The sequence below is a fragment of the Macrosteles quadrilineatus genome, unplaced genomic scaffold (assembly GCF_028750875.1).
Source record: "Macrosteles quadrilineatus isolate MER2022 unplaced genomic scaffold, UCM_ALF_1.0 Scaffold_4__1_contigs__length_99947679, whole genome shotgun sequence".
Taxonomy (NCBI): Eukaryota; Metazoa; Arthropoda; class Insecta; order Hemiptera; family Cicadellidae; genus Macrosteles; species Macrosteles quadrilineatus.
The window spans coordinates 35,197,351-35,321,618 of record NW_026542597.1 but is presented as its reverse complement, the minus strand read 5'-3'; the positions used below and the strand labels follow the sequence as shown (position 1 = coordinate 35,321,618).

The 124,268-nt window shown below is 35.2% G+C and overlaps 4 protein-coding genes across 9 annotated transcripts; 2 read left to right on the top strand and 2 right to left on the bottom strand.

Annotated features, from left to right (window-relative positions):
• The first annotated feature begins 11,824 nt into the window (after positions 1 to 11,824).
• LOC128993494 (period circadian protein) lies at positions 11,825 to 71,499 on the top strand. Of its 5 annotated transcripts, none has more exons than XM_054417440.1 (28): positions 11,825 to 11,981; positions 32,856 to 32,945; positions 33,792 to 33,860; positions 35,751 to 35,907; positions 40,432 to 40,555; positions 42,060 to 42,157; positions 42,862 to 43,063; positions 43,837 to 43,938; positions 45,688 to 45,894; positions 46,609 to 46,797; positions 47,455 to 47,609; positions 47,990 to 48,109; positions 48,571 to 48,699; positions 48,892 to 49,001; positions 49,828 to 49,962; positions 51,290 to 51,586; positions 51,976 to 52,093; positions 54,619 to 54,821; positions 56,870 to 57,075; positions 57,573 to 57,709; positions 59,154 to 59,228; positions 63,941 to 64,056; positions 65,555 to 65,669; positions 66,426 to 66,482; positions 67,099 to 67,221; positions 69,293 to 69,454; positions 70,192 to 70,283; positions 70,612 to 71,499. In XM_054417440.1, the coding sequence occupies exons 1-28, from the start codon at positions 11,968 to 11,970 to the stop codon at positions 70,634 to 70,636; spliced, it is 3,627 nt and encodes a 1,208-aa protein (XP_054273415.1). In that variant the 5' UTR covers positions 11,825 to 11,967; the 3' UTR covers positions 70,637 to 71,499. The 5 variants fall into 5 exon arrangements, with proteins under 5 accessions (XP_054273415.1, XP_054273413.1, XP_054273414.1 ...); XM_054417438.1 differs by having other exon boundaries at positions 48,571 to 48,711; XM_054417439.1 differs by having other exon boundaries at positions 40,432 to 40,549; positions 48,571 to 48,711; positions 70,612 to 71,498.
• Positions 71,500 to 72,853: 1,354 nt separating this feature from the next.
• Positions 72,854 to 97,567, bottom strand: LOC128993497 (transient receptor potential cation channel subfamily V member 6). The gene is made up of 17 exons (XM_054417445.1): positions 97,301 to 97,567; positions 95,502 to 95,724; positions 95,084 to 95,179; positions 94,257 to 94,474; positions 93,540 to 93,765; positions 92,790 to 92,905; positions 91,548 to 91,781; positions 90,921 to 91,072; positions 88,446 to 88,662; positions 84,057 to 84,218; positions 83,153 to 83,341; positions 82,245 to 82,381; positions 81,417 to 81,586; positions 77,867 to 77,985; positions 77,386 to 77,503; positions 76,390 to 76,666; positions 72,854 to 73,422 (listed from the first exon to the last, which is right to left on the bottom strand). Exons 1-17 carry the CDS (start codon positions 97,565 to 97,567, stop codon positions 73,248 to 73,250), a joined length of 3,096 nt encoding a protein of 1,031 aa, XP_054273420.1. The 3' UTR covers positions 72,854 to 73,247.
• Positions 97,568 to 101,270: 3,703 nt separating this feature from the next.
• LOC128992843 (protein broad-minded-like) lies at positions 101,271 to 103,228 on the bottom strand. The gene has a single exon (XM_054416587.1). It carries the CDS (start codon positions 103,226 to 103,228, stop codon positions 101,285 to 101,287), a length of 1,944 nt encoding a protein of 647 aa, XP_054272562.1. The 3' UTR covers positions 101,271 to 101,284.
• Positions 103,229 to 105,837: 2,609 nt separating this feature from the next.
• On the top strand, positions 105,838 to 122,013 carry LOC128993499 (exonuclease 3'-5' domain-containing protein 2-like). 2 transcript variants are annotated; one of them, XM_054417451.1, is made up of 10 exons: positions 105,838 to 105,877; positions 106,108 to 106,291; positions 107,105 to 107,267; positions 108,327 to 108,452; positions 109,246 to 109,431; positions 110,142 to 110,437; positions 115,703 to 115,896; positions 116,572 to 116,714; positions 117,408 to 117,589; positions 121,348 to 122,013. In XM_054417451.1, the coding sequence occupies exons 2-10, from the start codon at positions 106,170 to 106,172 to the stop codon at positions 121,514 to 121,516; spliced, it is 1,581 nt and encodes a 526-aa protein (XP_054273426.1). In that variant the 5' UTR covers positions 105,838 to 105,877; positions 106,108 to 106,169; the 3' UTR covers positions 121,517 to 122,013. The 2 variants fall into 2 exon arrangements, with proteins under 2 accessions (XP_054273426.1, XP_054273425.1); XM_054417450.1 differs by having other exon boundaries at positions 105,846 to 106,291; positions 121,348 to 122,012.
• Positions 122,014 to 124,268: the final 2,255 nt, after the last annotated feature.

Here is a 124,268-nt window from a genome sequence, read left to right as displayed (position 1 = left end):
TTATGTATCAATCTCTTGAGCAAGCATTCCTTACACTCATGGATTGTATTCCGGGCTGTAAGACGTCACGTCTCACACCCCCTGGGTGGTTGTGGGTGGGGGTGTGTCACGGCTTGTGTAACATTCAACAAAATAACTCTGCAGATCAAAGGTGGGTTGAGCTTGAAATATCAAAAATTGTCCCAGAATGTATTGTTACGTGCATCATCGTTGGGCTTATTGGCCCTTTTTTGTTATTTGTTGGTATTTGTAATTTTATGATTGATACTAGCTGTTGCCCGTTGGCTTCGCCCGACATAATTTTGAGTTTTATTATGAACTGGCTGAATTTGTGACTTCAATAAGGGCTAACATGACCTTTTACATTATTTTTCTGTATAGTAACAGAACAGTTATTAAGGATTAAATCAAAATGTGATAATTTATTTTACAAAAGTTTTCCAAGCGAAGAATGGGCCAAACAACTATCGATTATATTAATAAAGTAATACAGTCAAAGTTTATGTAAACGTTTAACCATTTATCAAATAAAAATACAGGGTTAGTAAAAAGTGTGGAGACCCCCAGTTATTTTTTTAACGGCCCATACTAGAAAAACTTAACTCAGCACACCATTATGGCATGTTATGAAGTACTTTTTGGGCATAACTGCCACTTGGTGTACATCCCCAAAACGGGGGGCTTTGGGGAAAACTCAAAAATTTTGAATGGAAAGACCCCTCGAGTGACACCTCATTTTGAAGGTCATGGTAAAAGAAAACCAACAATGCAAATTAGAGGTCTCTATCTCAATCCAGTAAAAAAAGGCAGCCAATTGAAATTCTCAGAAGTTAAATTTAACTTACAGCTTTCCAAGTCTGGAGACCCCCTGTAAATTTTTAACGGCTTTTTTCGTAAGATTTTTTGCAGTAAGAGAAAAGCGACTGTACAGTCTTTATTAAAAGCAGAGTACCGCTTTCATCTGTTCGCTGCTCTGCTCACAAGAGCTCGGGCTTTTGTCTCCCGTTGTCATCACAAATAATTTTGTGATCGCAAATAATATTGTCGTCACGTGTTGTCATTTCATTTTAATGTTGCCATCACATAATGTTAGGTGAACATTGTTGTTACATCAATGTTGTCTTTACAAACAATGTTGTCATCAAATATAATAGTGGCATCACAAATAATGCCAACACTAATCATATTGTCATCGCACAAATAATGTTGTCATCACAAAAAATTATGTACATTAACATAGCAGGCAGGGGTTGTCCAACAATCAAGACTTGATCCTCTGCTGGAAAGTTTTTTTGGAATCGTTTTCAGACTTGCTGGAAGGCAATATTTAAACCATACTGGGTCTGGGAAGCAGTTTAGGCCAGGCGCACACAGGCGATTTTGAGTCGCGCAACAGTTGCCCGACTAATCGGGGGACTGTTGTGCAACCTACTCAGAAACTCTGAAGTCTAGCAACAGTTGAGCTGGAGTGCGCACACAGGCAACTTTTTAGTCATGAATCTAAAGTCTTTAAGACGTAAGTTGGACATTACATTCGTTAACAGTACCGAATGGTTTTCAATGATACAGCCGTAGTATGTGCTTTGTTGTTGAAGTTGTGATTTTGTATTTTATCCTCTTGTGTTAGGTTGTTCCAATCTTTAGTAACTGCCAAGGACACTTCATCACACAACTTCTTCTTCAAATTAATATCCGAACAGTCTTTCAATGACTTTAAATATAAAGGCGGCCTCTTGTCAACTTAAACAATTAATTGTTTGACATCCTCATCCATAGAATTTGTATTTAAGTAATTTTCTAAAAACTTCACACATCAAAAAGAGAGCAAACACTAGTGACAGATCTGGCCACGAGTAGTTGAATTCCTCGGGTGAGACTAAGCGACACAGCGACATGTGTGCGCATCTACACTTGGTTCAATGGATACCAAACCTGGAGCGACAGTCCCGCAACAATTGAGTCGCAGAGCAGTCACTGGTAAATTGGGTCCGGGAACATCGGTTGCAACAGTTGCGCGACTGTCCCTAGACTGTTTCCTTGGTGTGCGCACTCCAATTTAAAACAATGTTGAACATTTTAGTCGGGCAACTGTTGCGCGACTCAAAATCGCCTGTGTGCGCCTGGCCTCAGTCACCGCATAGGAATTGGACATTTATAAAGAAAGTTTGTCAGCAACACTGGATCTTTAAAGTGAACTCTAGAAACGCAACGAAGGTCTTTAAAGGAAATTGCCTTTTTCGTTACCATTCGCAGTTGCGTTTATAGGTTCTAAAATGACCCCTAATCGTAAAAATCGAAGCAGAACAACTGAAAAGGGGGATGTTACAGAAACACCCTCTGAAGATACTTTAGATGAATAATATTGCAGATTGTAGGACAAACACTACTATCGTGGATAAACATCGATACCTCACAAACGTCGACTATCGATTCCCACCCACCGTGATGTAAGGCGTCTGCTGTCCATAACCCTACGCAATCTGGACTCCAGTTATTACTTTACTGACAGTGACGGAGCCAAAATATGCGGCGAGTCTCAAACGAATTTGTTCCATGACGGTAGCAGAGTTTATATAAGCATGTAAAAATAACACAACGTGTCCCACGACAAGGAATCACGTGTTTGTGTATTGTAACTATAGTAAAGCTAATATGATGAGTATTGATTGCATTGATTAAACATAGGTACTTTAGATTAATCATTCTTATGGATCTAAAAAGTTTAACAATAATTTTAATTTAGCGTTTTTTTTTTCATCTTGGTAATAATAATGAAATAGGCCTAATGCAGTTAAATCATTACGTTCTTGTTCTATTCCTTTAAATTGTACCAAATTTAAAACTTCTAAAATGAAATGGTACGATTTTGTAATATATGCCTACTTAGGACTTTCTCGTCTTCAGTTTGGTCAAATTTCGTTATTTCGAATTCTACTCAATGATACAAATAAGTTTTTAGATCGTTCGATACTGTGAAAGAAGTAAATTTACTGTACTTATAAAACCTTTTGGTGTACTAAATAAATCATAATTGATAACATACGCAGAAGCTATTGTTATAAAGGCATCGTTGACGACCAATTCTCATCTAAATGATGGACTAACCACTGAGACGATGATTACATGTTATATGGGTGGCAAACGTAATATTATAGATTTTTGATCCCCTAAAGTAACATATATAATATGTAGTAGGCCTATATGGAGAAAATATTTTTTTATACCGTTTTGGGTCTCCCTGAATCCAAAAATTGGTTTCGCTGGGATGTCTGAGCGTGCGGATGTGTACCTGTGTTCGCTGATGTGTACAGACGACGTGGTCAAATTTTGACGAAATTTGTTAATTGGTTAGGCCTACTAATCCATGGTATCTTCAGTCGTTTTAATTTCTTTGAAACTTCGATTCTTGATTTATTTATTTACTCTACGGCAATGCCATTTACAATAAGAACATGCAGTTAAAATCAACAATAATTGTATAATTATGAGATAAGTGCTAGACAATACAAGATAACTTGATTGAATAACAATACAATATGACTTGAGTAACTATGTTAATACACAATATTATCTTGCAGGATGCGTAATAATGCATAGAACATAAATATAGGCTATTCAGACATAACAAGAGATAACAAATTAATAAGTAAAATATTACAAATTAATTAACATAATAAATTATTTAAATAACATTTTTAATTAACCAGTCTTGACACCTTTAATCTATCTCTCGTCTTCTATCTATATAAATAAAATTAGAGTTTTGTCTGTACATTGCTCAGAATTATATATTTTTAGGATATTTTTACGTCTTATACAATAAATAAGCAGAAACGAGTCTTATCTCAATTTCTGTCTGTCTGTCTGTCTGTCTGTCTGTCTGTCTTTCCCTCTGTCTGTTAACACTCAAGATGGCATTTTACGCTATCTTCTCCTGGAAAACGAGAGTACCTATCAAGATCCAAGTCATTTTAATGTATTCACTGGATTGGCGAGATGGTCTTAAGCCATTAAAATATGGCCTCACTACTTTGTAAATAATATTACGAACGTTCAAAAATGTAGTTTTGTGTGATTTATGTTAAGTTTTCGTCAAATTTTTATTGCATAATCTATGAAATAACGGACAGCTGTTTGGATCAAGAATATTTTTTCTAGCTGTCACTGATATGTTTACAAATGTTGTTTACAAATACCGCAACCTTTTTCAATCACGTTTTCAATGCAAATCCCAACCAAGTGAGATTAAAAACGTTTTTCTTATATAACGGATTTAATTAAACGAAAGTGCAATAATATAGTGCAATAGTGTAACCGTGTAAATGAAATTAAATAACTAGGCATCATCCAGTTCAGGAACCAGAGATTCTTTGTGTATAAATTGTTCTTGAGTTTTGATAACCAGAAAGAAGACCTTCTAATGTTAATAGATAGCCTTTACCAATCATTGTTTAGAGAATAGGTACGTAATCTATTAAATAACAAAAATTTGTTTGTATGAGGTGGTTTTTTTTTTAACTGACACCGATAAGTTTACATTAAAAGTTGTTTACAAATAAAGCAATTAATGGGAAATAACTTTGATTGCCGTTTTAAAACGTTTTACGAGAAAATCCAAAACCAAGAGATCAATAACCTCGGGACTTGATTAACTCATATAATTGGTCGGCTGTACTATAGTTCTCAACTATGAACGTTGGTTTTTGGTACCGGTTCTATTCCTTAAAACCGTTGGTACTGTTGGTAGCAGCAAGAATCATTTTTAAGTACCAACACATCACTGTACTTTACAAATTAGTTATCGTTGGTGTTGCACCTTATTTATTATTACAGGCTATTCAATTTAATTGATGTCTTAACTGTGCAATTTTTGCTTTTTCTTTCTTGATTCCAAAATGTTAGTTTATGCTAAGAAAACGATAACGAATTTTAGTAGAACATTTATTCAGCAAACCATCATGAATTGTTTAAACGTTTTACGTTGTTTATGTATCAATAGTTCGTGGCCTATTTTGGTAATATTTACTATAAATTAACAATCGTCTATAGTAGGCCTACTTCATTTCATAGGCTATAGTAAGCCGTAATTTCGGGTCATCATCGGTCCAAGCAAATATACATTGTTATGATGAAATTTGATGACATTAACAAATATTTCAGATACTAATTTTACAAGTAATTTGTTATGCTTAAACTAAAGCGTAGCAAATTCCCTAATTAAGTTCTGTATTTTTGTGTGTATCAAAACGTTTTATGTCTGTTAGTAACGCATTAATGTCCTTATTTCTCAGTGTTTCACGGAAAGGACAAAAGTACCTTCACAATGAAAATGTCAACACGAATAAAGTGTTAAATTGGGAGTTTGAGATAGTACCTTAAATACTTTGTGGAAGGTAACTTTCAATTATAGGCCTACATTAGGGCTATGCCTCATAGATCTATAAAGCATTTTTTAGTTTAATCATTGGATTTAACATATGAACCAACACGACCCAGGTTACATTTAATTTCGAAGCATTTGTTTTGGCTTGAAACTGTCAGATATTGTATTTGCGAAGTTTTATATAGGCCTAGGTATAGTAGTTTTGCCAGCATATCTGAAAATATGCAAACCAAATTCTGTTCTTAATAAAAAGGTTTCAATAACTGACTACAATAACATCCCCGTGCGTAGAACGGGCACACAGCTAGTATGTTTACTATAAGTAAGATGTTTTCCCCCTGAATGTGTCAAATGTAGTTCATGCTGTAGGAATATATGTTTCGAGCTACTTATATCTTCAGCAGTATTCTTGTATTTAAATATCACTCGCATGATGTTTGTCGACTGTTTACAGATTATATACATAAACAGAAATAAGCGTTTTTGCAATTGCAAGTATTTACACGTTATTTGCGTGTGCACGCTTAGATTACTCGACCGGACATCAGTATGCCTGCAAACACATTTTTCCCACAGTCACCCGACCGACAAAGTGAGCTTCCTTGCACAGATTATAGTACAGTAAGCCTTACTTTGGCCTTTGGCACACAGTTTTTACTTTGGCGCACACTAGTATTCCAACCAAACAACACAAAACAGTGTGTTTTGTTATGCACGTAATCCGTGTACGCTTGAAAAAAAGTTGACAAAGATATTACGACTACGATCAGCTGGTGCAGCGTTTCCCATTTCGTTAAATGATTGGATTTAACCTAACCTAAAACCGTGTTGTACAGTGTTTGAAAGACTATTTGTTTATATTATTATTTATAGTAACTGTAGGAAAAATATAATGTGTAACACGAGTGCAAACTGCCTTTGCTGACTTCGCCTATTAGTTACGCAAATAACTATTGAGAAGTCTTCTCTCAATATTCGGAGTCAGTGTTTACATTCTACACAGCTGATATTCCAATGCACTATGAATCATACATTGTTGACGAACAACGGCCAATGAAACTAACAGTGTCTTGACGCCACTGCCAAGGTTATGTTTACGTCATTTGTTGCTATTCCAGGTGGCAGTGGATCGTGGCAGTGTTGTTGTTTGTTAACTTTTAATGTGATCGAGATCGGTATTATTTTGTAATATTTTGCATTTAATCTAGATTTATAATGAACTTATTGTTGACCGTGCTTCTCAGTTATACACCACAAAAACAATAATCCAATATTCTCTTTGGTTTATTTCAGCCAAAGTGTATGGAAGGGTAAAATTGAACTTTATTAAAACGAAAACAATGTATTACTCTACATATCTGATTTCATTTTATTGAAACCAATGAAACCAACTGGTACACTATCACTCAAGTTTGGTATCTATTATCAATATAACTCTTGTTACTGTATTTATATAAAAAAAAACCTGATTCTTTTTGCTAGATGCGAATCTAGCAGTATGATAACAAGTTTTACATTTAATAGAAAATGTAAAATTACATCAATTCGCAATACCAAGTAAGTGTAAAATAATGGTGGAACATGTGACCTGCTAGTGTTATCTGGAGTGAGCTATCAGGTATGTGGGGGCTGTATATGCATTTGATTTCTTCTGTCGTCATATATATATCTACTCTCTTTGGCCGTCAATTCAGTTTTCCAGTTCGCAAACTAATTAAAATGAAAATTGAACTATGATAAAAGCAATACTATGAATTCGAGCTATTTATCCCCCGCACAGCAAACCTGCAGACTAAAATAATTTCCAATAACTGATTGGATTTTCACTGAAACGAAATATTTCCTTAAAGATGTTAGATCTATTCCCAATTACAACGACATTGGATTAGTGAGTTTTTATTAAAATATTAATTGTTTGGTATAAAATAAATAAATTAATTTTGATCAAAATTGGATGATTTTTACTCGAGTTATCGTGCTAACGGATATATATTATATGAATTTTAATAGACTGTGTTTTGCCCTTTAGGGACATCAACACGAAAATATTAAGTGGCCCCGGGTCTAGTTCTTATCATGAGACCTACGGTAAGAGCGTGTTCCCTGGGACCTTCAATAAAATGGCTTAGGTGTATTTTCCATAAAATGTAATGTCAGAAAAGGTTTTTGGTGTACGTAGTTGGTGTTTATGGAACTTATCGTCCGGGTTTTGGTCAAAGCGTTTCTCAATAAAAAGAAAAGTCTCCGTTTAAGAAAAAAAAGTATAGTTACTATACAATTCATATTTGCTAAATCAATCTTAGAGTACTTTAAAGTGTATTTATTTGAAAAATTTACCTATATGTAAAATCAGTAGGTAAAATATATTCTCGCAGCATAGGGCACTGTTACTGTTGTGAAGCTAAACTCAATCAGGATATATTGATCTGACATTGACTCAAACTTAAAATGTTTTATGAACACAATATTTTTCTGGATAGGGGAGAAAGTAAAAAGCCTAATTGGAAACAATGTTTCCATGTAGCGTATTAAATATTTACTAGAGTACATGTTGCTCGAATTCGAGCAATTAGGATTTGCAAACCAATAACAATCATACTAAGCTGTCCACATTTCAACAAAAACACACCTACCTTCCCTGTAGCAGCAAACCTAGGTACTCATATTAAAATTAACTTATTGTTATTTATGTAGGAAACAATGACCATTTTCAGGGAATATGTTTGTAGAAATTAAGCCAGGTAAATGGAAATATTGGTTTGCTGCGGATGCACAGTTTTAATAACAACAGCAATGATTGTAGAATCTGAATTATTACTTATATCCATGAGTTTATCTAGCAATTATTTCCTGTAAAATATTGTTGTAAATGTAAAATAGCAGCTAAAAAATATTGGACAGACTCGGTCAACAAATGACGTAACTGAAAGAATCCCATACTAATGACATTAACATATAGTTTGACAGTAGTTCCATTTAATCAATGTTAAATGTTTACATTCGGGCGAGTGGCATATTTTATTTATGTTTATGATCCATACAGTTCCTGTTCTAATAATCATGCAGTATTTAATATATTTGGACCAGCTGTGTGGAATTTTGAAATCAAAATTAATTTGACAGTTAGTTCTGATTGTTTACATTTTTAAATTTTGTGGGTTTGTTCTTTGTTACCATGGATACCATAAATAAATATTTCACTTTTAATTTCTGACAACAGCTGGAGTTTCATAACAAATTTTGTTTCTCATGTTAATCTTGTGGATAAATACGAAACTTTAAAGGGCCCCAGGGCCTCACTCTCTAATTATTTACCTAAAAAGAAAGTTTCCTGCACAACTTCACGTTACGCTCTTTACAATGACACCAAAAACATGTCAATCGGTTCAGTAGTTTCGGAGGAGTAATTGTCACAAAAATCCTGCTTGCGTATTAAATAAGTAATAGATATTTCACTAAGCATTAGCTAAAAGACTGATTTTCTCTCTTAAATTTGGAACTCCAAAACTACCACAAGCTATTATGTTATATCTTACACAATTCTCTTCTATGGTAACTATTTGATATTTTTACAAAAGACTTATTTCATGTCAGATTTTCATCATTAACGAAGTTACTACGTAACAATCTTGGGAATCGTGTTTGAGACATTTTCACTTACACAACCATTCAAGAATCACGGGACAAGTCAAAGTAATTTAGCATCAAACTGTGAAGAGCCAAGCAGGAATAAAGACTCGGTTATGCAAGTGCCGAAGTAGTAATAGGCGCACACGTGTTGAGGTTGAGGAGGGCACGTTGCGGCCACCTCCCCCTTCCCATTGACGTACATAAAAACGTGTTTGAAATCCAAAATATTTGTATGCACTAAATATTTTTCCTGCCACTGCACGGAAATGATCACATTGCCATACCTGTAAACAGCACACAAAATAGCTCATTGTCCCTCTAGAGCGGGAATGGATCATTATCGCTCGCTATAAATCAGCTGATTTCACAGTTGTCGTTTCTACACTAATCACAGCCGCGGATCCGGTACGTTAGTTAACCCGTAAACAAATTACATAACCTTAAAAAAGTAAACGTAAACTATATTAAATTTTATATACATTTAAAACGTTATCTAAGTTTTGTTGTTAGTTGATAATGGTGGTAGGAAAAATCTTGGGTGTAGGCCTATTACCAGCACAAACAGTCATTGCACTCTTAATACACAAATAGCTATTATAGATTGAGTATACACAGAATATACTTCCCATGTGATATAAAAGTTTGAAGTAAAAAAATAGATGAAGTTCAGGCCCATCTCACCAGGGTTTACTAGTGTATTTCCAAAGGGCTACGCCTGCCATGCTTCCTAAGTTTATATGATTTAATTTAATTTATTTAATAAAACAGCTGGTCAGTACAATGAATGGTGTTTGTTTATTTACTCGAAAAAGATGTTTGTGAAGCTTTATGTAGATTTAGGAGGGTTATGTTTGGTTTTAAAGAAAGTTTGTATACGTTTTGTATAGAATTGCGCAAAGTTTCATTTTGTAATTTATATAGTAAGCTAAATGTAAAGAGGCTTGACTAAAGTTGAAGAATTATGGTAAAACATGTCATTCGTGAAGCATCAATATGAAGCAATTTATGTTATTGCTACACTAAGGTATGTTGTCATATTCTTTTGGATCTATTAACATAAAAAGTAGGGGTTTGAAAGTAAGCAGGTTAACACTTTTAAATCAGTTTATATTTTCAAACTAAATCATAAAGTTGCCGTATTTTAAAACACACATCAGGATTACTTTAATAGCTCTCTAGGTCACATTTTCTTCCCGTTGCAAAGCAGGTATAGCAGCTTGTATGAATTAAAACCAATTCAGTATCATAGCAAACAGCTGATTGATTAATCACTTAACACAGAATATTTTCATTACTTGGTAGACCATCTCAACAGATTGCACCACGTTTTTTTCCTTCAAATTTTTACATTACATGGAACTCTATTCTGTGTATAGGCAATGGTATTAGTTACTACAATAGTGTAGTATCCTATATCCCGTAATGAATTGTATACGCTGAACATTTTTAACTTTCTTAGATTATTTTAGAAATATGCAGAATTTAAGAAGACATTTTTGTTAACACAGGTTTCAGGTCGTGTAATAATAATCTGTATATTGACAAATTAGGAAACTACTTTTGTTTTACAGAGAAAATTCGTAAAACACAAACTAACTACATACATACCGTAGTCCAAGTTTACTGTTTGTAAATAATTCGGACACCATCGCACGCGGGGAATTTATCTGTTTCCCAGCATTTCTGTAGTTGGCAGCACTGCCATTGTTACTGAACATTGATGGTTCGACATATCGATTGAATCATTCGAGACTCGAGTGCGATACGGACGGAATCCTTTAAAGTGTGTATGGCATGCAAACGATACAGAAACGTTTGTCTAAATTATAAAGATACAGACACGTTCCATGTTAAAACTTAACTAGTAAAATGAATCTGATATATATGTATATTTCGATTTCTTCAACACATCGACCTAATAGTTTGCGAAAAACGTGTTTTTCTGCTTAATTAAATTCAGGCGGGGTATTGTGTAGGCCTATCTACTGAATTAGCCTTTGTAACGGCAAACAGTAATAAATTATTCATGCAAATGAATACATTATGGAATCATCGATGAACATTTTCAAGACCAAAACATTCGGTTTATTTTTATCTTTTTCTATACTCAATACCTTTAGCATTCTACACTACAGAATTGACCATAGAATAAGATACTGTATTCTACTATTACCAGTATACAAAGTCAATGAGCTTGCTAACGAATTTGACACGTCAAGAATCCAGTAAGTTGTACAATATCGTCTTTAGTTTTCCTTCATCCTTTGGCCCGCGGATTTTGAAAAGGGAATGATAAAAGAGAATGTTGCCAGGATGTCCTAAAGATAGTTTTATAAACTTTAACAATGTTCAGGCTAATGAATTATGCATTCAAACAAATACATAAACATTCGTAGTCGGCTTAGTTTTTAATTTGTGCTTGCTTCGTATTACAATAGAAATAGATCATAATTTTTCTATCATACTACATTTCAACAAAATCCTTAACACGTGACCTGCCACAAGTTGATTTTTGTTCTGTAACACCGACGCCAAAAGATGTCAAAAGTACATACGCAACTACAATACAAATATAGAATTTTATTTCGGTACTGAAATACCAATGCTCTCCGTGCGTCACAATGCAAATTAACTCTTAACGCATTCACATACGCTCCTCCTCAGAAGATGCAAGGAAAAGAAAATCGGAAGAATCACCATGGAAACAAAGGAAACGGACAGATAAGTGAAAGGGAGAAAAGGGAAAAGTAGGGAAAGATGACACGTGAGCTGCTAAGGTTGGCAGTCCTGCGCACTCACGTGTAGCTATAATGTGACCAGCTTGCCGTGGTTATGTACAGTCAGATGTTGAAGTGACTTCGAGTCGACTTGTCGTGAACATTGTGATCTTGCAGTGTTTTACGTGAATGTTGCTGTTTACTAGTGACTTGTGTTAGAAGACTCCGTGGTACAACATGGCAGCGAATATGTGAGTTTCAAGTTTAAATTATATATTTTTTCCACTATATCCCCCAATGTGTCGCAAGTTTAGCAGTCGCCTGGCGAGCAACGTGACTGAGGACTTCTGGCGGATTTGTGGTGAGAAAAATCGTTATTGACGGTTGGTAAGTGTGTTGTTAACAATTGGTATAGGAAATTGAATTATAAGTAACTTACCCAGTCGCCAGGCCAGAACTTAAAATTTAGGCCTAAAAAAATCTGTTTAGGAAAAATTGTTAAAATTATTTTTTTACCTTACATCTTTGTTTCCGAGGTTCTAATCCAAGATATTCTGCATGGACTTTTGTAAAAAGGCTGAATAAAGTTACACATACTTCCTTTAAAACATAATAACTTGTATCGAAAACGTTACCCCTGTTTTAGTTAAAAGTAATATAGTTTTGGTTAATCATAACTAACTTTTAATTACCGGTATAGTAAAAAATTGCAAGACAATGTTTTGCATGACATAGTTTGTATTTCAATACTTGAATTAATAAAGGGGAAACAATGCTTCTCTCAAACCAAGAAGGAAGAAAATTGAGTTATTTCAATCATATTCAAACAATACAATAGTAAACTCACAGTGATATGATACCCAAAATCAGCGAGAGGGTTCACCGTTAATGAACAGATTTTTAAAGCTAACGGTAGAGTATGGAAATAAAGACAAACCAAGTAAGTTACAAACGCATTGTTGAGCCATAAACAGCGCGTCTTTACCGCGAGCGTGGGTGTAGTGGAACCTTTTGAAACGTCGAGGAAAGTTTCAGCTCGGTACATTAGTCTTCAGCGGGATATTTCGTTAAAAGACTTGACAAACCATCTACCTAAATAATACAAAAATTCACCATTATTTTAAACAGATCGACTGAAACTAATTTTAATTTATTTCACCGTCGTTGTGTTTAAATCATTGACTACTAGTAGAGCCCCGTCGAAATCGACGGTTAATCTTGAGGTTTTATGTAAATTCAGCTAACTGCGATGGATAGAGTGAAGTCATTAAAATCTTAGTTAAATGAAGGGAGGATAAACATAATTGTGTTCCCTAAAAAACGTGATTGATGAATTCGTTTAACACAATATTTCCTACCTTTTTATCGGCTTTAGGTTGCCCAAAAGGTTTTTTAGGAGTCTTATAATTGTTTGTTCATGAGTTTGTTTCATACCAAAGCCACTTTCACTATATGGGAGAATGAGTTCATATAATTAATCTATCATGTTACGGAAAGAGTCAATATTTATTACTAACAACTAATTCAATCTGCTTTAGGAAAATCATTCAGATTGTATCCGGATTTATAAGTAAATCTTCATCTTTGGTCATAAAAAATACAGAATTTTATCAGCATATTAAATCAGTTTTTTTTGTATTTGATAAAAATATCTGATTCTCTAGAAAGCAGTAAGATTCTTACTTCGATCTAAGCAATTTTAATTCCTTCTCTTGCCACATCGACCCATGTATTTAATCATCCTGTTCTTACTTGATAATTCATTAACTTATGGGATAGTTTCGCCTTGGCCAGATCTATAACATAAAGCTGTGCACGTATTTCGTGGATGGAATGAACCATAATTGTAGGAAATTTGATCACAAATCTTGAACATTTGCGGAACCAAATCCATAACCTAGTCCAGCCTTGGTAACAAATTATGCAAATGCGATTAGATGTGATGACACTGTTGTGTTTCCGAATGTTTTGTATGTAGTGAGGTTTAGATGCGTTGTTACATGTGTACAGCAAAGTAAAAACCCTGTACACATTCTTTTAAATACCTGAATTGACATTAGTTCACATACTTTACAAAAACCATAGATGAAACATACTCCGTAGTTAGTCTATTCCAAAACTTGAACACAGCTCTCATCCTCAACGTACTCATCTATGACACAATTTTTTACCCGATTGTCGAAAACTTTTATACCAATAAATGAATTTCTAGTGTTCTTTCTTGAATTCAAAAATGAATGGTAATTGAAAGTAGGCAGAAAAAGGCACGTGCCAACCTTACAATATATATTAGCTAACCCGATAAGGAATAATTATGTTCCTTTAAAATTGATATGTCACACTTATTTCATAATTTAAAATTTTCTAAGAGCAATAAAGCATATATCTTTGATAACAACATTTAAAACGTATCATAAATTCATCATTTTGTTGAAACTATAAAAAACTTGCCATGCAGTGGAGAATCAATTTAAAATCATAACTAATAATGTAAACATTTAATTTGACAGTTTCAGTAGACCTTTGAATACAAGTTTAATATTAACAGCTGGTTCATTTAAAGTAGTGTACATAGCATTATCCATATGGTCGTAATGTAAACAAAATTGCTGAGTGAACTTTAAAGGCCTCTGGGGCAGAGTCCCAAGGAAATTTATCTCGTTTCTCTTTTGAGGGCTCACCTACAGACCAATACCATTCTTTAGACACCCCTACCAAGTTTCTACACCCAGCCGTTCTCTCAAATTAGCTGTGACAAAACCCCGTTTTTCTCCATAAGAATAACATGGGATGGAACTTTAAAGGCCACTGGGGCAGAGCCCATAGGGAATTTACCACGTTTCTCTTTTGATGGCTCATCTACAGACCAAGACCTTTCTTTAGACACCCCTACCGAGTTTCTACCCCCAGCCGTTCTCTCAAAATAGCTATGACAAAGAAAAACAGTTTCAAATTAATATATAGATTGGATTCATGTATACAGAAGTAGACGTCCCATCCCAGCTGTAAATTGTACCAGCTGTAGCAATTTGTCTGTAAAAAAATAACGTAGTTGTGTGTGCCAGTCACAGAATGCGCTAGTAGCTAAAACTGTATTTTGTACCTTAATGTTTGTTACTGGCCAAGTTGACGGGTCTTGTCAGTTTCTATAGCTCACAATAAGTAATTCCATTAGTTTAAATTGGTAAAAAAGATAGGTAGTGTATTGAACAGAGATCAGTAATTTAGATCAGCACAATCCGTCGGTGGCTCACATCAACTACGACAATTTTGGTAAAATTGGATACATATTAAATGTTTCTAGTGATTAGAGACCTCACCTAGCTTCAGGGTGTGGTGTAAGGAATATACCCCAGCCGCAGCAAAAGCAAACCTGCAGACTAAGCAACGACGGACTATTTCCATTTGCCTGATTGGATTTTACCATATTTTACTAACATATCTGAATCGCCTTAAAAATGTATAATTTGCAGCTGCATGGAAGGTACTAGGGTGCTTTTTACTAGTATAGTATGAAATAAATACATTTTCCAAATTTTATCAAAATAAACAAGTAAACTATAACAGTTTGCTCTTTCTCCGTAATAATAACATTGTCATTTTAAATGTACAGTTTTTGGAATTTTTTTACCATCAAGCGAATGACAACACTTCAATAAACTAAATTATTTGTATATAACATATACATTATTTACTATAATTATTTGTATATAACATAAGTTCTGCAAAGTGGTTTAGAAAAAAATTGCAAAGTTTTATGTTTTTAGGGTCAGAAATGGGAATAACCCATTTTCACCCCCCATAAACTCCCGTTCCCATCGTCCGATCACGCTGGTTCGCGAATTCATTCGAATAAAAGTAGGTTTACACGTTTACACCTAATTTCATCAAAATCGGATCATTTTCCTCGAGTTATCGTGCTAACAGACACTATAAATAAATTTATGAATTGGAACATGTTTTGGCTACTTGGGACCTCAAAACTAAAAAGTAAATCCGTCCCGGGCCCAGGTACTGTATTACCATGAGACCTACGGTAGGCCCACGAATACTAGGAAAATACCTTTCTATTATTCGTGGGTATGCCTAATAGATTTTCCCTCTATGAGAAATTAACCAAAATGAAGAGGGATTTTCGAATATTCGTTAGGTCTACTCTTATTCTCGTGGCATTTATTATTAGTATCATTACTAAATGAAGTAGGGTTGGAATTAACTGGTAATAATGTAATGTAAAGCCGACAATCCCCATTCCATTAGTTTCGGTCAACACTACAAATTATTCTGATATTGATTTTTGATATGGACCTAAGACTCTGTATGTAAATATTTTCCACTGATGGAAGTGATTCATTCTCTTGATAGCAGAGCAATTGGTTATTTTAGCCAATATTTGGACCAGTATATTCGGTAGATTCGTGGATTCGAGCCCCCTATTGACAACGAAGAGCCCTATTGAAACGCCAAAAAGGAGGAGGCCGGTTTAGTTAGAGCGAGCGCATGGCGCAGGGCTTCTTTTCTGTAGGCCCAGATTCAAATTCCGCCAATGCCCTATAGCTTTTAGCAGCTATGTAATAATTCAAACCCCCGTTGTTTTAGACCCCATCTGAAGTTGTATAAAACAAAAAGTACATGTCTGTGAAAACTTTCTGTAAAGACTTCTTCTACTAAAGATCCTACGGACCTAGCTACGTTATATGGCTTATTTTCTATAGACGCCAACTACACGTTAACTAAGTATTCTGCTTTTTCTTTAATCTGAATCCACATATTTTCAACTTTATTATGGCCCGCACCAAATGTATGTAATTTATTAACAAATTGGGAAAATACAATATCGGAATAGAAGGCCTAACGATAACCGATAGAAATGTTGGTACTGTGCCGTTTGAGACATTTTGAGATTTTTCCTGCTTAGAAAAAAAGTAATAGTAGGCTAATTACCAATTATTAATGATCGAAACCTATTGATAGTGATGGTTATTAATTTTTAGTTGCGCGAATGTTTTTAAAAACTACATCACTAGTTGTATTTCAATTTTTTACTTACATAATAGATCAAACATATCAATTTAGGCCTACACTATGTATACTTGAGTTCTTCATCTTTGACAGATCTAGTCAATAGATTGCGTTAGCCTATATAAAAGCGTTATGCGTTATGTAAAGTCAATGCTTCTATCAAACTCAATATGTATCGATATTGGTTCCACATCACAACACTGAATTCTTACAAGTCCCTTATTTTGAGTTAGTTCTGCGAAGTTAATGCCAGATCAAACCTTATAGGTTTCATTACCAGGCGTTTCAGTTTGTTATAGGTTGTTTAAAAAATAAATCTCCACCATGACGAAATTTCTTTTCATATTCGACACTGCCCTTATTTCTTCTTATCCCAAAATAATTGTCGTGTTTTTTTTATAATTTAATTATCTGTTTCATTGTCATGGATCCAAATTTATGTTTAAAACTTTAACGTAAGTAAACCTTTATACAGTTAGGTAGTGAACGAACTAAAAAATTACATTTATATTTTCATCTTGTACATTAGATGCGGGGCTCATCTAAAAACACCGTGGCGTTTCCTAAATCGTAGTGTATTTTCATTTTGTAAGGCACCGGCCCAAACACTGGTCTTGTTACTAAACTCAGGCTTTTGCTTCGATAGCATCAAAACACCCTATATCGTACAGTACATGTGAGTCTTTCTACGAATCGACAAGATAAATATAGCAACTTTAAATTAACTTCTTTTTAAGCTTTGATGAAACTGCCACACATCTCATCCGAAAATACGAGTTTAATTTGATGCAAAAATAAGTAGGCTTTGAAACCTTTTATATAAACTTAATTTATCTGGTATTGTATTTTTTTACTAGAGCTGGTTAAAGACTTGATTTTCATCAGATAAAAAACTTATGATTGGCACAATAATCAATTAAACAAGCTGACAGTGACGTGAACACGCTCTGGGAGTTAAAGGCGGCCGTGGCTCTGAGCTCAGTTCAGACATTGAGTATATAACACCCAGCATCACAGTATATTACTAAGCGGAGCGAAGCGAGAAAAGCTCTTATACTACAACCATGCTGTTGTTTTACAAATACTCCTTCTGAAAATTCCAAATCTTTCAGCCTCCGGACCCCCCTACTTTATTGCCCCCGGTAGCCCTAGCCCCCTTCTTTACAAGTTCTTGATAAACCGCCACTGCGTACATTATGCAGACTTTGGATAAGTACTGCAAATAGGAATTCCATTAATGTGAACCAAAGATACCATTGAGTTTGGATACTGCAAGTATACATTCCATTGACGTGAACCAGACGTACCTTTGACTTTGGATACTACAAATAGGCACTCCATTTATGTAAATCAAATCAACTATTGACTTAGGATACTGCAAGTAGATAATTCATTTACGTGAACCAACTGTACCATTGAGCTTGGATACTGCAAGTAGACATTCCATTTGTGAACCTACCAAGAAGTAAGCCTACCATTGACTTTGGATTGACCTACTGCAAATACAGTAGACATCTCATTTATGTGAACCAAATGGACCATTGACTTTGGATACTGCAAGTAGAATTTACATTTATGTGAACTAGACGTACCATTAATGCAGACTTTGAATAGATAGGCCTACTACAAATAGGAATTCCATTAATGTGAACCAAAGATACCATTGACGTTGGATACTGCAAGTATCTCATTTATGAGAAATTGGATTAATATGCTAGCTCCGCTCAATATTGCAAGCAGACAACTGTATTGTACACGTAGCTGAGCGAAGCTCTTACTGCTTTTGGTTTACAAATACTCCTCCTGAACGGGGGAGATCTGCATGAAATTTAGCACAGTCATAGTAACCAAATATGGGAAGGTATACATCTGAAATGTTACGAATCAGACTAAAGTTTTTTTTTTCTCTATATGAGTTTAAAATGTTTAGAAATTTAACATGGACCTCAAACTAGCACCTAGCACATCTATATAAATAAAATTACAGTTTTGTCTGTACATTGCTTAGAATCATGCAGTTTTTGGTTATTTTTACGTTTCATAGCCTAAGAAAGCCGAAACGAGTCTTATTTCAATTTCTGTCTGTTTGTCCATTCTGTGGTTCCGTATGTAACGCCAAAATGTCATTTTACGCGGCCTACTCCTAGAAAATTAGAGTACCGATCAAGGTTCTAATCATTTTTCTGTATTTACTGGAATGGTGAGAGTGTCTTTGGCTATAAAAACATGGCCTCGCTTCTTTGAAAACTAAATAACAAACTATCAAAAACCCAATTTTGTTAGATTTTTGTCAAATTTTATCCCAATGTTTACTATTACTCTTATGAAATAACGATCAGCTGTTAGGATTAGTTCTCACTTCTAGCTGTCACTGATATGTTTACATTAAAAGTTGTTTACAAATACCGCAACCATTTCCGATCAAGCTTTGTTAGCACATCCAAACCAAGTGAGATTAAAAACGTTTTGTGCCTTACTTAACCGGTTTAATTAATCACAAGTGCAACGATTGTTCTTAAGTTTTGATAACCGGGGAAAATACTGCGAATCAGTGTTGTATTAGTGCTGGGAAACTTACATTTTTTTAATCATCGTCACCAATAGCTTACAAAAAAGGTTTACACTCATTGACGGCGCTTCAAGGAAAGTTGTGTAAAGTGCAAAGTAAAAAATCACAACTGCAGTGGGTGATCGTGGATGTTGCTGCGATCTTGGAAGATCTTTCTGATTTCGCTGTGATCGTAACAGAGGTTTAACTTACAGATGTAGCTAAACTCGCTTTTCCAATGTGTCACTTTGGTTTCTACTTACCGTACAGTAGACCTACTTACATTTCGACAACGATATCGGCACTTTTCCTACTTAAGAAGTAAAACTTCAATCGTCCAAAACCCGAGATTTGTGCGTTTTTTGTCACATTTCCTCCGAATATTTGCTAGATATATGTACCGATTATCGTTTAGAGATCTTTTGAATAAGAAACCTTTTGTTTGGATAAAGGTGGTTTCTTCAAACTGTCATTAATATGTTAACATTAAAAGTTGCTTACAAATAATGCTATTAATGGGAAATAACTTTGATTTTCGAAAACTGAAAAAGAAAATTAAAACCAAGGGAGATTAATAACTTCGGTACTGCACCCCATCAAGTGAAAGTTTTTTTTTTAGCAAACCATAGTGAGTTTTTAAAGCTTTACATTGTTAACGTTACATGTTACATGTTTTGTGGCCTGTGTATTTATTTATTTACCAACGGATTAACACCTATAACAGCTATATACAGTTTGATTAGAAGGACAGTTTGAATTGGTTGTAAGTAGCCTACTACAGTTCTTTTCTTAAATGTAAACGTTGGTTTTTGGTACTGCTACTTTTCCTTAGAACCGGTGGTACAATAGCATTAAGAATCATTCTTACGTACAAACACATCACTATTTACAACTATAGATAGTTATCGTTAGTGCTGCACCTTATTTCTCCTTATTTCCTGTCTGGACTCCAAAATATTAGTTTATGCTATGAAAATGATAAAACATTAGTGACTGATTTTTTTCAGCAAACCATCATAATTTTTTAAAGCTTGGCGTTGATATCGTATCAATGTTTTGTGGACTGTGTATTTCCTTACTTATTTATATATTTGCCAACGGATTTACACACCAATTTTACAGTTTGTTTAGGCCTGAAGACGATTATAATAATATTTGATGACACTATCAAAACTTTCAAATAATTATTTTGTTTGTAATTTGCTTTGGTTAAAAGCGTAGCAAATCCCCTAATTCAATTTTGTATTTGTGTGTGTATGTCTGTTGGTAACGCATTAATGTCCTTATTTCTCAGTGTTTCGTGAATCCTGTTAATGACCTTTGTTAATGAAAATTTCAACCCGAATAAAGTGAATTAGTGAGTCGGTGGCTCAGTCGGTAGCGTCGCGGACTTCGGGCCCGTGGACGGGCAAATGCAAGGTTAAAAGAGGCCGCCAACCTCTTTTTTAAAAGTAAAGTAGTAAAGTAAAGTGTGCAGTAGTCAGGTTGAGGTAGTATGTTAACTACTTTTAACCAGTGTCAAAAGTAACTTTCAATTACATGCCTACCTTAGGGCTATGACTCATAGATCTATACAGCAATTCCTATTACAAATGCAAGGTTAAAAGAGGCCGCCAACCTCTTTTTCAAAAGCAAAGTAGTATATTAAGTGTGCAGTAGTGAGGTTGAGGTGGGTATTTTAACTACTTTTAACCAGGACTAACACGATCGGGTGACATTTAATTGCGAAGCATTCGTTTTGGCTTCGAAACTGTCAGATATTGTATTTGCGAAGGTTTATATGTATTCCTATACAGTAATAGTTTTGCCAGCATATCTGGAAAAATGCACACTAAATATGCAAACTAACTCCTGTTCTGAATATAAGGTTTCAATTTACTACAAGATTCCCGTACGTAGAACGGGCAAACAGCTAGTTACAAATACAGAAAAAAGGAAGAACAATCAAATTTTGATTAATATAGTTGATTTAATTTAAATGACATACGGTAAGACATAAGACATTTATTGATCTTTAGGCAAAATTACATGCAATCGATCTTGTCATGGACGCTTGAAATGCACAAGACAGTCATAAGTACAATAGTAAAACATGCTACACTAAAGCAAACATAAAAAATAAGTGTTCATTCTACAAAATTAAATAAGAGTGGCTATTTAAAAAAAAAAAAAAACTAAAAACATCATGCAAAATTGATGAAGCTAAAGTCTGCTTCCAAGTATTCTTTAAGGCTGTAGAAGGGCCTTACTATCAAACATGCATAGATCACATTCACTACCTAAACTAACATGCTGAGCTGAAAAAGGCAAGCATCAATTGAAAAGGTACCTGTAGCTTCGAAGGACGTGAGAACCTTGGTCAGTCTTGTGTAGGGTCTGCAGATTTTGTTTTGACCTCGTGTACCATGGTTGTGTACGTGCCTGTGGAGAATGAGAGTGTTTAGGTGCTTTTTGGTATGTAAGAGACATGCAAAAATGTACAAGTTGATTACAGTTTGAATTTTGTCCTGTGAAAAGTAGGTTTGCAGTGTGTATTTGTGTCGGAGTTAGTGATGATTCTCAACATCTTCTTCTGGGCTACTAACACACTACTTATGGAGCTAGAATTTCCCCAAAACATCAACCCATAGGCAATTCTACTTTGAAAAAGAGAGAAATAAACCATTCTTAAGCAATCAGGGGATATACAGACTTTTAACTTTCTAACTAAACATATTATTCGGTGTAACGATTTACATAGGTGTTTGACATGCTCATGCCATGTAAGTTTCGAATCTATGTGCATACCCAGGAGCTTAACACACTGAGAGAATTCATTTTCTAAATTACCAGTACTTGTCAAAGTATAACAGCAGTTTGAGTTTTTCCCTATTCATTAGCAAAATATTGGCTTTGTACCACTCATTTGCCTGATTAAGAATATTATTAGCAGCCACTGGGATTTCAGTAAGTAGTACTACATTTTTTGTGAGAAAGGTTACATCATCAGCAAATAAGATGGATTTACATTCAACATTTGAGGAAAGATCGTTTATGGCTATTAGGAACAGTAAAGGGCCCAGTACCGATCCCTGTGGTACCCCGTACTTAACCTCAGTTACGTTAGAAAATGAGTTGTTTGACGAAACTTTTTGGAGCCGATCACTGAGGTATGATTTCAACAAAGAATTTTGATTGCCAATGATTCCCTAAATATCCAATTTGTGCAAAAGAATATTACGATCGACACAGTCAAAGGCTTTTGACAAATCACAGAGGACTGCGCCTGTGGGATTTCCGCTTTCAAAGCCAGCAAGTACGTGACTTATGAACACTTCGACTGCATCGATCGTAGATCTACCAGGCCTGAAACCATACTGACAGTCAGTAAAAAGGTTATGTTGTTCAAAAAAATTACTTATTTGATTTTTTATTACAGTTTCAAAGACTTTTGAAATAACAGGGACCAGAGAAATCGGCCGGTACGCTCCTGGATCACTCCTGTTACCTTTTTTGTAAACAGGCACAACTTTAGATATTTTGAGTTTGGATGGGAAAATCCCCTCATTTAGACTGGTATTAATACATAAAGCTAAAGGTACAGCTACAGATTCAATTAAGGCTTTTAAAAGGAAAGATGATATGTCATATACATCACAGCTTCTTAGCTCAGAATAATCAGCTAGAATAATCTAGCTTAGAATAATCAATTAGGGTTGCCGGAATTAGGCTAATGCAACATTGACTTTAGATACTGCAAATAGCCATTCCATTTATGTGAACAAAATATACCGTTGGCTTTGGATACTGCAAATAGGCATTCCATTTATGTGAACCAAAGATACCAACCGTAGGTCTCATTTATTGCCTACCGTAGACAATGGATTGCCAACATTGCCTACCAACCGTAGACAATTCATTTACGTGAACCAGACTTATTGACTTTGGATACTTCAAATAGACATTCCATTTATGTGAAAAATATATCATTGACATTTGATACTGCAAGTATGTCATTTACGAGAAACAGATGTAGCATTGACTTGAGAAAAGTATTGGATTAATATGCTAGTTCCACTCAGTATTGCAAGCAGACAACTGGTACACCTAGTTTTATACAGGGTGAGGCATTGAAAACGCTCCAATTTATAAATAGTAAAAGTTCAATACTATTCACCCTATACATATAAATAGCACATCAAAACACAGCTTATCTTTTGCCATTTTAACTTAACAAAGTAATTTTTCCATTTCTTGAGAACAAAATCCTTCAAGTGACGTCCTTGTCCCACTTGACATTCCTTGACAGTCACTTGAAAATGCCATTGAATACCCCTTCCAACATTTCTTCGGGAATCACTTTAGTTTCTTGGACAATTCAAGAAAATCTCTAGGGCAATTTTGAAAAACCTTAAATTTCAAGTAGCTTACAGGGAGAATTCACAATGAAAGCAAATAGCCAATGTAAAGCTTCCAATAACGAAAGCTTCCCGGCAAACCTCTTTGGACTTTGAGTTACTGCGACTCACACTCTTTCAACATTTGCTGGTGTACAAAGAGTTTTGTGGCACCCACCGATTATTTTTTATGGTTTAAACTCTTATCCTAAATAATTTTACCCAGTTCCCTATTGTTTTCCAATCTGGAACAGCGCCATATTGACCAAGTATGGAATGTGGTCCGATCAATCTCTGCGTTTTTGCACAAGAATCACTATTTAAAAAATAGGTTCCTACATCAAAATCTCAGTGTAAACACAATGTTTACTGAATGGCATAGTTTGAATGATGTTATAAGCACAGCTGTTCATTCATTGTTGCTTTACTTATAATGTGACAACGAAAGAAAATCGGGGTGCTCTCACTGCCTGACCCTGTATATTCAAAAGTACAGGGTATCGGGCATCAACTGCGGTATAGCTGAGTGGTTATAATTAATGCTCGCCTAACAATGAAAAGGTTGCCGGATCGATACTGAACAAGTCAGTAGCTTTTAATGGTTCGGAACTGGACCCAGCTATCCGTGATCATTAAATAACTGATCCTGTCTAACGAAACAGCTGATCTTAGTCAGTAACAAAGTTGAGGTATCTCTGTCAAAACTCCATTCGACCATCTATTAAAATTAAACATGACCCATTATTTGATTAGTTATCCTTATGATCATCTGAAGACATTATCAGTGTTAGTTCTGTCCGGTGCAGCTAGAATCGTGTTTTTGTTTATTGTTTATTCCAGTTGTTTAAAACCTCGCTTAACCAATTAAAACTATCTAATCATAAAAAATGGCTCGTTCCCTTGTCATATACTTAACATAAAAGTTAAGCACAAATCATAAAATCAACCCCTAAATTATAAAAACAAAATTTGGTTGACGCTAGCGCTTAGTGTCACCAACATGTACTACATGAAAAACGAGCTTCAGATTGTATAATGAGATGAGGATGAGAAGTCAACTCGGTCTGGTTAGTCTATGATTCACTCGTCCTTATTCACTCGTATTTGGTTCGAATACACGTCCAGTTGTACCCTCATCTCAACTGGGAATTAATAATGCTTCGGATTTTAAAGCAAGGACCACTTGGGTTACCAAACATCATTCAAAAGAATATATACTGTATTATAATACTTCATTTGGCTTAGTTCCAGAGATTACAGGGAGGACAAGAATACGCATATTATCTTATCTTATCTAACAGGGACAGGCCGAGACCATAAAGCACTTCATCCGAAAAGTTGAACTATTGCACACCCCAGACAGTTGTTTTATTGATAGACCCTACAAGTTCAGGAATCCGATGAAAGCCTGTCAATGATGATGATGCTTCAAATTATTTCCTCCTCGGGAAGGCATCTACCTCTTACCACATTGCCAAGAGTTATCTTTGTAGCATCGGAGACCTTTTCACAATCAAAGAGCAGAGAGTAGGTGATCGGCTGTCTCGTCTGACCTACCGCAGTGCTCTGATCGGTTCACCATCAAACAAGTCCATCCGTTGTAAATGTTTCCTGAATCGCCCATGGCCAGTTATCAGTTACACTCTTAATTCTTCGCCTGTCTAGTCTTAAAAAGTAAGAGGCAACCCTTTTAGAAGGTCTAAACAGAGTAAGCTTGCTAACCCTAAGAAGGGGAGTATCAACCAAACATTTAAAGTGATTAAAAAGATCCTACACACTTACAGTAATGTCATACACCATACACGCCCCCCTCCCGTGTTACAGTTAGGACCGCTCAGTGGACATCAGCTGATTATGGTAATATATTATCTTTCATTGTTTATGTACACAATCTCGTATTACTATCATTTTGAGACTAGAGATGTAGAATGAATATTGAAGGCTTAGTAGCTGAGTGGCTAAAGTGATCGCCTAACAATCAAAAGATCGCTGGGTCGATCCTGAAAATGTCAGTAGCTTTTTGATGGTTCGGAACTGGACCCAGCTGTTCCTGATCATTGGGCTTCAATCCTTCAAAGCTTCATCTTGACTGACGAAACAGCTGATCTTAGACAGAAACAAAGATACACAGATGATCTCAAACCATTCTACACTCATCCTTCACTTATGTTTGTGTTAAAATACGCACCTAGGTTGCGTCCCCATCTCGAATGATAATAATGAAGTTAAATTAAACCGCTGTCTGCATTCAGACACTTCCTGAACCTTGTATATGGAAGATCAGTGGTGAACGCGTAAAATAACAAGAGGAAAGAACAGATCCCTTTAAGAACTATTATATGAAACCATCTTTGAAAGGGCTTTCATTGCGTTCAGGACTGTACAAATTCTTCCACCTGACATAGAATTAAATAGTTGGTTGAATTGAGTTTCAGATTAATTTATAAAATATGTTTCTTATGGCAGCGGTCTTCAGTCAGTGCCATGCGTAATACCAATGACCACAGACTCATTCATGAAACGAAGCCACGCTCATACTATGACTCACTATAATCAAGCTATATTTTGACAGGCCCTAATAGAGTAATCTATTTTTGTTTGTAAATCGTCATAGTCCCATTCAACAACATCGGATTATAAGATAAAACTCTAGTTTCTTTGGTGCAACATAATCAACAAAAACAATGACACTGTTGACACAACAAAACCGCAGTTCTGTAATTTGCAAACTGATGGAATACTGAATTATTTATTTACTTCAAATATCGTACGAGTAGATTGTGAAAAAATTATAATGTGTCTGCCATAGATTCTGAGATTGTGTTGCATTGTTTTGGATTGTTCTATCTTCTACGAGTTGTCCGGCGCAGGTGAGTCCGGCGGCAATTCAGGTGCCGCCGCGCGTCGTGTGAAAAGACTCATTTGTGAAATATTATTTCAGGTGAAAGTAACTTATTGCTGTAGCACTGTCACTGCCACTGTCTGTTCTCTAGCAGAGAACGTAAAGCAAACAATAGTTTTGTATGGTATCTATCTAGGCCTACTATCATGATGTTCATGTTGTGACCTCAAGTAAAATTACCTTGACCTAGTGAGAGTGATAAAGAAGGGGGTAACTTGCCAGTACTGACACACTCCACTCAGGTGATAATAGGGGGAGGAGGCGCTATCCGGTAGAGTGGGGATGCATTGTTGGAAGTGGAGGGGAATGCATTGTTGGTAGTGAATCCCAGCCTTGATCTTTGTCCCCTTTCGTTCCACTGAATATCCTCATCACCTACCAAGGTTAACCGGAAACAGCGTTTCCTCAAAAGGACTTCTGCAGGCTCTTGCAGAATTATCAACTTTCTCCTCAAGAAGGCTTCTCCGGTTCTCGTCTCCTAACTCACAGCCTCCGTCCTCCTCAGCTTTTATTTCCCCAAAGCGTGGAAGCACGCCAACATAGTCTGTTCCCCGAACCTCTCGAGGACCACCACAAACAATCTAACGACCTAGATAGTTCTCTCCACCAGAATCCACATACACTTGAATTATGTCCCAGAGTTAACTTAAATTATCAGCTTCTGGGGATCGTTTCATACCTCGAAACCAACCCCTCAACAATCAGACCAACCTCATCCTCAGTCCCTCCATCGCCAACTCGAACGTAACGATGAGAATTATCTATCCCTGCAGTTTCTAAATACTACAACATTCAGTCGTAGTCTAATAAATTTTGAATAATCCAAAGGTTACCATTCAACCACTTGTCATTATTGGGCTATAAAAGTGTTTAACCAAATCCAGTTTTGAATATTCAAACCATTGTCACAGACGTAACCAACACGAAACATCAAAATGTTGTACATCAAAACCAGATTCCACAATATTATAAAAATCTACTTGCGCTTTCCATGGTCAATTAAAACATTTAATCGATGCCCCTGAGAAACTTTGCTGAGCAGAGGAACCACTTTAAGTAAGTAGGCTAACCTGTTGTTTGGCCTATTAAGCGCAGTGTCGTGTATCGCCTGTTGTGAGCTTCGCAAAACTTTCTCTATGGGACTTTGAAGTGTACATTGAACAAGTAATTCGATCAAGTTGGAATTGATAAATAAATATTGTTTAGGTAATTTTTAATAAAATTACTTTTACCACTTAACTTGTTGAACAAGGTATAAGTTAGGAATTGAAATTAGTTATAAATTTGAGTAAAATAATTTTAATGTTTTTATGTTCTAATATACAAGTTAATTTATTATTTGCTCCAACATCCTCTTCATTCTCAGCCAGCACCGACCTCCTGTTCCTGGAAGCTAAATAATATGTGTTGTTAAGTAAGGTCAATCAATAAAATATAGAGTTCCTAATATGTAATCAACATTCGCAACGAAGGCTACTGTGTACAGTAGACTCCCCTTTCACAGACATCTTTTAGACCAAACGTCAGTTCAATCGGAAGTATTTTAAAGTTAGGTTATATATTTATTATATTTTTTAGTCTCAAATATTTCAATATTATTCAGTGTTATTATCAAGCATTAAGTTGCATTTGTCTTTTGAATCGGGCTTGTAGGCCTAAGTTATTTAATTGACATGAGACTGAATGATAAGTTTTTCCTTGTACCGGTAACATTGTAAGAATAAGTAGGTAATAATTTTAGAAAACTATAGGGTTTACGCAATATTATGAATTAATTATGACTTTGTCAGATCTTGCAATTTTATTGTAAAACTCATAAAAGGCAATTAAATTAATCAACATTTATCATTGTGAAGTTGTTTTTCCTTCCTAAAAGTAAGCAAGGAGGGCCTGGAGGCTTGCTTAGATTATTGAATATTTGTTTTGAATATCTTTGCCATTTGAACATTAATTGGCCTAACATCTAAGTTGTTAGTGTATTTAGGAACGGTACTGTATTATAATTGTTTACCCAAAAATAGTACTATATAAACTCACCTAAAACGCACTTCCTGAAGTGTGAAATTGTGTAAAAAGTGTATTTAATGAAGTTTTGGACTTTACTGATGGGCGGAAAAGTCATTATATGACCGAAAATATTAATTTCCTAAGTATGTCCAAAAAATCATAAGTACACCAATTTACACAATTCCACACTTCAGGAAGTGAATTAAGAACCTAACGGACAATAAACAACTCATACAAACACTTACGCAATCAATGCCTTCTAACAGTCGATGACGTCATCAGCACTGTGGAGGGTAAAGCTGGCCAGCAGCTTTGAAAAAATGGTGGATACGTTCAAGCGGCGAATAACGTTGCTTAAATTGGAATTCGGCCAAATATCCCACGAAGTGTTTTTTCCGAATCCCATACCGGAGGATGGTTGCCCGCACCTCCCTCCAAACACGCTCAATATTGTTCGTGTGAGCACCAGCCTCGGGATCAACGAAGTTCACAGAGTGGTTGACTTGAAGATGCCTGAACCCCTCCTGGCCTAGACAGTCGTACGCCCGCCAGCAGTCGCTGATGATTGTTGTGCCAGGAAGGATCCACTCGCGAATCAATGCCAGCAACGTCGCAGAGTCCCTCGATTCCACAGGAACAAGGAAGGTCTTCTTCATGTTCACGTCAATACCACCGAACCTCACCTGTCCTTCTATAACTCGCCCACGATTATATTTCCGCCGTCCGAACTTCGCCTCGTCAATTTGCACAACCACCTACGGTCCACCAATCCTCTCCGAACGGTCCACCATGTGATTGACGTACACCTCCCGGGTGAACGAGTACCAATCAACAATGGTCGTGCTGGCAATCCCCAACTCCCGACGAATGAAGGCCTGACGAGGTGGTTTCAGGTGTAGAAAAATAGATACGAAGACAAATATCTGCTCAACAGATAAATGAGAGTTCTCTAGGAAGGTACCAGCCCGCGCGGAGACGTTGAATGAGCACTGCCGCTTCCTCTTCTTGTTTATCGACAACTGGCGCCGACAACGAAAAGTAAGATCGTCCACGACCAGCGGGCACAAATTACGGTAGTCGTCCTAACACCAAATAACTAAACAATAAAACTAATAACTCAAACACGTACTTAACAAGGAATAAGTAACGAAAGAGCAAGATAATTACAGAGCAGAGCGGTGTAAAGTAGCTGTAACCGTGTAACCTTTCACAAAATGGCGATTGGCGCTTCGCTTCCTTTCCCTTGGCATCCTGACCCGAACGGCGATTTACGCTACTAGCGCTGCAGGGGAGAACCGAACCGAAGAATTACGAATTACCTAGTTTTTCTTGGCAAGCTTGTACACAACCACAAGCTTTCGACGGGTTTCCCAACGCAGGTTTTCTGAGGAGAGCTTAGTTTAGGTGTGTGGCAAGTTTTGGCGGATACGTTTTTCGTAGCAAACAATAGTTAAAACTAAATAATAGTTAAAAAAAACTATTATTTAGTAAAAATAAATAATTTTATAGGATCAAATGCAAAAACAAATGTGTTCAATTAGTTTTAAAAAGTTATTTTTGCCTTTTTATACATTGACCAACAAACAAGACATATGGTCACGTGACACATAGCATTACATATTCATTATAGGCCAATTTACATTCATATTACAATAACCATTATATTTGCTGGTCTTCACACCATTACATTATTTAATGGATGTGTAAATAAAGATTTTGTTAATTGATTAAGACAATAATTGTGAGTAAAATTAAAGTTTAATCAAAAACACATTGTGACCACTAAAAGGTAGCCTGCGCAACATCCAACTGTAAGTACCTATAAGCCTATAACAGTGCAATTACTGTAATACTGTTCCTTCAATGAGAAGTTTCCGACTGTGTTCAGCTGTGGTTGCTGTAGGAACCCGTCCTTCCAATAGCACGGCTGCAGGAAGGGAGTGATTAAAGGTTGACACAATTGAGGAGGTGAAGCGAGCATTGATGAGAGCTGAAGATTTCTACCACCACTATTGTAAGGTTGAGTTGCTCGTTAGATGCAATGTACAAAACACATTAAATTCAACAAGGTGGTGAGATATACTGGACGATCTAGAGAACACTTTCAATGTCCGGAAATACCTCATGCACATCATAGGAGATTACCTCTGGTTATGCCACCTCAATCATGACACTACAGATGGCCCATGGACGACGAGAGTCAACTCTGGTGCCGCTCGAAGTTCCCCTACTTGGCCTGGATCTCTGGAAAGTTGCCGATGACAGCCTCGTTGGGGTCTGAAATGCTCGAGGAAACCATTTTAGTTGGGTACCCCAATGACATTTTGGCTGTGATAGCTGCACGTAACGTTGAGCTGACCAAGTTGAAACTGAAGTTGAAACCGTCATGCGCACCATCAATCACACGAATGGATAGCAGCCCATACGGTCTCTTGCTCACTTTGAGAGAAAACAAGATCGTGTTTCTGACCAAGAAATGGACTGACACCATAGTGTTGTTGTGGGTCAGGGAATAGGAAATCAGAAACATTTGTGCCGCCAAGTAATGGGATCATTGTGAACAGTAAGCTTAGCTGGAGGGACAAGATCATCGGTGTGGTGAACAAGGCCACTAAGGTGGTTTCTTTCTTTAGGCGGCTGGTGGTTAATGTCGAAGGTCCTCAATCTGGTCATAGAATGCTGTTTATATCTGCAGTCCAATCTATACTCTTGTATGGTGTGGAATTGTGGGCTCAACAAGAAGATGGACAGGATGCGGCTCGCTAGTGTGCAGCATCAGGCAGCACATTTAGGGTAGCGTCTGCCTACCCCGTTGTCCTGGTGGTCACTGGAGCCAAAATTGTGGATATTGGAAGAGGAAGGCAAATTATCAGTGGCATGGGAGAACAAGGCAAGAACAGAGGAGCGCACTTGCATCTACCAGCTCTGACAGGAGAGCTGGGGATGCTAGACCTGGCAACTTATGTAGTAAGTTCAACCTTAGGTTAACTGACAGTACAGGAAGGTGGATTAATACATCACCCAGTTTTGACAGGTCACAGCAATTTACAGTCAGACCTGTTCAGGATGAGGAAGGACATGTCAACTGAATGCACTGACCGGGCTGGGCATTCCTGACAACACGGAACACACTTCCTTCCATCGCCAGTGTTGGGAAATGCCCGACCTAGAAGCTCAACACCATGTAGGACTGCTGTTGGTAGACAGATGACAGAGGGTGTACACAATTGGACCTGTTAGTCACAGTTTGTCTAGGGTATTCTCCACACAAAGTAGCTCAACCTTGACCGGGATGCGGTCCATGTCCTATAACAACTGAAAGCCAGAAATGGCGTGAGCCCTGAGGGCTTGGCTTAGGTCACATGTTGACCAAACCTGAAAAAAATGTGAAACTATCCCAGAGTAGAGGGGGTGTCAAACCGAGGGGGTTTTAAAGTGAGTATTTTTGGCTGGCCACCTGTGTGTAACAGTAGTTCACACAACGATCGATCGCATAAAGGTAGTCTTCACGACACAAATAGAAGTTTGATAAAGGGTGTCATAAAGCTCAACATAAGTCGCTTACACTTTGTTACCTACGACTGTTTTATAATTATGTTTGCAAGATCTTCTAAATCTGTCAACAAACATTCCTACAACCGTTGGTTAGCAAGCCGTTTAGTTTTACTTAGGTTAAGGAAAGAATGCGTGAGTTTCCATTTTGAAGTCGGCAGATGAACTATTCAATTGGTTGTTACCAGCTGATAAGTTGGTGAAGCATAACAATTTTACCTCTTTTCTCTCAATCCTTGAACCATACCTTTACTGATCAGTTACTTTACCACACTGGTGATGTATAAGTAAACAATGCAGTAAAGTGAATCTTTTCAATTCTATAAATTGAATTGAAAAAGTTAGTTTAAAAAAATTGTTGTAAGCATTTTCTCTCCTCTCCCTCAAATAAAAAAAAACATAAGATGTAATCGGACACTAGATGTTACTGGTGCTGACTTCATAAAGGGCTTTAATAATGTATATTGGTTTTTACATATATTAATAGTTCTGGTTTGCTTAATGTATTATCAGTTCTCTTTTACTTATTTTTAATTAAAAAACCCCCTGTGGTCCTAGTTAAAATTGTGATGTTTTGAAATTTTTAGGCTTGTTACTTGGAAAAATCTGCAGTTGCTGGTAAAGACCTTATAGCTGTTGTTTTATTGATTTTTGGATTTTTGCCTCTTTGTACGGAATTGGTTGCTGAGTAAAACTAATCAATATCTTTCTATTACAGATCAGAGAATGAAGAAACGGAAACGAATAAAACAAAGGTGTCGGACTCGGGCTATTCCAACAGCTGCAGCAACAGCCAGTCCCAGCGCAGGTCAGTGCTAAAGATACTCTACGTGTATAATGAAAATAACATTAGTGCAGCATTAACATTAAGGTAACAACGAGGTATTTTTTCTAAAGCATTACGGTACTTTAATTCATCTCCACACTTTTTTACAATTTTTCTATTAACTCCAAGCACCTCCTTAATCTGATCAAAAATTACCTTAAACAGTCCGAGCATTTATTTACCAGACTTTCCCTTAACTTTTCTTATGTAAGCCCCATGAATTTGCCCATTAGTTCCAGTTGTCTCAGCCAGTTTAAAAAATTCTCTTCGCACCTTTGATGTTCTCAGACAAAAAATCTCTTCTATCAGTCCCAAAACTTTTCCTGCCGCACTCAAGCTTCTTAGCCTGTGCTTAATGCCCTCAATTTGTTCCAATTCCAAGAATTTCCTCAGAATTTTCCAGGTATTTCTTCAGTTTGTTCCAAGTGTCTCTTCAGCAAATCCCAGATATTCATATCTGTTCAACTTTTCTCAGACATTCTCAAACATTCTAATATCTGCTCTGATTCTGTCAGCAGTTCTCATAATTGTCCCAGACCCTCCAAAAGAGTTCTCTTGCCTTTCTCCAGTACTTTCTTAGTCACAATTTATAATATTGCATACTATTTCGCAATATTGGCGAAATTCAACAATAACATTTCACATATTCTTGCAATATTCAAACGTGAAAATAGAAAAAAACAAGTGGTCATCAAAAAAGTTGAAAAAATAAACATTATAATTTTAATATTAATTTTCATCACTGGCTCTTGGTGCTTCATTTAGCTTGAGTAGAATAACTGCATTACTTTTTTATTTCTGTCACTCACTGTATCCCTCATGTTTCAGTAACAGTTCCAAGTCTCGCCACAGCACCTCCAGTGGCAGCAGCGGCTACTGTGGTCATCCGTCCTCCAGGTATGTTATCTGAATACAACTTTTGTAGCACAGAGAGGTAACATTCAATGGTGAACTCAAGTGGTGTCTAGAGCAAAGTCCAACACTGTCCCTTCGCCCACATGTACTACAAGCTCACGTTGGAGGAAGACCCTGTGCCCTGTGCAATAGGAATATCCACTCAGAGCTCGGCGCTCTCCTCTTCCTTGCTCGTTACAAGTATATATTACCCGCACAACATAACAGAACTGAAAGCACATGTTTGGCCCATAAGCCAGTTTCCTTTGTACCTTACTTCTCTGTGATTGTAGCGTAGAACCATGGATTAATCTTAAACGTTCACATGCAATCCAAAGTGGACAGAAATCCTACAAGAACTATTTCATGGACAATCATCCGTTGATCGTCATGACATCACAGCAAGGGTTTTCAAACAAAACTAAAATCACTCATGCATTGTTAAGCATTGTGTTTTTGGTGAGATTTATTCAATAGAGTGGCTAAAACGTGGATTACCTCATGCACACATCCTTATTTGGTTGGTTGAGAGAATAAGACCAAATGAAATTTCATATTGATGTTATTTGGCCCAGGATCACTTCTTGAATAAGCATTTTTGATATTTTTATTTCATTGTGTTTCACAATATTACCTGTTTCCGTATGTGATCCTATATTTGTTGTATAGAGCAACCGGTTTCAAGGTTATAACCTCATCTTCAGGCTCTTGTTGTCACTCTTGCGAGATCGTCGAGTTTTATAAACACACAAAAACACTAACATTGAAATAAATAAACACGAGACATTGACAGACGAAGACAATTAACATAAATTCGGGAACTAGTTCCACACACGACGCGGCATGGGCAAACGTTCAGCCAGTCATGACAAAACGTTTGCCCATGCCACGTCGTGTGTGGAACTAGTTCCCACAACAAATATAGGATCACAGACGGAAACAGGTAATATTATACCATTTTAATACAAATGAAATTGATGACGTGATATCAGCAGCAACTCCTGATAACGAAGAAGACCCACTCTTACATGAGGTTGTTATCAGATATATCATTCTTGATCCCTGTGGAATATTAAATCCCAATTCTCTGTGTATGGTTGACAACAAATGTTCAAAGCTATATCTAAGACTATTAATACCGGAAACTATTACTGGGAATTATTATGTTTATCCACGTTATCGCTGCCGATCCACTAATGACACATAAATGTAGAATTTTGCAAATCCATAAAATCTATCAAATATATTTGCAGGTATGTGAATAAAGGAAGTGACATGGCTGTGTTTGGAGTTGCTCCTGAAAATTCCAACGATGAAATCATTCAATTCAAAATAAGCCGCAATGTTAGCAGTAACGAAGCGATGTGTTTTTTCTATTGATCTTTATTCCAGATTGTATTTAATCCATATAAATTAAAATTAACATATATTGATACAAAAGACAGGACAAAAACTGTCGGTTTTCTAGTTTTTAATGAAACAGCTCAAACTATTTCATTGCACATTTTAAAAGTCTGTTACCATACACGGTAAGTAGTTAAAGTTACATAACTTTAAAACATACCTTAATAAACTAATAACATCACCCACATCACTCTAAAAATTATAGTTGTAAAGAATAACACTTTCAATTGTCAAAAATATTGATAGATAATAGCAACTAATTAATTTATTTGACAATTGTTTCATACTCTTATTGTTTTATCGACAAGTCAATTTCCCTTCTTTATATTTAGAAAATATAATTGCAAATGTATTGTCTAAATGAATTCATGACTTTCTCAAAGGGATAGAAAAAGAGATTGCAACAGCAGGTACTAATCATTTTTGCTAGTAGTTTAGATAACTCAATTGGCACAAAATTGTTAATTGATTTTGTATTACCTCTTTCAGTGGAGATGAGAGCCTTAAAAATAAGAAATCAAAGGTCAACACGATCGCAGACATGGCTGAGCATGATGAGGAGACGGCAACAACAGAAACGGCTTTCACCCCTCCACATCCTGCGGACGCCGAGAAACCTGAGACTAAGAAAATTGCACCTTGTGTGGTGAGTGTTGAACTTAGTGTCTCTGTGGATACTCTTTGGTATTATACCGACCATCACCATACCTAATAATTATAACCTAACCTAACCTTACCTAACCTAACCTAAGGGTTATTAGGTTAGGTTAGGGAAATTCGGGTCTGACTTAGGGGAGGTACGAATGAGGCATTTAGTTCAAAATTCCTCCGCGAACAGCGCTGTAGTAGAGAGCACTTTGTCAATGAAGGTTTACTATTCGCAAAAATAGTTCTGTTCATAAAATAAAATTATAAATGCCTCAAATTCAATTTTATAATTTTTTAATTATAAAATTAAACTATCATAACCTAACCGAACTAATCAAACTTGCTGATAATTAAATAATATAAAAAAGATTAGTAATAGAAAAAATAATTATGTTTATTAAATAAAACTAGAAATTGCTCAATTAAAATTTTATAATGACTTAATAATAAAATTAAACTGTCATAACCGAACCAAACCAACCAAACTTGCTGATAATGAAAAAATCTGAGACAAAAAGTTAATGCAACCAGCGAGATTCGAACCCGGGACCTCTTGCACGCCAGCCCGGCACGCTAACCACTAGACCACCGTAGCCGTTGTCCACAAACCGTATTGTTACGGTAATAGCGTTCCCTCAGCTAATAAGAAGCCCACAGCTATCATCGTAGCCTCTTCCGTACCTCCCCTGAGTAAATACCGGGAAATTCCGTTATTTAAAATAATTAAAATCTTATTTGGAAGTTGTTTTATTGGTGTGGTCTGTATGATACCAAAGTACCTCTTTGTGTATAGTAGAATATGAATTATATATCAAATTCTACTACCTGCACACCTCCCATGTCTTAGAGCAGTGCAAAAACAGTCCTGTGGCTGAGCTAGTATGTATCTTTATCTAATACTTCACAGTTACAGTAGTTTTTATTTTGTCTGTTATTATGCATGTTTTTTCCGGATGATGGATTCAAAACAAGAAAACGTTCATGGCTCTGATATAAAGCAATCTTACAGTCTTGAATTGTTTAATGGAGAAACTGTAATACTATAATTTAATACTATAAATTAGTGTAAATAACTGCATTTATCTGATCTTTTATGTTGCGTTGTGGCAACCAGCTTAGACTCAACACTGGAGTCATCTTCGGGCTAGTACAGATGTTATTTTGTCACTTTGAAAGTTGTCAACATTAGTAATAAATATAACACACATCGCATACGCACACGGACATAAAAAACACAAACATTTAATGACAAATACAAGAAGATAATACTGTAGGTAAGCAGGACACGACATGATTGAACAGAAGTTGTGTCTTGACTATTTGCCATAACACAACATCAAAGATCACATAAATGTAGGTATTTACATTAATTTATTGTGTTTAAATGTGATCAGGAGGCTAAAACTCAATAGAATTTAATTTTTTAACCTGTTTAGGGGTGTTATCCAATCTATTATTATACTTTTGTCAAACCTTTCTACTTGTCCCACCTTGCTGATGCCAGGTTATTTCAGTTAAGAGTCTTCATCACCCTCGGTGTAGTTGCGTTTTGGGGATATGGCCTTGGGGGAAAGGTGTTGTGGACGGGCGGGTAGCGCGGGGTCATTATGCATGCCATTCTGAAAACATCGTAAACAAACGACTACTAAATCGACACATCGGTGATCCATCAAGTTTCATCAAGTCACTGGGCCTGAGTCAAGTTTTTTAAAAGGCTAGTAGCGCAGTAGCCTCCGACAAAACATCTTAATTTCGTCCCCTGTTTCAGACGCCGTTTTTCAACAGATTTTATTGAAATTTGGTATCAATGTCAAATCAAATCAAATCAAATAATTTATTGTCCATAAACATAAATACAATGCATAGAAAAAAAGTCATAAGTGTCAAAATAAAAGTCATCAAACATCAGTTTCAAATGGCCTAAAATAAAAAAGAATACAATTTCAATGTACATAAAAAAACAATAAGAGCTACCTCTTAGTGCACATACCTGGGATCAAATTAGATCACTAAAAACTGTAGTTTTCCAAATTTGTATGCCGAATCGGGATTTAAATCTGAAATTTTTTATGAATACAGTCTTTATAAAATTAGCCAATTCTTCAAAGCAATTTTAAATTTAGTGCCTTCTAATTCCTTTATATTGTTTGGCAGGTGAATGAAATAAATTGACCCCATCACATAAGGACTTCGACCAGTTCTATTGTAGTTCCTCCTCACACGGTGAAAATCATCCTTACGTCTCATGTCGTACCTGCGGAGTTGACAATTTTTACTAGTGTGCTTTACATAATTTTTCACAAGCATAATTAATTGATAAATGTATAGTCCATACAAAGTGAGGAGATTTAAGTTAACAAAAATATCTTTACAAGACCTTTTATACCATACTTTGGCTATCAGTCTGATTGCTCTTTTCTGGAGAACAACAATTTTATGCAAATTACAGTCGGGAGAACTTCCCCAGAAAATAAGGCCATAAGACAAGAAAGGAAATATAACACCAAAATAAATTCTTTTTAACGTATCTGTATCTAAATAAAAAGATATTCTTCTGAGGAGGCTGATTCCACTTAAAAGTCTTGACCTTACATGTGATATATGATTCTTAAAAGTTAAGGTCTGTTCTATATATAGTCCTAAAAACTTACAGCACTCTTTACTTTCAAAGATCACATCATCCTTAGCTAAAATCTATCAGAGGAATGCCTGTACTACTCAATCCGAAAACTACAATTTCCGTCTTATCAAGATTGACTTTGAAATTAATATTTTCAAAATATGAGCTAGCTTTATGTACAAAATCGGCCATGCCCTGCTTGAGTTCATCAAAAGACTGAGCCCAGCATATACCTGATGTGTCGTCAGCATACATACTAATTTCAACGTTATTGATAGCAACTGTAGTTGAACAGTTATATATTAGAGCTCTAATACCTAAAAAAAAATTGAAAATTAAAAAAATTATTAGTTATATCAGTGTTTAAAATTCACTCAATTTACGTTACTTTACGATTTTATTATCCCTATACTATTGATTTTCTTGGATATATCATGTAAGAGGGGTCTCTAGAACCAACATTAATCTGTAAGGAAAAAAGTTTTAACATTATATCTTTACACATTCCATCCGGAGCGAGGGGCGTCCAAGGCATGTTTTTATTGTTTTTGCAGGGACAAAGAAGACTCTAAACTTAAAGACTCTACTATTAAAGGAATTTTTATGATTTTGCAATTACAAAATAAATATAAAAAAACATGTAAAAGCTGAGTTTAAAACACAACGTTATAGATTTAGAATGCAGATTTTATGCCACTTAAGAATGTTTTGGTCATACAGCTGCTATGCGTGGCTTGAATGAAGAGCATTATGGAAGTCCTATAGTTTGCCTTTATACATCACGAAGGGCTGCACGCTGCACAGCTGTACAGATAGTGAAGTGTATGGAATCAGCAATACACCTATGGCACGCCGGTCTTGTGCAAGAGCACATCAGAGCTTTAGTCCTCAAGGTTCTGGGTTAAAATGCCTCCAATCAATAATGTATTTAAGCTCTACGGAAAGTTAGAGCTCTGTTTAAGGCTGCACAGCTGTACAGATAGTGAAGTGTACAGAATCAGCAATACACCTATGGCACGCCGGTCTTGTGCAAGAGCACGGGACTTTAGTCCCCAAAGTTCCGGGTTAATATGCCTCCAATCAGTAATGTATTTAAGCTCTACGGAAAGTTAGAGCTCTGTTTAAGGCTGCACAGCTGTACAGATAGTGAAGTGTACAGAATCAGCAATACACACCTATAGCACGTCGGTCTTGTTCAAGAGCACGGGGCTTTACAGTAGTCGCCAAGGTTCCGGGTTAAAATGCCTCCAATCAATAATGTATTTAAGCTCTACGGAAAGTTAGAGCTCTGTTTAAGAGTCGGCAGGACCGCCGGCCATCTTCGATTTTCTGCCCATAACGGCAATGTTAATGGTTGAAGCATATTACAGCATAGTTTATTGAGATAAAAAGTTGCAAAATATCTCATTTGAAAGCTATTGAAACTGCGGATGTGATTTGCTATCTACTTTTTAATTTTAATTGTTATTATTTTGTCTAACGACAAAAATATATTTACTTAAACTGTGATATTTTTCAACCTCTAAAACAAAAGTTTAAAAAGTCCAAAAATCAATTCACACGGAAAATATATTCTAGAATCGCATACAATTTTCTGCTCGGTAATCAAGCTTACGGTCATGATTAATATGATTCAACGTGAACGCATGGTTTTGCTGATCGGCGCTAGGACAACCACTGTTTAGATAGGCATTTGACGGTCAACAACAATGCAAAATTATTGACTCTGTCCGACACTTAAGCCTAAAGTGACATGTATTGTTGGAAACGGGATGGAGCCAAGCTCCTAGTTGCAAATGGAGAAGATAATCAAATTGCACTCATCGATACAATAGGTATCTCTAAATGAAATATGGACCGAATTGGTCCTAATGTAACACTATAGATGTAATTGTTTTGTAGGACCCTGCAGTGTTGGACAACATGTCCAGCCCCACTATTGAGAGTGAAGCTCTTCAAGTTGCGGTCGTGGCGCAGACATTGTGCTGCATCAAGACCAAGACCACCGAACAACCCCTTGGTAACGGTACTTTGATACAATCGTAACGCTGTAATGTGTAGTGTAATCACTAGTGCATGTGTTGAAATAAAAGTAACCAACCACACACAATTCAAGTATGCGCTACAATAAATATAGGATCAGCTGATTTTGCCAATTTTTAATTACTGCTCCAATTGGTCACAATACTTGAAGGTAGCACGAGTTTTGACTCCTTTAATCAAGCCATTGGTTTGTAAAGTAGGTTGTTAGTGTCATAGTCCACACATTGTTGTACCTTATACAGTTTTCCCAACAGCTACTAATGAATTCAGTTGAATTCCATGCATGATTGGATATGAATTAACAAATGTTTATATGCGTGATTTAACTTTTCCCACATCCAGCGTTTTTCTAAATTGAAGTATTCCGTCTCAAGATTGCCAAATTGGCTGCTACCGGCAACAAAATCCCTTTGAGAAGTGCTACCTCCAGATATTTGTTAAGGTCGCAGTGGTTGCCACATCTTTAGGTTGATTATATTTTTCTTGTTTGAGGTTAGTTTTTACTGGTAGTGGTAGTGCTAATTACTGCAGAAAGGCTTTTATGATATGAAATTAATTTTGTTCATAATGAATATAGGTTATATATGCAAGCGAAAAATCTGTGATCGACCAAGAAAAATATTTCATTAAAAGGTTGAATTTGTCTTATCTCTTGAAAAAAAAAAAGAAAACCGTCTACTATACTGTCTTCTAGATAAAATATTAGTATTTATGTTATTCATATTGTCTCACTTATTCTTTGGTTCTGATACCTGAATATCTTCTTAAGTAATTGAAAATTGATTCCTTCATAAACATAATCACATTTAGAATTAATTAGCGGAAGAGTATTAGAAAAACTAGTGTGAAAGCCACCACTTACTTAATCATGAACCAGAGAGTATGATTTATTTTTCAGGTCTCAGTGTTGGTATGCCTTCACGCAACTGATTTCATCCATCATGTTATCATCCTTTTTTGAGGTTTTGTACTTCCATGTTTGTTTGGTGTTTAAGTGATTAATAAAGCAAACGTATCCTATATAAAATTTGTTGTTTAGCCAATGTACACTTTTGTAACCATCTTATAATATCTTTTAACCACCAGTTTATTACAAGTTTTACTAATTTTTTTTCAATGGTGGAATCTTAGATCATTGCCTTTAAGTAGACTTCCCATTCTTATGTCAAAGCTGTAGCCAGATTTTTGCTAAAAATTAACAAAGTGATTTGTAATAAATTCCAAACTGAAAGTTGCTGTAAATTATAGCAATTTTTGACGCCTATCAATTTTCAATTATCAAGTATTTTTATGAAGCTTTTCAACCATACTTGAATTTAAAAATCTGCTACATCTGGTCCATACGTGGTATGTCTACTTTAGTTCTATCTAAATGTCAATTATTATAGTGGGAATAATAGTTGATGTTGTGTTTTGCTGTTGGTATCACAGATGACCATTGTAGTTGCCAGTGTTATTAATTTCATGTTTCGCTGTTGGTACTATAGATGACCAGGAGATGGCAACTCCGCAGCCTGTTCCACTTAAAGAGCTACAGAGTTCCGAGCTTATCATCAGTGCACTGAAGGAAGACATCAAACATGAGGTTTGTAACATCTAAAAATAAGTTTAAATTATATATAAAGTAAACTTGCAACAGTCTGTACTAATTTGGGGACCGAGTTGTCTTGGTTATTGAAAGTTATTAAAATAAACTATATTAAAGAGATCCAGCGATACTCCAGAAACGCTGGAGAATTTTCACAAAATGGTATTTTGATATTTATTTACATTTGTGACATGAGAAAACCCATAGTGAGAAAATTGCGTTTGATATCTGGTACAGAATGTTAAATATCTGTCCTACTAATAAAATGGATTCCTGACCATAAGCTACTAAATATATAATCTTTTTTATTTAAGTCCATGAAGCACCTTAGTGAAGAGTATCTGATTTAAAATCACAATACTATAGTGTCTAGTCTAGGTACCTGACTAAAGCCTTCACTCGTATGAAATATCACGCATGATTATTTTGTATAAAACTTATAACTGCTTCGCCGTATTGTATGTTTACAAAATTTAATTTCTAATCCTTTTTATCAAACCTTTTAAAAATTAAACTCTATTTATCATCTATTGAAGATGCCCTATTAATCTTGAGATCAAGTAGTGTGGAAGGAATAATATTGTATGGTTCTACAAAGTCTACCAGCTAAACTTTTAGCGGTCTAAAATGAGACTGCATGTATTCTTATGTTAAACTTGTATTCTTACTTCACAAGAGAACAAATCTCTGGTTGTTTGCAGAAAGAGTTCTGCGTTGTGGTGTCACTGTCCGATGGAACTGTCGTCTGTACCTCACCGAACCTAACAAACGTCCTCGGCTTTCCCAAAGACATGTGGGTCGGAAGATCCCTCATCAACTTTCTTCATCCGAAGGACAGAATCCCGTTTGCCAGCCACATCACTTCGGCAATGGCTCATTCCCATTTCAAGCAGAACAATTCGAGTGAGTTATATTTTTTAGAAATGTGTGGTATTTATTTGAAATGTTGAGTAGCTTACACGGTTTTAGAGTAAATGATATAAGCTTCACTTACAAGTAGTAGATGTGCAAAACATAACTGCTCTCAAGTGGCACAAAAATATGGAGTGAGTAAACCTCAAATAGCATATCACTTTTAGTGCAAATTTAAATTGATGAATCATTCAAGCTAGATGCACTAATATATCTTCCGATATTTACTTGCCTCATTATCACCTGCTAGCAGTGGTCTGTATAAACACCAGTCACACTGGAGTCCAAGCCACTTTATTTGCTGAGCTCAAGTTTTATCTGGTGCAGCGTTTCACAGCCTTTGAGAATTTATACTACATCTTAACCTGTTGTTTCGTGTTAACATTCTATTTTTGTTCAAGGTTTGGATTTAACCTAACCTTAAACGTTTTGTTTAGTGTTTGACAGACTAATTATTTATTTTCTTTATAGTAACTGTAGGAAAAATAGAATGTGTAACGCGAGCACAAAGTGCCTTTGCTGCACTTGAGAAACTTTCCACACTCTCCTGCGGCTCATTCGTAAAGATATCTCTCATGTAAAGGAAAGTGCCACTTCGCGCCCTATTTGCACAAAACCATTTCACTGAGTAAGAAACATTTTATTACTTCCTCTGTATGCTGCAGTTATATCAAATCAATGATGCTCTTGTAGCTTCTACTCACCACTAAATAAACCCCTTACTGTGTAGTAGTTTCTGTCAATGACGTTGCCTTTTTTTCTAGGAACTCCATACACCCCCCAGGGCCTTAATATCAGCCAGCAAATGTCACCTTCTAAGATCTCACAACAAATCAAAGACTCAGAACTAGAACTACAAAACCTTGGTATGATTTCCAAGGGAATTGTGTTTAAACCTGTGCCCAATAGTGGTTGCTTTGGTGACAAGTATTTATAAGTTGTTTATTTTATCCATTTGCTAAAAATAATTACACACCTTTTTGTAACTCACTTGAAACGAACAAACAACTCACTAACTGCACAAATTCCATTCATAAAAATTATAAATATTCATTCCTGTTGGTTTTATTTGGAGTATGATCATGTTCCTGCAATTGGGGGTGATAATAACCATAGTGCCCCGATCCTGGAGAGATGACATAGAAAAGTGAAGTAAAGACTGAAAATTTATTGTTTGCCCGAATAACAATCATATCAACTTAAGATTTTTTTAACAAACTAAAGCTTCCCTTGCTGCACAGAAGGAAAAATCCCGTCTCAAACTGAATTAAAAAAAGTATTACAATCCTGTCCATACCTACTGAAAAAAACCAAGTAAAATCAAGAACCCACTGTATGATCTCCATTTCCTTAAGAGATACAATGAAGTTGCTAAAACTAGCTGAACTGACCAGTAAACTTATTAGTATTATTAGTACTTATGATATATGATGATACTAGCAGAGTACCCGTCCTTCGTACGGGGTTGGCATAAGTTTAAATTGCTTATTGCAGTTATACTCAAGCTTTGCGTTTGCAATGGGGGAGGACAAAGTTTGATAAAATTTGCTTCTTTAAATTGACGGTATACTATGGTATTACACATCTACCATAGCCATAATGTTCTACCTCTTCACCTAAACAATAATGAAAAATAAAGTATTACAAATTTAAAAAATCACAAATTATTCATGACATTAAAAACATAAACATAACTGTAAACAATCCTACTTTGACAGTTCTCATTGCGTATCACAGTTGTTTGTTGCTGCTTAGTTCAAATAAGCTGTTTATATAAATGGAAAAAAATATAGTGCTGCACCCTGTTGGTAAATCTTATAACTTTTTAATGCTTTTGTATATCATAGAACCAACTTTTTTAGTTGAAACAGTTGACTAAATTCTTTAATTCCCTTTAAATATGAATACTCATAAGGTTAACATGGGGAACTACAGAGCCACTGGGGCGGAGCCCGAAGGGATTTTTGAGATAAGAATATGCCTATATGTTAATGAATGTGTTAAGGAATGTGAGCTATCATCATGCCAATTTTCAGCCCAATCCATCCAGTGGTTTATGCGTGATTGACCTTCAAACACACAAACAAACACACAAACTTTCACATTTATAATATTAGTAAGAAGTAAGATAAGATAAGATTTTTCAATTAATTGTATTTTTGTAGTATCAATTTAATTTACAACAAATTAATTTGTTGGAACTAAATTTTGTTTTATTAAACTATTTTAGACTAAAAATAATTTTATCAATTACCTAGCCACGTTGATTAGTAGGTACATTATTTATTTGATCAAATAGCTCCATTATTCATATCGTAGTGAATGTAAGAGGGAAAAGTAGTTAGTATATTCATTCTAAACAACGTCATCAAATTGTAGAGGCTAATTAGTACTGTAGTTTTTGTATCACACAAGGGTGTTTGACCCCCATTTATTTTTGGCCGAGGCCCTCCCATGGAGCTAGCTCCTGTGAGAAGGTCTCTACAGCAATGACAAATTTCTTTGTATTAGAGTTCTTCCACTGTACTGAATTTGATTTGATTCCTCTTTTGACAAAGTGAAATACAAAACATGTTTATACATTTTCAACAAAATTGAAATACTGTGTTTTTCAGACATGAGTTCGAGCGAGAAAGGAGATGAATCCGAGTATTTTTACTGCTGGATCAGGAAGTACAGCAGTTTGATGACATCAGGCTTCAAAGTGGCCGACAAGAAGTCAACATACCTTCCTTGTCAGCTGTCGATGACCTTTAAGGAAGTTCCGGAACAAGGAGTATTTCTTGTAGCTACAGCACATATTGTCAATCCTTCTTATAAAGGTAAGAAATTAAGTTTAAATATTCCGTCTCAAAACTTTCTTTGGGTGATGATATCTCCCATGTTAGCAAGAACAATATTTGCAACAACTTGTTGTTTTTGATGCATTGCAATCGCCTAAGAGTATTTATGTTTACAATTTTACTTGAGTACCAATCAAATCTCTGTGCTGTGATCTGGTTATTATCTAGGTACTGCGTCACACAAAAAATATCAATCTCTTAAAAATATCTTTAGGGAAGTAGAGCTAAGTACAGTAGTTTTCACAGCAAAAGTGAGGTTTGACAGGTTTATTCTTTTCTGTTTTAGGATTCTTGGGACCCAAAAAACACTGTTTGTTCAAATTTGTATACAGTACTTTACATATGTGCCCGTAGGCACCATAATTGACATACAAATTATCTGATAGACTGGGGATGAGAATCTATGCACATGATCATTGATGTACCAAAAACATTGATGGTTTCAGGCAAATCATTGATAATCGATGTTTTTTTTTTTTTTTAGTTTTTTGTCTGCTTTTAGTGCTGATTAACATGAAATTAAGTCTGTCTATATTGTCTGTTTCTATTTCACATTTGCAAGACTAATCATAGGTCTTACTTAATTGGTTATTCTGGAGCAGGAGTGCAAGGTCTATCCCTATGATGTACTAGCTAGAAAGTTATCCACGGCTTTTGCATTGTTCATAAAGCTATGTTTTGTCTTGTGTTTAGTTCCTGATGAGGCCTTTTGCAACCCACCAACATTCACCATTCGTCACACGGCCAACACACTCATCAGCCATGTGGACAATGAGGTCGTGCATCACTTTGGCTACGTACCTCACGACATGATCGGCAGATCCATCTTTGACTTTTACTACACCGAGGACTTACCTTATCTGAAAGATGTTTATACTAACGGTAAGCAGAATCATGGGGTTTAGGCTAGCTGACTCAAGATTACCTACATTTACTTTATTTTGTAGTACAATATCACCCCATCTGTTCAATCCCTAACAATCTGTTCAAGGATTATTATGAACAGAAAGTTTTTCCATTATAAAAAAATAATTTGGATTCTTGCAAGAATACGTGCAATAAAATGAGGCTTTACTATAATACAAAACATTATTCAACAATTTATATTTTGGAAATAGGCAACATGCTATTGGTGGTTTTCAGTGATACGATCTTTGAAAATCTCTCTCCCTCTCTCTCTCTCTCTCTCCCTCTCCCTCCCTCTCCCTCTCTCTCTCTCTCTCTCCCTCTCTCTCCCTATCTCTCTCAAAATAACCGAAGGAAAATGAAAGAGTTCTAGGCAAAAAATGTGATGTTTTAGCCCTCTAATATCTTCTGAAGAATTCAGTGGAGTGATGGTTACTCAATAAATAGTGCCACAATGAGAGCAATAAAATGACTTACCAACAAAGAACATAAAAGCAATTTATTGTACCAATCGGTGGTGTGGTGGGGGGGGAAACACGAGGGAACAGCTGTTTTTTCAATCTACATCACTATTACCAACCTAATGTTTTGTTCAGTAACAATTATTGTTATTCGCTTCTTTTCTGTGAACAGTGTTGATGGAGGAAGGACAGTTGTTTACAAGTCGTCCGTACAAGTTCAGATGCCAAAATGGCGACTGTGTAATGGTGGAGACTGAGTGGTCCAGCTTCATCAATCCTTGGGGGAAAAAGTTGGAGTTTATCATCGGACGTCATCGAGTTTTGACTGTGAGTAACATACTGTGTATGCATATTATTAGTCAATGGAACTTCTCAATTTGATACAGATAATTCAACACTTGTTTTGTAATATTACTCCTTAGCAAATGATATGATGCAATGTTGGTTATCCTTCACCAAAATTAAATGAGTTCCTATTGAACGGTCCAGGTTCGAATCCTTCCAATCACCAATGATTCATATAGTTACGCGATAACACTGAAACCCGTTGGTACAGAGCCCTCCGTAAGCTTCAGTTTCACCTACTTAGGAAACCAAAAAGGGTAGAGTTCCAAGTCAGAGAAACTTTTTCTTTGTTGGAAAACTCCTTCCACGAAAAGCCATGTAATTAATTATTATACTAATTTAAATTTGTATTGATTTTTTAGGGCCCGCACAACCCTGATGTTGTTACTCCGGTTCTCGATCCTGAACCGGTTGTGAAAAGTGAAGAAGAACAGAACGAATGCAAGACTTACCAAGAAGAAATTAAAGTTTTACTCATTGAGGTAAGTCTTCTCACATGTACAATTTATTGTTTGAAAATGTTTTAATTAATTAGTAATCTATTTACTTGCTATACTACTAAGTTACATAGTAATCTATGTGACGTTTAAATTAATTTAGACTTAAGCCACAAAGAAGAACAAATATTAGAGCCTGTACCAGTTCCTGTCTTATGACAAAACTGGCACTATAAACGTGCCTGTCTAATCGCCAGATCAAAATATAGTCAAAAATATTTTCAAGAAAATACATTTTTTTATTTTTTATGCAATTGTATTTCCAGCTTATCCTAACTATTTAGTAATCTGAACAGGATACGGTCCCAATTAGTTCAGATCGATGGAACTTAGAAGGACTAGGTTTCATGTTACAAGTTTATAAAATAATTACAGTTTTGAACAAATTGTCCCTTATAGTTTTCTGAAATTGTGCTAAATTGATATGGTAACATTTGCTGGTGCAGCCGATAGTGAGGTGCTTTGAGCCAAGCAGAAAACAGTTGGCACAACTGGTTGAATCTCTGGAGAAGATATCTTCAGACCAAGTCAATGTGAAAGATGCACTTTCAAGTGCACCTGTCGCAGTTCCTTCTGTGAGTATCAAAGTAAGTAGTTGATCAACAGTCAAAACCTTTCCTCATTACTAACCGTGCATGAATTTTGTTGTATTTGTAGACCTAGAACTAGCCTTTAAATATAAAAGAACTTTTAAGTAATAGTTCGAAATTCAATTAAGCTCCCCATCCAAAAAATTAAAACTTTACAATAACAGTGTTATCTTTCAGGCCGCTTCTGAAATGCTGGGTGAGATTTCGCCTCACCACGTTTACTCTGACAAATCCTCCTCCGACACTCCGAGCTACAACCAACTTACATACAATGAGAACATACAAAGGTTAGTTTTCTAGTTTTTTATGAACGCTAGGGCGCATTGACATTTTTCCAATTGCAACAATCCCTATTTCTTAAATTCAAAGTGATTTTAAATACTCAGCTACTAAGTTTGCTTTGCAGGGACATAATCTGTTTGGATATTTGAGCTAAAAGTATGTTTTATTTCAGAAACATATTACCTTCTCCCCAACCATGTGAGTGTTTCTGTCTTATGCTCACACCTCAAGATGAGAGCTGACTTTAATTGTATACCTGAGAATGGCTGGTCTTGAGATTAGACACAGGTTCTGTACGAAGCTCAGACTAGAATCCCACCAATCACCAGCGTCTTTTATCCTTGTTATGATGCCTTCACTTGATGGTTGGAAGTACAGCAATACTGTTAAATTCAATGCCCAAGTGTAATCTCTACACTTGACCCCCGTGCTGCAGCATATGTTGCTCGATGTTGATTGATTAAAGGTTTCTTTATGTCACTCTCGATTAAAAATATATTGATGTATAAGACTCTAAAGGTTAATTTAGGTCTAACCAATTAATACAAACCTTATAAGAAGCAAAATGTTTATGTGGAATAGTTAGACTGGATTTTTTTAATAGATAGCAGCGCCTTTCCTACCGAACGGTGCTGCGCCAAACTTGCCAAAATTCACAAATCTCAGGCTGAATTTTTAACATGGGCATTTCGTTTCATAAGGTTTTTGTATTCATTGGTCTAACTGCCTAAAGAAAAAGGTAGAAATCTCAATCAAGAAAAATTTCCCTGTTTCCGCCAAAATCTATATTATAATTTGATTTAAAATTTTACCAAAAGTCTTTGTTTCCAGATTTTTTGCAAGTGAACCAAAAACTATTGGTTCTGAGGAATCGAGGGATACAAAAACCGATCAGAACCAGTCGTCCTCTAGTGGAGGGGAGGAGGGGAAATCTCTACCAAACAACTCTAGCTTCAACTCAAACAGGTCAGTTGGAAACACGACCAGCACATCTTAGTCTCTTTGACTGATATTTTAGTTGTGTTCCTTTGTTTTGTTACATGCCAAGACTTCGAAGTTTAATTGTATTTCAACCACCCAGTTGTGTTTTCTCTTGAATATTTAATATTTTTTTCAATAATTTGTTTCTTATTGTGGATATCTACCAGTTTTGTGACCATTTTGTACACCAACAAGTTCCAACAAGTACATTAAATAATCCCTCTGATCCAAGGTTGGAAATGGACAGTATAGGTAAAAAATACCTGTACTCTTAGGGAATTTACTTAGCATGCCATTTCCTAATAACTTTCAATTCATAATTGTATTTCCTTGTAGATCAGAATGTAACTAATTCACCTACAACAGGTAGCCTCCATGTCAAAGTTCTTAGAAGCTCGAACCTTATGTTCTTTCTTAATTAGTTATTTGAGATGGGGACACCATCTAGGTGCGTATTTTAAACAAATATGAGTGAAGGTAATTGTGTGAAATGATCTGTGTTGCTTTGTTACTGACTAAGATCAGCTGTTTCATCAGTCAGGTTCATTTATTTAAAGCCCATTTATTTAATGATGAGGAGACAGCTGGGTCCAGTTTGGAACGATCAAAAAGCTATTAACTTTTCTCAAGATCGAACCTGCGACTTTTTAATGTTAGACGAGCACTTTAACAACAACTACCCAGCCAGGAACTTCCTATATCAATCAATGCTACTGGACTGTTTACCTAATGTGAATGCCTCATAGCTTTGACTATGATTCAACAACCAGACATTCCATCCCCATGTTTAAGTTGTAGCCAGGTTAATCAAATTTGACTTAGTTGATTTGAGCCACCTACAGATTGCGCTGATCTAAATTACTGATTTCTGCCGATTACACAATGTTTTTTACCAAGTCAAACTAATGGAATGACTTATTATGAGCTATAAGCAACTGTTGTGACCCTGCAACTATGTCAGTAACAAAAAAAAATAGGTACAAAATAGAGTTTTAGACACTAGTGCAATCTGTGACTGGCTCACACAACTACATTCTTTTTTAGTAAAAAATTAGCTACAGCTGATCCATATAGATGGGATGTCTTCATCTGTATCCAATAGTGAATGCTCATAGTCTCCGGTTGTGTTAGTCCCAATGACTATGAGTCTTCCAAGTTTGAATCAGAGCAGTCCAGTGGTTATAGTGCTTACGTTGTAGGATAAAGAAGGGAGCTAGTTGCCTGAAGGGGGTCCTGTAGAGCCGCAACAGTGGATACTAGTGATTAATTTCTTGTTATTCCAGTCTGTTATATATGTTTGTAATGTTTTCAGTGACAGTTGCCTCAACGGCAGCGGCAACGGAAGTGGCAGCGGTCTGAGCTCTAACAGCGCTCGGCTCAAACCCAACAACAGCAGTAACAACAAACCCAACAACAACAGTAACAACAAACCCAACAACAACGGTAACAACAAACCCAGCAACAACAGTAACAACAAACTCAACAACAACAGTAACAACAAACCAAACAACAACAGTAACAACAAACCACCTGTTGAGACCAATGCCAAGAAACCTTTGACTGCAGAGGAATACGACTCCAGACCACTCACTGAGGAAATGCTTTACAAGTCAGTGTCAAAAACATCACATTTTCTTCTCTAGCAATGTTGTTTCTATTTTAAATAATTTCCAACCAATAATTAAGTTAATTGAATATACCAGCAAGTGAGGTTGGAAAATCTGTTTGAAATAGCGGTACTGATAATAAGAATCTTTACTTTACTCAGTTTCCATTTGATCAAGTCTCTGGCTCATGTTTATAAACTCTCCTTGCTGTTTTTATATAGGAGCCAATGTGCCAGACCATTCCCATGAAAAAAAAACAAGATACCTAGCTAGTTACAATGCCAGATTTTTAAAATGTGAACGCACCTTTACATTATAATTATAATCCAGTGTGTATGGGATAAATACCTACATTTGTAAAAGATAGTTATTATTGTTATATTTTTAACAGGCACAATGAAAACATGAACAAGCAGATGGCACAAAAACACAAAAAGGAGAAAAATAAGGGTGGAAATAACAGGAAGCACAAAAACATACGGCACAAAATACTAGAAGAGAATGAACAGGTAGAGTACAACATTTACAGCTGCTTGGTGACAAGTTAAACCAAAATCAACTATTCTTTATATTTTATGATCTTCATTAATACGTATTTGTTTCAAATGAGCATGGCGATTTTGCCTTTATAATCTGCGATCTCTTTTCCTCTTTATATTTTCATCCCATACTCACATTCTATTGATAATTAGGTTAAAATATGCTATAATAATTCAGTTAATTTGTGTTTTTACCAGGAAAGTTTTGGGGTAGTTTTGATTTTTTCCATTTCTTATGTATTTCGGGGCGCTGAATCCGAATCTGAGGTTTGCCAACAAAAATTCTTGACGCAACATTGACAAAAATTAGAAAAATATGGAAAAAATTATATTTTTTGTAATATTTGGCTTATAACTCTGAAACTATCAACTTTCCGTTATTAGACTATATTATAAAAATTAAAGTACACAAAATTTGCTACAAGATTGACCCCTAATGTGGTAATCACCGATGAACCGTTTAGGCTCCAGAGCTATTTGAAAATTGGAACATTTTGTGTTAGTTTTTAAATTTCTCCAATTATTCTGTCAATGACATATATTAATTGTATATGCCCAGGCAAAGGTCTTACATAAATCCAAAGTCTTAAAATTGATTAATTTTGTGTTACTAAACCGTTGATTTTTTATTTAGTGTAGAGAAAAGTTACACGAACTGTTGCCGTATAAATTATCCTCGCTCAGAGGGTTGTAATGAGGCAGGTTCTAGCAAAAATTTCGATGCATTATTTGTGAGCATTCTAGCTTGTTCATCTGGACATTTAAAAAAAGTTTAAAAGTAAAAAAAATTTTCAAAATTAAAATAACAGCAATCTGTTTATCATGTAATATCGTATGCACCTGATGACGTGATATTAAGATTTACGTAAATAATAATAATGTTATGTAGGCATATACTGTTACTAAGCATTTATATTGTGTGTAGATTTAACAAGTTAATAAATAAAGGAATGTGCGTTTGGTACCATACTTACTTTCTTACTTACTTAGACTCTAGCATCACAGCCCATTGTACATCCTCAATCGTATTGGCACCCATTATACAATTTTCTGTGTAAAATTTCAAGACCGATGCATGGCTTAGAGTGATTGGCACTGTTACCATAGGCCAATAAAAATTTTTTCACCCCCTATCATTCACCCGAATGTAAATGTAAACTCTAAGCGAGTTATGTCTACGCAGCTGCTTGAGTTGGGGGCAGTGAGGCAATGTTGGATTTAGTTTTCTAGCCAATATTCGTATTGACTATCTTAACCCCCCCGTAATAAGTCAATTAACCCTTACCACGCTCATGTAGGCCTATGCCCTAGGCCCTAGGACCTACTACCTACAAAATCTACACACAATGTAAATGCTTAGCAACAGTATATGCCTAGATAACATTTTATTATTTACGCATATCTTAATATCACGTCATCAGGTGCATACGATATTACATGATTAACAGATTGCTATTATTTTAATTTTGATAGTTTTGATTTTGGTATTACTTATTATTATGTGTAATTTTTTTTACTTTTAACCTTTTTTATATGTGCAGATGAACAAGCTAGAATGCTCACAAATAATGCATCGAAATGTTTGCCAGAACCTGCCTCATTACAACCCTCTAAACGAGGATAATTTAAACGGCAACAGTTCGTGTAACTTTTCTGTATACTAAATAAAAAACCAACGGTTCAGTTACACAAAATTAATAAATTTTAACACTTTGTATTTATATAAGACCTTTGCCTGGGCATATACAATTAATATATGTCATTGACAGAATAATTGGAGAAATTTAAAAACTAACACAAAATGTTCCAATTTTCAAATAGCTCTGGAGCCTAAACGGTTCATCGGTGATTACCACATTAGGGGTCAATCTTGTAGCAAATTTTGTGTACTTTAATTTTTATAATATAGTCTAATAACGGAAAATTGATAGTTTCAGAAATATAAGCCAAATATTACAAAAAATATCATTTTTTCCATATTTTTCTCATTTTTGTCAATGTTGCGTCAAGAATTTTTGTTGGCAAACCTCAGATTCGGATTCAGCACCCCGAAATACATTAGAAATGGAAAAAATCTAAACTACCCCAAAACTTTCTCGCTATGAGTAAATTTAAATACAAATTTACTGGATTATAACTGCATCCCTGTCTCATCAAAATGATATTGTGACATATTTGTACCTTACTTCAAGTTGCTTTTACTTTTTCATAGCACACCCCACTTGAACGCTGTAATCATCTTCAACATTTTATTTTCTTCTGCCTCAAAATTACAATTTTTAATGCTGTTTTGATGTAAACACATACACCAGTGGTAAAGAAGGCTGCTGGGCCAGCAAGTGATGTAATTTACTGCCATCTGTCATCTCAGCTGTTATGTCACTTCCCAGCTGAGCAGCCTAGTTTCCTTACTATTAACACCAAAAAAGCTATTGGTAAAATAAAAAAAATCTACTAAGCAAAATTTTGTCAATCCAATTTTTTGTTGGTTTCAGGACGATCAAGGAGGTCATGGTATGAAGCGGAGTGTCTCACATTCGTGGGAAGGTGAGCCTCTCAAGGCATTCAAGGGAGGTCATCGAGACAGGTCCAACATAGCCCAAGAGGGAGCCAGGATTCGCCCGCCTGCTCTGCCTGTAGTACCTCCTCCAGAGTGGACAGTGCCCCCGCCAATTCAGCAAATACCCACTGGACACATGTAAGGGAGTCGGTTATTCCGAGGTCGGAAGTAAAGTACATTCTACTGTAATGTACTTTTATCAGTTTTATGAGTTTTAAGCCCTATTATGTCTTTCTTACATGCCCCTCATTGTTTTTATACATTGCTGATGTCAACTCTTCTTCAAATCCCAATAGCTATCAATCATTTTACATATATATGTGATATTACATAAAGTATATATGATACTATCTAAAATTTCTTTAACACCTGGTAGGGACATCGATGTATAATAACTCCCTGGATTGCGCGCTCAGGTTGAAGTAGGGCTCGAAAAACGGTCCGTCGCTGCCTCGCTCTGTCCGCGAGGAGTGGGGATAAAAGGCATGAGTCACCCTAGTGGCGAGCGTCGCGCCCGCTCTCGCCGTGTATTGCTATGTTAGTTTTGTGGAAATATTCCGAGGATAATTGATTGTAATTAACTTAAGGAGGTTTTATAGGCAGATATTATTAATCTACCTACTTGCTCACACTTTGTAGAGTATGTGTCAAAAGTAAATCTCATAAGAAATGTAGTGGTGATATAAAAGAGTTAGATTTATTTATATTTGAAAATTAACCAGAGCAAAGTATATCACAATAATTATTTTATCACACATGCATGTCATCATTTGCTTCGTTGAGGCAAATGCATTTAAGAAAATATATTTTGTTTATATTATAGTATGTTTCTTTGTCATACTGTGATTAACGTGTTTGGAAAACATATTATGTTGCTAAATAAAATGAGTGTATAATATTTAATGCCAATATCTAAAATGTATTCATTTTTATCACTGAAGTAAAATAATAACAAAATATTTTCTTAAGTATTAAATACTGCTGTGAAATCCAACACTTATTCTTTGATTCGAAGAATTTTGTTAACTATCATCTACCGGTAAGCATTAAAATGCATAAACATACGCCTGTTAATTTGGTTACCATTCTTCGTAATGTAATAACATATTTGATGTAATATAATGATAATTAAATGCTAGAAACTCGGTTTCTATATCCCGTAAACTGATGCTGAGCCGGCCGAGCTCCTAGCGCCAATGCCGCGCCAAGCGATTTTATGCCTATTTTTAATCGCTTAAAAATGATACAAGTAGGCTCCGTATAAAAAAAAGCTTCAAATAAAAAATGAAACTCATACTTTGATCTAAAACTTTGCCGCAGGAATTTTTTTCCTGACCAAAAAATAAAAAAGTTCCTCGCTTACTACATTTTTCATGTTTTTAATGGTGTTAAAAAACAATCATCTGTTTTAATTTGCCTAAATAAATTATAAAAAATATGTTAATGTAAAAACTAGCTACATAGTAATGAGCACTGGTCTTTCCAGAAAAATAATATATCAATTTGAAATTTTTATCTTAACAAATAAATGTAGCAGAGCAGGTTGAGTGAATGTATGTTTGTGTAAAACAGAGAGGTTCATTCGGCCCGTCCGCCTCGGTATCCCGCCAATTCGATTGGCGGGCACGGACCGTTTTTCCACCACCTAGCGCGCTATCCAGTAGAGTTATTATACATCGATGGGTAGGGATTGTGTTAAGTACCTGTACTGTCCATAAGTATTGAGCCTATACATTACCTATAGGTACCAGGCGAGTATCCATTGAGCATACTAAGGTTTGCTGAGGAACTCAGATGCTGCACTATTGGAAAATTATACTAACCTTTTATGCCACCAGTACACTTTCGTCAAGACAAGGCGAGCGGGTGCGAGTGTGAGTTTACTCGGTGCGCTCGGCTCCTCTCGCCCTGACTTGGGTTGTCTCGCCTTGACTACTCTCACGCTCTCCTGCGCTCGTCTAAAGTTAGCTTGTGGCATGAGTCAAAGGACCTGAGACTGCACAAGTGTAGACCGTGAGGTGCCCAGTTCACACTTGCTTGGTCAATGCAAAAGTAAACAAATTACTCGGCAGGCGCCTCGGCAAGCAACTAGGCGAGAGTGTACTCATAGCATCATTCTCACTGCATACTTTTAATTTTAAGCAATAATGGGACAACAATTTTAATTTAACAACTCGTCTTTCCAGTCCACTGGTTAACCCCATCATGCAACTGCCATGTGTGTATATGAACACTCTGCCTACCACACTCCCCACCACTACCCCCATGACTGTCAGCGGACACCATGAGCTACCCCGGGGACCTGCTGGGGTCCGAGCTAGTGAACACCCCAGACCCACACTGAGACCCCAAGTGCAGGTAGCAGCTGCCCCACCGTACCTCGCCCATCCAGGTAGGCTGCGTACAAGAGTCTGATTTTTGACCGTATAGTTACTTGACAATAGATTAACAAAAAATAATATACCGTGTGGTGCTGAAGACCTCGTATCTACCACCCTGGCTAGATTACAGTACTATTCTGAAAAATTTTGAGGTTGAAGCTTTTCAGGGTTCAGTTTATAAGTCAATCCAATAATTCAATTAAAGTAATAAATCTGAGAAAATTACCAAAACTCACAGAAAATATCACCATTGTATAGCCACAATGACGCTGGTATACTGTCATAAGTAAAAGATTTAGTGTTGAATTTGTGTGTGATTTCAAGCAGTATTTTTTGTACAGTAAACATTTTTACATATCCGAGTCTTTTATTCAATTAGTTAAGTTTGAGTTTAAAACATTCCTTTCAAACAACCCTTCATGGGTCTGATCTTCTCCCCACATCCATATTTACCTCATCTTATCAATCAAAGTATTGAAATGTAATGCTCGGCTATTTGATATTACAGTGCAGTACATGCCAAGCCTGATGTACCAGTTGCCGTTGGTACCGATGGTCTACACACAGTCACACATAATACAGCCAACCATCAAACCTCGCATGGCCTATATACCAAACATCTCCATGGCAACAGTTCCTGTGCAGGTATGTCATAAACTCGGCACAGATAAATTGTGTACAGTTAATGCAAAATCCTTCTAACTAGTATCAACATCCAGCATTCACTTTGTAATGGTAGCCTTATTACAGGGGATGTTTTTAAACATATGCATTCTATATATTGTCAAGCTAATTAGTATGATACTGATACATAGAGTGAAAAAGGTTGAATTATTTGTATTCTATATAAAATGGAGAGTAGTAAAACTATCATTTTAACTACATAAACTGAATAGTAAATGTTTTATTGTAAGACTTAGTATGTTTTAAATTAACAAACCGAAATGTTTCTTAGCCATGGGTTTTTTTCTAGTATAATTTTTAGCGAATTTCCTATACAGGGAATAAGCTATTACCGTAGGTCTCATGGTAAGACCTAGACATGGGACCGATTTACTTCTTTGTTTTGAGGTCCCCAGAGCCCAAAAACATACTCCGTTCAAACAGACACACACATATATATATATACGTCCATTAGCGCGACAACTCGAGCAAAAATGATCCAATTTTGATGAAGTTTGCTATTGGTACATGATTTTTTAGAATTGTTTCCAATCTATTTTACAGTACAACAATTTTGAGAAGCATCTGTCTTAGATCTAAAAAAAATTAGTTTAGGTCTTGACTCCCCATTATATGACACAAATGTGTTTTTTTTTTCTTTTTTCGTTAAAGCCTACGGGCTTTACAGCAATAAGACACACACTCTAGTCATCCAAGGCTCTAGAGATTCAAACATCTGCAAAATGAAAACACACTTTAATTTAGACGATCAATTTATTGTAATTCAGTACATTCAGTAATTCAGTCTTAGTGATGGGAGTAACTCAATGATAATTTATGGGAAAAATCACAAAAGTTGCGATAACTTTTGAATCATAATTTTTACAGCATTAGGGGTTGTACCATTTTGTTCAGAGTTAAGGGAACATAACATACTAAATTTTAATCAAAATTGCCGTAGCCGCATTTGTAAATAAACCTATTTTTTTTTGTTATTTTATGAGTTTTTATGGAAAAATCACCATTAAAAATTAGTTCACCATTGGCTGATCAGTTAAGGTAGTGTTTATGAAATGTACAAGTTCAGCTAACCAACCTGATAAAATCAATCTGCAATGGCTGAGAAATGAACAGAAACAAGTTTAATTTATTTTTGCTGGAATTTAGTTGCTGTGGCATAGAGACGTCCTAAGGGCAATATAAAAATTTTAAATCTTAAGAATATCTAAATCTTAACTAAATTTAAATACCGTGGTAAATCATTTTTTTTTCTTAGACATTTTTAGTTGCTGAACTAAATTTTTAAGATAATTTTGGTGAATCATATACACATTTCCTTTGAAATTCCCTAATCAACCCCATATCAGTCCCTCAAAATCATAATTTTATATAAATTATTCAAGTTGACTTTGACACACATTTGCAGCAACCTTCGTCGAGAGCCACGTCAGTTAAAGGCGAAACTGGCTCCACAATGTATGCCTCAGCTTCTCTTAAACAGGTGATCGATGATTCCAATCCGTAATTTATGTCACAGTTTTCACCATAACGATTCCTGTTATTTATCATTTTTCCCATAGAACGTTCTGTAAATCAGTTGTGAGGCTATTGCATGCTGAAAGTGTTATTTTAGTAGTATTTTGTATAAACGTTTCAGTATGGTTCTCATAGGCTACTAACTTTTCTAGTCCATTAGCTAAACAAGTCCATAAGACAACTGAACAATATACAGCTGATATAATTCAACAGTTCACATTTTGAGTTAAACCCATGTGTTAGACAAACTCTCTTGTAAATGTATCATCCTTATAAATCAGTTGAAGACAATTAATTTTAAGGTATGTTTCTATCTGTTTTATGTGTGAGTTGTTTTTGTTTTATCTTTTTAATTGTTATTTAACCAACACAAACACTTTTTTGTAAATAAAATGATCTTAGTATGAATAATTGCTTGCCAGAGTTTTATAACCACGAGTGAAGGCAAACCTGTCAAATCTATATTCTATATACTTATTTAATACGCAAGCAGGATTTTTGTGACAATTACTCCTCCGAAACTACTGAACCGATTGACATGTTTTTGGTCTCATTGGAAAGAGCGTAGCGTGAAGTTGTGCAGGAAACTTTCTTTTTAGGGAAATATTAGAGAATGGGGCCCTGGGGCCCTTTAAAGTTTTGTATTTCTCCATAAGATTAACATGGGAAACAAAAATTGTTATGAAACTCCAGCTGTTGTCAGAAATTAAAAGTGAGAAGAAGAACATATGTTAATTGTAAACAGTCAATAAGTTTGCTAATTTAACAGTTTGCTACAAATATTTACTGACTAGGTTGAAATGAAATGTTTACTATTTGAATTTGGGTTGGCGTAAATAATACAATGGAAAAAGCGAGAGAGCCTGGATTAATTGATATCTTAAAAAGAAAACTGAATTAACACTGTGCTGCATTTCTTAGTAATCATTAAAAGAGCCGATTTGCAAACAATGGAAACATAGGAAAGTCATAGAACACCACCAAGGAGAAGAAATAGAAATGTTTTTTTATTATTTATTTATAATCGTTATTATGGGCAACCTAATGCGGCTATGAGTAAGGCTATTTGTAGAAAACACTAAAAAACAATATCAGCTTTTGAAAAATGATAAGATATTTACAAGAAATGTTGATTATATCGATCTGTTATGTGCATCATGAGTATTTCCATAATCTTTGAGTAGGGTCTTTTAAAGTCAGAAATTATGACTGTTATTCATTTTAAAATAACGCCTGTAATACCTAGCAATTGCTCGAATTCGAGCAACAGGGACACTAGTTCACCATAAAATAAGAGGGAACAATATTTAGTCAACATCAGTGTTCTCAAATGGTTGTGAAACACACATCAAAATATGATTCAGACTTGACAATACTGTAGTATGTGGACTTTCAGTGTTATACGTCCATTGCCCATCACATAACTTAAGTAAGAAAGCATTTAAAGAAAGCACTTATTTAAATGTTACGCAGGTGGTTTTATTAGCGAATTTCCCCTAGAGGGATATTAACGAATTTCCCCTATAGGGAATAAGCTATTACCGTAGTACTCATGGTAAGACCTGGACCCGGGACCAATTTACTTTTTCGTTTTGAGGTCCCTAGAGACCAAAAACACCATCCGTTCCAATTCATATATATATATATTTATATATATAATATATTAGCAGAGCACCCGTCCTTCGTACGGGGTTGGCATATAAGTATAAAATGCTTATTGCAGTTATACTTGCGGATATAGCTTTGTGTTTCCAATGAGGGAGGACACAGTTTGATAAAATTTGGTTCATAAATTCACGGCATGATATAGTATAACACATCTACCATTGCCATAATGTTCTACAACTGCACCTAAACAATATAAAAATAAATTATCAAACATTCGCAAAATATCACAAATTATTCATTAAATTAAAAACTCAAACCTAACCGTAAACAATCCTACTTTGACAGTTCTCATTGTGTATCACAGCTTTTTGTTGCTGCTTGGTTCAAATTAGCTGTTGTCATATATGCAAAAACAAAATAATAATAGTGCTGCGACCTGTTGGGAAACCTTATAACTTTTTAATGCCATTGCATATTATAGAACCAACTTTTAAAATTGAAACAACTGACTAAATTCTTTAATTCCCTTTAAATATGAATTCTCATAAGGTTAACATGGGGAACAAAGCCACTGGGGCGGAGCCCAAAAGGATTTTTGAGATAAGAATATGCCTAAATGAATGTTAATCGGGAATGTGAGCTATCATCATGCCAAATTTCAGCCCAATCCTTCCAGTAGTTTATGCGTGATTGAGCAACACACAAACACACACACAAACTTTCAGATTTATAATATTAGTAAGATATATTTATATGTATATGTATATATGTGTTCGTTAGCGCGATAACTCAAGCAAAAATCATCCGATTTTGATGAAATTTGGTACAAACGTGTAAACCTACGTTTATTCTAACGAGTTTGCGAACCAGCATGATATGGGAATAGGTGTTTATGGGGGGTTTTATGTGGCAAAAAATGGGTTTTCCCATTTTTGACCCTAAAAACTTAAAATTTTGCATTTTCTTTCCAAACTATTTTGTAGAGCTTAAAAAAAACAAATAATTTAGTATATTGAAGCGTTATTATGCGCCTAATGGTTACAGAGAAAATTCCAAAAAACTGTAAATTTAAAATTCCCATGTTATTCTTATGGAGGATAAGTAAACTGTTGTAGTTTGCTTGTTTATGATCATATTTTGATCAAATTGGAGAAATGCATTCATTTCATACTAAACTATTAACATTTTACAAAAAAACACCTTTTTACCCTTCCTGTTGCAGCAAACCTAAGTACTAGTTAAACTAATCTTATTTAAATAGGGAATAAATGTGATATTTTTAAGGAGACATTTTAGTGTAAATCCAATCAGGCAAATGGAAATTCGCTTAGTCTGCAGGTTTGCTGCGGCGGGGGTATCTTTACAATCCTTGTAGTAGGTTGCATAATTCCTATTAACAGAGTTTCTTATTGCAATATTTTATATATAATTCCATTAATATGGTATGATTTTTTTTTACTTTTCACTTTTTCAGAAACGTATTACCATAAATAATTAATCTCATTATTTCTTATTCTATTTTAAACATATGGATTTTGGATGAGAACCAAATCCTTTTTTTTGTAAAAGGGATTGATGACCATTATCTGTTGATTAGAGTTGTTGGTGTTATATTTTGTGATCTTTTTCAAATAGATAACATTAACAAACTAATCATTGATTTCGAAATCATACAAAGGCTTTAGTTGGAACAATAAAAAATATGATTCGACAAATGTATAAGATTTTTTTATATATAGTTTGACAAACCTTTATAAATCTGTATCTACACTTGTAGCTTATTCTATTACTCTTTGTAACTCTACAAATCTTACTTCCTCACAAAATCCTTAAATAATTTAGAAATTGTGGACACTATACATGACCTAGGCCAGAAATCATTGCAGTTTCTTTATTTTTAGTTTTTCCTCGTAAAAGAGAAACTCTTTACAAAATTAGTAACCCTACTTCATAACTTGTTTTCATTTTCTTATTATCTTAATGCATGATTGTAGAACTGTCTACCTTTAAAAAGTCTAATATTTCAGTATTATTTTTGACAGAGTTGGATTCTAAAGGCTGTATTTTCTTCGATTTTAAGGTCTAGCAGGATTTATTTAAATTTGGTACCTTTGATAATTTCATTTGTTTTTTAATCATTTAAAGATGGAACTCCAGGTCTAAAGTAGCACAAGTTGATTATTTATTTCAATGGCTTCTATGCATTTTTAGCATTTGAAGCAGTCAACTTTTAATTGTATTTTTTACCTGACTGACAATTCTGCCATGGATTGGTATGTATAAAAGTTATTTCAACTTTTAGAAGTGGTTCTGATGTCTTTATCTTATTAATATGCATCCAAATGTTATGTGTCTAGTACAAATTTAATTAAAATAAATATCACCAGCTCAAATTTATAGGTTATAATCTGGGTTCAGAATACAGAAATAATGTAATGTATTTTTTAAAGGGATTTTATACAACTAACATCCGGCACTTACAAAAAAAATCTGTCACCAACCAAATCTCATTTAAAAATAATATTTAAATATGGGTTAACTATAAACTCTTAAACATGGGTACTCTTTTAAAGTTTGTAGACTGTTACATATGAATGAAATGTTAAACCTTCTGAATGAACAGTTTCTAAAACTTGCTTTTAATCTAAATATTTTTTTTATATTAAACGTCCAAGTTCAGGATGTTTTATTTGCAACATTTGAATACTGTAACAAATAAATCAGTTTTAACTTATCTTTTGGCCATAAAATTTCTAATTTTAAAATGGTGATTTTTCCAGCAAGTATTTCTGACAGTATACCAAATAATGACATAATTCTTTGCTATCTCTTTGGTTATCTACTTTGTACTTTTTACTGTCCATAACTAGTTTTTCTTTGCTTTTTCTCTGATATAACCTCTTGAGCAATATTAATTATATTAGACTTAGATGTAACAATTAACTTTCTGCTAATTGTTAAACCTGTGTAAGTATGATGTGCAAATGTGTTAATCTTCATTTAGTTCATTCTCAGGATGTTATGAATTATTTTTAAGTACGTTACGTCTGATTGTCCCGTTTTGTCTAGGCGATGTCGGATTCTTCGAAAAAAGAGAACAAGTCTAGAGCAAGCTCGCCAGTTTATTCTCCTGGAGGATTTACTAGTCAAACTGGGAAATCGAAAACTGGCACTTTTGATCATGAGTAACACATCAAAATATGTTCTTAATATACCATACTTGATAAGTTGTATGCGTAATTTAATTATCTATATTGATAGTTATTCACTTGACCCAATCAGCCTGTTATTACAAGTGTAACTTAATAGTAGTTTACACAACAATCGCCAAAGGATAGTCTTTACGACACAAGTAGAAAATTTAAAACTTCTACGAGTATCGTAAATGCTAATTACGAGAGTTGCGTATACTACTTTACCTACGACCGTTTTTAATTACTAAAAATAACTAATAACTTTTTAGAGAGGTAATGTTTTTGTTTATAAACTCTCATTACCTCTGATTGTGATTGTCCCAACCCCTCACTCATTGTTTTAAATAAATTGGTCTTAACAGCTGATAAGTTGACTTCAAAAGTATTACAATTTTTTTACTTATTTTCTCTCAATTATTGAACCTCATAGGGCCCAACTTGTACTATAAAGTAACAAAACAATACTGTAAAGTGAGTCTTTTCAATTATTCTAAGAACTGAATTGAAAAGGTTGAAGTTTAAAAAACAGTTGTTAGTAAAAAGAATTTTCAATTAAAAAACGGTTATAAATAAATGGATTTCTTCTTGGACAGTGTTTTGCATTCTCAAAGATGGATTAGTTTATACTACAGTGGAACCTTGATAAGAAGACCCTCGATAACAAGTAGCCCTTGATAACAAATGTGATTTTAAAATCCCCTTAAAATTATTTTACCCCTAATTACATGTTATTACCAACCTCGATAAGAAGTCAACCTTGATAACAAGTCTTATTTTACAATCCACATGAGAGTCTTGTTATCAAGGTTCTACTGTACTAGTCTAAGTTACATTGTATAGACAAGAGACAAGACATAAGGGATAGAGAATTTGCTCCAAAATTGTTTTCCAAAATTATTTATTACCCAAGATTCATTTGTATTTATAAGTGCTTTCATGAATTATGTTGTACTTTATTGACAAGCTTTTAAATTAGGGGGGGAATGTATTGTTTGTTTTGTAAAATAAAAACTCCAAAAATGTTGGGGAGCAAAAGGAACCGGTGTAGAATTTTTCTGATAAAAATTATCCATTAGATGAATACTTAATGTTTAAGTATCAACGTTTTCATCACAAAAATCATAATAAACTTATTAAAGTATTATCAAATTAATTAATTAATCATAACAGTATTTAAACAAATGTTTTTGAAGCATTGCAAAATGCAAAATTCACATTTTGTGAGTTTATAAAGCGGACATTTTAAAGAGTTTGTGTTTGAAACATAGAGTACATAGAGTGCACAATGGAACACTTTACTAGTGCAACTTCCACAATAGTAAAAATTTATTAACAAAATGGTTTAATCTCCCGTATTTCAAATCACCTATTGTACACAGACATAAAATTTGTTGAAAGATTGTATAAATGAATTATTTTAATGATTAATTCCCTGAACAGAGAGCAGTTATGAAATGTTTCCATAATATTCAATGTATGGTCTGTTTAGTCTGACTCATGATGACACCAGCTACTGCTCCTACTCTTCGCTGTTTCTTAAGACTGAAAAATCCGACGACAGCATGAAAGGTTCACAAGAAAAAGAGACTGGAGAAGAATATAAGGTAAAATAGTTTTTTTTGTTAGTGATAGTGAGATTGTGTTGAGAGATGATTGCACAGAATTTTCCTCTGGACAAGTGTATTGTTTTTCCCTCCATACATTATGCGATTTGGTCGCCTTCAATGAGCGATTAGATGACTGGCGACCATATTGCCTAAATATCGCCATGTATGGGGGTGTTTCAATTGGATCGCCAGTGATTTTGACATCGCCCGGCGACTTCCTGATTGCTCGATTTTCCCTTGCAATCCACCAATTTGCTGGCGATTCGGAGATCGTTGGGTGAAAAGATCGCCAAGTGTGTGGGACCGAGCTATCATCTTGATCGATATTCTCTCTATGCACTGATGTCTGGCTGGTGTTACCTGATGTAGTATTATAATCTTTATAATTTCATTTTGCTGTATTTAAAACAACTGTTGATTCATTATGAATATTTAATGTAATATTGTTGTTTTTGTTCTGTAAATTCAAGCTCCATTCTCACACTGATCAACAAACTCTGATTCGTTTGCCACATGATATCACCTGACTCCTGGAACAAAAAATATGTTTCGACCGGCGATATGATTGATGGTGATCTAATCGCTCATCAACGGGCGACCAAATCAAAAATTAAAACCACCTTCGGCGGGTTATAAGATTATTACAGATCATTTTGATATATTTGTTCATTCTTTCACTTTTATTTAATTGTAGCCTACTATTATATTCCGAGTATTGATTATCCGCATTAAAATAATTTGTTTGTCCCTTAGAACTGGAGAAACTCTGAACAAAGATCAACAGGAAAGACACCGAAAACTGTCCGCAAGGTAAATACTTTGACTGGTTCTTCAAACATTTATAACTTTTAAAATTATTTAAGAAAAGATATAGTTATTAGTTGACTTTAAATAATTGTTTGTATTAGTTAGTTTAGTTTGCAGCTAAAGTTACTTTTTGAAAGATGTCATATTTTGGCTTTATAACACTGGATGTTAGGTAAAATACATCAAACTAAAATGTTTCCAGTTTTTAAAGGGTTTAGTTGGTATAGCTCCAATTATTACTTTTATTTTCTAAACATGATGGATACTTTAATCTGTAATCACCGATTTATTTCATAAAACATGTTCAAAATTAAAACATAATCCTCAATGTATTCATCTGTACTACCATAAACTAATATAAATCAGAGGACACAGAAATGTCAATTAATCTTATAGGCTACCTTGATGCCAGTGAACAAAATTCTCCCACCCATTTCTACGATAAATTGGATATTTACACTCAGCAATTCACATTTAACACCACTTTTTCATATAATAGGATGGTAAACTAAATGCTGTTTCGTTTAATTTTTTTACAACAAAATGCTCTTTAAGTTATCATGTACTCGTTTAAGTTTTGTAAATATAAAAACTAACTCTATTTTCCTTTATTCTTCAGGAGCCCTCTTGGATGGAGAACGTAGAAGTTACGCCAGATCTCATGTTGCGATACCAGTTGGGTGGTTCTATACTAAGTCAAGTCCTGCAGTCAGACTTTGAAACTCTCCTCAAGTACAATCAGGTGATTTCATAGACTAATAATAAAGTTTTAGTATTGATAACTTATTCTCTATGCATGGAGTCCATGTTATTTTGCAGGTGATTTTAAACAATGAGCGTGAATATTAAAATATAATACTTCACTAAAAAATACCCATTTATATACATTAAATGCTTTCTTGATTATATGCTTTAAATTGATGTTTTCTTATCTTAAAATGATGTTTAATTATTTCTTATCTGCTGCAATTGTAATGAATGTAATGTTGCAATAAATTAGGTACCTTATATTAATCTGTTACTTTTATTCGTACTTGGTGTGGTAAATCTATTAACTTTTGAAAATAAATATGTCTGAGGCAAATTACATAACTTAACATCTTTTGTCCAATGTAAAGGAGGTGATTCAGTAAATGTATATTTTAACTGAATTTGTACATTATATAAAGCAAAATAACTAGGTGTACATCACAGTTGTCTGCTTGCTATATTGAGCAGAGCTTGCATATCAATCAAATACTTTTCTTAAGTCAACGCTACATTATATGCTACATTAAGGTAAATGGGATGTATACTAAAAAGACTTGCAGTGTCATAAGACAAAGGTAAATGAAGCTCACGTAAATGAGATGTCTACTTAAAGTATCTAAAGTCGATTGTGCATCTGCTTCACATAAATGGGATGTCTACTTGCAGTATCAAAAATCAATGGTATATTTGGTTCACATAAATGGAATGGCTATTTGGAGTATCTAAAGTCAATGGGGCATTAGCCTAATTCTGGCGACCCTAATTAGTTAGGCCTATTCATTTTGTAGTAAATTATGCTCAACTATATTAATCAAATTGTTCTTCCCTTTTGTTCTGTATTTGTAATGTGCTAGTTTAGATGATCCGTTGACTAACATATGTTATGACTCTTTTGTCAGCGTATATTTTCTGCATAACCTAAACCATGCTTAGGGAAATTACTCTTATATCATTCTTAACACGTTCGCTGCTGAGCGCTAGATGCCGGGACGGCGCCAGTTGCTGAACTAACGCTCGGCCGCTGCGTGACATTGCCACCTATACACTGAATTACAATAAAAACAACAGTAGTTATACTGGATGGCAATGTTCTGCAATAAAACTGGCTTTAGATATAGTACTAAGTGATTCTGATAGATAGCAGCACTACCCAGGTTACAGTCGGTAGAGTAATGTCGCTATCTAGCAGGAAAGAGGTAAAACAAAGCCCTGTTCCAAACGACCCTGGTGGTGATTTGGGAAACTATATTTTTTATTGTTAGAAAAGTACGTCCCCACGAGCTGCAAAAAAATATAGAACGCTTGTGACGTGCTGGCTTATCCATAGCAACGTTAAACAACAATGAACGGTGACGTTCTGGAACGTTCTTAGCTCCTGGCGCCGTGGCCCGGCTGACGTTCCGGAACGTCCGTAGCAGCGAACGTGTTAAACCAAGAAAAGTAAAGGAATCAATTTTTTTGGAAAGTTTTTCGTATACATTTATATGAAGAAACAATAATATAATATAATTTTCAGAGGTACCCAGTTTTTTTGTCTAACTACGCGTCTGAAATACCATACTTCCCAAATTTTAACAGGCAATTTACTTGCATACATACTTAGGATTCATATTGTAAACTTTACACCAAACTTACAAAAAAAAACGCCATCTAAGAGATATTATTAGTGAACTTTGAGCTAACCAAAACAATTTAAAGAAGCAATGCTTTGCTAACGTTGCTTGAAAATACTGCTATTATTACCCTTGTGTTTATCAATTGATTTTACCTTGTTACAGCGTTTAAATTGCTTTTTACTTGACCAGGAATTCTTGATTTGTCAGATGTTTAATGTCTTATAATGCAATCTAGTCATTGAGACCAAACTCCACAGTGACTTTATTTTGCTAATCCAAACATGTTTGGCTCCAATTATTTTGGACTTGTGGGACTCAAATGTATTGTAAGGTGTTGTAGTAATGTGTTAAGGTATTATAGTAAAGTATAAGGTGTTTACTATAAAAAGGAAATCGTTTAATACTGTGATTGTACTCGTATTAACCTGTATGGGTGTGCCATGACAGCCTGAACTGGTGAATGAGCAGTTGGACCAGCTGTATGTGGACTTGGAAGGGTTGTCCAAGAAGTTGACCTTGGAGGAGAATTTCCCTTCGTCTTGCAGCAGTAGTGATGAGAAACCCATCCCCGCACCAGGCATGCCATCCACCAGCTCTTCTTTTATCAAGGTATGTTTAGACAAGATAAGATAAGATGGTGGAGAAATGTTTTGTGGTATCATGGATTATCCTGATACATTTATCGTTCTTACAGATCAGCTTAAGAGTCTTCATCACTCCTCTAAAAAAGAGCAAAACATGTCTTTTAGCGAATTTCCCTTTAGGGAAGTAGCTATTACCAAAGGTGACACGGTAAGACCTAGGCCCGGGACCGATTTACTTTTTTATTTCGATGTCCCCAGAAGCCAAAAACACCATTCGTTGAAATTTTTTCCAAAGGTAGAGAAGTTCGCCGCTGCGTGTGTGTAGGTACAGAGTCTTAAGTAGTCGTGTGTTTGGATGTTTTCAGAATGGCACGTATAATGACCCTGCGCTACCTACCAATCCACACAACCTTCTTCCCCCCCCCCCCCAAGGCCGCACCCCCAAAACCCAACGCAACTATTCTGCGAGTGATGAAGACTCTTAAGATAATATTAAAGCATTTATTTCTTAACAGTTATGTTTCTCGTTATTTAATCAATATTAATATTCTATTATCATTAAAATATAACAATGTATCTCTGACCATTGCTTGCCTTTATGTAATATACATTATTAACAAAGAGTTAAGTGGTCAATGTAATATTTATATATCTTAAAATTATAGACGAACTGTGTTTAGAAACATAAAATAATTAAATGGTAATTTTAACTAGTGAAAAAAAGTATTATATTATTGATGCATTTTTTGCCTGTGGTTTCAGACTAAGAAGAAGAAGAAATTCATAAACCACGACAAATGTGCAATGATTTTTGAAGAATACGCCCCACTACCTCCTTCTGCTAACGAACTGTTGTAAGTTTTGGATTATAAAAGAACAAAGTCAATAAGAGATAAACATCTCTTTTAAATATATTTACATACTAAGAAGCAATGATAGTACGAAGCATAACTTACATAGATAAGAACTATGATAGATAAGAAGCATGACTAGTACAACAAATTAAAACTGTATTAGATTTATTATCTAACTTTTAATATTAATTGGTACAAAGATTTTAAAAATGATCTTTTGTATGATATTTTGTTTACAACTACCATTTCTTTGATAAGTGAGTCTCGGAAATATGCTTTAAATTTATTGATAAGTGAAATTATAAATTTTTTTTTATCTTTGTTTTAGAGCGATGTCTGCCCAGAGCTCGTAGCATGGGTGGAGTTCCTACTCACTCACCTTCTTTACTTTTCCAGTAGCGTTAGTCTGAGTGTTATATCTTCATATTATATTATTAATAAAGTTTTATTTATTAATATGTTATATGAAATAAGTATTTATATTTGTGTACAAACATATAAAAAAATAATTTGTATACTTTGTGATGTTTAGTGATTACAAACCTTAAACAGAGGATACATTTGGCATTTAACGAGTGACCTTCTAACATAATGAGAAAATTTATTGAATCTATCAATGAAAATGTTTAGAATTAATTTTTATGTTTTTTATATGTTTATTGGTAGAGATTTACTTACTTAACCAACTATGAAAATATCATTTTCAACTGTAACTAAAGTAATGTGATAATAATTGTTAGTGTTTTTAAAGTTTATATAGGCAACAGTTCAAAGTTTTACCGTCATGGCCTTATTTGGTTTGTTTACAGCCTAAATATGTGATCTTCAATATGATTTTAAAATGGTGTTCTTATAGTAGTTTGACTCCTACAAAAATTAAAGTGATTGCCATTTTGCCTTGTTTGGACATCCTTTATAAGAGAGAGAAGTCTCTGTGAAATGATATGATAAATCAAATTAAACTACTTAGTTCAAATGTCTTCAGTCTCACAAAAATTGATTTAAATGTTCTTTGTTCAGCTTGATTGAATCAAGTATTTTACAAAGTGTTAAATGTTTTGTGTAAGCTTTTATTATTTCTTTTCTGCTGCAATTGTAATGAATGTAATGTTGCAATAAATTACCTTATATTAATCTGTTAACTTTTATAGCCTCTATACCAGAATACTTTACTCAATGTTTTAAACCTCTAGACCAGCTGTGATCTGTAGGTCTCGTTTAAACTCTTATACAGCTTATAGCCTATTCTTCATTAATATTTAAAATATATCTTGGTCCAATTTTTGTAATTAAATTTAATAAATGGCTGATTTAATAAAATTTGTACAGTTATGGCCCAAGATATTTTTTTCTAACATAACATGGGTCCCTTCTACCTTTACATACGAACCAAGTTTCATAAAGATCGGTTGAAACAATCCAAAGATAAAAATGTTTAGGGAAAAATATTAATGGCAGATGTTTGATTAACAAATCAAATTAGAAAAAAAATATCCTAGATTTTCTTCTTATTTTAACCCAAGGAATCACTTGGCCTATGTAAATTATGTCCCAACCTTTTTTGAACGTCCTATATATTACAGAAATGACAGTGATTAGGGTGACTATATTTTATAGTTGGGCATGTTTTAAAAATTATACTTATAAATAAATATTTGAACAAATTGTGTTTTTGGCCTCTGGGGACATCAAAATGAAAAAGTAAATTGGTCCCAGACCTAAGCCTTATGTCACCTATGGTAATAGATTCTTTGTAGGGGAAATTCGCTAAAATTTGTTTTTTCTTACTTAATCATCGCAGTTGTTTATTTCCTCAAAGTAGGCCTACAATATTTTTTTGTTGAACAATTGATTTTGGAATATTATGCTGAATGTATAATATTTTTAACACTTCTATTTAGATTACCTATCTATATATATAAAGCTCAAATACCATTCACTCACTCATCACGAAATCTCAGAAACCATCATAAGACCTAGGAACCAAACTTAGCAGGCATCTTCCTTTTGGGTAGTAGACGCTCACTAAGAAAGGATTTTACCCTCCGACCTCTGGGCTCCGCCCCAGTGGCTCTGGAGTTTCCCATGTTAACCTTATGAGTACTCATATTTAAATGGAATTAATGAATCTTAACCGCTGTTTCAATTAAACAAGTTGGTTCTGTTCTATGATGTTCAATAGCATTAAAGTTACAAGGATTACCAACAGGGTGCAGCACTATTATTTCTTTTACATTTATGACAACAGCTAATTTGTAACCAAAAGGTGAGTGAGCGTAGCGAACGAACTTCAACCAGGACGTGATTGAGCCATGCGAACGAGCTCACTTATGAAGTTAAATGGGGCAAAGCCCGCGGGTACAGCTAGTAAGAGGATATGTTTTTGAACTATAACTTGACCTTGTTAAATATTGTATGTGGGGTAATTTATATCTAATTAATGCATGTAAGTAAATGAATAAACAAATTGCCAATCGGTTTAACTAAACTTTTTTTAATTAAAGCTTTATGTTTAACTTTTTAACCCCTTACTAAAACACAAACCAGATAGTATACATGGACACCTCAAAAATACACAACACATTTTCTTATAAAACAGTTGGGTTGACTTTCAGGTGAGGTTAAACAGGAAAGCAAATAAATATTTGGATAGTCATCAATAATGTGTTAGATCGTTTTTTAGTACTGAAAGTTACTATATAATTATAACATTGTGCCACCTTAATAACCATTACTGATTCATTTGATCTTAAAATTAGCAAAAGTATAGTATTCATAACAAATAATTCTTTCAATACTGAAGGGGTCCAACAAATTGAAATTGACGAAAGCTATATAACTAAAAAAAAATTACCATACCATCCTCTTGTCATTTTAAAGTTTTGCAAAATAATACTCAAAGTTTGTCAAAAAAATGAATAATAACTATGCTAGAACGACACATACAAGTTGATGCAGGGTCAGCTACAGGCTGTTATCCTCCTCAGTCTGAGGCCAGGCTAGGATGGTGTTCATGTTGGTGATGCCTCTAGTACTCCATGGCTCCAGAGGGTCAGGGGGGGACTGAGGGGGAGGGGTGGGCACAGCTGTTGTAGCCGACGCCCCTCGTCTACTTGAGACATCCAGCGATGGTGCTACCCTGCAGACATCCACAGGTATAAGGTCTGATTGGTTGTACAATGCAAACAAGAAAAGGGCTTCCAATATTGCTATTCACTAATTGAGCACAACAAATTTTGATAAATTGTTTCTTTAGCAATCACTAATCAGGCATACCTAGGGTATCAATGCCCTAGTGTCAGCAGCTAAACCAATGAATACAAACCCTTTAAGAAGCTAAATGCTGATAGAGAATAGACTGAAATTTTGCCGCTGCTACGATCGCTCGCACAGCAGCCACGCTACCTTGTCTCTCTCTTTAAGCCGATTCTTTGTCTCACTTGGATCTCGATCTCAGTCAGCTGACTTGGCCGCGCGCTCCCGATATTATACCTAGCGGCCGCTGCGGGAACTATCCGAAATTTGAATTTTTACCAGACTGAATCATTTTCAAAGGCATTGCGTTTCTTATACGTTTAGTATTCATTGGCTAAACTTAGTCACTCAGTTGACCTCCCAGCACATTCAGTTACCACTTTTCAGATATTAAACATCCTTCAGAAGAAAATATAAACGATAATTTAGGTATATTTTGGTAGTCAAGCGGTTAGCTTCTCCAACTTGGGTGCAAAACAGATTAAAGAATTAGAAATTTTATTTAGATTAAGTAAGAATGAAAGTCTTAAGGTAACCATTAAAAAGTTGAAAGCTGAACTAAAGCAATGCATTGACAAGGAAAAAAAAATTTTTTTTGATAGAAAAGTAAATAATGCAAAGAATAAAGCAAAACAAACTTGGAAATTAATTAACTCAGAGGTAAACAACAAAAAGGTTTCAAAATGTAACATTGATATTTTGAGAGATGGTATATTTATTACTGACCCTCTCCAGGTCAGTAATAGTTTCAATGATTTCTTTGTGTCTGTGGTTGATAATTCTGTTCTTCCTAAAATTCTTCAAGGAAAAGATAGTGTGGTGCATTCTCAGCATTTAATTTCCATTAATAAATTCAAATTCAAGCAAATTGATGAGAAAGATCTTGAAAAATTAATATTATCTTTTGAAAACAAATATTCTACTGGCTATGATGATGTTTCAATTATTACTGTTAAAAAAGTTCTTCCTGCTATTTTAAAACCTCTTTTACATATAGTAAATTCTTCTCTCATTTCAGGCATTTTTCCTAATAAACTCAAAATAGCAAAAATTATTCCAGTTTTCAAAAAAGGGGAACCAAACGATGTTTCCTGTTAACGACCAATTTCACTTCTTCCAGTTTTTTCAAAAATCTTAGAAAAAGTTGTTTTTATACAATTGATGGATTTTTTAAATGAACATAACTTAATGGATTCAGAACAACATGGATTTCAAGCAGGCAAATCGACAGTCACTGCAGTTATTGAATTTATTGAAAGTATAATAAATGCAGTGGATAAGAGAGAAAAAGTAATTGGCATTTTTCTTGATTTAACAAGGGCATTTGATAGTGTATCGCATGAAAATCTTATTGACACTTTATCAAAATTAGGTATTCATGACAAAGAATTAAATTGGTTTAGATCCTACCTATTTCTTAGGCAACAATATGTTGAGATAGAACATTATAAATCAGATTTCTCAAGTAAATATAATTACATCCAAAAGTTTAATTCACAGATGCAGATGGCCCGCCATGGAGTTCCGCAGGGGTCGGTGTTGGGGCCCCTCTTGTTGCTAATATACTTGAGGGGTCTGCCTGACTTGATGCCTGTGGGCGGGGCGGCCTGTTTGTATGCTGATGATACTAATATTACCATTTGTGGAAATTCAAAAGAAAGTATTGAGGCATCATCATTGGTCAGTCTCTCCATCATAAGAAAATTCTTAGATAGCAAAAACCTTCTTTTAAACCCTGAAAAATCTAATTTTGTATCATTTTCTACAAAACAAAACAAAAACAAATTAAATCCAGACATAATCTTAGAAGATTATAAATTACAACTGGTAGAACATACAAAATTTCTTGGTTTAATAATTGATAAAAATCTAGCCTGGGACAAACATGTTGATCATGTTATCAAAAAAATGTCTTCAGGAGTATCTGCTTTAAGACAAATGACAAATGTATAAAGTTTGCAGCTTAAAAACATTAATATCAATATATTATGCCTTAGTTCATTCTAATTTAGCTTATGGAATCAGTATATATGGAGCAACTACATCAAAAAACTTAAAACGGATTCTATCGTACCAGAAAAGGGCAATTAGGGCAATGTTTAATTTGAAAAGGAAAGATTCGGTAAAACATATTTTTACCGATCTTGGAATACTAACTGTTCATGGACTATATATCTTGGAAACTATTATTTATCCAAAAAATATTACAAAAACTCAGGTATCAAACAAAATTAGTCATAATTATAACACTCGTTCTCAATCTCAAATTGATAGACACAATCTAGAATTTTATAAAAAGAAAACAAAATTCGCAGGAAATAAATTTATGTCCCATCTTCCAAAAATACTTCTAACTGAAAATGATACAAAAAAGTTTAAAAATTGTCTGAAACAGTATTTGATTAAAATTGCCCCTTATTCTCTTGAAGAGTTTTGGGAGAACAAATAAAATAGATATTCTGTCTTATTTTTAGTTCTTAAATGGAAAACATTTTATTTTGTAAGATCTGACTCTATTCCTGTACAATTGTACTTAAATGAATAAAGGATATTTTGATTTGATTTGAAAAATGCAAGTTTGGTCCCCCAGTTCTCAACCATTTTAGGGGTTAAGAGATACATTTTCCTTGTGAGTTTAAGACTTCATTGTTCAAAATTTCCTTGTTATAGATTGATGCTGACAAAAAAATCCAAAACTGGGCCCCAGCTCTCCTTGATAAGTGTGCTTTAAATAATTGTAGTAAAGAAAACCGCTGATCTTGGTCAGAAACAAAGCTACTGTGAAGAAATAAGACATCTTCCTCAACTAAACTCTTACTTTGTGTAGAATTAATTTCTACCAAGAACTGACCTGTTTGCCCGAGCGGTCTTAGGTCTTGGTCTCGGCTTGGTGGGCTGAGCAGATACGCTGCGAGGAGCTTTAACAGGTTTGCCCTGTGGAGGTGATGTAAGCCGTAGCAAAGACGCAGGCACAAGGTCGTAGTCTACGCTGCTGGTGTTGGAACTTGAGTCGCTGCCTTGGTGACGACGGAATAACAGCTGGCGATCAGAAGACTGAGCAGTGGCCGCCCGCTGATGAGCCGACCTGACACGCTTCACACGAGAACCTCGCCCGAGCAGCGGTCCATCTGGTGTGTGGAAACTCAAAATCTTAAATTTGTTGAGAGAGCAAACAATCAATGTATGTTTTCTTTGAGATAAAACTTTAATAGCAAACAAAATACAGAATTTTGTACGTAACTCATCTACTCATGTGAAATAGATTCTCTAAAGAGTCGCTGTTAAACGTGATTCAGGTGGTCATCAGTAACTCTTGCAGTAGGAAAATCTTAAGATTTTAATCAATTCACATTCATTCAATTCACTGCTGAAGTTTTAAAAATGTATGGTAATATTTTTCAAAATTAAATTTCAAAACTACATAGACAATTGTTTAGTTGAGTGATTCAACCATTGTAGTACTCATCTACCCAACACCACTTATAATGGACGTCAATCTAGGACTCGATTTCCTTTTATCATTATAACCTGTTTGAATAAAAACCCGATAAATGAACTAGAATTTACATAGTGTGCAGGTTTCTGTGGTATAGTGGAGCGCAAACAGCATTCCCTCTCTACTTTTTCCAAAACCCTAATACACTGACGACCCATGTTTTCTCCAAGAAATGGTGAGCGTTACGTACTTTTTAGAAAATTACTTCTACGCCACTGACAGTTTTGATGCAATGGGAGTATTCTTGGTAAGTAACTAGCCTCACTTAAAAGAAAAGAAATACTTTTTATTCATTATAAAGACAAAAAATAATGTGAAACCTACAAGTTTCATGGTATTATTGTAGCATACCTCCTAGTCCGTCGCTGTCGCTGGGCTCCAGGGCCGCAGCTTGTTCCAACGTAGCCTGAGCCTCCAGCAACACAGGGTCTACTGGAGGGGGTTCAGGTGCCTTAACTGGTACTGGCTCCTGGAATTATTATTTCACTTATATTATTCAATGGTTGGAATTCTTAATACTAGAATCAAAGTAGTTTCCCCTATTGTACTTTTGCCTTTGAAAAACATTACATAGCTTTATTCCATACAACTTTTTTGCAAATGAAGAAGTACGGTAAAAGGTCCTCCATCACATTTGTTTTGATAATGTGTTGATCGTTGTGTTTTTTTTTGTTTAATTTATTTTTCTTTGCTGTCTACGCTGTTGGCATTTTTACTGGAGGAATTAGAGGAGGACGAACTTAAACTTAAACGCTTTTAGAGAAAGCGGTCAAAACCAATGTGGCCCATGTGTTGTGGGTGTGCCGGGAATTTTAATCTCACAATACATTACCGTGATTGCCGCAGCCACTGCCTTCTCTGCTAATGCTGCCAGATGAGCAGCGTCGATGGCCTCTTGCTCAGCTGTCAAGAACAGCTCCAAGAACGGATCTTCTGCCGGAGGTCCGCCATCTAGCACAAAAATGTGAATTGTATTAAATAACTTAAGCTAAAAAAAGAAAATACAACCGAACACTTGTCTACTCAGACATTAAAGAAGAAACATGTTTTCCTTATTTGTGGGAATCGAGACATGTTGTTGCTTTTGCAGTTTAACCTAACATATAAATTAAATACATGGATCAAAAATAAAATAAGGAAGAAATTGTTTCTCCAAAAAGATAATTAGTTGAACATTTTTCTATGAGGGCCCAACGGCAAAGTGGTAATTGACAAAAAGTAGTTGCTGTAAGGAATCTTTACCATTTACAGTACAATACTGCTAACAGAATTTTCTTAGACTATTAGTACAGGTAAAATAGGGTTTTATAAACAACAAAATTTGTACATTCATGAAATTTCACCTGTGAGTTACTAATAGTATGAGAAATGAAAATCCAATGAGTCCCCAAAATTTCGGGCGTCCTAAGGCCCTTTTTGGATCCCTTTCTGTTCCGAAGGGCCCTTGTTCCTGAATAATTTTGTTTTTATGTTAAAGGTCGATTGAGGTGTGGTTTTCGATAGTTTTAGTTATTTTAAGTCGATTGAGACTAGTTTTAAGTGTATTAAACCACTCCATACAGGGTGTTTCAAAATATTATTAATTTTTACGATATTTAAACATTCATTCATAAAGTAATAAAATTAGTTACCTCCATGCTCTATATAAAAGGGGATTATTGAAAATAACTTTAATTCTTTACGATATAAGAGGGAAGGATCAAAAGGAGTAATAGAAAATATTAAATACCCCCGTCACAGCAAACCTGCAGACCTAGCGAATTTCCGTTTTACTTACTTGTTTTTCAATTACATCTAAAATAGCATTGCGTTTGATTACCTAGGTTTGCTGCTACAAGGAGGCTAATAAAGTGTGTTTATAGTAAAATATTAATAGCCTAGTATAAAACTGACTAAAATTGACAAGTTTGATCAAGATATATCTATTAAAAAACAAACAAAATAATTTTACACTATTCTACGTAAGAATAACATTGGAATTTTAAATTTACAATTTTAGTATTTTTATCCGTAACTAATAACCATACAAAAACACATTAATATACTAAATTATTTGTTTTTAAGCAATTTAAAATGTTCTAGAGAAAAATTTAGAAACTTTGTGTTTTGAGGGTACAGTAAATGAGAAAACTAAATTTTTACCCCATAAACCTCATTCCCATTGTTCAGGACAAAAATGTTTGTACCGACGATGCTGCTCTGATGTCTTAGTGCTGTCCTGGTCGTCATAACCATCAAAGACAACCGTATTTGTATTGATTAAAAATAATTTTGAGGAACTTAAGATACCAGTTGCAAACGTCAGTATGTATGAAAGGTGTTTTTGCACCACATTGTTCGTGCTTTAAGATTGGTGTTGCCTGTTCTGCAATATGCAAGGCTTGTAAAGGGGAATCCTGCTTGAACACCAACTTGGACAAAATCAGTAAAGATGGACAAGTTGCTAAGAATAATAAAATTGCTAATGAGTCGCCCGAGAATAATTATTGTGATGATGAAATTGTAAAGAGAGATACTACGGAAATTGTAGAAAAATAGCTTTAGTTTAAGTAAATTTTTAGTTTAAGTCATTTTAATATTTAATGTAAGGTTGTATACAAATACAATAGCCTAATTGTTTTAACTTGTAATAAATGTAAAAAAAATAACTTAAATAACTACCTAAGAAACATATCAATTTGAAATTGGTCGTAATAGATTTGCATAAAAAACACATTGAAAGATTATTCACACCAACTTAAAAGTTGAAATTTTTGCGTAGTAACCTATGTTATTATGTTATAGTGTAAAACTTAATATATACCCTTTTACCCACCATATAACCTAACCCTCCTTAATGGGGATAACTTATCCCCCTTTAACTTCCCAAATAGGAAATAAGCTATTACCGAAGGTCTTATGGTAAAACATAGACCCGAAACCGATTTACGTTTTTATTTCGATGCCCCCAGAAGCCTAAAGCACCATCCACTCAAAATATTATATATGTGTTTATATACATATATATAATATATCCATGTTATACATGTGTCCGTAAATATGATAGCTCAAGTAATTTTGGTTAAATTTTAACAAAACCGGCATAATCGGTCCATGGAACAGGGTTTTATGTGGTAAAAATTTGTAATCTTTGACCCTCAAAACACAACGTTTCCCATTTTTTCTCTAGAGCATTTTAAAGAGCTTTAAGAAAACAAATAATTTAGTATATTAACGTGTTTTGTAAGTGTATTAGTTACGAATGAAATTCAAAAATTGTAAATTTAAAATTCCATGTTGTTCTTAAGGAGAATAGTATAAATGATTGTTTGTTTGTTTATAGATATGTCTTAATAAAACTTGTCAAATTTATTTGTTTTATACTAGGCTATTAATATTTTACTATAAACAAACTTTATTAGCCTCCTTGTAGCAGCAAACCTAAGTATTCATTAAACTCAATGCTATTTTAGATTTAATTAGGAATGAAAATTCGCTTAGTCTGCAGGTTTGCAGTGACAGGGGTATTTAATATTTTCTATTACTCCTTTTGATCCTTCCCTCTTATATCGTAAAGAATTAAAGTTATTTTCAATAATCCCCTTTTATATAGAGCATGGAGGTAACTAATTTTATTACTTTATGAATAAATCTTTAAATATTGTAAAAAGTAATAATATTTCGAAACACCCTGTATGGAATGGTTTAATATACTTAAAACTAGTCCCAATCGATTTAAAATAACTAAAACCATCAAAAACCACACCTCACTCGACCTTAAACGTAAAAACAAAATTATTCAGACACAAAGGGCCTTAGGACGCCCAAAATTTTGGGGACTCATCGGATCTTCATTTCTTATATTATTAGTAACTTACAGGTGAAATTTCATTAATGTACAAATTTTGTTGTATATATGGAGTGTTTTTGAACTATTTTACCTGTACTATATTGCCAAGTGCGGGTACATTGCAACCGTAATCGATACTAAGAGTAGTCTTAATCAATTAACAAGACCAATAAACTAACTAAGTTATACATTCAACTAGCCAACTCTAGCTATTTTGACCTTTTTGTATACTTAGATTCAGTCCATCAGCCTTTTGGCCAGGCTTTTGGAACAGATGTAAAACACCCATGTCTTTTATTTCCTTAACATCATAGTCGTCTTTCCTAGGAATTTCAACCTTCTCTGGTCTAGAGCGAGAGTTCACAAGTGTTCAGCAGATTCCACATCTGTTGCTTGAATCTGCATTGGTCAGCTTGAACACCTTGTGGTTCCAAGGTGTTTCCTTATTGGAAAGTCAACAGCCAATCCTCTCCAGAGGGATTTTTCAGCAATTTAACTGTCTTTACCAGATGTTACAAAGAGTTTGTTTGTCATTGCATGTGTCAGATCATACCACCCACGGAGTAAGCAGTAGGAACAGTGATGTCAAGGTCGTTGGTGAACGCCATGACGTCCAGAGCAGCAGTGAGGGCATCAAAGCCTCCGCCCAGAGCTGCAGGCGCTGCTGGTTTCTCCTCCACTGCAGGCACCATATCCGTCATAAAGTCTGCTAACGGGTTACTCCTGCACAGTAAAACGTGACAATTGTTGACAAGTATAACATCATACGGATGTGTATGTAGAATTGTTAATAATAGATTCAAAAATAAATTAGCGGAGAAGGAATTAATGCTATGGGTTTGAGTTATGCCTTTAATTTCATCTCATAGAGTTTGATGAAGTGGATATTTTCTGAAGCACTTGATGTAATTGTAATTGATATTGTGAATTTAGTGGTAACATTGAAAAATATGTGTTATGGCTTTTGGTCGATGGAGTTCTTCAAAACAGAAAAAGTCCTCTATTCCTAAGAGATCAGTCCTTTATTTTAAACAGGTAAACCAAAAGTGGACTTCAAACCACCTTATCAAAGCCATATAACATCGCTAAAAGTGGTTGGTAACTGGCTGGATTTGAATCATACCCTCCAGAATTGGATTCAAAGCCTCCAGGGCAGAAATCTGCAGCTCTAGCCACTACACCAGCCGCACCTCACAAGGGACAGATTAATAATCATGTAACTAGAAAATGAAAGGCTGAATGTTGAACAAATGGATGTTACTGGTTAAGAATATAATGAAGCTGTGAGTTAGTGAAGCAGTGCAACTGAAAAATTACTTTTAATTTGTTTGTCATATAACCTGTTCGGATTGAAAGGGAAATTAGAATGAACAAAACTCACTCGTAAGGAGCCAGTTTCTTTTTCTTTGATATCTTCTGAGGTGTGCTGATGGAAGCTCGTCCCCACATGATCCTCCGGAGTTGTTCTCCCGTCATTCCTCGTTTACGAAGTTCATTTATGGTTACTTTTCCAACCCTCTGAAAATATATCCCATGAGCATGTGCTTTTCTGGCTTAATAAATCTAAGTTTTTTTTGAATTTGAATAAATTGTTATATTTGTAGGGATAAATTATTTATTTCTTAATTCGTGAGTACTTCTTTGTTGAACTCTATAGAAAGCAAGATACAATACCAATTTTCAATGCATCTATCAAAGAGTTGAAAAAGAAGGATGTTCTGCTATACATGACAAAGACTATTCCTAAGTTTGTAGACAGTTTCTAAACTCAGCCCAATGTGAATTCTTGGAGAATTTAGTCAAAATTCTTGGAGGATTGTCTTCCCCGTACAAATAAACAACTTATCAATTGATTTAAGTATTCCTTCACATATTTCTGGTTGCTGATTGCTAAGCTTGACACTCGGGTTTAAGATGGGAGTCTGAAGGAATCAAATTCAAATTCTTTTCTATAAAAAAACGACAAATTCTTCATTTATGTTTTCTGTATGTACACATACCTCTTTCCTGATTAGTACTCAATATGTACCAAGTCCAAATGGAATCAGGATCTAGTCAGTTTAGCCGCAGTCAATAAGTCCACACCTAACATCTAAGACACAAACAAAAGACTGGTTCGTTCTCTTATGAAATATTCAAAGCAAATGGAAAAAAAACCCTAAAAAAATCTCTTAAAACAGGAATAGCAGTGACTCATTATAGGATATCCACCGGCTGTAGCCGCTTGTAAAAACACCCCTTGTAATTGAAAACTGTGTAAGATCAATGTAACAGTGTCCTCAACCTCACCTTCCAGTTGGACAATGCTCCCTTACGCTGTTTGGCCCTGGTCTTGCTCTTGCTCTTGATGACCATGACGCCTCGCTGCTCCGTCGATGGGTCGTCCCCTGGACCCAGCTTGATGCTGTACTCCTGCAAGTACTGCTGACAGTCGGACTGGTTCACTGCACGCTCCAGGGACACCACGATCTTCGCCCACTGCGGCAAACGTGGATACAGATGTTAAAAATTAGTTTATGATTAAATTTTCAGATAAGTTTAACAAACTTTAAGTGGTAAAAGTAGTGAGCCAACAGTAATATAATAACAAGGTATTTACACAAGACAACAATAACAAGGCAAACAATAATAACAAGGTAAACACAACACAACAACAACAAGGTATATAACAAGGTGTTTTATTGCAAAATAGTTGTAAAAAGAGAAAATTTAGTTTGCACAAAGATGGTTCTATTTTGGGGATTTAAAGTTATTTAGCACGCCAAATCTTTATTCTCATTTTAAGGCTTTTACTTAACTCATGTTGGTGTAAAATAACGCAAATGAACACAGAAACACAGCACTTTAACATTTAATAAACAGTCAAGACTTCTCTTCAAGACAAAACAGCAGACTTCTCTTCAATCTGTTCTCTGAAGAAGTGCTATATTAGAACGAAATATCAGTGTTATGTTATCTGACTTTTGCATTGTGTATCTATCGGCACTTGGACTCTAACTTTCTCGGATAAGCTTGCTAAATGCTTAACTCCTAAAAAAATGCTTCAGCCACTTGGCTTTCCATTAGCATTAGGTATTCAAGGTTTAGTTTTCCTTCTAATTTTTCAATGTGGTCTAATCAAAACTTACTCATTTGACTTTAAAACAAAACAAGATATATTTCTATGATGAAACCCTGTAGTTATGAGAGATACCTGTTTCACCCATTCCTTCTCACTCTGCTCAATAACGTGAGCGTACGTGTTGCCCATCATAGCAATCAACATGTTGAGCAGCAAGATCGGCACCAATACCATGAAGATAAGGAACACTGCCTTGGTGAGAGCTGGGTAGGTGGTGTTGGCCAACTCAGCATACTGAAATACAAAATCAAACATACAATAAACTATGACTTGTGCAATGAGCACAACATAGTAACAACATACTAATAATTAATTAATTAATTAATTAAGCCTGCATACTGGATTTAAGTCAACATATAAACTTTAAATTCTGTAATGTAAATTAGGGATGATATCGATGTTTTTGGCCAAGTATTAAGATATCAATGTTTTCCATTACTATCACAAAAAGCAGACGATAAACTGAAAAAAAATCCATGCTTTAGTCCCAAAAACATTGATGTTTTTGCAACGATGTTATCTGTACATCGATGATTGACGTCGATGTTACCCTTACATCGATGTTGTGGTTGACCTATCGATGCTCATCCCTAATGTAAATCAACATACAATTAATTGTGCGCTCTTAAATAATCAACCATTTCTGTATGTTGTAGTCCTTTACATTCTGAACAAAATGGTACAAATCCCATTTTCGTAAAAATTTCAGTTCAAAAGTTATTGTAACTCATGTTTTTCCCCCATAAAAAGAGAGAAAATAGGCCGTAACAAAAATCAAGTTTTAGGAAAAAACCTGGGTTTGATTAAAATTAATGTGTTATGGTCCTTTATAATTCTATCCAAACAAAATAGTGCCACCCCCATTGCTGTAATAATTACGGTTAAAAAGTTATTACAACTTTTGTAATTTTTCCCTATAAAATATCATAGACTCCCACCGCTAACGCACGGTAAAGATTGTCGACAAGCTTATGGGAGAAAGTGTGTGTCAGATTGCTGATACCGTATATTTCACTTTGACAACGTATGAAAATGTGACATTTAATTATACAAAAATAAAAACAAATAGGTACATCAAACACAAAAGCATGAAATATTACTCAACATGGCGAATAAAACTGTTAATTTTGTACAGTACTTATTTACTTTATAGTTTTACATAAACAATGGATACTGGCGGAATTTGATGGTAAATCTAATTGCAAATGGAAAGTAAACCAACAGGGGTGGTTGTTAAAGCTTAATTAATAACATATTTTGTTTTCAGTAAAGGTGAAAACAAACTTTCTTTCCAAAATAATATTAGGATTTTAGACTTCGCATAATTGAATCCTATGGAGTTTTCAAAAATGTTATTTCACACAAACATACAAACATCCCCGGACCCATATAGAGCCTCTTCTGTAAGTTTCATGGCGATTAGATGAATGGCTTGGCAATGCATAAAGGGCAGGCGGACAGGCATGCATTAATTTACTGTATATAAATAGAGATATATTATTAATTATGTATACAGACAATATAAACAAATATGTTATAACAAATTTATTAATGAACATTAATGTTTTATTTATTTTAATTTACTTGAATTATGATCGCATGTTAAAGCTGTTCATTTGTCAACAAGCAGTTTTCTTGTTAATTTAGTATCATTTGCCACTATCAAATATATAATTATATACAATTAGGTTAATTAACACTGCTAACTGTTGTGAAATGCATCAAATTGTGAGAAAATAATGTGACAACATGTTATTAAAGTAGATTGTTTTTGCATAATGTTTTATTGATGAAGACCACACCTAGCGTATGGTATGCCAGAAAGTTAGGAGTTAATTTTCATTTGTACAGTGTCAGAAGTTTAAACAGTTAAGTGTTACATTTCAGTAATAGGCAGTTTAAACATTAAATTACACCCATATTTAGTAAAAATAAAATATGAAGATTGTTTAAATAACAAAACTATTATCAATATTATATATTATTCATATTATTTCATTAAACAAGTATGGATTATTAATGATTTTCTGTGTCTAAAACTAAAATATTCTCAAGATAATGGATGATTCTAGGACAGTAGTATTGAAAATAGAAGAACTTTCTGATAGATTATCCTCAATTGAAGAATGTATTGTTTCAGTACAAGGTCAAAACTTCTCTCAACCAAAATCAAAAAGTAAATCATCCCAACAATATATAAAATCATCATTGTTTAAAAACATCAAAGATTTGTCTGAAAATGTAGAAAATATGTCAGCAAGGCTATCAGAAATGGAAAATAATTTCCTTTTGGCTAACATAAAACCATCAGACCCTTACTTGAAAACCATTTTGACACAATTGAGTATGCCTGGATTGAAATTCACACAGAGAAACGGAAAACACACATTCCACACTTACTTGTGGGTTTTTATTCATGTAGCTGCACTTCTAATAAGCTACGTCTACATTGCAGACGAATACATGAATTGGCAATCTGCACCTGTTATTAGAACGCTCTCAAACAGCTTAATCACAATAGAAGAAATTCCGTTTCCTGCAGTCACAATTTGTATTCCCAATGCCCTGAAAAGTGACTTTGACTTTGTGGAAGGCTTGAAAAACTGCCTCAGTTGTAACAAAACAGAAGGAAACCACAGCTGTGGCTTCAATGATAAATGCACTTTAGAAGAGGATGCTACGTTGGCCATCGCCTCACAAATGTGTGACAACACTGTGAATAATGGCATCATCAAAGAACCACCTTGGCAGGTTTATTCGAGAGACAAAAGTCAAACTATTGAATCAATCAAATTTTCAAGGCTATTACAAAAAATCTTTCCAGCTTGCGATGTCAACATAACTCAGTACAAACACATTGATGATGAAACTGTAACAGGATGCGATGAAGATCGATTTCAACACTTTATAGTTCCAAATAGTAAGTATGCAACATGTACGACCATAAATGGACTGAGGCATGAAGACATTTATAAGCAGAGCACAATCCTCCCAATTCCAATAAAGCCTAAACCTCAAGACAACCTGTATTGGGGCAAAAAATTCACAATCGAAAACATGTTCAACTACGGTTGCTACAACACAGTGCCTCTCTACGGTGACTTTGACGACTTAGTGACATACTACGTAACAAAGCGGCAGGGGCAGAGTAAAAAGAATGTGAACACTTGTAACTACTTAGATCCCAGGAACATGGCTTACGTCATACTACACAATCCTGCAGAAATACCTCTGATGCAAGACTATTTCCTAGGTCATCTAATGAAAAAAGACGAGTTCAACACAATAAACATCATCCCGAAACTGGTAAACACTGCAAAAGACCTCAAAAGCTACAATCCTAAAGAGCGAGGTTGTTTCTATTCACATGAACGAGAACTCGCTCTGTTCAAACATTACAATGAAAACAACTGTGAAATTGAATGTTACGTTAACTGCACCTTACGAAAATGTGGCTGCGTTTCGAACTATTTCCCGACATACAACTCATCCACTAAAGTTTGCGTTTATAAGTGCCCTGATTACGACTGTGATTGTGGATGCTTGCCGGATTGTGTCTCATTGACGTACCAGTTTGAAGCTAACAGCGTCGAGGCAAACATGAGTGGTAATGCTCACGTACAAATTGGCTTCAAAACCAAAAGCTTCTACTCTACGATTCGGGTGAGCATAAACAGTTTTGCACAGTTCATGGCCTTCAGCCTTGGAATCCTCGGTGTCTGTAACGGTTTCAGTGTTATGGTCGTGTTGGAACTGGTTTACCTGTTGACGTTCAATCTTTGGAAAACTGTCAAGATTCCATCATAAAACAACAACCAATCATTCTAATGAGGTTTTTAGGGCAATGGTTGCTGAAGTCTAACCTAGGTCGTAGGTAAATGCTATATGTAAACTCCATCCAAAATTTTGAGGTTAAACGATGTTAAATTGTTATTGTTGTTATTCTCAAGGATCTTGCATTGGTGTTACGTAATGTTTCTTGATTGTTAGTGTTTTCATGGCACCTTTAAAGGCTCTTGGTTGATGTATTAGCACAAACTTAGTGCTGTCAAATCCTTGACTATTTCTCTGACATATTAATCAAAGCATAAAGTAAGAAATATAAACGATTTAAATACCGCATTTTGATTCTAGTTTTGGTTTTAAAATCAATGGTTTTTGTACTACGAGAAATTTAATTTCAAGTAGAATAACTGGTGCAATGTTCATTACTGTGGCTGTAAATAGTTCATAGAGACACATATTTCAAGATATGGATTAAACATATTTAACATTTGGTCAAATAATAGTAGGTAGGCAATGAGGAAGTGTTTAATGTCTTTGTATTTGTATACGTGTCACAGCTCATGTCCCGTCACCTGTTCTAAAAATCCACTATTTCCACAAATACCTCACTGTTTTCCACAAACGATTCACTGTGACCACCAGAGCAATTAAGTCTAAATTATTTTGCGAGCTTACATTATAATCGCCCAGGGTGATCTGGAAGAGGGCCATCCACGTGCTAGGGTAGGAGCTGTACAGGGTGTTCTTCACCCCAGGGAAGCCCTTGTACAAGAAGTAGAATGACTGGGAGAAGCCAAACAGAACGACAGAGTAGATGATGCCGAAGGTCAACATGTCTCCTGTGATCATGCTGTACACCATAGTGACGAACGGCCCAGTCAGTCGGATGGCTCTGTCAAATCAAAGAGAAATAAATTAAGTGTTTCAACCTATATGACGTATTTTTCCACACCAATATCCCAGCTGTTATCATAGACTAACACTAAATAGTAGACTTTTCATCCTATTGTAAAATCAAAATCTGAAGCTAGTTTTTTTTGTCTGGTTCATGTTAGTGACACTGAGCGCTAGTGTCGACAACTGTTTCTTATTTTAGGGATAATTTGAACTAGTATTTATTCAAACTAGTATTGAAAAGCTGAAATTGAACAAGAAATAAGTTGTAAACAAAAACATGCATCTGAAGGCATCGGACAAAACTAACATTAAAATTGTCTTCAGCTGATCCATAAGGATGACAAATCTACTAAGAAAGTATGTTTAATCCATGGTATCATTTATTGATTGAGCATTACTTTTTTATTAATATTTCCTTTACAGAAAAAAAACCTGCGTTCTTTTCAAACAAGTATTGGTGAAGACATATCCTATATTAAGGATAGGTAATATCATTGACTATTCATTGGATACTGAAGTCGACATCCCATCTATATGGACCAGCTGTCACCAATATTTTTCAAAAAAATAACAAGTTGTTAGAATGCGCTAGTGTGGCCTTAGCAAAAACGAAGGGAGGGTATCCACAGTTGTGGAGATGTGTTTTTATGTTTTCCAGTTCTGTTTTAAAAATTTCTTCCGTACTACAGATGGATTCGGCCCGTTTAATCAAACCAATGGCTAGACCTGTCTTGACGTGTGTGGGGTGATTGGAGGCAAAGTCAGGAGCGTGAATGGCTTATCAACAATGGACAATGCACCTACCCCAGCCCCCGCCCGTCCTCCTTCAAGCTCAGCTGATCCGGCAGTCGTGGTTAGGCGTTCGACCCGCGTGCGGGATAAAAATATTATATTTCCACCCTGAGGAAGCGGAACTTTTTTTTAATTCCGCGAAACGTCGGACTTTTGATGCCGTGGACGATTTTGTGTTGTACTAGTGTCCCTGTTGCTCGAATTCGAGCAATTGGTAAGTATTACAGGTGTTATTTTGAAACATCCATAATTTCTGATTACTTTTAAAGATTTGACTCAAAGATTATTGAAATACTCAAGATGTACATAACAGATCGACATAATTACCATTTCTTGAAAATATCTGATCATTTTTCAAAAGCTGATGTTGTTTTTAGTGTTTCCTACAAATATCCTTACTGATAGCCGCATAAGGTTGTCCATACTAACGATTATAAATTTAAACAAAAAATTATTTCTATGTCTTCTCCTTGGTGGTTTTCTATGACTTTCCTATCTTTTCATAGTTTGCAAATCGGCTCTATCAATACTTACTAAGAAATGCAGCACAGTGTTAATTCAGTTTTCTTTTTAGTATTTCAAATTATCCAGGCTCTCCCGCTTCCATCGTAAGATTTACCCAACCCCAATTCAAATAGAAAATATTTCATTTCAATATCAAGTCAGTAAATGTTTGTAGCAAACTGTTAAATTAGCACACTTAATGACAGTTTCCTGCACAACTTCATGTTACGCTCTTTCCAATGACACCAAAAACATATCAATTGGTTCAGTAGTTTCAGAGGAGTAATTGTCACAAAAAACCTACTTGCGTATTAAATAAGTAAAATAGATGTGTGTGTGTTTATGTGTGTTTTGACGAGTCCCTGACATCACAGACAAAAATAAAGGCGAATGAAGCCCACAATAATCTACGTGAATAAATAACACCTCGCCTAAAAGCATGTCGTTCAGAAACAGAAAAGTTGTGTATTTGACAGAAATCAGTAATATACATCAGCACAATCTGTGGGTGCGTAGCACATCAACTTGCGATTTTGCATACGAAAGTAAATTCCCAAATAAATGGACCATATGTAACCAGTTGTGTTACTAAAAAAATGAACGTAGTAAAGCAATATTCAAGTTTTTCATCTATTCCATAGTTCGTTTAGTTTTTCGTTTGACGATGGTTAATGTTGATGTTTACAAGATGCTAGTTGCAGATGAATTGCCACTGAGGTTGGCGCCTTGAAATGGTTGATGTATGACAATGAATATTTTATGACAGCACACTTTGTCAACTCAAACACGGGCTAAAATTTTTTACATATTTATACTTCACAATAGTATATGTATGGTGAAATTTATAACACAGATAAAAAGAAATTCATTATGCTATATTACAAATACAATAATGAAATATTTTACTAATTACCTACTCAAAATTTCTATAAAAAGTCAAAAGCAATTCGTTCATACCCTGCAAAAAACATGAGAAGAAACCATGATCCCGGGACAGAAAAGACCAGGATGGCTTCCTCAGTATGGACGTCTCCCATCAAGCGGAAGGGAATACATGCCAGAATTCCCAGGTTGGATATGAGGAAAATGGTCTTGGCTGGGTTTCCCGCCTTGCATGAAAAAAAACAGTTTTTAGTTATATGGTTTAAAGATGAATTAACAATTTTCTATTAGAAAATGTCTGTATGAGGAATAATTATAAAATCAAACTTTTTAAGAGCTATTTTAAGGAAGAGCAATGTGGCTGATAAGAGAGGTTTTTTTAGCTAAATGGTAGAATCCTATGGTAAATTTTAACTGAGATAACTATATTCCATAAGATCATATAGAGTAGCAGTAGACACATGATGGATGATATGTAATATTATTATAACACAACACCGTTATTTCATCTTAGTGTAGGACTTCTTGAGAGAGTATATACCTAAAGAGGTTTCTAATGAATCTTAGAGTAAATTACAGTATTTTGATACTGAACTTGTATTAGTAAAAGTTAAAATAACTGAAGGATCTAATAGATTCCAGGTTTACTTCGATAACAATCGGTCAATCTTTATGTTCATAACAAAATAAGGAATATCTTACCAGCTGTTTAAGGAAGCTGAAGAACCCTTGATTCTTAATTTCTCCTCCTTGCTGGACAACAATGTATGAAAGGACACCTCCAATTGTTCCGAGCTCAAAGCCATAACGGGTGTAGCTTTGAAAGTCTCGTCCCTCGAGCAGTGTCTGGTCACGATCATCGGGACGAAGGTAAACTGCCACACTCATCATCAATAAGTGTAGAGCTAAGATGGCCAGACGCTTCAGGAACTGACGCTACAGACACATGAGATCATCAGGACGATGGTAAACTATGCCACACTCATCATCAGCAAGTGTAGAGCTAGGATGGCCAAACGCTTGAGGAACTGACGCTACAGACACTTAAGATCAATAGGACAATAAAACTGCCACACTCATCATCAGCAAGTGTAGAGCTAGGATAGCCAGACACCTTCAGGAATTGACGCTACAGATACTTAAGATCATCAGGACAATAGTAAACTGCCACACTCATCATCAGCAAGTGTAGAGCTAGGATGGCCAGATGCTTCAGGAATTGACGCTTCAGACACTTAAGATCATCAGGACAATAATAAACTTCCACACTCATCATCAGCAAGTGTAGAGCTAGGATAGCCAGACACTTCAGGAATTGACGCTACAGACACTTAAGATCATCAGGACAATAGTAAACTGCCACACTCATCATCAGCAAGTGTAGGGCTAGGATGGCCAGATGCTTCAGGAATTGACGCTTCAGACACTTAAGATCATCAGGACAATAATAAACTTCCACACTCATCATCAGCAAGTGTAGAGCTATGATAGCCAGAGGCTTCAGGAATTGACACTACAGACACATAAGATCATCAGGACTATAGCAGGAAACCTCCACACTCATGATAAGCAAATGTATGAAAAATGTAATTCTTCCCTTACTACAACTAGTCCTCATACCACTAGGCATTGAGTGTTCAATTTCAAAGGGTGCATTTTAATATGTTTAGCCAGAAAGGTCAAATGAATAAGACATCAAGATATAAGGAAACTTTTCAAACTCGCATCCAAAGTGCATACCAGCTATAGCTTCTATTTGTTTCTATCATAATCTATAGCTATTTTGTAAAAACTCAGAGCATACAATTTAATAATTTAATGTTGGTTACAGATGTCCACATTTCGTTAAATATACTTATTTTAGTTCTGTCAAACAAATATGACCTTGGGGACAAATAAATAACATTAGGCCTACTGTATTTAACGTTATTCTTATAGACTTACTCTTGCAAACGTTTTCCACTTCTCTTCCAGAAGCCTCTGAATGATTCCACCATCCAGCATGTCCAAGTGCTCTTCCTTTGTGCCATTCAAAATGATAAACAGAGCTGAATTCCAATCTGAAAACAGCAAAATGTTAACGTAGCTGAGTTACTTAGTAAACATAAAATACCTTTAGCTATGGCCTATTCCAATGCAGGAATGAAACTAACAAGGTTAGTTGAGTGAAATGATCAAAAATGAAACAGCTTTATTCTTTTTTGTCAATCACATCACAACTCCGACCTGTAAAATTTCAAAGGATTGATTTTGCATCTAGTACACCTATGCCATAAATATTTTAATAGCACATTAAACAGTATCTTTCCACATTTTATTTCAGTTCTTCTCTAGATCCCGTTGACATCTTCCTCTTAGTCTTACTTTTTTGACTCAAAGAAAAGAAGTCACAAGGGTTGTGAAAGCTGTTAGAATGAGATAATTAGGATGTGTGAAGAGAATGGAAGAAGATAGGCTCCAGGAGAAAGTAATGAATAACCAACAGTCATTAGAACAAATGAGAAAACAACAGGATATAGAAGATCTTAAATTAAATATGAGAAGATGAAGGGAAAAGGACAATGTTAGAAACTAATGATAGTGTATTATGAATTAGGTCATGGACAGGCTGTAGCACAAATGAAAGTAAATTAAGTGTAATCAAGCATTTTAGTCACATTAAAACTACAATATTCATAAACAGCTGATACTGACTAGTTCTGCCGTCAGGTAGCAGGGTGTCCAAGGCGTTGAGAGGGTAAGCGGAGCACGTGATGTTGCTGTAGCGCCAGAACTCACGAGCGCTCAGTTCCAACATCTCTCGAAACACCTCGGCGCGTCCGAGCTTACAAGCAAGGGTCAACGGAGTGAGGCCAGCGTTGTTAGCAATACCGTTGCTTGCTGGGAGCCGAGGGTGTCGTAAAGCGTAACCAAACATGTCCTGAAACAGTTTCTTCCTTGAATTATTCTCAAACAATATTTCCTTCGTACTAACTGACGTGATTGGGATGTTTCAGTAAGGTTTTGAGCCTGTTTTAGACTGTCTTCTTCAGCCTTGAGTATAGGAGCTTTAACCAGCACAGAGTATGATACAAATGATGTATAATTCGAATAAGTGACCAACTATTGGTGAGAGTAAGGTTGTTTGGGTAAGGGTTTCGAGGTAAAATTAGCAAGGGATTTTAAAACTTGATTTAGATAGAGGTTGGTTGTGTTGGTGTGGTTGGTTGGTTTATTGTGGTTGTTGTTGATTTGGTGGAATGATTAATTGAGTGGTTGTGAGGCTTGGGCGGTTGATGTAGTAGGGTTAGAAAAATGGTTGGTTGGAGCATCTCCAAGGTGCAGGCACGATCAAGGCACTTTAGGTTGAGGTGGTTAGGATCTGAGGGGTGGGTATGATGTCTACTTCAGTATCTAACAGTCAATACCCACCAGTTTGTCACAGACGACCACCATGTGTAATATCATGTTGCCGAAGGAGTCCTTCATGTCTGGGTGAGCGTCACTCTCCAGCAGCAAGTTGTAGACACTCTCGTTGGCACAGCACGCTGCCCAGGACAGCGGGTACTCCCCCAGGTATGCCAGTCCCTCGTAGTCCGTGTGGCGTGCCGGCCGCTGGCGCTGCTGATCCCTCGGCAGGAAAAAACTACCTGATTGGTCAGGGTAAGTCAATCAATGGTTATATAAGTTTATAGTGACAAAGTGTCAATTCTCCAAACAATTTTTAAGAAAACTATTCAAGCCAAAATTTTAAAATGTGGTAGAATATTTTTTACAGGTAAAACTATTTTTTCTTTAACGTTGGTGTCTCAAAACTAAATGGTTAAATCAAAATGGGAATGAGTGATCTGACAATAGAACACATAATACTTAACCTATATTCAAATATTCTAATTTTTACAAGCTTTATCTCTACATGTGAGGGCTTACAACACTGGGTAGGGCCTATATTATTTTTCAATGTATTGGAAGCAGATTGTGATAACAAATTATAATTCTTAAAAAATATGTAAGATAAACTGTTGATGTGAATAATTTATTTCACATCCAGCTATACCATACAGTATGACATCACAAGGAGGTCTGAGCAGTCTCATTGGACGCATCCCGCACATATAATCAACCTGCATCTGAGCAGTGTCCACCCTGTAACCCTGTATCCCATTTGTTCAATGGGGTCATTAATTTATACTACATGGGTTTTATTTAACGACTTGAGTGTCACAAACACACCATAGAAATTGTATTAACACAAGTACCTATTGCTCTTTGGTTAACATTAGCGCCAGCTTCCACCAGGTCTTGCACGAGTTCATTGTTGAAGTACGCAATGGCAAGATGAAGAGCACTCGCTCCTGAAACATGGTAATGAAAAAATTAAAACCAATTCACAATGTTGCTTATAAATATTTTTCTTTTAATGAAATATGTGTTTGCGCATTTAACTTGAGTAAATTTGTTCTGAACTCGAATGCAAGCAGTACTCTAACCTCTGAAATGTGTAACATCTATATATGCCGCTCAATAAGAGTTTGGAGTCACTCCTAGGGATGACTTGTACTTTAGAAACGTAAAGTAAGTCTTACAGAAAATCCACTAAAGGCTTGCAAAATAATCTTTATAAATTTAAATTAAAATTTACTATCAAACTTTCTTGTCAGTATACCAGGTGCTTACCGAGGTACTCTTCCCCCTCCACGACATCGAGCGCCAGGTGAGGGAAGCACTTGAGCAGTATTCGGGCAAGTCGAGTGTGAACTTTGGTGTCACAGATGATGAGGACGTGAAGCAAAGTCTCACCAAGAGATCCTCTATACTGCATCTGCCAACAGGCTTCATGGTCCGTCCACTTAGCCAAGGGGTCGTGCGGACTGAGCGAAGCCTCTATGGGCAATGCAACCTTTGGGGAACGTAAAGCACCATGGTTAAATAGATGAGAGTGTTTTTCTGAAGTCATGCAAATTCTAAGATTAACTTGTTCAAAATACATTTCAGCGCATATTAATTAGGTACAATATGATATGTGACACAGTTTCATATATAAGATCACAATGGAGTGTGTTATCAAAATGTAAGCATAAAACACTTAATGCCAGTGTTATTTTTTATATTTTTTGGTTTTTTAAACAGTTTAGCTTAAAGTGGTTTCCTCCAATGAATTTTGATCATTTACATTCAAGGAAAGGGTATGTGTCCCCTTAAAGTGGTATATCAAACAAAAATAACATTTAAAAATTATTTGCAGTAAGTTATTCCTACCTTTTACAAGTACAAAAGGAAGGAATTTTTTTTTATTTTATTTTTTTTATAAGGAAAATCCTTTGACGCAATCCAGGTGAAATCATTAACACTGTTAATACTGTTCAATATATATTAATTATACGAATATATGTTAAATTAGTGTTTTTTATTTCTATTAGACTTGATTTCTTTATGTTAAATTTTAGATATAGTTTTTGACGCCATTCCATGTACTGATTTATGTACAATATGAAATAAAGACGATTTGATTTGATTTGGTGACCATACAAAGTAGGTATTTTAAGCCAAGTATGAATGGAGATGAGTGTAGGATGAGTGGCGCGATCTTGTAGTCTTGATAGTGACTAAGGCCGACTTATTCCTTAGACACAGCTGTTAATTAATAGCCCATACAGCTAATGGCAACTAAGGGACCGACAGTTTATAGTGGAATCCGAACCAAATTTTTGCCTTGGTATATACGAATTGGTCTAATTTTCAGGATAGTACTGCAGATAGTCATAGTACTCACTCGTGCAGACTTTAATCCACACCAGGGAGTATCGCATCCACAGTGCATGCCTAAAAATATCCACAATTCACATTGAATCGTGTAATAATGTGAGACTCATCTTAAGCAGACTATACTGACTGTAAACTCTTCTACTGTAAAACACAAACCTGAAATTTTGTTTGTCAGTTACTTCAAACATGTATTTTTTAGAGGTTGGCAGCCTCTTTTTCTTGGGACTCACACATGGGAAGGACACATGGGCCTCAGAGACCTTTGCATGAAACCTACCCAGCAAAACGTGGGGTGACCCAGTACAATGCAAACTGTACCACTGTACCGATAAAAAGTAGTGGCGGGTACATGGATCCGAACCCACAACATCGCTTCCTTGGGCTCTAAGTCTGTGGTACTACCGACTGAGCCACCAACTGTTGTGACCTCTTAGACCTCAGAGGGTTTGTATTGTACCAGGCGTTCAATTATTGCTGCAACCTAGCAGCAACCTTTTTGGTACAAAGAATGCTGCCCTGAACCAACTGTGACAAACAGATAAACAATAACATACACGCTATGGGTTTCATGAACGAAAATTCCCTGTATTCATAGTCGACAATTAAAACCCTTCACCATAAAATTTTTTTATATTTTTCCAAACAAATTTCTTTACTTGATGATAACCACATAATAAATCTTGTAAACATATCTTGTAAACTCTGCATACCTGATGAATATCACGAAACTTCCAGCGAAGGTACTCTGCACGGTTTACCATTTGGCCTTTGCCGTCGTTGTACAACAATATACCAAACTGATCCTTGATCAGACGTTCCACTTCTGCAGAGCCGCCAACATTGTAGGCATCAATGAGTTCGCCTCCCTTCTTGTAGTTGGCAAGCCTGTAGAGCAAGCACTCATCCTCGTCTGAAGCTTGTGAGATCACCTGGTCAAGTACCGAGGCGGCTGCTACAGAACCACACCAGTTGCCCATACTGTGTACGGTAAAATGTGGTAATCAACATTGTACCAAAGGTGACAACATAAACTTGAAACAAAAAGGCTTTATTTTATTTCCTCCAGTTCTGGAAGCTACAGCCGATTTGTTTGCACATACAAATAATTTATATTGAGTCTAAGTTGAGTTTTATGATAAAAAGAAAGATTTTATTTTTACTGTGTAAACATTTTTGGTTAATGATGGAATGGATGGATGGTATCGCCAAACTGTTTCCTACAATTTTCATATGTGGATAATTTCACTCAAGCTCATGAATAAATCAGATGATTTTAAGCCAAGTGATGATGTTGATAGAAACTTAGATCACTATTTCGTTTTGGTTCTAAAGCAACAGTTAAAGTGTTATATTCGTAACAACATATAAACTTAAGCTGCTTATGTGTGTGTCTTGTGGTTGAATGTATTTTTATTTTCAATATTCAGACATTTACTAAATTGAAAATGTACAATGTTTCTTTGTGCACCAGCTATAGAAGTCTTTCAAAGTCCAATTGAATAACAATCTAACAAAATTAAAAAATAATGAACTGAAAAACTAAATTTTCAAATAACACATTTGAATAAATATGCAATTTCCAACATGGTTTTGAGATGTACTATATTTCAAGTTTAAAATGTTTAGTTTTAATAATACTAGTTTAAATTTCATTTTTAAGAGTTGTTAACCTCCGGATTACGTTTGAATATTTATAATGGTTTAAATACCTGCATTCAGTAATCCAATATGCTGCTAGTTTAAATGTATATCAAATAACTTTTAGGCATTCAAGAGTTATTGTATACTTTTTACCAACTTACTTGTTAATGTAATCACTTCACAGAATTTAACATTAGGTTATTAACTTCAGTACACTTGAAAAATTCACCAATAAATAAAAAGCTTGTCACAATTAATGCTTCATGCAGAAACCTTTCCTTGTTTATCCTACAATTCCTCAACATATCTCTCATGAAAAGCACAGCAATATTTAAATAAGTTATTTGGCTGCCATTCACACATTTTCACAATTTTAAAGATTGTTCATAACAAAGACTGCTTATAGTTGCCATTGCTATAGTTAGCCAGTGGTGTCAGTTCGTACCACTTGCCCAATATCTGATCAATACTTTCCTTCCTCTAAACCTACAACATATTAATAAGTCTATTTCTCACATTTTTGAAAATACACGAAATAAAAGTATTATTAAGAGTACTTTCCTCTAAGTTTGACCTTGACCAATTTATCCATCTCCAATTTATTTATTTGAAAATTTAAAAAAGAAACTTGTATTGAATTTTGGGTCAAAGTATGGTCATTGGAGAATACACAGATATACTGTAGCATCATTTGAAAAAGTGATGGAATTGGGTTTTACCATATTGACTTATGCAACAGCACCTATTTTCAGACCTTATCGCTAGTTTTTAACCTATAGCATTTGATGCCTATTGCCTATTTTGATGTTGTATGAAGTCTTGGGGCTTGAGTGTGCTTATGTCTTGGGCTTATGCTTTCTTTAAGTTATGGCAGTGTAATAGATGGTTTAATATTGAAAGAGTGAATATTGAAAGTTTGTGAAATAATGAGAAATAGATTCATAAAGTATTAAAATAGCTATAAAAAATTGTAACATTTTAATACACTCTACATAATTTATATAGGGCAGAAACATTCAATAAAATAGTCTTTAATTAATCCATAATATGAGAAATCTATAAGAAAAATGTGTTTATTTTTAATTTATGGTTTTACTATGACTGGGAGATTAAACTAAAAAGCATTGCAGAGAGGTTTTTTCGTAAAGAAAAATGGAAAAATTTTAAAAGAGTAAAATTAAATTTAAATATTTAAATTGTAACAGGAATAAAGATTATGGTAAAAGTAAAATAGCCTTAATAAAAAAGAATTAATTTATTTCCAACTTACACAGTATGGATGATACAGTAATACATACACACACAGTTAGGTATAAAGTGCAGTACAGTTATAGGCTATATACAATACTAACGAGTAAAGATTACCATACATAAAAGGTAACATCTATATATAATCTATTAAAAAAATAAACCTGCAGATTTAAGTATGGGTACATTTATTGTTGTTGCTTTATTAAGTTTTATTAGCGAATTTCCCTATATGGAAGTAGGTAGCTATTACCGTAGGTAGCACGGTAAGACCTAGGCCCGGGACCGATTTAATTTTTCATTTTGATGTCCCCAGAGGCCAAAAACACCATTCGTTCAAGTTTTTATATATGTATATAAAAATAGGCTATATAGGTATATAAAATATATATATATACATATATAGCCTATTGATTAAAAAAATTATAAATTAAAAAAATAAAAATATAATATTCAGGGTGCTCAGTTGTTCTTATTTACTACAATATAAAATATGTAATATTGGCCTATACGTCCTTGAACTTCAGTAATTTTTGTCAGATTTTGATATAATTTGGTTAAAAGGTGTAAGGCAGGATAAACTTGCATGAGTTCGTTAACTAGCATGATCGGACCATGGGAACGGGGTTTTACGGGGGGTTTTATGGGGTAAAAAATGGTTTTTCTCATTTTTGACCCTCAAAACACAAAATTTCCCAATTTCTCTCTAGATATTTTTAAAGAGCTTAAAAAACAAATAATTTAGTATATCAAAGTGTTTTTGTACGGTTATTAGTACCCTAATGGAGAAAATAAAAAATTGTAAATTTAAAATTCCAATGTTATTCTTATGGAGAATATTGTAAATGTTGTAGTAAGCTTCTTTATGGATATATTTTGATGAAACTTGGCAAAGTTATTTATTTTGCACTAAACTATTAATATTTTACTAAAAATCCCACAATATTTTCCTTGTAGCAGCAAACCTAGGTACTCGTTAAACCTAATGTTATTCAAATAGGCCTAGATTTAATTGAAATTCAATTCAGACAAATGGAAATTCGCTTAGTCGGCAGGTTTGCTGCGGGGGGGGGGGTATTTACTTTAAACTTGTTCAAAACAAATTGAAATTCCCACTTAGATTATATAGCCTTGGAATAAATCACATTGACCGAATGAGTAATTTAGGTTTTTCAATAACAATTAAGGATATCACAATCTACTTTCCCTCTCAAAAATTTCAAACGGCAAAATAAAGTAGATTTTTTTAATATGTTTATTTTTTTATTTTATGAAGATATTTATCCAACTTTAACAGACAGGTACACATAAATAAATTTATTTTCAATAAGAATAAAATGGGGACGTACCGGTACATATAAGAACTGACTGTTTTTAAAAACCTTTAATCTTTTAACCAATAGGCATAGAATAACGAAAAATTATCAAATTATTATTAAGCTACTTTAATTTGGGGACCTGACATAACTCCATTAACTGACAAAAAATAATGTTCAGAAACAGTATTTGGCACACATAACTTACAAGGTCTTTAGGACAAATTTAGTAAAAAGCAGCAGGTGCTGGTCAGCCACCAATGTCCTTCATGTGTGTTTTTATTTTATCTATTGGAAAAGGGCTGCACTGCCATCATGATTAGCCCTAAGCTACTTTCTTTTTTCTACAGTAAAATAAAAGTTTTATTTAAAAACTCTTACAGTAAGTAAAGAAAATTGTTTTTATCGTTTATAATTCACATGTTTTGTAATGACAGCTATATCTTGTAAATTGTAAAAGTATACTCACGTCAGCTCAAATCTCAAATCTCAGAGAGAACTTATGTAGGAGTGTAGCGTCCCATGATACTTCTTGTGCAGTTTATCAATCATGATTCTCGCTTCTGCCAGTTGAAATCTTTCTGCTGGATTGGTAACAATCTCGTAAACCGTTCCCTGGATTGACATCTGCATCAGTCGGTCATGGTTGGAGTGTAGAAGAGCCGCACAGAAATATAACAGATGATCAGACTGATATAACATCCCTGTCATGAGCCAATGGCAGATGTATGGCCAGTCCAATACTCCCCACCAACACTGAGCAATCCATCCACGGCACAACTGCCACCACGACAAACCGTTGCGCTGCAGCACGTAAAACAGAGCGGGCATTTCCTCTGAGACTATACAGTCAAGAACATTTCCAAGCTGGGCCAACAAAGATGCTTCTCCAAAATGAGACCACAAAAGAGGTGCTGTTGGTAGGGTTGACATAAGCGATAAAAACGCTTGGGCTTTTTCAATGTTTCCTGAGCAAAGCAGAAAACTAGAAGCAACAAACCAGTCGAATCCGTCAAAACAATCTGACGTCGCTTTTAGTGATGTGTTGACAATGAGGACGAGCTGGCTGAGATTTTCAATGTTAGCTTGAGTTTCCTGGAATATTCTATGATGAGCTCCATACTTTACGGCCAGTTGGATGGCCAGTTGTTCCTCCGCACGTAGAGTAAACCGGTCGTCAACTCGTTGCCATTTTATTGCTGGCTTTACTTCTGGCAGAACTTTTGAAACCTGCTCTAAAAGATCTATAATAGTTGTTCCTTTCACATCGTCGGGTGATGAGTTCCTATACAACTTTCGAGCGTGCTTCAACCAATTGTGGTCATGTAGGCCTGGTCTTGTTTCACTAAGCCAACGAGCAAATTCTCCATTGCCTCGAGATCTTGGTTTAGTCCTAGTCAAAGTGCTGTCAGGCCTTGGAAACGTGTGAGAAGGTTTTAGGTTTGTGTTGACTTTAACAGGCAAAATTGTTTTTTCTATAATCTTTTGTCGAAGTAGACTGCACTCGTCAATTATAACTTCTGAACTCTCATCAACTCTGCTTTCTGCTTGCATAATCAAAAGAGATTCTTGAAAGTTGAATTTGTTCATTAAATATATGCTCGAATCGATGTTAGACACTAGGATGTCTAGAACAGTTAATGCGAATAGATGGTGAATAAAGTCAGGGCACTTTGAATAGTTGAGAGCAAAATCTCTGATGAGAGAAAATAAATTTAAAGGCCTTGTGTCAGACTCCTCTGTCAATGTCGCCTCGCTGCCATCTTCCGGCTCCTTAAGGAATGCCCGAACACCTTTGAGATTCAAGGTAAACAATGTGATAGCTCGTAGTAGACTATTGGAACATTCTCTTACAGGCAGTTCTGATCCAGAGCAGTCTTCATCAATTGTGCTCCAAAGATTTAACAACTCCATTTTTAGGATACCACTAGCTTGAGAAGTTAATACACTAAAGCCCTCTTCTGAAGCCGAAGCTTTGGTGATGAAGCCTAGCCATACGTAGTTAGACCAGTTAGGATCAGGACGTTGAAGTTCTTCATGAAGAATATGAGAGACTAAGCCGAGTTTTTGCAGAATGTTAAAGCCCAGAGGTGTTATTCCACAGTGTAAAAGAAACTCAGCGCAAGTATGCAGAACATTAATTTCATCAAGATCAACATTGGACTGTGGGGTTTTCAAACCAGCAATAAGATTTGTAAAAACTTCACCTACTAGTTCAATGATTTGGGTTCTCAGAGCATAATCAATTCCTAACATTTGGTCAAAGTTCTTGAACATGTTAGACATTATGACTATCATTCTTGGTTCCTCTTTCAGGTGGTTTGGTTTTGTTTTCTCCAACAGATACTTTAGGTAAACTTCAAACGGATGGTTGAAATTATTCTCCGCATCTCCAAGGGATCCTTGATGTTCAATCTCTCGTCTTTGCTTCATAGATCCATGACGTAGATTGAAAGAACTGTTGCTCAGTATGAAACAATGAAAAAAAAGTGAATGCTTTTTTCTTAAAGACAAATCATAGCAAATCAAAGGATTGTTGGATTCACATTTTTCTGATAATGTTAACAACACTTCAATTTTAATAGAACCAAGGAATTCGTCAAAAACATCATTAGGCTTCAGTAATTTAAGAATTAACATATTTCCACTAACTTGTTTGAAACACAACATTTTAGCCACATTTAAAGCTAAAAAAGATTTGAAACTAGACGTTGCTTTTTCCTGAAGAAGATTCATGAACTGTGGATTGTTGATTGATGTGATAAGCATATCCAAAATATCTTCAACTGATACCAGACTGTCTTTTTTACTAATTCTGACCGGAAACAATGACACGCTCATTCCATAAGAGCAGATTATTTTGAATGCTGCTAAACAATGAATAAATAAACTGTATTTCTGTATATCAATGTTTAGCTCACCTTCACTTATTTTAGACGCATTAATAGTTGGTATTACTGGATCAGAAAGCCAGTCCAAGATCTCTTCAACACATATTTTGATAAAATTCATGTTTTTGTAGAGACTGGAAAATAAGAGTTGTCTAGAAAGGTTGAAGTGAGAGATCCTCAGCACCCACTTTGCATAGGGATCTAGAAAAGAGATAATCTCTAGTGGGCTTATGAACTGCCTGCTCTTTGATTGTTTTTTAGGTGGACTATTAATAGATACTAGATGGATGAAGTTTTCAACGATTTCTTGGATTTTACTTTCTCCAAATCTTGCTACATTTGTTGTGACTTCTTTTAACGTGTGTAAAAGTAGAAAAACCAAATACACGGTACGATAAAAGTGCTTACTTTGGAGCGAAGTAGATTTGCAATCGCCTTGGTGGAGATAGTAATGCCGTCCTAGACTCTCTATCAAATTTAAACAACACTCTTTGATAGCTTCTGGAGATGAACATAATGCAAGTTTTGTGTGTGCCTTTAAACACATAACAAATATTTCAGTATTGTTGTCACTAAGGTTGTCCACAAGCTTTTTTTGAAGAAGAATCCACCCTTCTCCATCGAGTGTGTCGGTGAAGTGTGATTTACAAAGAACTTGGAGAGCATTTAGCCTTACATCTAAAGGCTTTTCCAAGGAAATGCACTCTGCAATCTCAATCATGTGTTCAGGCTGTAGGAGAGGGGATACATCAATATCTGTATCCTGAAAATGATTAAACGCTCCTGTTTCATTAAACTCTTTTAGACAGCTGTCTAACAAGTTACTCAAATTGTCTTGTATGCAAGATAGCTTAGATCCGTCAGATAGTGCTTTGGACAAATTATAAGCATCAATTTTCCATGTTTCTTTCTTTGGATTGATTTGAGCAACATGATTATTTAGATCAGTTAGAAGACAGTGCTCAAGAAACGTTTTAACGGATTTTGACAACTGCTTTGACACTACTAATTCATTTTCAATATTCAATTGGGAATTTGGACACACTCCACAGTTTTTGTTGGTTGGTAAGGCACTTGGTCCAGGATAGATACTGTCCTTTAATCCTTTTAATATAGCCTCCTTAACATTTTGGCTATGACTCATATTTAGCAGCACTGGTTCAATTCATAACCTTAAATTCGTGTTAAGCCAACTCCCAAACTTACTTTTTACCGAGGGTAAAATCACCAATAAAAACGTTTTTTGTTTTGATGTAATTGCAAACAAGACACTAAACAAACTGTGGATCATCACTAGGTTGATGTTGACATAAAAACAGGTTATAAACTATTTTCTTGTTTTGTTATAGTCGGTAACCATGGCAACAGGAACACAAGAAATTGCCATTCCGATTCCATTCGACACAACCTGTTATGCTGCAAAAATGTTGGGGGCTTAGTTTGATTCCATGAAGCTTCGATTTTCAGAATAACATTGTATTATTAAAGACTTGTTAAAAGACTGTGGTATAATACATGATGACTGTGTAATTGAATGTATCAAATACCTCTACCCTGTACTGAATTGGTACTATTGTCAAGTTATTACCTTATTACCGCATCTTCATATTTTACTTAAAAGGGATTGATGGAGTCAGAATTTCAATGATATACACAAATACATTTATAACAGGCTGATACAAATACAAACAGGAGTCTATAACTATTGAGTATGTTAAAAGTAATCAGTAACATAGATTTGGGACTTGGGAGTTTAATGTGTTTCAATCCAAAAGACTAACTAACTGTGCTTGTGTTTCAATATCCATCTATTTTCTGAATAATTAGCAAACACAGGCCGATGATTAAATGCTAAAAGTGTGCATTGCTAACTTATTTATAATTCAATTAATTGACGGTTGAACAGTCGTTTAAAGAGAATAAATCTTTAAAAAGTGGTTTTGCAATTCAGGTTAAATATAGTGATCATTATGATAAATTCAATATGATAGCATAGAAGCTTCATGTGATATAATTTACCGCCAGCCAAGTAGCTAGCAGAAAAAAATATTTTGAGACGTTTATGACGTTTGGACTGTTAGGAGAAATGGTGGAGACTGGGTCGACTGGGATTGTTCGATTGTTGTTGTGTGTGTGTGTTCTGTATTCTGATTCTGTGTTGGCTATGTGATCGTAAACATAACCTAGAGAAGTAAATTCCTAATCTAAATTAATTAATTGTAAAAATGAAGATAGCACATATTCCGCTGTAACTTAACAATATCATTCCATTTTGACACTAACATCAAGAAAACTTTTGTTGCAATTATCAGTAAACCTGACACCAAGTATAATAATTTTCATTTAAATGACTCAAAACTATGAATTCAGTACTAACTAACAGTTTGATTAGGATTAGGCCTACATTTTATCATCTTAAAGGTGCTGTCATTGCCGTCGGGGTTATTTGCACTATTTACAAATTTCCTACCATTAAAAGTTGTATGAGGAAACTCTTTTGGAAACTGAGAGGGATTAAAACATTTGAAGTATATAAACCAAAACATGAACCCGTAATAGTTTCTTCAGTATCAGAGGTTAAAATTGGAGTGGAAACCTTAAGAAGGTAAGTGAACCCATATGCTATGTAAGCATTAATTGCCTTCAAAGTTTTACTAAATAAATAATCACCATTCCTACTTGTTCATACCTTAATACTGCAAAGCCAAGAAATATAGGTAGGCATATGTTGTTAAAAGTGCAGGATAGGCAAACACAAGTTGAGAATAATACTGTACCTAACCTTTTCTTAATTTTAGAGGCGCCCCCTTTCCCTAACGTCGGTGTCATTTTCTTTTTAATATGCCTTGACCCTTCAAGCCCCAAATGCTTAACCACTTACACTTTATTCAGGAATAGGCTACAACCAAAAACTTAAAAGGCTGACAACCATACCTGAAAAGCTGATAACGCAGAAGAAAGCTTTAGCTATAAATTTCACTATTATTCTACTGCATTAGATTGACCAGTATCTGATACGCCATTGAGCCAGATCAATGGTTTAGCGGTCTAACTTTTAAGGTGTTACGGAGAGCACTATAAATCGACTGTTGTTATCTTGTCACGTTCATGTGCAGTCTCGGCATTCAGTAAGGTAAGAAGTGAAGTAGGTCTGCTATTCCCCTTTAAATCCCCTTGTCCAAAAGAGGTAAGACCAGTCAAGAAGGTCAAGCAAGAAGGTTAAGTTTAATATTTAAAAACTTAGCGGGAATGCAGACTTGCTGGTTTGTACCTAAAACCATGAAACACCATCAATGTAGGCTACTGTAAGTTGGGTCTTTATAGAAACTTCAAGCCAAAGAAATATCCAGTCCTGGGATGCTTGTAAAATATTTCAAAACCTTGATAACTTATACACCTATTTGCTTTCATTTTCCAGAAAGATAAATGAGAAGCAGATGTGGATACTGGGAATGGACTGTGAGTGGGTTTCTACAGGAAAACGGAGACATAGAGTAGCACTTCTACAACTTGCAGCCCCCGATGGCTTTTGTTCCCTTTTTCGTCTCTCTTCTTTAAATGATATCCCAAGAGATCTTGAGGTAAGGTAGGTCTATGTGAAAACTATATACATAAAAAATATATTTTAGTGACTGCAAGTTTACAAACTTTTAGTACATTATTTTAATATAATGCCATTAGTATTTGTTCATGTTTATTTTAAGGAATGGTTAAAATTGTGATCTTGTTTATAGGCCTATCTCATGTCGTCCTATCATGAATAAATGAACTATTGACAAATCTGGGTCCAGAATCCACATGCTTGGGATCAGCTTTATTCAGGATCTCACTTTATTTAGTTAATTAAGTTACATTCTATATTTCTTTATTAGTATTCTGATTGCCCCTTTGTGTAGACCTAGAATTCATCTTAAGGGGTCTATCAGCTAATCTCAGTGTCCTGTCCCTTCTCCTTGTCAGGGGGCTTTGGGACCTTCTTCCATTCTTAACACGTTTAGGGGTGCGGGGCGGGAAATGTCGTCCTTCTCCAATGCCAACAACCTTGCTCCAATGTCAGCTTAGCCACGCACGTTGTGTCGGCGATTCCGATCTTTTTTGGTGCTTCATGTTTCTGTCAACTATATTGTGCGGTTTGTTGGCTTTGTACTCTTATAATATTAATAATTATTTAGTTAGGCCTATAGTTTTGGTTATTTCCTTACAAAAAACATCTTTTGAGATTAAAATTTTTGAACACTAAAAGACTTTATATAATGGTGGTGGGGGATTTAAAATATATTTTTTATACAAATAAATATTGATGTTAGGCTATAAGAACTATTGAATACATTTAAAAACAATTTCCTGTGTGACTGTGAGCATGTGGGGCTGAAAAATAGTTAGGGGTTGGACAAGGACTGGCATTAAGTAGGCCTACCTAAGGACGGAAATTCCTGCCCCAGAAGTCACGTCACCAATTTCAGCCAAAATCGACACTGAGACAATCATTTTTGATACACTGACATCATTTTAAAGTTAGTTATTACATTACAATTCTTTTGCATTTTTGGGTCGCAATACTTAAATTATTAGTACTGAACGTGCTAAAATACTAAATCTATTTTAGCCTAAATGTATAATTCTCTTTAACGATTGTTTAGGAACTGCTGGAGGACAGAACCATTTTAAAAGTAGGAGTGGCAGTGATAGCGGATGCTAGGTATCTGTATGCTGACTACGGCGTGAAGTGCGTAAGCTGTCTAGACCTGCGACACCTAGCAAAACAGGTAACTAAAAACAGTGGAAGAATGATTTTGTTTACAATTTGTCTGATTTCTACTACGTAATATAGGCTAGTGAACCTTTCTAGTCTGTCACCTGTGGAGGGGGGGTGTGTAAAGGTAATACAAGTGTGAGTCAGTAGTGTAAAAAGGGGAAATGTCTTAGGTTTGCGAATTGGTACTGCCTCTTAACAAATTAGCAGTGCAGCTCTGTTCTGGTTCTGTACTAATTTTAATTAATATAGAAAATTCATTGAAAAACAGTGGAAGAATGATTTTGTTTACAATTTGTCTGATTTCTACTACGTAATATAGGCTAGTGAACCTTTCTAGTCTGTCACCTGTGGAGGGGGGGGGGGGGTGTGTAAAGGTAATACAAGTGTGAGTCAGTAGTGTAAAAGGGGGAAATGTCTTAGGTTTGCGAATTGGTACTGCCTCTTAACAAATTAGCAGTGCAGCTCTGTTCTGGTTCTGTACTGGCAAACCCCTTGCATTGCTTGATTCTTCCCACATACCAAACTTTTCTCACTTTAAAGTCAAGCTTAACTTTTACAATCTTCTCTCCTAACTTAACTTTTCCTACTTCGTCCCATCCTGCTTGTCCACTTCATCGTTGGTCAACATGCTTTGAGCGTCCAATGTATCTCCTTCCTAATTTTATCCATCATAGCTTCGTCTCCCCACTTTATATATACTAGCTTTGGTGTGAATATTAATATGATGCCCACTAAATTGCTCTGTAGTTTTACAATTAACAGTGACACTACAGTTAAACTAATCAGAGATTGGAATGTTACAGGTTGATGTAGACCCAAAAGGACTGTCGAGACTTGCCCAAGACTTGTTGGGTGTAAAACTAGACAAGGATTGGCGAGTGAGTTGTAGCGATTGGGAGGCAGAAAGTCTAACTGCAAGGCAGATAGAGTATGCTAGTGCTGATGCTTGCGTTGCTGTCGATATATTCAACAAGTTGAACAATAAAGCTGTAAGTAATCGACTTCTTCCATTTAATAGTTAAAATATTTTTGGAATGGTAGGCTTAGCTGAATGGAAAATAGATATGCCTTATAGGGATGGAGGCATTAGACAAACTTGTTGTGCTAGGATTATAGGTCGGACGCAAGGCAGCGATGTCGTGGTTCCTGGTACCTGCTCCTACTTTATATCAGTACACTACTCCTTTGTACAAAAAACACAGATTCTTCAAGAACTTTTTATAATTGAACACATATAAAAGCTACATAGGATAATGCAGCATACATACATACAGTGGTATAAAGCAAAGTAAAGAACAGTTTTTCCAACTATCATATGACGTCACTAATCAGTAATCATCATATCCACAGACCAAGCGACGCAGTTGTGCGACAGACATCTCTGTAGACCACTGCAGAGAATTCAGTGCCTTCAAATAGACCGTTACAAAGATATATGCGTTTTGATAACATTGGAACACCATTGCAAATATGCAACGTCAGTCTATGGGTAGAAACCAGCCATCGCATATATGCGACAAATTTTGTACTATTTCAGTAGCAAACGTGTAAAAAAAGACGAAGAACTGCATCATGTAATTAAAACAGTGAAAACTAAAATCATAAAAGAAGTATATTTTATTAATCTCTCACGAAAAATTTGAGAACTACCTCTAGCAAAACTACCTTTAGCCAAGTAACTATTCATTTATGTTTTCAGATCTGCAAGAAGTTTAGTTTATGGAAAAGAATGTTCTGGAGCAAAGAGGAGTTTTGGCAACACACCCTAGAGCTTTGGACTCCGTATGTTGGTGATAACTTCAAGGACAAGCCGAGAGGTAATGGGGAGGGGGGAGGGACAGCGAGTGCCAGACGCAACAAGCCAGGGTCTGGTCAGACGAAGGTCAGCAAGAGACATTACAGCATGATGCTTCAGCAAGAGCACTACAGCAACATACTGCTGCTGGCTCCAGACAGTCAGGTGCTCAGTACCATCAGCCAGGCTAAAGCTGACTGGTAATGTTTCCAGTTTGAACCTTTAAATGTCCAAATTTGTATTTAAGTTGTTTTAATGTTTTGTCTCTGAATCACTGATGCAAACTATAAAAGGTATAAAATTACCTGAGTACCGCCAGTGTGATCCTATGTACACCTTATGGGTGACACGTTTCGAGGACTAATTCCTCACTTTCAGATCTGACACAAGAACAACTATTAATAAAACTGTTGCTTCAAAAGGATCGTCAAAAGTTTAAGGAACAGCGAAACATACACTATATACAAATAAATTAGGTCTGGCAGCAAAACAGGTTTCTTTTAATAGGTTTAAGTCTAAAATGTTTGAGTGGCTCATCAAAAATCCATATTACTGTATAACAGAGTATTTAGTTTCTGATGTTAACATTAATTTTTAATTTAGAACCCACTGATTTTTATAGCTTTAGTTTTTACTAGCTGTGTGCCCGTTCTACGCACGGGGATCTTAAAGTAGTCAGTTGAAATCTTCTTATATTAAGAACAGCAGTTGGGTTGCATATTTTTAGATATGCTGGCAAAACTATTATATATAAACCTTCGCAAATACAGTATCTGACAGTTTCAAGCCAAAACACATGCTTCGCAATTAAATGTCACCCGGATCGTGTTAGTCCATATGTTAAATCCAATGATTAAACTAAAAAAATTTTTTAGGCCTAGATCTATAAGCCATAGCCCTAAGGTAGGCCTATAGTTGAAAGTTACTTCCCACAATGGTTCAAAGTATTTAAAGTACTACCTCAACCTCACCATTTAACACTTTATTCGGGTTGACATATTAATTATCAAGGTGCTCTTGCCCTTTTCGTGACAATGAGAAATTAGGACATAAATGCGTTACCAACAGACATACACACAAAAATACAGAACTTATTTAGGGAATTTGCTACGTTTTAAGCATAACAAAGTACATATAAAATTAGTATATTACTTGGACCGGAAATGGCCCGAAATGCTGTCGAAATGGTGTCTTACTATATGAAATGAAGTACTATAGACAATTTCGATTGGTAATTTATAATAAAAATTACCAAAATAGGCCACAAACTATTGATACATAAACAACGTAAATCATTAACAATTCATGATGGTTTGCTAAACAAATGTTTTACTTAAATGAGTTATCATTTTCTTAGCATAAACTAAAATTTTGAATCCAGACAGAAAAAGCAAAACTTATACAGTTAAGACATCAATTAAATTGAGTACGGCTTATAATACGACTGTATAATTAAGGTGAACATCAACGACAACTAATTTGTAAATTACAGTGATGTGTTGGTACGTAAAAATGATTCTTGCTGCTACCAACGGTTCTAAGGAAAAGAACCAGTACCAAAAACCAACGTTTACAGTTAAGAATTACGTCCGACAAATTAAATGCGTTAATCAAGTCCCAAAGTTATTGATTTCTTGGTTTTGGATTTTCTCGTAAAAGATTATTGGCAATCAAAGTTATTTCCCATTAATTGCTTTATTCGTAAACAACTTTTAATGTAAAATTATTGATGTCAGTTTGGAAAAAAAAAATCAACCTCATACAAACAACTGTTTGTTATTTAATAGATTACATAGGCCTATTCTCTAAACAATGATTCGTATATCTTTTAACATTAGAATGAAATGTGACAAAAATGACACAACACTGGGTTTTTGGACGTTTGTAATTTTATTTTTTAAGTAGGGAGGCCGTGTATTCTAGGGAAAATTACCGGTATCAATGATTGTCGTCGAAAAGGTTGTTGTTGTTATGAATAATTGGGTAGGCGTAAGTACCCAAGAGATGGGCTATGGGTCTATTGGCTGTATGGTCCGGCCATTGCATCATACGGTGAGTAGGAAAAGAAAGTGACACATCGGAAAAGCAAGTTTAGCATAATCCATAAACCGTAAACCTCTGTTACAATCACCCACTGCAGTTGTGATTTTTTACTTTACACTTTACACAAGCGCCATTGAAGCGCCGTCAATGAGTGGAATCCTTGTTAGTAAGCTATTGGTGACGATCATTAATAAATTCAAGTTTCCCAGCCCTATACAACACTGATTCAAGGTCTTCTTTCTGGTTATCAAAACTCAAGAACAATTTTACACACAAAGAATCTCTGGTTCCTGACCTGGATGATGCCTAGTTATTAATTATTTCATTTACGGTTACACTATATTATTCCACTTGTGATTAATTAAATCCGTTATGTAAGACAACGTTTTTAATGTCACTTGGATTTGATTTACCTTCAAAACGTGATCGGAAATGGTTGCGGTATTTGTAAACAACATTTGTAAACATATCAGTGACAGCTAGAAAAAATAATCTTGATCCGAACAGCTGTTCGTTATTTCATAGATCATTATGTGATAAAAATTGGATGAAAACTTGACAAAAATCGCACAAAACTGCATTTTTGAACGTCCGTAATTTGATTTACTAAGTAGTGAGGCCATATTTTAATGGCTAAAGACACTCTCGCAAATCCAGTGAATACATTAAAATGACTTGGATCTTGATAGGTACTCTCGTTTTCCTGGAGAAGATTGCGTAAAATGCCATCTTGAGTGTTGCAGACAGACAGACAGAAATTTAGATGAGACTTGTTTCGGCTTCTTTAATGTATAAAACGTAAAAATAACCTACAAATTTATGATTCTGAGCAATGTACAGACAAAACTCAAATTTTATTTATATATAGATTTCTATTGTTGACTATGTCTATTCCTTGTAAAAGGTCAATGACAATAAAGCTCTTGATTCTTGAGAGTCATTTACACAATACAAAAACGAGTAGACCTACAACAAAATTTCACAATATCCACTATATCCTGTAACTGTGTGCACACAGTCACATATTCTGAAATTTTACTTTGTAGACATACCCATTTTTGTATTGTGTAAATTTCTACATTTGTATATAGTATGTCAATGTGTCTGTGTTCATTAAATCAACTTTTAACGACCTTTTCAAAGCGATAGTTTTATAATAGTTGTTGTTCTTGTGCAAGATCTGAAGCTGAAGATGAAGATATAATCCTCATAACGCGCCATCAATAAGGATTACTTAGGATCACTCTGGCAGTACTCAGGTAATACTATAGCTTTTATAGTTCTATTTTGCTTGAATCCATTACTTTTTCCAAAGATTCACAAGATATTTATTAGCTTTATATGTGTTTGTGATATTAATAAACAAATGAACTAAACAAGACCCCTTCTAACCAAGGCCCCACTAGAAAAACAGGCCATGCTGCAGCACGGGCAGTGCAACACTACGTCACAGTGGTGGATAGTTGTACTAAATTCTTGCCATTAAAATTTTACAAACAGCCAGCTTATTTACCTAAAACATATGGGATATGGCAATGAATTTATCAATGAATCTATCCACTAATGTGACGTCATGGATCCTGCAGCATGGCCTGTTTTTCTAGTGGGGCCTTGCTTCTAACACTGTTGGATGGTTTATTCAGGGTAAAATTTTACTATATCTATTTACAAGATAGTAACTCAAGAGTTTAGCTATAAATTCATAATCACACTGGTTGTTAGAGACATGAGAAATGAAATTTTGCTTGATTAAAAACTTTTGATTGTCAGTATGGAAAACAAATTACTATAGGTTTAGATCCAAAAACATTTTAAATCACCCAAGAAATTCATCTCATCAAAGTCTTGAACCTTAATTAGTGTACAGTAGACTCCCTCTTATCCGGACTCCTCGGGACTGAGGCCAGTCCTGATAACGGTTTTTTCCGGTTAAACAAACGTCCCCAAAATCTCGTTAAAACGAACCGTTTGAATGCATACTATATACAGTATTTGACTTAAAATTAGGAGAGCATTGTATTTAGACACGTAATCACTGTTCTCAAAACTTTCCCACGAGAACAGTAGTTTCAGTACTGCCCACTCCCTGCCAATCTAGTCCGGTTAAGGCCCCCTTCACACTGGGCCACCATGGTGGTGACACCGGTGGCGACACCATGGTGGCTACGTTACATTAACATTGATGTAAATGGGACATCTTCACACTGAGCTTTGGTGGCGCAGCTGGCCGCGCGACCAGAAATGCGGTGGCTCGGGGTTGCGATTTTCAAAGACGGTGGCGCCACCACGTCGCACCATGGTTTCTTATCGGACTGTTCACATTGGAGCGACTGGCAGCGCCACCGGTTATTACCAGCGGGCAATTTGTCTATGGCTTTTTACTCAGTGTACCACAGTAGTTTACTAATCTTTTGAAGTTGTTAAGGTAATAAATATGGGGAAACGTTTTTTATAATATAAAAAAATGTATACTCTATTTCCTTAACATCTTTTTGTCATTGCAATGTATACATTGTGTCAAGGTTTCACAGTGTTATTATTAATAAATGGTGTATAATTAGTTAGCAGTTTCTCCCGCAGTCTCGTAGATTGTCCTGATATTTTATCTTTCAGACGTCCCAGAAGTTCATCAAAACTTAAAACACTCATTCTTGAGTAAGTGTAAAACTTGTCTGGGTTATTTCTAGGATCATGGTAGTGAGTGAAAAAAGTCCCTCTGGTACTTCTATCTCTTAAAAACGGATGAACCAAAAAAACTACGTTTTATCCTATGTTTTCGAAATTTAAAAAAAAATGATACGCTAAGCACCTGCTTCTTTGACGTCCAAATGTGAGCTTTGTGGCTGCAGCTGCACTGGTGGCTGAGCTGGTGGTCCATGCACATTTTGACCGGCCACCAGTGTCGCCACCCTGGTGGCCCAGTGTGAATAGGCTGATTAAACCGATTAAAATTATCCGGATAAAGAGATGTCACTTCTACCGAGTGTGGTCCGGTTAAACCAATGTCTGGTTAAAAGTTGTCCAGATAAGAGGGAGTCTACTGTATTTTACAACCTGCCATACTCATGAGTGTCTCTTAAATAATATTTTGAACTAGATCTAAGACACATTGTTGGTGGGCTTTTGCAAATGTGAATTGGTACTAATGAGGCAGCCATCCTCATTGTGGTGTCCAAAAACGACCTGATGGTGAGTTGGTAGCTCAGTCTGTAGCGCTTCTGACTTCGGTCCCAAGACAGCGATGTGGTTTCGGATCCTGGTACTTGCCACAACCGTTTATCTGTATAGTTCACTCTTGTACCAGCTTACCCGTTGCTTTTTCTAACACATAGTCCTCTTTGGCCCATGTGGACGCATATGCAAGGTAAAAGAGGTCGCCAACCTCTTAATTATGAATTGATTTCATTTAAAATAATTTTCAGGTACAAAGAAAAGGAACTGGTTACTGTGATCGATGAAAAAACGCTAAAATTAAAATTTGAACCGTCAAAACGATCGACAGACCCTGACCACTACTACACTAAGCCTAAGGAGAACAGATGTGTTGTGTGCGGGACTAGAGAGGAACTGAGACGAAAAAACATTGTGCCCATTGAGTACAAGAGATACTTCCAAGGTAAGAGTTGCAGTTGAATAATCATCACATTAGGCCAACCTTGAATCAGAACGTAAGCAGTATAAAATATCCTTAGATAGTGTGTCTCTGAACTTTTTCATGCAAAGCTACCACAACAATTGTGGATGTTTTGTTGACCATTTCAAACTATTATTACAAACATTTAATAATATTCTGTTCATTTAACAAGTATAGAATAGGTACTATGACAGCCTGGCTTTATCACAGATAGTTAGGCAGTGGATAGTCAGCCAAGGTTCAGAGTTCATGGGAACCCCTAGAGCATGGCTCCCTCACTATATTTTTACTACTTTAGAAAATTAAACTTTTTATAAAATTTGACAGGATGATTCTACTCTATTATTAAATCATAACAAATATGTCAGTACATCTGAAGTAACAAGTACCTAGAACTGATATTTTTTAAGTATACGTTTCAATTGGATCCATGATTAGCTGAAAACAACAGTATTAAGGTCAGTTCTCCTACCGTAACCCCCCCCCCCCCCCAAGTCTCGCCGAGCCAGCCAGTGACAGCAGGGCCCCAGATTCTAATGTAGATACTAGCGGATTTAAACACGTTGTTTTTAATGGCCCAGTGAGAGTTTTGGATTCAAACGTAATTCTATGGGTAGGCCTACAAAAAGCAAATTTTTTTAATTTACAAAATTTCAGATGACATGAAGAATCATCACTCGCACGACGTTTTGCTCATGTGTTACAACTGCCACAATCGTAGCAACATCCATGATCAAGATTTGAAAGAGAGATTGGTAAATGAATGTGGTGCTCCACTTGCCGAAGGCGACAACAAAAAGGTTTGGCTTTAAATTGGGTTCATTCCAAAATAAAGTTTGTGCTTTATTGTTAAGCCAAAAATAAAATCAGTCAGTAAATAAATAACTGATTTTGGGACATTCTTTTTAGTTGGGAAAAAACAAAATATGTTAAGCTGAAGTGTCTATTTTTGTGAAATTTTTTTTGTATTTTAAATTTTAAGGTTGCTTACAAAGTTTTAAGAAGTTTAAACAATTTTTTTGTATTTTTTTTTATTTTAAGATAACTTTGGTTGGTTGTGTATGGGTGTTTTAGGATACTTAAAAATGTTACTATTATGAATCTCTAAACCTGAAGATTTCCGACTACTGCCTAGTTCAGTAGTTGAATTGGATTGGAATGTTTTAAAATCAACAAGACCCAGGCAAATGTCTGGTCAAAGAGCATCTGTTGAAAGGTGATCAGGGTTTAATTTGACTAATTGAGAGGAACAATGTGGAAAAGGAACAGAATTCCAGTACCTCTTTTTAGGAAAATTTTATTTTTTTATTTTTTTTACCAAGCAATTTAAAAAAAAATACTGATAGTACGCATTATTCAACAGCTCTTTGTTGTGCTCATAGCTCAAATGAGAATGAGAGGGATGTTAGTGGGGGGAAAAGGTGTCACAACATAGTAGGTTTTAGTTCCGGCACCTCAAATTCTAGAAATCAAGCAATGCTATGGGTTTCCAGGCTCAAGAAGTTCCGCGACTGAGAGCAATAAGGAGTGCTGCCCGGGCTCTCTATTACTTTGGTGATGTTATACCAGTTCAGCGGAGAACGGAATTGGAACAAGTTTTACTCAACGAACTCCAAGTCCCTTCTGAACAGCTGACCAAGGAATTCTTCAAAAGCCTTATTAATATTGAGTGTGTGTAAGTAATTCTGGGAATTAATAAATTATTAGGGGTCTGCGGGTACCCGACCCGGACTCGAAAATAGGGTAATTTTGCACTACCCGAAGTGTCGGGCGGGTAGAAGTAATACCCAAATTTATTTCAAGCGGGTAATCCGGTAACCTCTTATTAAAAATTTTAATTTTTAAACCCAAATAATTGTGTGCTCATAATTGTCCTAACCCCATATTTCAACACCATACAATGACTAAATTAGTCACATAAATGTTCTTCCGATCCTTATTTTTGGCAACAATCAATATCGTCGTCGTCTGCTTGCTGGCAGACCGTCTGTATTACACGTACTATAGCATTATTCATTATTAAGTATATAAAATTCAACTGGACAGTCACTGCCAAGAATGTTGGTATGGGACAAGAATATCTTTTTATATTGGCCTATTCCTGGGCCCTGTTTCATAAAACTACTAGTCTAGTATTTACTAGTCCATGGACTAGTAATACTAGTGTATTTTACAAGTCTGCGTTTCAAAAACCTACTAGTGTAAAATACTAGTTACTAGTGTAGGGACTAGTATTACTAGTGGTTTTTACTAGTGTAGACAGCAATGTGTTTCATAAAGTTTTACTCTTGTAAATTACACTGGTAAATACTTGCCATTTTCTAACAACCTCTCTACACCCGTATTATTTGAAGTAGACTAGTATTTTTGGAAAGAGAGATATTTCATTACTCACATCATTAAAAAAATGAATTATTAAGTTCTTTTTGCAAGTGCAAATTGGCTCACGTTTGCAATTTAAGATAAAAATAGATCTGTGAGTGCTAAAATGATAATTATTAGATATAAATTACAATCAATAGATGTGGCGTAGTACAAAATGAGAGAAATAGAATTTTGTAATGTATGTACAATCGCCCTATTAGAATTAATTATAATTATATATAAGTTATCAATTTTAGTCTAATTTTACTTGAGTTAAATTTCATGGTTATATAAACTATTTAGCCATCACAGAGAAAAGGTTTTTAAGCTTTGAGAGAAACCAAATTAAAACCGCATACCGTATTGCATAAAATGTATCCAACATTGCAGCATTAATCAGATTTAATCGGTTTTATAACGCAGTCTATCCGACATTGTCGGTCAACGATGCAGCACATCAAGTATCATGTAAGATTATTTTACACCCAAGGCTCTCGGTTTTATTTAAAGACATTTTAATAGGAAATAATAGTAAGACAAATTTAAAGAGGAGTTGCATTGTATTTATTGAGGTGCTTGTTATTTGCTTCCCTAAATAGCTAAAACCCTGTGATATACTAACAATTTTGTAGGCCTATATGTGATTTTTGGGCATTGAACTGAACTGCTTATCATAAAAACATTACTTTTAATCTATTTTGGTATTCAGAATTTGTTATTCAAAGTGATGTTGATTAGAGCTGTTATTTTAGTGTAAAAAAATGGAAAAGTTTAATTAATGGAATTAAAGTATAGTGAGTGGCACAGATTTGAACCAGGGACCCGCCACATGACTAGCGAGAACTCTTAACTCTGAGCTACGCCCTGCCGTAGCGAATATGCCATGTTTTACTATACTTGAAATCCTACTCCATTGCTTGTAACGGCGTTGCAATTATTTGTTACATCAAGAAACGTTTAGGCTTATTATTCATGGTTTGTAGACTCAAAATAAGAATATCACCAAATGGTGTTTAACCCAAATATCCTTATGCATTCGAATAGTTGAAAACATAGGTAAGGGTACTTGAAACCGTTCCAATAAACAAAATGTCCTTAAACGATTTAATTACATTCAAAATTTGAGCCTTCTTTTCTTTACTCATAGCAAGCTTAATTTTATATGTCAGAATAAAACAAAAACTATACAAATCACAGCGAATGCGGCAGCAACAGCAACAGATCAACTTCCACACAACTGTTGAGCGCCGCAACTAGGCCTACAACCGGCTACTACTATCACCGTGTTGATTGCAGCGACGCTATGCACGCTATCCGCGCTGCGCCGGCGGGCTCATTGATGAACATAAATAATAGCGGTTTGATAAATAATGTGTGTTTGTTTTACTTATGTGTCTATATAGTTATTAATTAAAAGAAAACACTGCGTTTCTACAACTATTTACTTTTTGTATCAAATGAAAACAAAATTAAAACCCTTTATAAAGGGTTTGAAAACCCGTGATTGAGGTTAGAAATTTGTTTTGAAAATTTACCTTGTGAAGTTGGTCACGTGATTAGTAGTTTTGGTCACGTGACTAGTAAAATACACTAGTATTTACTAGCGTTATAAAAACGTTTATGAAACACAAATTAGTAGGACAGGTAAATACGGGACTCTAGTATTTTTATGAAACAGGGCCCAGGTGTTGGAATGTTAAGTTTACATATTTTATATTCTATATTTCTTGAGTTTTTTATGACTCAGAATAAATTGTCAAATATGTTATAAAGTGAATAAATATATTATACAACGTTTATGATTTACAGTTTTAAGTCACTATTTTAACTTAGCAAGAAATGCATCATCTATGCATGAATAATTACGAAAATTAATAATACCTCATACCTCTCTTGTCAGATTAAACACTACAATAAGTATTATCACAACTGTGAGGCTGCACGGTTGACAAGCAAGACTAACTTTTAAAAGAATTATACTTCAGCTGAGCTGAGCGTTGGCGTTAGGGCTCAGGGTCGGGCCCTGTCAGATTTGGGAGTTACAGTGTAGTGTATTAACTGTTCGTGACAAATTAATTATGGGTTGGAGTTACCTGTAAGGGAATTAGTATAATTCACCCACACCAAATTGTAACAGCTTTGCGACAGGCCACCCGATAACCCGACAGCCAATCGTAGCTGCACAGCAACAATAGACAGATTTTTGAAAAAAAAAAAATACATCTCGAGTGCAAAAGCACATTGGTCACTCGAACAAGCCATATCTACTACTGATAGTGATATTTTTAGAAATTCCCAAAACAAAAGCTTCATTTGAGCCTAACCCCATTCCTCCAGCACACCCCCACTACTCACAGTACCATCTTAAAGGTAGGGATATTTCCCTGCCCCACCCTGTACACTATTTGCAAAAAGTCTCTGAAGTGGTTAGCCTTTATTGGGGATAAATATAATAGAGGGTGGTTGACAAGTCTTAATTTGCAACAATATCAAATTTAAGTAGGCTATGCCTACAGGCCTAACTTAGCCTAAAGACACAGAGGTTTTATTTTGCCATTAAGTAAAGTAAGGGTCTACTAACTTGCAATAGGTTATATCAAAATATTAAGTTTGTATTTAAACTTGTTTTAAAATGTTTAATCTCTATATTATTGATAAGTACTGGCAAATAAAATATTTCTAAGGACAGGCATGAAACATTAATTTGTTTGCTAAAATATCCATATAAACCCAAAATACTTGAAAATTGAATTTATGTCATTTTGAGCCCGACCCTAAAATTACTCGGACTCAAAGTGATTTTTTCAGTACCCGACCCGAACCTAATATTTCACTACCCGCAGACCCCTATAAATGAGTAGAGAATAGAGATTATGTGTAATCTTGGTCATCATTTGGAAACTCCTGTCCCTCCCAGCTGTGGTGATAAGACTCTTCCATCTAAATATCTGAAAATAGGCCTAAAGCTCCTATGCTTCCACTTGAAAATTGTGTATTAAGTTGGTGTAAAAAAATTCAGCCGAATTCCGCAGCTAGGATACCCATCTTTAGAACTTTCGTATGTTTCAGAGTGGAGAATGAAAGTTACCAACCACACGGCCTGGCGGTAGTGCAACACTTCTACAAGACTACGGACGGTATTGAGGCTCTGGAGAGACGATGGAGACAACACTTTCTGGACACAATGTCTCCGTCCTACCTTCCTGAGAAGTGGTCCGTCAATTACGTCAGGGACTAACATCGCGGTTCACAAAATCTACTGCTATGTGTGTTATACAGGAGGGTCTTGATCTCGTGTTAGTTTGTGTGCATTGAAAATACATTTGAAGCAGGAGTATGTTTTAATAATCATTTTAAAAACATCAATGGTGAAATTGATTTGTCAGTGTTGGGTAATAACAAAGAGTGTATGATAAAGAATTTTCTTTTTTAAAATGTACATATGTGGACTATATGTAATATTTCTTAAAAGATGTGCTCGAAAACCCACGAAGATAAATTTGTTCTTTTAAATGTTACCTTGCAATACAGTAAGTTGAAAACTAGGAAATTTAAAATTCAAGATGTACATTGGGCTAAGTTAAATGAATTAAAATCACTATTATATATTTTCCTTCAGGTACATTACCATTTTGGCTTTTTGTATAGTTTTCATTTTCATCCGTGGCTATTTGAATTTCACAAATTGTGAATACTTATAGGCGTGATCTGTGGATGCAATACTCCCTGGTGTGGATTAACGTCCGCACTAGTGAGTAGTTTTTTTTTTTTTTTTGTCCTAGGACGCTTGGCACGAGCCTGGGATTGTTTTTCACATTACTTCAGGCTAGACCTAGGGGTTGCGGCACTATCACTTGGATAAAATCCATTGGTGACTTGCGGGGATCGAACCCGGGACCTCAGGGACTGAAGTCCCGCGCTCTAACCACTACGCCAGCTCGCTCCCCGCATTAGTGAGTAGTACGACTATCTGCAGTACTGATAATTAGATCAATTTGTAAATTACAAGGAAAAAATGCGGTTTGGATTCCACTTCATCCTCCATTCATTGGCTTAAAATGGTCGCTATTTCAAGTAAAGTATTAAAGTTTTGAAAGCCTCATTATAATTATCCAAGCATGGTAGTTATTTGAGCCACTTTATCAAGTGCGTTCATTCGAAGAGGTCAAAATGTGTTACACACTTCAAAGATTGTAATATATCAAGCAAAAAATATTTAGGATCAGCTGGCCGGGTGCAGGTAGACTTTTTTATTGAATGTTGACTTTAAACGCCCACTTCTACTCATTCAGTGTACCAAGGAAGTTTTTCTATTACATGGACAATTTTTTCATACAAAGAATAATTCTTATCATGCACACAATTAAATGCTTGTGAAAACAATAAATTGTCTTGCAAAATAGTATGTGAGTTGAAGTGTTCTTGTATATAATATTAACAATTATATATTTGATAAAATATTTAATTCATAACAATTGATTGTTGTTGTCAATTAACCTATTTTTTTTCTTTTGTTTATCGTTACTCAGTTAGCATCAGACTTTAATACAAAAATGAATTATTTCAAGACCACATATCATGTGCCCAAACTTCCTACAGAGAAGTAAGGTACAGAAGAAACACGCTTATGGGACCACCCTGCGCTTTCAGCTCTGGTTGTTGTGTGGGAAATATACTTTTGACGAGCAAGAAAGAACCCGAGTGGCGAGCTTATTGAAGTGAAGCCAGGATTACTGAAGGTACCAAAGGTACTAAGGTTGGTTAGTCAGTGGCTCAGTTGGTTAGTGTCGCGGACTTCAGGCCCAAGGCAGCGATGTCGTGGGTTTTTTTCAAAGCCAACCAATGATATAGTCAAAATGTATAGAGTTCAGCTAGCTTACCTGAAATTAGAGTCAGGTACTAATGTAAAGAAATAGAAATTAATATATTTTTCCTTCAGTCACCCGTCACAATCTGGGCTTCCTTGCACTGATAATAGTACAGAAAACTGCTAATTGCTTAGAGCCAAAATCACAATTTAATTTTGATGAGCCAATCATTTTGATTGTTCGTGTAGCATAGAACAAGAATAAGAAAGTTTATTGCCATTGACCAAATTGTACATAGGAATAGGCATTGTCAAATTACATTAAATAAAATATTACTAAACATGTTCATATCTATAGGTACCGTAACAAAGATTGAGAATTACGATTTAGAGTTCTTGATTTACAGTATGAATGATTCGGCTTTAATTTTATAATTCATGAAGTCCTTAACTGAGTAAAATGGGTTAGCTACGAGCCAGTTATGAATTTTTGACTTAAAAAGGGGAAGAGAAAGGCTGTCTGCCTAAAAAGGCTCAGGCAGCTTATTATAAAATTTCACACAATTAAGTTTGAAAGAATTACCTGTTATGGCCAGCCTGTGATGTGGTATATCCAGTTGTTCCTTATTTCGTGTATGGTGGAAATGGTAATTCTGCCTGGTGGAAAACTCATTGAGATTAGCTTTAGTGTATATAAGTACATTTTAGATGTATAAGTTAATGATTGTGCAAATGTTTAGTCTGACAAAAAGTGGCTTGCAGTGCTCCGCAGGGCCTGTCCCCGACATAGTGCGGATGACTTCTTTGTATTAGTAGAAGCTCATGAACATGGGGGGAATGGCCCCAAAGTTGGTTTCCATATTGAATGTGGGATTGAAACAATCCAAAGTAGGCTAATTTGAGATATTCAATTTCAACAAAAGACTTGAGTTTCCAGAATCGACATGAAACATTCGATAGTTTTTTGCTTAAATTTCTGATGTGAATTCTCCAATTTAATTTGGCGAATGCCAAGAAGTTTGACTGAGTGGTCTAATTTGTTTGAAGAGAGTGAAAATTCTATTTTCTGGGTTTTGGATTGGTTACAGATGAGTTTATTTGTAGAAAACCAGTTTAAAACACTGTTTTCTGCATTAGAAACTGTTTCTGAGAGCTTTGTAAGATCTTTATCAGAAGTAAAAAT

Coding starts and splice junctions, on each gene's coding strand:
- LOC128993497 (XM_054417445.1), bottom strand. CDS start 97,567: ATGGGCAACTGGTGTGGTTCTGTAGCAGCCGCCTCGGTACTTGACCAG. Junction 88,663..90,920: donor CTTCTCATGTTTTTTGCAGG/GTATGAACGAAT, acceptor TTGATTTGACAG/AGCCATCCGACTGACTGGGC. Junction 81,587..82,244: donor AAGAAACTGGCTCCTTACGA/GTGAGTTTTGTT, acceptor TTTACTGTGCAG/GAGTAACCCGTTAGCAGACT.
- LOC128993494 (XM_054417438.1), top strand. Junction 67,222..69,292: donor CTCTCCTCAAGTACAATCAG/GTGATTTCATAG, acceptor GTGCCATGACAG/CCTGAACTGGTGAATGAGCA. Junction 70,284..70,611: donor CCTTCTGCTAACGAACTGTT/GTAAGTTTTGGA, acceptor TCTTTGTTTTAG/AGCGATGTCTGCCCAGAGCT.
- LOC128993499 (XM_054417450.1), top strand. CDS start 106,047: ATGAATTCAGTACTAACTAACAGTTTGATTAGGATTAGGCCTACATTT. Junction 115,897..116,571: donor GTACAAGAGATACTTCCAAG/GTAAGAGTTGCA, acceptor ACAAAATTTCAG/ATGACATGAAGAATCATCAC. Junction 116,715..117,407: donor CCGAAGGCGACAACAAAAAG/GTTTGGCTTTAA, acceptor ATGGGTTTCCAG/GCTCAAGAAGTTCCGCGACT.
- LOC128992843 (XM_054416587.1), bottom strand. CDS start 103,228: ATGAAGCAAAGACGAGAGATTGAACATCAAGGATCCCTTGGAGATGCG.